Raw genomic sequence first — 120,038 nt, forward strand, 5'->3', positions numbered from 1 at the left:
ACAGAAATTATTAGTTTTGAGAAATGTAACCCTGTTATCTCGGGAGAGCAAATTATATTTACATGTGACTTGATGTTGTTTCCTCCCAATGTACCTTAATCTCTTTTGACTATTGCAATAAATATATTGCTCACTCAAATTATACAAGGGTTTCAAAATCTGATTTGAATACCAATAAATCTGATTTTCCTATGTAAGAGTTGGAACTTCTGGATTTATCAGAGTCCGTAAGTAGGTCCGAGAGTAGACTCAAAGGTTGGCAACAAAATGGAAATGCAACCCGTATTTTATAGTGCTACCCCACACCCAATATTTCATTGTGTGTATACCTAGTTCTGCACACATTGTCTCATACATAATTGAACTTGGGAGCCCCAGGAGACGTCTCAAGACGGATGTGAGGGTGATCCGACTGAGACATTTGTCACTCCATTGATCGCCAGGGCTGATCTGGCTGACCTGGCTGGCTAGGCAGGTGTCCCCCTGTTTCATGTGCGTCCCTCCCTAAGCTGCACGCTCGGTGGAGGAGGAAGACTATCCCAGGTAGAAGGAGTGTACTGTTCCTCGGTCAAGGCTTGATGATAGCTGTGCTCCCTGTATAGATAGAACCTTCCTGATAGAACCTCCCCCTGTAATGCAGGAATCTCAGCTAAATGATTTCAGCTACATAGTTTGTGAGAGCCCTGCCTTCTTTGCCCCATCAGAAGAATGTCTGTACTGTCCCCTAAACCTACAAAGATCTCAGCACACATAAACAGGCACTTACAAATGTTAATAAAAGGGTATTTGTTTTGGAACCATGGGATCCGTCCCTTTGGAATGACTATTCCGTTTACTGCTGGCAAATAAGGAGAAAAGCTGGGGTAAGAGAATCCAAGGGTTGTTATTGCTCTGTTTCTAAGGGTGGTTCCAGATGCCCAGATTTATGGTACATGCATGAGAAGGCTGCAAAGAGGAAGGAAAGAGAAGCAAACTCACCTGTATCAGCCTGGGAAGAAGTCAGTGGCAGGCTGGCCGTGCAAAGGAGTCCCACAAATGGTAAGAAGATCTTGGCCCACATTTTAGGATTCAGTGTGAATGGCATGTGGGCCACCAGACCTGCTTATATAGCATCCTGGGAGACTTTGGTGAGATATGTTTCCCATCAGTAGCTCCTCCCAGACAATCCAAGAATTCTGTGAGGTTCTCAGAAAGTCCTTCCGGAAACTTGAGTGTAATTAGGATTTGTGGGAATTCCTAATAGCTACGGGGAAGTTCGCCTATTGTTATTATTTAATTTGTATATCTTTTTTTTTTAAATAAATATTTATTAAAGTTTTTTATACAAATGCACAAATAATAAACAACATTGCTTATATCAAAACGTGGTTTCATCACTTCTTTGGACTCCCTCACGTCTCCCGCTCCCACTTACATCGTTAAAAAGTTTTTCCAAGCAAATTATCAACTTGTTTACAATCTTGTATCCACTCATTTAAATACAATCTAGCAATTCTCCAAAAGGTTTGTGTTTTCTTTAACCTCACTTAAAATCAAATTCAAATCTAATTTAGTGGTGGCCAATTATTTATAATCTAGCATCCTTCTTAACATTCAAACAAATTCAATGTTTTTGTAAGTACATCTTAAATTTCTTCCAGTCTTCCTCAATCCTCTCTTCTCCCAGGTCTCGGATTCTGCCAGTCATCTCGGCCAGTTGCATATAGTCCATCAGCTGCATCTGCCACTCTTCCAGTGTGGGTAGATCTTGCGTTTTCCAGTTCTTAGCGATAAGTATCCTTTAATTTGTATATCACCCATCATTAGCAAATCACAGGCAGTTCAGAAGTTAAATGTACAACATGAGGAAACAAAATATATATGTCTTTTTCCCTTATCTTCTTTAGAGGATAAGATGCAGAAATCGCAAAATGGAGAAGGAACATTGTGACCTTAATTCTCTGCTGCCTTGTGTTGAGGGAGCAGTGATTGGCTAATGTTTGTCTGAGCCCCTTATTCATGTACAACATCCCTACACAGTATGTGGAACTGGCACTTTTACCAGGGCTACGTAAGGTAGTGTGATGGTTCTAGGGGTTGCTCGTGCGTAAACCGGCACCACACCTGGCTGGGTTGCCTGAGTGAACCTTTTCTGTCCGGACAGCCACTCGCCCGTGGCTGTCTCAATCACTGGCAGAATCTGTCAGTGGGCGTTTCTTGAACTTCTTCCAGCAAAGAAGCTCTTTGACGCCTATTCTCTGCCTACTCTCCCTGCGCGGAAGCCTTCTGCGCAAGGAGGGTGTGGGCAGCGGAGGACCTGTGCTCTCCCCGCTGGTCCCCGGCAAGGAGTCATGGGACCGCCTCGCCGATTCCCCCATCTGCCCCCCTTCTCCACTGGTGCTATGCTGATTTCCTTCCCCAGAAGATGGGCTGCTTCTCCTCACCCTGGGACGCTCTCCGGAATCCCTCTGGAGCCCTCTCTCTCCCTCTGGTTCCGATGGCAGTTCCCTGACATCCACCTCCTCCCCAGGACCCCCTCCACCCCCAGCGCGATTTTCCAATACCACCTCCTCTCTTTCCTCGGCCGACGATGCGGGGAATCCCCTGAAGGAGCTGTCATCATCCTCTGAGGATTCGAAACCAGCCTCCCACCCGCTCAGATCTCTCCCTGCAGGTTGAACCAGATACCCGTCATTGATTGATTCAGCGGGGACGTGTTTTCCGACCTGGGTTCTCCCTCCCAAGCTACCAAGTACTCCACCTGGCGACCTCGCCACCTTGAATCGAGTATTTCCATGGCTTGGTTGCGGTGTTCCCTCTCCTCTACACGCGGGTGGGTGGTGACTCCTCCCTCCTGCCCTGGAAATTCCTGCCCCTCCCTGTACGGTGAAAGTAGGGACCTATGGAACACTGGATGTATCTTCATGCTGTCAGGCAACTTGAGTTTGAATGCCACTAGGTTCACCTGCTGTGTTACCTCAAAAGGCCCCAGCCGCCTCGGCTGCAACTTCTTGCACCCTCCCTTTAGGGGTAACCCTTGGGTTGACAACCACACCCGTTCTCCCACCCGTATGGCCTCCCCCTCCTGACGGTACCTGTCCGCCTGCCTCTTGTAAACTTCCTTGGCCCGCTCCAAGTTCATCTTGAGTTGCTGGTGGAAGGCCTCCATTTCCTCCACAAATTGCTCAGCCGCTGGTACACTCCATCCTTCCTCCCCCCTCCCCGGGAAGGCCCTGGGGTGACACCCATAATTGGCCATGAACGGGCTCATTCCCGTGGACACATGTTCAGCGTTATTGTACGCAAATTCAGCCAAAGCTAATTTTTCTACCCAGTCGTTCTGTCTCTCGCTGACGTAGCAGCGTAGGTATTGCTGGAGTATACTGTTTGCTCTTTCTGCTTGTTCATTGGTTTCTGGGTGCCTCGCCGTCGAGAAGCTCACCTCGACCTGTAGCAAGCTCATGAGCTTCCTCCAGAACGTGGAAGTATATTGTTTCCCGCGAACCGAGATGACCCTCGGGGAGCCCCATGCAGTCTGAAAATGTGATCCACAAACAACCTGGCTGTCTCCTCTGCCGTTGCCGCATGTGAGCAAGCTATGAAATGGCACATTTTTGTCAGTAGATCAACTACTACCATGACTGCTGTCTTCCCCCTTGATTTGGGCAAATCTGTCATAAAATCAATGGACACCACCTCCCAGGGCCTTCCCAGTGTAGGTAAGGGTTCCAGTAACCCTGCGGGGGCAGCCCTTTCCCACTTTGCCCTCTGGCATCGGTCGCACCCTCGTACATATTCCCGTATGTCTTCCCTCACCTTTGGCCACCAGAACTGCCTGGTGATGAGCAGCATGGTCTTGTGCTGTCCAAAGTGTCCAGCTGTTGGGTTGTCATGGAGTTGTTTAAGTACCTTCCCCCTCAAGGTCTCCCCCGGTACATACAGTGCCCCCTTATAGTACAGTAGCCCTTCCTTTCCCTCAAACCCTCCATTGTCTTCCCTTCCGCCCCAGAGTTCCCTGATTTTTGCTTGAGCGAACGCGTCGTCTCTTGTAAGCCCTGCCAGTTCTCGTTTCCCAACCAACGCTCCCCCACACACCCACCGGTCCTCGGGAAACATGTGTCGGGTCTCTGGTGGTCCCTCTCCTTCCATGTACTCCGGTTTCCGGGAGAGAGCATCTGCTCTTACGTTTTCCTCTCCCGGCACGTATCTGATCTCGAAGGAAAACTTGGCGAACTCCTGGGCCCATCGAATCTGTCTCTGGTTGAGCACTCGCGCGGTCCGCCAGTATTCCAAGTTCTGGTGGTCAGTACAAACCTGGATCTTGTGCCGCACCCCTATCAATAGATGTCTCCATTGCCGAAACGCCGCATAGATCGCAAGCAGTTCTTGGTCATACACTGTGTAGTTTTGCCCTGACTTGCTCAGCTTCCTTGAGAAAAAGGCACACGGCCTCCAGCCCTGCTTGGCCCCGGGCTGCAAAAGGACTGTTCCAATGGCTCGGTCGGACGCGTCCGTCTCCAGTCTCATGAGCTTCTCCAGACCACGTGCAGGAGCTGCTCTTCCGAAGCGAATGCCTTCTTCAGCCTTTCAAAGGATTGCTGCACACTCTCTGTCCATGCGAACTTCTTTTTGCTACTAAGACAATCTGTTATGGGCGCTGTCAAGTGAGCGAAGTTCTTTATGAACTTCCTGTAGAAGTTGCTGAAGCCTAAGAACCTCTGCACATCCTTCCGGGTTTTGGGGGCTTTCCATTCCAGCACTGCCTTCACCTTGCCTGGGTCCATAGCTAGGCCCTTGTCTGACAACCTGTACCCCAGAAACTCGACCTCTCTGGCGTGGAATTGGCATTTTTCCAGCTTGGCCCACAACAGATGCTTCTGCAATCTCTGTAGCACTTCCCTGACGTCTCTGACGTGTTGCTTCTCATTGTCCGAATAGATTAAGACGTCATCCAAAAAGGCTACGCGATTTTTGTACAGCAGGGGCCCCAACACGTGGTGCATGAAAGCTTGAATGCAGGCGGACCCCGATTGTAATCCAAATGGCATGACTAAGTACTCAAAAGCCCCCAGGGGGGTGAACATGGTTGTTTTCCATTCGTCCCCCTCCCTTATCCTAATCAAATTGTATGCTCCCCTGAGGTCCAGCTTGGTAAAAATCTTCCCCTGCCTCACCCGTGTTAAAATGTCGTCAATCCTGGGCATTGGGAAGGTCACGGGTTCTGACACCAGGTTCAAGGTCCTGTAATCCATGACTAACCTGGGCTGATTAGTCTCTTTTTTGTCCACAAAGAACACCGGACTGCCTCCCACCGCCTTTGATTCCCTTATGAACCCTCTCTTCAGGTTCTTGACAATAAACTGCCGCAACTCCTGCATCTCCCGGTCGGACATGGCATACAGCTTACCCACCGGCAACTGAGCCCCTGGGAGTAGGTTGATTTGGCAGTCAAAGGGCCTGTGGGGGGTAGTCTATCTGCCTCCCTCTCGCTGAAGACCTCCTTCAAGTCAGCATATTGTGGTGGCACCTCCCCTTTTTGTTCCAAGGCCAGCCCAGCCACCCTGGCCACCGTCATTCTTGGGTTCTCCCCTCCCAGACAGTGTTCTAAGCAGTAAGCTGACCCAAAGGTGACTGACTGCTGATACCATGACACTACTGGATCATGTAGTGCCAGCCAGCTCATTCCCAGTATTATTGGGGGTCCTGCCAGCATGGCCACGTGAAAGGCAATGGTCTCCGTGTGCCTGGAGACCCTCATTCGCAGTGGCGGTGTCTGGTGTGTCACCTCCCCTCCCAGAAGTTCCCTGCCATCAATGGTGGTCATCTGCAAGGGAAAATCTAGAGGTAACAGGTGGAGTTGGTGCTCCAGAGCGAAGTCTCTGCTGAAGAAATTACACGAGCTGCCCGAATCCAGCAGTCCCTTAACTTTGACAGGGTGCCCATTTGGGAGTTCTAGCACCACTTCTATGGCTATAGCTGCCTTGGGGGGGGGGTCAGGCTGGGGCACTTCTATTGGTCGCTGGCCTGGCTGCTGCCCCTGCTGGCGTTGTCATTTCCCTGCACCTGCTCTTCCTTCCCCTTCTCGTCGTGGCCTGCAGCCCCCACCATCCCTTGCCAGGCTTTTCGTTGAGGGCAGACCTTAGCAAAATGTCCCGGTCGTTGACAGAGGAAACACTTCTTGGTAGTTTTCCACTCCTTTCCCTCCCTTTTGCGACCTTCACGAGAGTTTGAAACTTCGCGCGCGCGCCATCAATTTCCATTGGCTCCGCCGCCTGGGAAGGCTCCCTCAGTATCTCAGGAATGCGGTTGTCATGGAAACGTTCCCCTCTTATCTCCCGCTTCTCTTGAGCCCGCGCTTCCTTGCGTACGCCGATCGCCAGCACAGCCCTTATGAGCTCATCCATCGACTGTGGCCGGGGCGCTCGGGACAACTCGTCTTTCACTTTGGGGGATAGACCCTCCTCAAACAACATTTGTATCGGTTCAGAGTCCAGATCCCACCTGAGTCGGTGGACTAACATCGCAAAACGCGACCAGTAGTTTCTGACGGACTGCCCCCCCCTGCTTGCAGCCCATCAGTTCCCGCCGTGTCACACTTTGCTCCACCTCGCTGGAGAACATCGCGTCCATTGCCTGGAAGAATTTCTTAAGGTCCTTCAAGGCATCATTTTGCGTCGCCATTAGGGGCCTGATCCATTCGCGCGCCCCATCTTGCAGATGCCCCACAATGTAAGCCACCCTCTCCCCGTCATCAGCAAAGTCATCTTTCTGCAGTTCCAAGGTGTACTGCACTTCTGTTAGGAAAGCATTGTAGTCTTGGGGCTTTCCACCAAACTTGTGTACCAGCCCCGGTACCTTCCGTGTGATGGGGGTGGTTCTGACATGTGCATCCTAAGCCCGTCTCTTGTCCAGCTGCACCGTCAGGGTAGCTACATGCGCCTCCAAGTCTCGGTTCCTCTCAACCAGACTCCGCACCGCAGCTTGTTGCTCAGTCTCTCCGGCTGTCCCCGTTTGGCTCATCGTGCTGCCTCTCCGGGGCTGCGCACAAGCAACGTCAGTGACTGACGGATTGCTGTGATGGTTCTAGGGGTTGCTCGTGCATAAACCGGCACCACACCTGGCTGGGTTGCCTGAGTGAACCTTTTCTGTCCGGACAGCCACTCGCCCGTGGCTGTCTCAATCGCTGGCAGAATCCGTCAGTGGGCGTTTCTTGAACTTCTTCCAGCAAAGAAGCTCTTTGACGCCTAGTCTCTGTCTACTCTCCCTGCGCGGAAGCCTTCTGCACAAGGAGGGTGTGGGCAGCGGAGGACCTGTGCTCTCCTCGCTGGTCTCTGGCAAGGAGTCATGGGACTGCCTCGCCGATTCCCCCATCTGCCTCCCTTCTCCACTGGTGCTACGCTGATTTCTTTCAAAAAGATGGGCTGCTTCTCCCCACCCTGGGATGCTCTCCGGAATCCCTCTGGAGCCCTCTCTCTCCCTCAGGCTCCAATGGCAGTTCCCCGACAGGTACGTTCTGCACTTGCAAGGAATTGGTTCTCTCTGCAGTTGGCACCACCACTTTCATGTTTAACTCTGGGATTTCTCCTCAGGCTTCTGAGTGAGCTTCATGGTGTCATTGATTCAGTCAGAGTAGGAAACTATCACCTGGCTGAAGGCCAAGAGGGAAACCTTGCTGCTGTCCTTCAATACTTGGGTGTTCAGATGCTGACCCACAATGAGGGAACTAGACAGAGGGCCTTCTCAGTAGTGGTGCCCGCCCTGTGGAACGCCCTCCATTCAGATGTCAAGGAAATAAACAACTATCTGACTTTTAGTAGGCATTTGAAGGCATCCCTGTTTGAGGAGGTTTTTAATGTTTGATGTTTTATTGTACTTTTAATTCTGTTGGGAGCTGCCCAGAATGGCTGGGGAAGCCCAGCTTGATGGGTGGGGTATAAATTATTATTATTATTATTATTATTATTATTATTATTATTATTATTAATCCACTGAACAGAAACTTCACTTGTATTGAGCCCTGTGACCAAGCCGGTGAGCATTAGCTGTGCTTGCTGAAGACTAGTTTCTTCGCAGTGCTATAGAAATTAGCATGGGGACCATTCACCTTGTCTTTTTAAGTTTCTGGTGGGAGTTAGTATGAGACAAAAGGAGAGGCAACAGTTATTAGATTTAGGCATACCTGATGGACAGGCAGCATTTAGGAAATGGTGGTCTTGAAGGAAGGACAAGCAGGAGCATCTAGAAAGGGCTATGATGACATTCTGATGAACACAGGAATTCTTGACAGGGTTATTCTGAAGGGTTTGCCTACCTTCTGTATTTTTCATACATGCTTCACAGCATCAGCACATTGTCCTTTTGCACTCCTTAAGTGTGTTATTTTTAAATATAAAGCAGCTTAGACATGATTTTAACATCATTGAATGAAAAAATGCCTTGGATTCAAACCTCTGCTTTCCATCTCAGTCCTTTTTGCTTTTGTCTGCCATCCGTCCGTCTCTACACCCCTGTGATTTCCCTTCTCTCTGACCCTTTTTCCCATGCATATTTTCTTTTTCTTGAATTGTGGAAAAGGGCCCAAGGGTCATCTAGTCCAACCCCCTGCAAAGCAGGAATCTCAGCTCGCTACGTGGCTCCTTAATGTGTGGACTGGACCACCAGGGCAAGGATATGAAAATCTTCCTCCAATAGAACTGCACCACCTGTTCATCTAGGTCAACTGATGCTGGGTAAACATGATCAACAGGCAGAAGACCCTGGTCAGCAAAAGGAATTGTTGTCACTCCACTCACCTTTCCTTTTATAGGACATGCTCGGCTGGGGAGGGGGGGAAACACAAAAATCTGTGCTCGGGGAGAGTCTAAACCCTGGTGTGGAAGGATAGGCTAAGAGGCAGTGACTAGCCAAAAGCCCCCCAGTGAACTTCATGGTTATGTGCTAAACACACTTTGCTTCTACAATAATCAAACTTCAACACGAATTTGCAGGGAGATTAATCCATTCCCCACTTATTTCCAGACCCCACCCACCACCTCAATCAAGTGATCACATCATGAAATATCTGTGAGTTTTCTCACTTTTATTCAGCCTTAGGCCAAACATGGATACATGGAAATTATTTAATCTGGGATAGGCTGAAGAGGTTGTGACGCTGAGGATGGGGTTTGCATCACTTTTCACCCTGGGATTTCTCCTCAGGCCTCTGGGTGGGCTCCACGGTGCCTGCTGTGCGGGTAAACGTACAGGAGTATGAAGTCCTGTTGTTCCAGTCAGAGTAGGGGACAACCACCTGGCTGAAGGCCAAGAGGGAATCCTTGATGCTGCCCTTCAAGACTCGGGGATTCACATGGTGACCTTCAAGGAGGGCATTCTTCACCCACTGGACAGAAACTTCACTTGCATTGAGCCCTATGACCATGCCGGTGAGGATTGTCTGTGCTCGCTGAAGGCTGCTTTCTTTATGGTTGGCGCGATAGAAATTCTCATGGAGACCGTTCCCTTTGTCTTTTTAAGTTTTGGGGTGGGGAAAGTATGAGAGAAAGTATGAGAAAAAGGGAGAGCTATTAAGTTTAGACATAATTGATGGATAACATTTATGACACCATTTAGTGCTGATTATTTTCTGCTGGATTCTCTGACAAACATTTTTAATCTGTAGATAGAGGGGTGTAAATCCTTAATGAAAGCTTTAAGGAGCAAAGGGGATTTAACTGAAGTTCTTGTGTGTGTGGACCTGAGTAGGAAGATCTGTGGCACATACATGGGGCTTCCTTGAGCTGGATGAGGACATGGTGGGATAGTGGATATTCCAGGAATATTTACACAGGTCCTTCCCGCAACATATATAAAGAAAGCGCCCAGCACAAAAAGCATGCCAGCCTTCCCAGAGAAGGTATAGGTGTATAGGCTGGGTTTGAAAACCAAGGATAGTTAAAAACTTCCCATATCCAATGATACCATCTCTGCATAGTTGCTCTTGGAGCAGCTAACTAGGTATGGAGCTCCTTAAATGTGTGGACCTGGCCCCCAGGGCAAGGATATATAAATCTCCCTCCAATAGAAGGGCACCATCTGTTCATCTAGGTCACCCTAAACTGGGTAAACATTATCAACAGGCAGATGTAGGTTAGAATTATTGTGGGAGACACCTTGGCCCCTGCAGGGTGCACATTCTTTCCTTCTCCCATTGTTACCTTCTGATAAAAACATGCATTTAGTATTGTTCAAGAACGGTGAAAACCTTTCTGCAGAGATAAGAGGAGAATTACTGTTCAGACCTCCACCGGACTGATTGCAGTTTCAAGTTGTGTCTTTAGTCAATACTAGCACCGATATCATGACAACTGGTGGGAAGGTCTTATCTCAACAGGCCATAATGGAAAGCAGAAATTTCTGAATTAAGGAGGAAGCAGTCTTGAAATGGTCAGTCCCTGAGAGGATCTTAAGCAATCAGGAAACAATTATCCCGCTCCCAAACCGTGCTTTTCAAAGGAAAACTACGTCCCAACTGTGCTGAGAGTTTTTACCTTCAGGTTCATTGACATTTGTTTGGGACCCAGGGAGGGATGCTCGACAGACGAACTTCAGCTGAAATTCATCTGCGAAAGTTCTTGTGTTCACCTGCGAAATGGGTAGTACTTCAGCGCTGAGGTATGCTGTGCTACCAATGCTTGCACTTATGATGCCGGAGGTGTTACCTGATTGGCCACCTGCCTGCCACGTAATCATCATGCCTTCGGGGACAGAGCCAGAGAGAGTGCACACCAATATTGCACCTAAGGGAACAAAATAGACAAACAGACAGACAGATGAAATTCCTGTTTTTTTAAATGACTTTATATTACTGTTTTTATGGTTTTTCTGATAGTGCTTTACAGTTTTTATGTTGCTTAGTGCGCTGTTTAAGATTTAAGCAGCTTAGAAATGATTTAAAAATCAGCTAATGAATAAATGCCATAGGTTAAAACCTCTGCTTTTCATCTCAGTCCTTCCAGTCTTGCTTTTGTCTGCTATTTGTTCTTCTCTACACCCCTGTGATTTTTCTTTTCTCTTACCCTCTTTTCCATGCATATTCTCTTTCGTGGAATCATAGAATTCTAGAATTGGAGGGGACCCCAATGCTCATCTAGTTCAACCCCCTGTAATGCTTGCTTACTTACTTCATCAAAACCTTTCTAGGCATTACAAATATAGGGCATCCTAAAACATTTAAAATATATAGAAATAAACAGCCATGCAAAATATATAATGATGAGGAACTTCACTGGTGCCATTTAGCACTCCAAGAGATACTATTAACAAAACCTCAGCCCCCCTTGCAGTTAATTCCGGGTTAATATCAGACAGATAGAATCGGATATGTTCATTGTGCCGTGATGTTAGACTACCGAAAAAGGTGGGGGGGCAGCATGCGTTTGCGTAGCAGGTTGTAAAATGGACAGTAGAAAAGGATATGTTCTACATTGTCCGGCACATTCAAAGAACATCCACAATGTCTATCATTTCTGGGGATGTTTAAAAATCTGCCCTTGACAAAAGCTGAAGGAAAAACATTCAGGCGGGCTAAGATAAAGGTCCTGAGTTGGACAGAAATTATTAATTTTGAGATATGTGACCCTGTTATCTCGGGGGAGCAAATTTTATTTACACCTGACTTGATGTTGTTTCCCCCCCAATGTACCTTAATCTGTTTTGATTATTGCAATAAACATGTTGCTAACTCAAATTATACAAGGGTTTGAAGATCTGATTTGAATACCAATAGATCTGATTTTCCTATGTAAGAGTTCCTATGTAAGGTTGGCAACAAAATGGAAATGCAACCGGTATTTTATAGTGCTAGCCCACAACCAATATTCCATTGTGTGTATACCTAGTTCTGCACACATTGTCTCATACATGATTGAACTTGGGAGCCCCAGGAGACGTCTCAAGACGGATGTGAGGGTGATCCATCTGAGACATCTGTCACCCCATTGATCGCCAGGGGTGATCTGACTGACCTGGCTGGCTAGGCAGGTGTCCCCCTGTTTCATGTGTGTCCCTCCCTAAGCTGCATGTTCAGTGGAAGAGGAAGACCATCCCAGATAGGAGTCTACCGTTCTTCAAACAAGGGTTGATGATAGCTTCATGTGCGTCCCTGTCTAAGCTCCACGCTCGGTGGAAGAATACAACCATCCCAGTTAGAAGGAGTGTTTGGTCAAGGCTTGATGAAAGCTGCGCTCCCTGTATAGATAGAACCTCCCTGTATAGATAGAACCTCCCTGATAGCACCTCCCCCTGTAATGCAGGAATCTCAGCTAAATAATTTCAGCTACATAGTTTGTGAGAGTCCTGCCTTCTTTGCCCCATCAGAAGATTGTCTCTTCTGTCCCCTAAACCTACAAAGACCTCAGCACACAGAAACAGGCACGTTTGTTGTTTAGTCGTTTGGTCGTGTCCGACTCTTCGTGACCCCATGAACCAGAGCACGCCAGGCACTCCTATCTTCCACTGCCTCCTGCAGTTTGGTCAAATTCATGCTGGTAGGTTTGAGAACACTGTCCAACCATCTTGTCTTCTGTTGTCCCCTTTTCCTTGTGCCCTCCATCTTTCCCAACATCAGTGTCTTTTCCAGGGAGTCCTCTCTTCTCATGAGGTGGCCAAAGTATTGGAGCCTCAGCTTGATGATCTGTCCTTCCACTGAGCACTCAGGGCTGATTTCCTTAAGAATGGATAGGTTTGATCTGCTTGCAGTCCATGGGACTCTCAAGAGTCTCCTCTAACAGGCACTTACAAATCTTAATAAAAGGGTATTTGTTTTGGAAGCATGGGATCTGTCCCTTTGGAATGACTATTCCGTTTACTGCTGGCAAATAAGCAGAAAAGTTGGAGGAAGAGAATCCAAGGGGTTGTTATTGCTCTTTTTCTAAGGGTGGTTCCAGATGCTCAGATTTCAGGTAGATGCATGAGAAGGCTGCAAAGAGGAAGGAAAGAGAAGCAAACTCACCTGGAGCAGCCTGGGAAGAAGTCAGTGGCAGGCTGGCCCCGCAAAGGAGTCCCACAAATGGTAAGAAGATCTTGGCCCACATTTTAGGATTCAGTGTGAATGGCCTGTGGGCCACCAGGCCTGCTTATATAGCATCCTGGGAGACTTTGTTTCCCATCAGTAGCTCCACCCAGACAATCCAAGAAGAGGCTACTCTGTGAGGTTCCCAGAAAGTCCTTCCAGAAACTTGAGTGTAATTGGGATTTGTGGGAAATCCTAATAGCTATGGGGAACTTTTCCTTTTGTTATTATTTGTTAATTGTTATTGTTATTATTATTTGTATACCACCCTTCATCAGCAGATCACAGACAGTTCAGAACATAAAAGTACAACATGAGAACACAATATATATAATCATCTTCCTTTATCTTCTTTAGAGGACAAGATGCAGAATTAGCAAAATGGTGAAGGAACACTGTGAGCTTAATTCTCTGCTGCCTTGTGGCTATTCTTATTAGTGAGAGGGGTTTTCACGGTAAACCTCAAGGAGTAACATATACCTCAACTGCCTTTAATTTTCTGGGACTGCCAGGGAAGCAATTATCCCACCACAGATTCTTCATTTGTCTGGAAATTTCCAGATTTAAGCTGCTGTTAAAGGGTCAGTTGGCTTGCAGCTACCTTTCACTTTTAGCATAGCAGCAATTTTGCCCATGTCCCTTGTAAAAGTCACTTGGCTCCCCATCTTCCATATGCACCAACCAGTCATTGAGATGGGGGGGGGGGGTCCGGCCTGCATCATGAGTCAATTGTGGTCACCCCTTGCTACCCTCAACGGGGAGCGAGGAGGTTCGGGCAGGGGAAAACCAGGATTTATGAGGCAAAGATTCTGGCAATGTTCCCCATTAGGGTCTGTGGAGTTCACTGCATCCCGCTGCGCCACTCAAGTCTATGTCTGCTATCTTGAAGGGCAGAACGGGTGCATCCTGGGAGTGTGTCCCTGGCATGGACGTGTGTCAGTCTCTGGCATGATTTGTGCTGGGTTCCTTAAGATGCTGAATTTGAGAAAAGATTTTGTTTGTCGAGGAAGAACTCCAGAGCTGGACAAGTACTTATGGTCGCAATTGGTATGGTAGTTGGTAAATAGTGGAAGGAATGGAATGTGACCTTGTACCATCCAGATAAACACTGCAAAGAACTGAACAATGGAAGATAGTTATTAACTCTCCTAGCACACCAGGTTTGAAACAACAAGGTACTTTAAGGGTTACACACGTGAAATGCAACAGAGGCGCTGTTTGTAAGGAGGAAATGTGGTCAGCTGCAAGAATGATGTAACGGAGAGTGACAGATGACAACTGGACACTAAAAAAAAATGATGCACATATGGGAGGAAATGATTGACATATGTTTGCTTGCTGAAGACTAGTTGCTGAAGACTAGGTGCAGAATGCCACGGCGAGACGCCTTATGGGGTCTTCACTGCGAGATCACATTCATCTGGTACTATACCAGCTGCACTGGCTCCCAGTGGAGTACAGGATCAGGTTTAAGGTGCTGGTTTTAACCTTTAAAGCCCTATACGGCCTAGGACCCTCGTATCTACGTGACCGCCTCTCCTGGTATGTCCCACAGAGGAACCTACGGTCTGCAAATAAAAACATCCTGAAGGTCCCAGGCCACAGAGAGGTTAGGCTGGCCTCAACTAGAGCCAGAGCTTTCTAGGCTGCGGCTCCAATCTGGTGGAACGCTCTGTTACAAGAGACTAGGGCCCTGCGGGACCTGACATCTTTCCACAGGGCCTGCAAGACAGAGCTGTTCCACCAGGCCTTTGGTCAGGGCGCAGCCTGACTCCCTCCTCTGGCAATCTGCACAGAATTTTGCTTAATGGTTGCCATCAATTTGATTTTAATTAATTTTTATAATGAAATGTTTTTAGAATTGGATTATTTGATTGTTGTTAGCCGCCCTGAGCCCGGCTTTGGCTGGGGAGGGCGGGATATATATAAAATTTATTATTATTATTATTATATGATCTCAATACGAATCCAAGGCAGACCTTTTAACATCACAGTAATCCAAGTTTATGTACCAACCACTGGTGCTGAAGAAACTGAAATTGACCAATTCTATGAAGACTTACAACACCTTATAGAAATGACACCAAAGAAGGATGTTCTTCTCATTATAGGGGATTGGAATGCTAAAGTAGGGAGTCAAGAGATAAAAGGAACAACTGGCAAGTTTGGCCTAGGAGTTCAGAACGAAGCAGGGCAAAGGCTAATAGAGTTCTGCCAAGAGAACAAGCTGGTCATCACAAACACTCTTTTCCAACAACACAAGAGACGACTCTACACATGGACATCACCAGATGGGTAGCATCGAAATCAGATTGATTATATTCTCTGCAGCCAAAGTTGGAGAAGCTCTATACAGTCAGCAAAAACAAGACCTGGAGCTGACTGTGGCTCAGATCATCAGCTTCTTATAGCAAAATTCAAGCTTAAACTGATGAAAGTAGGAAAAACCACTGGGCTGGTAAGATACAATCTAAGACAAATCCCTTGTGAATACGCAGTGGAAGTGAGGAACAGGTTTAAGGATTTAGATTTGGTGGACAGAGTGCCTGAAGAACTATGGATGGAGGCTCGTAACATTATACAGGAGGCAGCAACTAAAACCATCTCAATTAAAAGGAAATGCAAGAAAGCAAAGTGGCTGTCCAACGAGGCCTTACAAATAGCAGGGGAGAGAAGGCAAGCAAAATGCGAGGGAGATAGTGAAAGATACAGGAAATTGAATGCAGATTTCCAAAAAATAGCAAGAAGGCCTTCTTAAACGAGCAATGCAAAGAAATAGAGGAAAACAATAGAATGGGAAAAACCAGAGATTGTTTCAAGAAAATTGGAGATATGAAAGGAACTTTTTGGAGAAAGATTGCCATAATAAAAGACAAAAGTGGAAAAGAAGCAGAAGACATCAAGAAGAGGTGGCAAAAATACACAGAGGAACTATTCCAGAAAGAAATGGATGTCTTGTATACCCCAGGTAGTGTGGTTGCTGACCTTCAGCCAGACATCCTGGAGAGTGAAGTCAAATGGGCCTTAGAAAGCACTGCTAATAACAAGGCCAGTGGAAGTGATGATATTCCAGCTGAACTATTTAAAATTTTAAAAGATGATGCTGTTAAGGTGCTACACTCAATATGCCAGCAAATTTGGAAAACTCAGCAGTGGCCAGAGGATTGGAGAAGATCAGTCTACATCCCAATCCCAAAGAAGGGCAGTGCCAAAGAATGCTCAAACTACCACACAATTGCACTCATTTCACACGCTAGCAAGGTTATACTTAAAATTCTACAAGGCAGGCTTAAGCAGTATGTGGACCGAGAACTCCCAGAAGTGCAAGCTGGATTTCGAAGGGGCAGAGGAACCAGAGACCAAATTGCAAACATGCGCTGGATTATGGAGAAAGCTAGAGAGCTCCAGAAAGACATCTACTTCTTCTTCATTGACTATGCAAAAGCCTTTGACTGTGTCGACCACAGCAAACTATGGGAAGTTCTTAAAGAAATGGGAGTGCCTGATCACCTCATCTGTCTCCTGAGAAATCTCTATGTGGGACAAGAAGCTACAGTTAGAACTGGATATGGAACAACTGATTGCTTCAAAATTGGGAAAGGAGTACGGCAAGGCTGTATATTGTCTCCCTGCTTATTTAACTTATATGCAGAATTCATCATGCGAAAGGCTGGGCTGGATGAATCCCAAGCCGGAATTAAGATCGCCGGAAGAAATATCAACAACCTCAGATGTACAGATGACACAACCTTGATGGCAGAAAGTGAGGAGGAATTAAAGAACCTTTTAATGAGGGTGAAAGAGGAGAGCGCAAAATATGGTCTGAAACTCAACATCAAAAAAACGAAGATCATGGCCACGGGGCCCATCACCTCCTGGCAAATAGAAGGGGAAGAAATGGAGGCAGTGAGAGATTTTACTTTCTTGGGCTCCATGATTACTGCAGATGGTGACAGCTGTCACGAAATTAAAATTCGCCTGCTCTTTGGGAGAAAGGCGATGGCAAACTTAGACAACATCTTAAAAAGCAGAGACATCACCTTGCCAACAAAGGTCCATATAGTAAAAGCCATGGTTTTCCCAGTAGTGATGTATGGAAGTGAGAGCTGGACCATCAAGAAGGCTGATCGCTGAAGAATTGATGCATTTGAATTATGGTGCTGGAGGAGACTCTTGAGAGTCCCATGGACTGCAAGAAGATCAAATGTATCCATTCTGAAGGAAATCAGCCCTGAGTGCTCACTGGAAGGACAGATCGTGAAGCTGAGGCTCCAATACTTTGGCCACTTCATGAGAAGAGTAGACTCCCTGGAAAAACCCTGATGTTGGGAAAGATTGAGGACACAAGGAGAAGGGGACGACAGAGGTCCAGATGGTTGGACACTGTTCTTGAAGCTACAAACATGAGTCTGACCAAACTGCGGGAGGCAGTGGAAGACAGGAGTGCCTGGCGTGCTCTGGTCCAGGGGGTCACGAAGAGTCGGACACGACTAAACGACTAAACGACTAAACGACTAAACGACTAAACGACAACAACAACCTTGCTTTAAACCTTTTGTCAGGGAACTGCCATCGGAGCCAAAGGAGGAGAGAGGGCTCCAGAGGGATGCCGGACAGGGTCCCAGTAGGGAGAGAGGCAGCCCATCCGCTGGGGAAGGAAATCAGCGTAGCACCAGTGGAGAAGGGGGGCAGATGGGGGAATCGGAGAAAAGGAGTCCTCACCAGAGACCAGCGGCGAGAGCACGGGTCCTCCGCTGCCCACACCCTCCCTGCGCAGAAGACTTCCACGCAGGGAGAGTAGGAGGCGACTGGGCGTCAAAGAACTTCTTTGCTGGAAGAAGTTCAAGAAACGCCCACTGACGGATTCTGCCAGCGACTGAGACAGCCACGAGTGCAAGGCTGTCCAGAGGGAAAGGGTTCAACCAGGCAACCTAGCCAGGAGTAGCGGCAACTTACGCACGAGCAACCCCCTTAGAACCATTACACCTTTGTACGTTTCCATCCTCATCTAACTTTTTCTCAAACACCCATTTGCACCCTATAGCCCTTTGGCAATTAAGTAAGTGTCCAAGTGTTGTTTTCATTCAATGCTTCAATTTCTTTCTTGGCTGCTTCTATCCACTTGGCAGCTTCTTCTGCAGGAAGTTTCTTGATGTCTTTCCGTGTGTCAGGTTCACAATTAGCTACTGCTCTTGTGGTGTATGATAGTCGCTCTGCTGACACGCCTTTGTTAATTCGTGATGAGCATCTAATTAAAGGTTCTAATTGTTCTTCCATTTCATCACACACAGTTCCTTGTCCTAACTCTGTTCCCCCTTCTGCTGGTAAATTCTCTGTACTTGGACTAATTTTCTCTGTTCTTTCAACTTCTGAGATCAGTTTTAATGGAACCTCTTCAGTTACTGAATCAGCATCAGTCTGTTCCTCTTTGTTCTTATTAGGAACACATGCAAAGGATTTCTTTCCTTCTCTAAAATATACTAGGCTTCCAACTTTTACTTCTCTTGTCTATGGATTAAGAATTCTGTAACCTTTGCAACCCTTCTCAAAGCTGACAAATATTCCTAACACAGTCCTGGTGCTAGGTTTGGTATGTCTTTGTGCTGGCACATATGCAAAAACCTTTGAACCAAAGACTCTAATGTCACAGATGTTCAGTACTCTTCTAAACCGAAGTTCAAATGCTGTTTTATTTGTAGCTTTTGTTGGCAGTCTGCTCTACCAATATGTTGCTGTCATCAGTCCCTCACCCCAATATTCAAATGATAAATTAGACTCCGTCAACGTACCCGGCCATCTCTATCAGAGAGCGATTTTTTTCTCTTCGCTATTGCATTTTGGTCTGGAGTAAATGGGGTAGTGTGCAAATGTTTAATACCATTTTCATCTAGCTAAGATTTGATGTTATATGACATGTACTCACCACCATTCTCTGAAAGTATTGCTTGTGGCTATCTCCCAAATTGATTTTCAACACTTGCATCTCCAATTTCTCAGCAGTTTCTGTTTTTTTGTTTTAAATATAAGTTGTGCAGTATCTGGAATAATTGTCAATAAACAATACATACTTACATTTCCTATGAGACATTGTTTGAATTGGAGCACATATATCAGTATGAATAAGTTGCAAAGGCTCTGTTGAACTTCTATGGCTTTGCTTGGGAACAGAAGGTCTTCTTCCCTTCCCCAACAAACAATATTCACATATTTCACTTTTCAGGTCAACTTCCCTCTCACCAAACCTTTCTTTGGCAGGTCTGCTATTATCCTGAAATCTCTATGCCCAAGCCTTTTGTGCCACAGTTGAACACAGGCTGCACTTGAATTCTTCTTAACCGTATTTCTTGACCTGTATCTAGCACAAAGACTCCATTATTTCCAAAACCTTATGCACACAAAACTCCATCTTTGGTAATCACACATCTGTTGCTATTAAAATTTACATTAAAACCACGCTTGGTCATAGTTGACACACTCAGAAAACCGTCTGTTAATTCTGGCAAGTAAACTACATTTCTCACTTCAATACAAACCATTTTTCTGCCTGCAACACACATGAGCGAACCTGCTCCTTTTCCTTTACACAGAAACTTTGTGGCCATTTACAGCTGTAGCTCTCTCTGATGAATTTTCATTTAACTCTCTGGAAAAAAGAAAAGCATCACACGACATTGAAGCTGCTGAATCAATTAACCAACTAGTAGAATTGTTGTAAATAGCACCAGTTTTCCAGCTAGATAGTTCTGATGAACTGCAAAAGCATTTTTAGTTTGTTTTCTGTTGCCACCCTAGAACTTTTCTTTAATCATGCCACGCTGTTTTGTACAATTCCTTGAAGAATGTCTTATTTTCCGACAGGAGAAGCATCTAGTTTTGTCTCTTTTACCTACACTTTGTAAAGCAGTTTTATTTTTAAAATTATACTTATCAGTCTTTTGTACACCAAATACAGTGGTGCCTCGCAAGAAAATAATCTGTTCCGCGAGTCTCTTCATCTAGCGGTTTTTTTGTCTTGCGAAGCAACCCTATTAGCGGCTTAGCGGATTAGCGCTATTAGCGCTATTAGCGGCTAAGCGGCTTAGCGGCTATTAACGGCTTAGAAAAAGGGGGGGGAAGGGAAAAAAAGTCGGAAAAACTCGCAAGACGTTTTCGTCTTGCGAAGCAAGCTCATAGGGAAATTCGTCTTGCGAAGCACCTCCAAAACGGAAAACCCTTTCGTCTAGCGGGTTTTTCGTCTTGCGAGGCATTCGTCTTGTGGGGCACCACTGTACTTGCGCTTCACATTCTTTTTTCTTTTCAGCTCTCTTAGCAGCCTCCTCTTTAAGTCTTGATACAACATTTTCCATATCAAGTTTATATTTAGTCTCTAGTGCATGTATCAAAGAACTGTAACTTTCAGGCAGACTTGACAGAATTAGAACCACTTTGTCCTCTTCTTCAAATTTCTTGCCTATAGTATTTAAATGATCCCTCAACTCTGTCACTTGACTTGGATGCTTTTCTAAATCTCCATTTTCTTTAAATTTTATATTAAATTTTATATTAAAAAGCTTTCTTGATAGATACTGTCTCTTATTCAGAGTGTTTCTCTCATACAACTCTTTCGGACCTTGCCACAACTCTTTGGCAGTCTTAAAATCTCACTCACATAAGTTGAAACTTCTGCCCTCGCCTTTCTGTCCTGCATTTCTGACTTTACTTTTTCTGCCTCTTCTGCTGGTGCAGATTTTTCAATTGTTGCTCACAAATCCTTTTTCACCAGTTCATTCTTCCTCGAAATCTCCATAAAGGATAGTTGCTTGAAGTGAGTGTCATGAGACAAAGGTTCCTGAGAGCAGAAGCAGGTAAGGCCTAGGCAGTGCGGCCTACGAGGCCTACACAAGCCTAACTGTTAGCAGTAAAATGCTGTGTCGCTGTGACTCATGACTCATTTCCCCTATAAATGTAACCAGCCATCTCATTTCCCCTATAAATGTAACCAGCCATAGAGGGGGATCGCCCCGGGGAATATACCCATTTTTCCAAGGCTGGGGGAAGCGTTATAGATTATATTCTAATCTCAAGATTTGCTCACAGCTCTGTAAGGAAGTTCCAAGTGGGCCACAATACTCTGAGTGATCACCTACCTCTAATTTTAGAGCTTGCAGGTCGGCCTTTTGACTATTCTATTGCCGAGCCACAATATATACCTTCTGTAAATTTGGGTATACCTGCTCCCAAAAGACTCAAATGGTCCCCAATACTGAATGAAAATCTAACCCTCCTTCTTCAGTCAGCGGAGTTAAAGCTTATTCGCTCCGCTATTGTGTCAGGCAATTCAGTAGATGCGATTATGGAACGCTTTAAATTACTTTTGGAAAGATTGAAATCCCATTTAACAACAGTGATACATAGCGCCGCTACAAAGAGGGCAAAGGACGGAGCTAGCTGGTTTGACCTGGAGTGCCGGCAAACAAGGAGACAAATGAGAACAGCCTACCAGAGATATAGGAAATCAGGGACTGCCCTCCTACTTAATGCTTATATTTATCTGAGAAGGTCTTACAAACAATTACTAAGGAGAAAGAAACTGGAAGCTGAAAGAGCCGCATGGCACAGTCTGGTTAAGGCATCGCACGAGAAAGATACTACTTGCTTTTGGCGAACCATATCTGGTCTACTGGACCAGGAGCGTACTAATTCCATCTGTACAGTGGAACCAATGGAGTGGTTGCGCCATTTTCAATCTTTGTTCTATGACCAGGAAGCCCAACACTACAAATTATGTATTCAATTGGAGGACCTACCTCATTGGCCACCAGTAACTGTAAAGGAAGTTGAGAACTTAATCGCACAATTAAAGAACAACAAGGCCCCAGGGAATGACTACATCCCTGCCGAACTTCTGAAGTCCAACATTGGCTGGTGGGCCCCCCTGCTGGCGTCTTTATTTTCTTGGATCGACTCAACGGGTTTACTCCCAGATGGTTGGACTGAGGCAATAGTTATTCCAATCTATAAAAAAGGACCTATGCCAGACCCGGCGAGTTATAGACCAATCAGTCTTCTGCCTATACCCAGCAAACTATATGCCAAACATCTTTATATTAAGCTAACTAGCTGGCTCGAAACTGAAGCTATTCTAGCGGAAGAGCAAGCGGGTTTCAGGCAAGGCAGGTCCACCATAGACCATTGCTTCACCCTAGCCTATTTAATTGACAAATATGCCAAAAAATCCCGTGGGGTGCTATATGCAGCCTTTATCGATCTAAAGGCTGCTTTCGATTCAATTCCACGTGCAAGACTCTGGGATAAATTGAGCACATCAAGTATAGACAAAAGACTATTATTTCTGATCAGCTGTTTATATAAAGACACGGTGCTGCATGTAAGAACTTCGTCAAATGGCCATCTTATAGGACCAGTTCCTGTCTGCAAGGGGGTCAAGCAAGGTTGCATCTTGGCCCCAGTTTTATTCAACTTTTACATCAATGATATGGTTAATTGTTTGTCATCTCCGGACTTCCACGCCCCCAAACTGGCTGACAAATCAATATCAGTACTTTTGTATGCTGATGATGCGATACTCCTATCTCGAACAAGAATAGGCTTAAATAGGCTCATAGGTGAATTTTCAGCATACTGCAGGAGAGAGCAACTGGTAATAAACTATCAGAAAACCAAAATTATGGTTTTTGCAAGGAAACACAGACAGTACAGCTGGAGGATGGATAACCAGACAATCGAACAGGTTAAAGCCTTCAAATATCTGGGTATCGTTTTCCAGTCGACCGGGTCCTGGGATGTCCATCAAAAATGTGCCAAAGAAAAAGCAGCTCAAAGTATTAAGATGCTGTCTCGCTTCTTTTATACGAAGGGGGGCAGATACATCCCAGCAGCCTTTGAAGTTTTTCAAGCAAAACCTCTGGCGCAGTTACTGTATGGGGCACAAATCTGGACGGGGAACCACTGCTCCAGTCTTGAAACTGTTCAGTCTAAATTCCTAAGGCAGATATTCGGCGTCCCCTCCTGTGTTCCAAACGCAGCATTACGACTCGAGGCCTGCCTTCCATCTGTAGAAACTCAGACCTGGCAAAGAACATTCAACTACTGGCTTCGTCTTAATCTAAATCCACCTGGTCTACTGCCTCTAGTAATGCAAGACCCCCACAAAAGCAAGTGGTTCAAAACTGTGCATCAAAAACTTCTTACATGCGGTCTGCATTCACAGTCCCTACTATCAATGGGCCTCATTAAAGCAAAGAGTCTAATAGGCCAGCGCCTGAAAGACATTGAACGGCAAAACAACCTGACTATCTTAAAGAAACTGTGCCCATGGTATACCTACTTTCCCCCTTCTCATTTTGACTCTCCAGCTTCATATTTGTTTAAATTAACCATCCCAAAATACAGACGTGCCTTTACATTGGCTAGATGGGATGTTCTCCCCTCGGCCGTACTCGAAGGTCGCTACCAAAAGACCCCATTTGAAAAACGACTCTGCCCATGTGGAGATGGCAACACGGAAACAGTGTCCCACGTCTTTCTATCCTGCCCCCTTTACAAAGACCTAAGGAATGAGATTATTACTCCACTCATTCTCTCCAACCCCGGCCGTTCACCAGACATCACACTGTATTTCCTCTTATCTGATACGGATAGTCAGATAACAGAGAAGGTCGCGAGGTACATCGAAAGAGCTATGAAATTGAGGGCCACCATTTGAGTGACAGACTTGTTCATCTGACGGACCTCCTTTTGCTTGTTCTTTTCTCCTTTTTATCCTTATTTCTATTTTTAATTCTTGTATAGCTGTGGCCTGTTGGCTTTGCTAATAAAGTTTTGATTGATTGACTCTGTGGGCCTCAGGGTAGTGTGTGTGTGTCTCAGGCAGTATGTTGTGTTGTTGCAGACAGAGCGGCTCCAGGACTACAGTTAATCAGTAATCAAGATCTGTGCCTCTGTGAAGACTAAGCTAGCTATTATGAGCACTCTGTGTATGCTTTTCGACTAGGCTGTTTATGAACAAGTTTATTTTCTTCAGTAAAGTTTTATTCTGCTTATGAAGAAGACTCTGCTTGATTAATTTACCGCTGCACAACAGTGAGAACAGGGACAGCAAGCTCAAGGGATTTCACAGCTTTTATATACAGTGGTGCCTCGCAAGACGAAATTAATCCGTTCCGCGAGTCTCTTTGTCTTGCGGCTTAGTGGCTTTAAGAAAAAGGAAACAGACTCGCAAGAACTCGCAAGACGTTTCTGTTGTGACGTGGGGTTTGTGATTTCAGCTCTCTTGACATAATATGCTGGAGACAGTTCTCTAGTAACACTTCTTTATTAAAGCAAACAAGACTAAGACTTGAGGAGGGGAGAGCTACATTTATAGGGACAGGGAACAAGCTAGAAAGGATACATTTTGGAGGGAACGATATCAGGCAATCACAGTTCTGCCTTTTGGAGGCAACCAATAAGACAGAGGATCCAAATACAGCAGCTTAAATGAATCAATAGTAGCTGTACCCTCTGGAACCAAAAGGCAGTTACTTTACCCTAATGCAATACAGACAATAATAATACAGATATAAAATCCTTTGACTCAATACACAACACCCCTCCCCCCCTAGTGAGCACAGCAGACGTAATCTCTCAGGTACTGTGGGGTCCTACAACTTCTACTTGATCTCCTGACAACAGGTGTTGCCGGTTCTGGATTGGTTCTGGATTGGGTGTCACCTGTGGTAGGGGGGCTGCTATAGGGGTTTCGTCAGGAACAGATGGAGTCCCAGACATCTGCTGGAGGACCAGCAGACCCTGGTTCATTTGCTGAGGCCCCTGGTGACTGCACCTCTGGGCCATTTTCACCCTGGCCTTGTAGCTCTGCGTCATTAGCCAGGGATGAACTATCAGACTCCTCTCTGCTGAGCGCCCGGCACCTCAGCTGATCTATATGTCTCTTCCAAACTTGCCCATTTTCCAAGGTCACATAATAGGACACAGGTCCACTAGCCCGGGTGACCAGACCAGCCACCCACCGCGAACCTTGTGAATAGTTCCTCACCCAGACCAGATCTTCAGGGGCGAGATACCTTGTTGTGTCAGTCTCAGCCTGGGGGGTTGCTCTTGCATTACGGTTTGGCATTTTATCCGGGTGGACATAATCCAGCAGCGTTACCAGTCTTCTACCCAAGAGCAGCTCAGCTGGCGACTTGCCCGTTGCAGTACACGGCGTCGCATGCTGCAAAAATAACATTCGCGCGATGCGAGCTGACCAGTTACCCTCCATTAAGCGCGCAATGGATTCTTTGGCTGTTCTTACCATGCGCTCCGCCTGCCCATTGGAGGATGGGTGAAAGGGCGCGGATGTGACCCCTCTTATGAAGTTATCAGCCAAGAATGCCCTGAATTCTTGGGATACAAAAGCTGCCCCATTATCTGATACAATGGTCTCAAGTAACCCGTGGGTTGCAAACAGCTGCCTCAACACCTTGATTACGGCAGCTGATGCCATGCTAGGGACCATCGCCACTTCTAACCATTTGGAATATGCATCGACGATAACCAAAAAGACCTTCCCCTGGAATGGCCCAGCAAAATCTAAGTGCAGCCGGCTCCAGGGAGATCTGGACTGCACCCACCAGTGACCTGGTGCTCTGGCCACTTCTGGCCGCACCTCTTGGCATGCCTTGCATGTTCGTACCCATTGTTCTATGTTCTGGTCCATTCCAGGCCACCACACATAACATCGGGCTAGCGACTTCATCCTGACCATTCCCGGGTGTCCCATGTGAAGCGTCTCAAGAACCCTGTTTCTCAGTGGTGCTGGGATGATCACCCTATCTCCCCACAGGAGACAACCCTTATGCATGGACAACTCGTGCTGCCTTGTCGCATAAGGCCTGAATTTGTCTTCATGCGGACCACCTGGCCACCCCCTCCCCACCCAAGTGAGCACACGGGAGAGAACAGCATCTTTCCTCGTTTTCTCAGCTATATCAGTAGCCGTTACAGGAGCCCCCGGAAGTGTTTCCAGCATCATTATGTGCTCCGCTGGAGCAGGATCCTCATTGCTCCTGCCAGGAAGGGGCAATCGACTCAGTGCATCAGCGTGGCACAACCGCTTCCCCGGCACATGGGTCAAGGTGTACTGGAACCCGTTCAGGAATATAGACCAACGCAACATTCTGGGGGAGAGAATTTGTGGCGTTTGTTTGTTCGGGTTGAACAACCCTAACAGTGGTTTGTGGTCCGTTTCAATGGAGAAATGGCGACCGTACACATAATCATGGAACTTTTTGATTCCTGCCACAATTGCAAGTGCCTCTTTGTCAATTTGAGCATAGTTGCGCTCCGTGGCCGACAACGTACGGGAATAGAAAGAGATGGGCTTTTCCGACCCATCCGGTTCCCAATGACTCAGCACCGCCCCCAGACCGTATTGAGAGGCATCACATGCCAGGACCAGCGGCTTCGACTCATCATAATGAGCAAGGACGCTCCTGCTACTCAGCATTCCTCGCAAGGAGTCAAAAGCCTTCTGCTGCTCCTGCCCCCATCGCCACACATTCTTTTTCTGCAACAGTCTATGTAATGGTTCAGCTACCGAAGCTTTCTGGGGTAAGAACGAATGATAAAAGTTAATAAGTCCCAGGAATGACTGCAACTCCGTCTTGTTCTGTGGTCGTGGTGCCTCGATGATGGCCTTAACCTTAGCATCTGTGGGGTGGATGCCTGATGCATCAATTTTAAACCCCAAGAAATCCACAGTTGGCACCCCAAAACTGCATTTTTCCTTTTTTAGTTGCAATCCCACCTCCTTGAACTTGAGCAACACTGCACGGACATGCGCAACCAGTTCCTGTGGGTCTTTTCCAGCAATCAAAACGTCATCAAAAAATGGCAAGACCCCCGGCAGACCTCTTAACAGGCGTTCCATGAGCCCTTGAAAAATCCCTGGGGCCACACAAACTCCAAATTGTAATCTGTTAACTCTGAACGCCCCTTTATGTGTGACAATAGTCTGTGCTTCCGCTGATTGTGGGATTACTGGCAGCTGTTGGTAAGCTTGTGCCAGGTCAATTTTGGCGAACACCTTGCCCCCAGCCAGTTTAGCCAACAGATGTGATACGACTGGAATGGGGTATGAGTTTCCCCTGAGTGCCTTATTGATAGTACATTTGTAATCAGCACAGATCCTGACTTCCCCATTTGCTTTAAGGGGCGTGACGATTGGAGTCTCCCACTTAGCGGAGTCCACGGGTGACAGAACTCCCTGCTTGACCAATTTATCCAGCTCTGCTTCGATCTTGGGTTGCAGTGCAAATGGCACTCACCTTGGTTTGAGTCGGATTGGGGCCACCCCAGGGTCCAATTCGAAGTCAACTGGGGGCCCTTTATAACAACCCAGTTTTCCATTAAAGAGACCAGCAAATTCTTTGCATAATGCCTCACTCATCTCAGGGCAGGTTTGGATTGAATTAAGCCCTGATATACTCAGTCCCAGGGCGGGGAACCAGTCAGTGCCCAGGAGACTGGGGCGACTGCCCTTCGCAATCACCAGTTTGAGTACTGCCTGTTTGTCCCGGAACTGTACTCTCACGGCACACATTCCCATGACATGGACGCGGCCCGCTGAGTATGACTGCAAAGTTGCCGGGAAGGGCTCCAGAGGGGGCAACTAACCCCTGGGGAAGAATGTCCTCGCGGTCTGGTCCGACACGATAGTGAATCCAGATCCGGAGTCCACCTCCATGTCGCACAGCTGACCCTCAATCTTCACCTTGACGTGTGCCTTGCCTTGCGCTGGAAACTGCACGACCCTCCCGTTGATCTCCGTTACATAGTGGCAGTCCTGTAGAACATGGGTTGCTGTGGGCGGTCTGCGATGCTCCAGTCTAGGTGCTCCTGTCGCTCCCAACGCTGCCGATCTACAGACCCTGGCGATGTGACCTGTCTTCCCGCACGTCCGGCACATAGCATCCCGGAAACGACAACTCTTCCGCTCATGGTTTCCGCCACAACCAGGGCACCTGCCTCGGTGATCTTTGTGCACTGTGCAGGCCTGACGAACTGACTCGACCCCACGGACTGGGCTCTGGCTCGAAGTAGCCTCTAGCTCGTCCATGGCATGCACAACTTCTATCTGTGGCTTAGGGGCCCTGCGACTGGCATCAAGCTCCTCTCGTTCATAATTCTCCGTGGCAGTGGCCTCCTTCAAGGCTGAAGCAAGGGTAACCTCTTCTTTAGCCACGATGTGTCTTCTGGCTTTCTTGCTGCTCAGACCACCGATATAACGATCCAGGAGAGTCTCTTCCAGATCTTGGAAGTCACAGTGCTGAGCGAGCTTCCGCAGTTCAGCTAGAAATACAGACTCCCCAGCACGCTGCTGCCTCTTGTGAAACTCCATCCGCCGGGCCATCTTGGTCTCAGTAGGCGCCAAATGGCTTGTTAGGCAGGCAAGAATATCTTTGAGAGATGTCTCACTTAGCTTCGCTGGAGCAAGCAATGCCTTGGCCAGCGTGAAGATCTCAGGCCCACAGTAGCTCAGGAATGTGGCCCTTCTTTTGCTGGCATCGGTGATCCCTTGAGCCACCGCGAAGAACTCGAAGCGTTCGACGTAGTCTTCCCACATGTGGGGCTCTGATGACTGGAAGGGCTCCAATACCCTTGGACTCTCCATTGTCCTGTGGGCAGGGTCGTCTTCTCAGCTGGCCAGTGAGTCTTGTTTTAGCTTCAATCCGGACTCTGAGGCAGGGCTGCGTTAACCGCTCCTCAGCATTCCGGATCCCACCTTCGTCGCCAGTTGTTGTGACGTGGGGTTTGTGATTTCAGCTCTCTTGACATAATATGCTGGAGACAGTTCTCTAGTAACACTTCTTTATTAAAGCAAACAAGACTAAGACTTGAGGAGGGGAGAGCTACATTTATAGGGACAGGGAACAAGCTAGAAAGGATACATTTTGGAGGGAACGATATCAGGCAATCACAGTTCTGCCTTTTGGAGGCAACCAATAAGACAGAGGATCCAAATACAGCAGCTTAAATGAACCAATAGTAGCTGTACCCTCTGGAACCAAAAGGCAGTTACTTTACCCTAATGCAATACAGACAATAATAATACAGATATAAAATCCTTTGACTCAATACGCAACAGTTTCGTCTTGCGAAGCAAGCCCATAGGGAAATTCGTCTTGCGGAAGGACTCAAAAAATGGAAAACTCTTTCGTCTTGCGCGTTTTTCGTCTTGCGAGGCATTCGTCTTGCGAGGTACCACTGTATGTGGCCATAATTTTTTCTCTCTCTATGTCAGACTGGGCTCATAACCCAATTGTTTTGGAGGTGGGGGATGTTTTACAAAATGAATCCTCCTGGCAAACTGGGAATATCCCCTCACTCATGCAGTTTAGCACATTCAACACTTTTCCTCAGCAGACTTTCCTTTGCTCTGAGAAAAAAACAAGTGGCTCACATGAATGTAAACTAAGCTTTAATGATAAAGAAAACTGTCATAATGAGAGAAACTAGATACAACAACATGAGGCATGTCTGAGGCAAGAAAACAAAAAGAGGCAGTTGGTCCCTCTTAACTGACACTCTGAACAATAATGGAACCCACTAAATCCAAGGAATGAATAAATGCTAGGGTTTTGATTAATTGGGATATGAATTAAAGTACAAGATGCAGATGGCATGCATATTTATGGTACAACAAAGCAAAGGCCCATAATGCTTTTAAAAATCACATAATTAGGAAATCTCTGTACAATGTATGGATAAAATATAAAGATCTCTTAGAAAGGAAGACACCCAGATGGCTTTCACCAATGGAGGCGAAGGCCCAGAAAAAGTTAATATGGATGTCAAGTGGTTGAGGTACTCAGATTTATTGTTGGAGAATAAAGAAGGTTATAAAATAAAACCATTTGATCAAGTTAAAGACAAGATAAATTGGTTACATCATCACCAGATTAATGAATTGTTCAAATTAGATAAGAAAAATGGTTTTGCTTCAGAAAAATCCAAGTTGGAAACGGAGTTGTTGGATTCTAAAGTTAAAAATTTGTCTAAAATGTATAACTTATTGTTGGAGTGGCATACAAAAGATGAACAAGTTAAATCAGTGATGATAGACTGGGCAAGAGATGTGGGACATAACATAATATTTGAAGACTGGGAAAGAATGTGGAAGAAAGGGGTCAAGTTCACTGCATGTACGTGGTTAAAGGAAAATATAATGGAAATGATGTAGATGGTATTTGACTCCTGTAAAATTAGCAAAGATTTACCATAACAGTGATAATCTATGTTGGAAATGTAAAGAGAAGGTGGGTACTTTCTATCATATGTGGTGGACCTGCCCCAAGGTGAAAGACTTCTGGGAGAAGATTTATAATGAATTGAAAAAAATGTTGAAATATACATTTATTAAGAAACCAGAGGCCTTTCTTCTTGGAATAATAGGTTTGGAATTGCCCAAGAAAGATGTTAAATTATTTTTGTATGCCACAACCGCTGCTCGAATGCTACTAGCTAAGAATTGGAAAACACAAGAAGTTCCAACAGTGGAAGATTGGCAGATGAAGATGATAGACTTTTCGGAGCTAGCCGACCTGACTGGAAGAGTCCGTGACCAGAAGGAGGAGGATTACCAGGAAGAATGAATGAAATTTAAAGACTATTTAGTTAAGTTAATTTAACTGGAAAAGCTTGCAAATACCAGATAGGCTTAGGATTTAAATATGTAATGTGATGAATTAATATGTTTAATGCTGAAAGAAAGATGTTAACTGAAATTCAACCGGGGGATACGAGGAAGTAACCTAGCAATGTTACTAAGTTGGTTTAAATACGGTTGAGATTTACGTTTGTTTGTTTGTTTAACAAATTTTCTGGGAAATTAATTTTTTTTTTGGAAAAATTAATAAATAAATTACAAGATGCAGAGCTGTGCCAGACAGCGAATTCCTGGGCTGGCTTATGCAAACCAACCTGTCAAAAGAACAATGGAGGGCCATTAACAATGCAAGAGGACTCCTTCCCCTTGCCCTGAGGCATGAACAGAGACCAGTTTCAGGTGATGAGGGTTGTTTGAGGAGACAGGAAAAGGCAGTTTTTGAGCAAGGTTTGCTGGGAAGAAGCAGCAGGAGAGGAGTTGAGCTCCATCTTGGGCAGGCAGGCTAAAGGATGCCTGCACTGTTGCCTTGTGAAATGACCATGCCGTAAGATCTGGACTCCCACTATGCAAACTGAAGGTGTAAATAGGTGAATAAAGCATATTTCTTAAAGCTACAAGAGTCTCCACTGTGTTTTCTATTCTCCAAAGGGACACAGGCCCTTTTTTACAACTGCCACAGACTAGGTTGACATCTTAACTGATGTATCTACCACAACCTCAGGCTCTCATTCTACGTCAGTCACCAGCAGTTCATACCTTACAAGTGTCTATGTGAAATTAAGCTTTCTTGCTCAGTCATGCCTCTTGTTACTCTTGTTTACACAGAATTGCATTTGCCATTTTACTGCTCATTCACTCACTTTGGAGAGGTGAATTTAGATGTCAGTGGTATGTGTGTGCATGTAATATTATGCAGAGGATCCTTTTCTTCTGTTGTCATTGAAGACTATGCAACGGGGATTTTGGAATGCACTAGATGGGCCGCTCTCCTGCCGCATTTTTGCCTGTAATACTGCTTGTTCTCTCACTTTGCAAAGGTCCCTTTGGAACTGTGTGATAGCTTTTAGCTTAACTGACCTTGAACAATTTAGTGTCATCTGCAGACTTGGTCATCTCACAGGAGACCCACAACTGCAGGCCTCACAAGCTGAGGTCGGGCAGTTAGGAGTCTGACTTTTGATGGTTCTGCCTCCATTTCCAAGTTTCCATGGCTTGGGAGACATGGCCATTTCACAGTCTCAAACCTGCTTACAAAACAATAAGTTATTTGTCATTGCCATTTTGTAGCACCCTGCTTGTGGTTAACGCTTAGCTGGAATGAAATATTCAACGCAGCAATAGAGAAATTAAAATAATAATTTATTTGTCAGACAAATAAATGAGAGGCTCAGTGGTATATGGTTACCAAGCTCTGGCCTGGCCTCCTGCCATCCTGGCCAGCACTTATATTTCCTTAATCCAGCCCCCTTGCTCCTCCTGTGGCTGCCTCTGTCCAATCAGCCTGGTTGAAATTCCTATTGGCTGTTTGCTAGAACCAATCACAAAAGATACACCCACTTCCTTCTGTCCTTTTATGGAACACAAAGAGCTATATATTCTTGCATCTATAAATGACAAATAAGTAGTAATATATCTTACATGGAATCTTAATTACCAGCTCACCTCTTGCCCTCCTTGCCCTATTGCCTTCTAAAACAAATGGTTAATCTTACATTTTTATCTTCAAGGATCTTGAGTTAATCATCATTGAAAGATCTCCTTCATTTGAGGGTCTTTTAAACAAATGCCTGACAACTATATATCAAGAGTGTTCGATGGCGTCTCCTGTCTGGCAGGAGGCTGGGCTCATTTGCCCCTCTGGTCTCCTATTGCAATATGACTCTATGAAATAAGAATCTAGCATTTCTTAAATCCTTTGCATAATTACATTTAAGCCAATATATTTAAGCTAATATATTTCATACATTATCATAGGTAGCCTCTTAAAAGAATAAAGCTTCTCAAAGTAAAAAGGAAGGAACTCAGTAAAAACAGCTTTTAAAAAGAAGCCTCTTCAGTTTACACCCCCCCTTTCACCCTCCTTTCCAGCCTCAAAATAAAATAGAAAGAAGCTTCTTCTCCAGCCAAGCCAGTTGCCTTTCCCAACATTTAACCTTTTTCACTGCTCTTGGCCTTAGAAAATACAGCTCAAGGTTTAACGAGAGGCCCATGGTATCATTTTACTATTTGCCCATTCCTAATTGTGTTTTGCAATCTGCAAGGTCAGTTGTCTGTAATTCCCCCTTTTTTATGACTTTGAGAATTGTTTTTCTGCTATAAATCAGGGGCCCCTTGTCTAGGAGGAAAAAAGATTGCCAAGGCCTTTTCTAAGCAGCTGGTCTTTTGCCTGGCATGAAACATTTGAAAATCTTTTTAAGCTCATTTTTAAATACAAGCAAGCCTTAATAAAATATAGAAGCTCTGATAAAAAATGCAGGCTTATGATTAGATGCCTCAATTTCATCCACTTTGTTCTTTACTTTGATTGAATTTCTGATTGGAACATTTCCTTCCTTTTCACATTCTCATTAGAGCACCATGCCCTGCAGGGACTCTGGGAAGCAACACATGTGGCTGCAGGGATCTGTTTTAAATGAAGGGGTTCCTATAAGTCACTCTTCGTAACCCCAATCCGGTTTTTCCAGCTCATTGAATGGGCTGATTCAACACCTGGTTGGCCATCTGCCAGACACTCAACTGTCATATTTTCAGAGTAAGAGTCAGAGGCAGAGCACAACAATATTGCATCTAAGGGAACATAAAAATACACCTCTATATATCTTTATATATCTATATATAATCCTTCTATCTATCTCTGTAATTCCCAGTTTTCACATTACTTTATATACTCGGCCCTCCAGATGTTTTGGGATTACAACTCCCATCATCCCTAGCTAAGAGGACCAGTGGTCAGGGATGATGGAAACTGTAGTCCTAAAACAGCTGGAGGGCTGAGTTTGCCCAAGCACCCACGGCCCCCTGCAGTTGGCTCCTATCGTTGTATATCTCCTCCTCATTCATGATCTTGTGCCTTGCAGGTGCTATTATGATACCCCACACAGGGCCATACCCATGTATTTTACAGGTTTCCAATTATTGTCATTTTTTTGATTTGAGCCAGAACACAATTCTGCCATATTTGTAGAAGATGGGAAGGAGGAGATTTCTGCAATTTTTTCAGCAGGAGAGAAATGCCAGTGAAATGGAGGATCTTGCTGGCTGTAGCGGAAGCAGGCGGACGGAGGGGTTACCAGCTGGCTGTAGAATCTACACAGAAGTGGTCTTCCATTCTGCCTCAGTGGAGACATGTTGGGGACATGGAAAGCAGGGCAGGGAACATTGCAATATCACAATTTTTTCTTCATGTGAATGAAGCCCCCTTTATTACAAGACAGGTACTTCTGGATAATGCCTACCGAAACCACGCCATGCACATGCAGGAAAATCCGTAAGGAAAGAAGCCCAGGACATAGACATGACATTCCCTTGTCCAGAGTCAGGATAGCAGCAACAACAACCAGCTTTTCTTTCATTTCCTGTTGTGTTCGGAGTTCCCCCTTTCTCAAGGGAATGTGCTCAGTATTCCTTCATTTCATTGCTTGGCAACAGTGTTTCAATTTTCAAGTCTTGTTATGCTGTCTTTAAAGCCCTAGGAAGTAGCTTCCACATTTTGCTTTCAAACTTCTTTCATAGATATCTGATAGCCATACTTTTTAAAAATGTCAGTGCTAAGATTCTGCCTCCCTCCTCCTTCACTGGCCTGAGTGACATATGTCAACTGAACTGCCCTCCCAGCAGCCTGTAGATCCAAGCTGGATCTACACTGATATGAAAAACACTATTTAAAACACTATAAAAATATAGCTGTCAATGTAATTTACCACTGATGACGGATCACTGCTTTGCAGCATCCTCCGGTGTCACATTTTATGATACATTTTTAATGTTATAATTGACCATTGTAGCTGTCCATAGTCTTTAAATGAGGATTATACATGAAGTGTTCCAAAGGACCACTGGGCAATAGATGGTAGGTGGAAGTACAATCTTACAGTATAAATCTCTTAGCCATCAGTATTACTTAATGGCAAAGCATTACATGGCATAGTAGCACTAATATTCTTCATTTCACCAGACATCTTGCCTAATGGAGAATTCTGTGAGACTTTGCAAACCGCCCCCGGCGCTTTGAAAATGTTGATGCAATAATAATGCATTCAAGGACAACGCTAGGCACAAAAAGCTGGCATAACTAAAGCCCAGTAAATTAAGCTGGTGTAAAGTTAAATCAAATCCAAACCCAACCAGCTACCACTTCCTTGACTTCTTCCTTACAAGTGCAGAGTGTGGCCCTGCTGGTCTGCTTCCTCCTCTTCCATCTTGTGCTGGACTAGTTTTAACCAGCCATGTCATTTATTTAAAACATTTTTATACTACTTTAACAGTCATAGCTGCCCCCTCCCTTGAAGGAATTCTGGGAACTGTTGCTTGTGGAGCAAAGCAGGTGGAAAAAGCCATTGCCTGATTAACATTTTTGCAGACGATGGCACTGGCAGACCAGGAGATGGGGACAGGCAGAGCAAGCCACTGCCAAGTCCCGAGACTTTCCCTTTGGTCTCTGGGTCCTCCATGCAGTTGGAACACCCAGCTCTGGAGATGGCAGCAAGGAGGCCCAGAACAGAACAGTGATAGAGCCCAGGGAATTGGGGAGCCAAGTGACTCTTCAAAGGGACGTGGGCTAAATTGCAGGTACGCTACAAAGTGAAAGGTAGCTGCAAGCCCATTGCCCCTTTAAGAGCATCTTAAATTGGGACATCTCAGGGCAAAGGAAAAATCTGATTGCTTCCATAGCAGTCCCAGAAAATTTGAGGCAATTGAGGTATACGTATATTGGCAGTAAACCTTGGGGTTTACTGCCAAAATCTATTTTACAAATGAGTTTAGTCAGAAGGTGTCAATGAAGGAAGGATCCCCACACAAGGCAGTGGAAGTGGAAGGTCGGAGTGTTCCTTCTCCATTTTGCTAATTCTGCATCTTGTCTGCTAAAGTTTGAGGAACAGGATTATGTATTTTGTGTTCTCACGTTGTACTTTTTATTTTCCAAATTATTTCAAATCCAACCAAATTAATTTAATACAAATTCTTAAAATCAGGTTTCCTGCTCCTGTTGCAAACATAAGTCGATCTTTTCCTCCCATATCTGCATCATTTCTTTTTAGGTGTCCAGTTGTCATCCGTCACTCTCCGTTACATCATTCTTGCAACTGACCACATGTTCTTGAGAAGTGGGGTTCCTTCCAACTCTAAAACTCAATGATTCTATGAAAATAAAATATGCATGGCAAAGAGGGTCAGACAGAAGGAAAATCACAGAGGTGTTGAGAGGAACAGATGGCAGACAAAAGCAAATAACCTGTGGCATTTATTCATTTGTTGATTTTTAAATCATTTCTAAGCTGCTTTATATTTAAAAAAATCTTAAACAGTGTACTGTAAAGCAGTATCAGAAAAACCATTAAAAGAGTAACATGGTCATTCAAAAACTAAGAATTACATCTATCTATCTATTTATTTGTCTGTCTGTCTGTCTGTCTGTCTGTCTGTCTGTCTGTCTGTCTATTTGAATATTTATGTTCCCTTAGATGCAATAGTGGTGTGCATTGTCGCTGGCTTTTACCCTGAAGGTACGACGTTTGAGTGACTGACAGGTGGCCGAAATTAATGGTTGGATTTTAAATTCATTTTAGTGAGTCTACTCTGAGTAGGACTAGCATAGGAGACAACCATATATATATATATCTATCTATATATATATATAAAAAAATTCCTTCCAGTAGCACCTTAAAGACCAACTAAGTCAGTTCTTGGTATGAGCTTTCGTGTGCATGCACACTTCTTGTGTGCATGCACACGAAAGCTCATACCAAGAACTGACTTAGTTGGTCTTTAAGGTGCTACTGGAAGGAATTTTTTTTGTTTTGACTATGGCAGACCAACACGGCTACCTATCTGTAACCATATATATATATATCTATATATGTTTGTGTAGTATAAATTGGCATAGCAGAAGGGGGCGGACAAGATCAGAAAGGAGCCCAAAGGGTAAGAAACGGTTTTTTAAAAGGCAGGAAAGAGTTAAGGGGGGGGGGAGAAGTGGACAGGTGGGAGGGGGCAAAGAGAGAGAGGAGAAAGTTATGCCACGCAAGCAAATCCTGAAGTTGGGTTACAAAGAAAAAGGGTGGAGAGCTTCCTTGTTCTCTGGCTCTCGGCAAGCAACCTTGTGTGGGTCTCCCTAACTGGTGGCCTCCGCTTGCTCTACATGGGCAATTTGGTGGGTGGGGGAGGACACACACGCCTGCATGGTCTAAGGAGGGTGAGAGGCACCCCTTGCTTAAGGCAGTGGTTCTCAACCAGTGTGCCGTGGCACCCTGAGGTGCCTTGGATTGTGGTCAGGGGTGCCGCGGGCAACACTGGCCTCTGTCCCTCTTTCCTTCCCTCCCCCCTATGATGTCCTCTCACATTTCTGACTCAAAGTCGGGCACAGTTGTTTGTTGCAACCCTAATACAAGTGAAAGCTGCCCCTGGGGCTGGCCATTGGGTGCTGGTAGCCAGGAGGTGAGGCGGCCTTGAAGTAAGTAAGCAAGCGGGCAAGGAGCCAAGCCGGCCAGTCTGCCAGTCATTGCTGTTGGGAATGGACAGACAGGTGGGAAGCTGGGCAGGCAGGCACCATGCTGGCTTTTATTGTGCTTGCTGTATGCAATGCCTGCCTGGAAGTTGAGTGCCCAGTCCTGAAGGGGAGCCTTTCTTTCATGCAGGCCTGGCAGGGCCCACTGCTGCCATTGCTGCTCCCTGAGTAAGATGCTGGCCTCACTTTCACCTTTGGCCAGTTTCCGTTGGGCCACCAAGTCTGGAAGGGTGTGTGGAAAAGGTTGAGAAGCTGCCATCTCTGCAGGCAAGGGTGACATAAATGGGCTTCTGAGCCCCACAGGGGTGCCGCAGAAAGAATGTAGTTGGTCAAGGGAGCCATGGACTCAAAAAAGTTGAAAACCTCTGGCTTAAAGGGAAGGTTCAAAGAAGGAGAGGGTGGATGTGTAGGGAAAGGGTGTGAGACACAGTGTCTCTTGAACAGTGGGGAGCAAACAGTTCATATTCTCTTTCTCTCTCCTCTTCTGCTTCCTTTAGCCAGCAATGGTGTGTAAAAAGTAAGCAAATACTCATGTATTAATGCATTAATGGGAGTTTTTTCTGGGTAAACGTAGGAATGCGTTGCGTTTTTAAAGCGTCCCGAGGCTCTTTGTTGATGCTGCAAACAGGGCGACTTCTCTGGAAATAAACGGCGCAGTACATTATTACTGAGTTAAGTGCAAATTTAAGATACCAGAAAATGCAAAGGAAGACAATGTGCCTTGATTTTTATTAGTCCCCTCATTGCTTTCCTTTTTGTGAAGGGCTTGGAGAACAGGTTGAGGTTTTTAACTGCTGGTAAACCTAGTGTACGTGCGAGACGTGTACCCTTTTCTTGCACATGCAGGGGAGTGCGGTGCAGTTAAGCGGAACAGCAGCTGTGGGAGGAGAGCGGGCTGCGTTTTGTGCCGGTTGTGTTTCATTTTCCTGCCAGGGTGAGGGGCAGATTTTATTGTTAAATAATCATTTCAGCAGCATTCTTGAGGGGGTGAGTTCTACAGGCTGTTTTATTTTCGCGCGGAAGTTTAAACTTGGAAAGCATCGGAAGCAGCTGCGCCGTTGCCGGGCAACCAGCGCGTTCCAGTCGCCATTTCATCCACCCATGTGGCCTTCGGGCGGCCGCCATTTTACTATAGGCATTCCACGTGGGAAGTAATTTTACAAACCCTCCCTTTTAAGCCTAACCGGCAAAAAAACCGGGGGAATAATTAACGTTCATAAGGGGTTCGTGGGGAATGCCTGCAGGTTTTGCTCTTGAGGCTGCGGAATTTTTTCAGTATTAAAGAGCTAACGTTAAGTGTTTCCGCACGTGTCATTGTCGCTAGGCAACGGGAACGCATTACAGCCGCCATTTGATTGCCCACGTGGCCTTGCGGCGGCAGCCATTTTAGGAGAGGCAAATCCACATGGGAGCTATCTCCTTTTCGAGTGCCCCTCACTTTCTCGTTGGTTTTAAATTCAAAAGCAATATAAACAATATAAACAAAGGAGATAAACATAAGCAATATAAACAAAGGATGATAGCACAATTATATATATAAAAAAGAGAGCCTAGCTTAAATAAGAGCGTGCAAGGGGCTGCATAAGCTTGTATGAAGCTGGCTACAGCGTCTCTGGCTAGGCTGATCTTAGAATTAATATCCTCTAATTAATTTGACTGCTTTTGTTTATATTTACACTCTTAAGAATTTCATTCTGGCAATTTACGAAACGCACTTAAATTAAATTGAAGCATTAGTGCACAGTTACTGGAATTCAAATTATTTCATTCAGCTTGCGGTGCCCTGTGGAGCTGGGTCATTTACTCTCTGCCTAGGCATTAAGTTTTATAATTTGGTATAGTCCATTCATAGATATAAGGAAAAAGAGATCCAGGTTTTATATCATTTGATTTATTAAAGGGTTTCTTCGCCTGCTATCTCTTGCGAGCTTTGCATACAGGTTTATAGGGAATCTAAAGTAAATAGCTCATACCTCTTCTACGTTCATCTCTTTCTGGTATTTCATCAGTTAGTTTATAAGTATATATTTAATTTGGCAATTTAATTCATTTGGTTGATTTTGATAAGAATGCTTAAGGGCTCTTGGGAGCTTTGCCTTGCTTATATGTTTGTTGCATAAGTCAACTTATCATTTTTCACTGCTGTATTGCTGGGTTTACAATTTATAATTCTACCTCTAGCTTGCTGCATAGCTGCTTACATTATCAGGTTCTTTTCTGTTTATTATAGACTCAGTATTCCCCTAAATATTGCTTTGAGGTGTGGGCTGGTATTTTGGACTGCTATCCAGTGCAGATAATACTGAGCTATGGTGATATTGTTTGCAGCTAAATACAATTTGTTGAGATTAGTTTGGCATCTTTGGGTCCTTTAAACTTACCGGTGCAGACAATACTGAACTACCGTGATTTTGTTCGCAGCTCACGCATTTAATCCAAGCTAGTTGGCGTTGATTTTACTGAAACCAGGCTAAGTAAGGGTATCAAACTATGTCTGCTCTAAATGCCGCTATATCTGGGGTGGCACAAGGGAACCAGGAGGGGTCCCAGGCTTGGTAATGCTTGCTGTATCTGGGGGAGGGGGGGCATAAGGGAACCAAGAGGGGCCTTAGGCCTTCGTAGTGCCTAGTAACCCACATACTTTGGCACAGTTTCCCCCCCCCCCAATGCTTTTAGACATTTTATAGGCAATATAGGCCCGCAGACCAGGTGGCAGCGACACCGCTTGCGCTCACCCAAGAATGCATCCCGGATATGCCACCTAACGTTGGGGACCGCCCCGGCACCTCCGCGGCAGTGCTGAGAGCAGCCAATGATTCAACAGTGGGTCCTGTGTCCAAGATGGGTCAGGGTAGCCTCCAGTGCCCTGCAACCCACAGGCCTAGTCAGTGTTTCCTCTGCTTTTGAAACCTTTTACCAACAATTCAGGCCCATGGTCACTGCGGCCTATTCCGAAATAGAGAGGAGCTCCCTTGCACTTTGGCCTCCTTATTTAGGGTTCCACATTCAGGTAGCAATCCATTTATGCATCCTCACACATAATTACAGTCTACGTGTCCCTGGGTTTCCAATGACAGATCCTCGGGAGGTAGGGCTCATGCTTACAATTATAATCTTTCTGCCTCTCAGTATACCCTAGACTTTCCCAGTATTCCACAGGGAATACTGTGGAAGGGAGAAAGAAGTCTAAGTAAGAAGAAGCATTCGGCCAAGAAGAGCAAAAGAAGTAAGCCTTCTGATGCCGAGGACGATTCAGAAAAGCTTCCTGCTGCCCACCACCTGCTGCGTTCCAAGCGACCAGAATTACTGGATGGAGCTTATGGATCCCTAGGTGGAAAAAGGAAAGTTGGAAAATTTGAAGCTAAGTGAGTCCCTCACCATGAGGTTTGTTGGGAGTACAACACGGGTGTGTGCCAGGGGCCAAATTGTAAGTATGCGCATGAATGTGAGAAGTGCCTAGGTAACCACCCAGCGTCTTCATGTTTTAAAGGTAAACAGCCCTTTCCGGGCAGCAGGGGGGCATTTCTACCAGGGGTCTTGAAAAGCTCACAGACCCGCCAAAAAGAACAGCCACAAACTGGTATGAATTTGGCCCTTGACTGGGATGTTCTTTTCTGTTAAGCTCTCACCTCTTAGAACACTTCTTGATAAATACCCAAAAATATAGGCAGCAAAGTACCCGGGAAAGAGTTTCTCTTATGGCTTCAAGATCCTTGTTTCATTACCCCCTAACTCAGGGAATCCCCCCCCCCAAAAGCAAACAATCAGTTTGGAAAATGCCAGCTATTGCCAATAAATGAATGAATGAATGAATGAATGAATGAATGAATGAATGAATGAATGAAATTTCTGGCCGGGAGGGTGGCCGGCCCCGGTTTACTCATTTCACCTTTAGGCACTGTCCCCCCATTGACTCCAGGAGAGTATCCTATGATCCACAACCTGCCCTACCCTAGACGTGGCTCAGTCAATGATGCAATGCCACAGAAGCCTTGTTCTGTGAAATATGCCTCCTTTGATCAGGCTATAAAGTGTATGCGCAGATTCAGCAGGGGCGCGTTCTTGGCTAAGTGTGACATTGAGTTGACTTTCCGTCTCCTGCCAGTTCACCCTGAGGAATTTCCATGGCTAGGTTTTTAGATTTGAGGGGGCTTATTCCACAGACAAATCTATGCCGATAGGGTACTCAGTGGCTTGTGCACTTTGAGTCATTTAGTGCAATTCTGGACCGGGCTCTTCGCTTTAGAACTGGTTCTAAGTGACCCATTACCTCGTTAACTCTCCCCCCCCATCATTAGTAATAGCCCTGATTGCGCTTCTCCTTTAGTGGCTTTCACCTGAGGAGCTTGGGGTACCTTTGATGGCGAACAAAACAGAGGGTCCAGTTTTGACCATAAACTATTCTGGGTATTGAAGTGGACACAATTGAACAGACATCCCGCCTACCAAGGGGGTGGCTAGCAGCACTCAAAAATTAATTCTGCAACTTCTTCCCCTCAAGAAGGTCACCCTTGGCCAGGGTAAATTCTCAGCTTCAGTCACCTCAACGTTGCATGCTGGGTAGGGTCCCCTGCCCCCCCCTTTTGTGGGTGACTGGCTAAGCTGTCAGCGGGACTGCGCGCTCTGCAACACCGAGTGCGCCTCTCAAAAGTGGTCAAGTCGGACCTGAAGGTTAGTTCATGGAAAAGTACAATGGTATTTGCGGGCTGAAGAGTTCAGGAATCACCAGGTATGCTTCTGGACCGACAATCAGACGGTTGGCAGTGTCTTGTCTAAACAATTATTGCACTCTCCTAGAGTGGCAAAGCTGTCCTGGACCTTTGTCCTTTAGTGCTTAGAATTAAACATCTATTTCTCTACCAAATTTACCCCTGTGGTTAACAAGGGCATCACGGGTGCACAGGCGCAGCAAATTGCCAGAGCCATTCCGGGAGCACCTTTGGAGCCTTGGGAACATGATGTCCTGAAGGGAGTATTAGCTTTAGGAGCCCTGCCCACGCGTAGATCTTAAAAAAGGCATGGATGGACTTTATGGAGTTTCAAGGCAAATTTATAAAATATTAATGATAATGATAATAATAATCGTAAAAAATAAATAAATAAATAAATAAATAAACCAAGAACTAGGCTTGAAAGAATCCTAAGCTTGACACACCTCCTACCAAGGCTGAAGCTTTGCAATGCTTGGTACATTGGAGGGTGCTGGGTCGTGCAACAAAGACTCTTAAAGATCCAGTAGGCGGCAATCTCCTTGTTTCTGTAAGGTTGTTTAATCCAGAGACCCTGGGCACGGTGCGGCTGGCGCAGGCTGCAGCCTCCTAAAAGTGATGGTAGAAGGCCCTTAACTTATGACATTGTATGCTAATTCCTAATAATAAATAAATAAATAAAAGTAAAATAATAATATTATAAATAAATAAATAAATAAAAAATAAAAAATTAAGAAGTATCTATTGGTCCGAGGACAAAGCCCAGTTATTTACAGCTGCATACTCCATTGCCTTTGGCGCTATGCGAAGTGGTTGTAAGGGCCAACCAGATTCCGCTGCCCGGGGTAGTGAGAGACCTGACCTTGTTCAGATCCAATTTAGTCCTGCATGTCCAATGTTCCAAACCGATCAGCAGAAAAGGACACTAAGCAATTCATGTACGTGAGATGACCGTCTCAGGTCCATTCCTCAAACATTGGGATGGCTCCGGCCTTGCACGGCATCAGTCCATGCGCGTTATGCGAAGGGCGATTGCTGCCTGCAGTTTACCCTCAGCTGAATTCGCGGTTAACTCCTTTTAGGATTGGGGCTGCCACCACAGCAGTGCATTTGGGACTCTCATCTGAAAGGATGAAGGACTTGGGGGCAGTGGAAGTCTGATGCATTAAGGGAAGTCTGATGCATATAAAGGATATATTCATAAGACCTTGTGATTGTTCACGGTATACCTGACCTGGCTTTGTTGCCTTCTTTTGCTTTCAGGTAACGTTGTGATGGGGACGCAGGTGGCGCTGTGGGTTAAAGCCTCAGCGCCTAGGACTTGCCGATCGAAAGGTCGGCGGTTCGAATCCCTGCGGCGGGGTGCGCTCCCGCTGCTCGGTCCCAGCGCCTGCCAACCTAGCAGTTCGAAAGCACCTCCGGGTGCAAGTAGATAAATAGGGACCGCTTACCAGCGGGAAGGTAAACGGCGTTTCCGTGTGCGGCTCTGGCTCGCCAGAGCAGCGATGTCACGCTGGCCACGTGACCCGGAAGTGTCTCCGGACAGCGCTGGCCCCTGGCCTCTTGAGTGAGATGGGCGCACAACCCCAGAGTCTGTCAAGACTGGCCCGTACGGGCAGGGGTACCTTTACCTTTACCTTAACGTTGTGATGAATATTTGGAGTATTGGCCCTGCACCGTCCACTGGGATAGAAACCATGCCGTTAATGGGGACCTAGGGTGCAGGAGCTATGAGGGCGTGCACCTGGATAATTGGGCACAGCATTGTGCATTGGGCCAGGGTCCATGCCATCAATTCCGGTCTCGGGCCGCACCTTAGCTACATCAATGGATCTCTCGAAGGGGAATGCGCTGGGCCGGAATGTTGCCCGCTATTAGGGCCAGAGCGGCAGCGGAGGGCCCCCCAGATGCTTTAGTTATCCAATTAGGTGATAAGAGTTAGCTTACAGAAAGGCAGTCAACTCGATGTGGCATATGTTTAGTGACTTTGAGGAACTTAAGGCCTCTTACCCAAATGTCACTACTATTTTATGTGGGCCTCGTGGATGGAGAGGCGGGTTTGCAGAGATTGCAGGTGCCTGAAAGCCATAAATAGGGCTAGGAAAGCCTTGTATTTGGCGGTGGTGCGTAGAGTGGCAGCCCTGGGTGGGAGTGTCAGTGACCTCCGGGGCATATGTCTCAATGGTGAGGCCCTCTACTGGTTTGATGGCTTGCATCTCTTGGATGCTGGAAATGATATTTGGCGGTGGTGCATAGAGTGGCAGCCCTGGGTGGGAGTGTCAGTGACCTCCAGGGCATATGTCTCAATGGTGAGGCCCTCTACTGGTTTGATGGCTTGCATCTCTTGGATGCTGGAAATGATATTTGGCAGTGGTGCGTAGAGTGGCAGCCCAGGGTGGGAGTGTCAGTGACCTCCGGGGCATATGTCTCAACGGTGAGGCCCTCTACCGGTTTGATGGCGTGCATCTTCGGATGCGGGAAATGATATTTGGCTGATGGCGTGCATCTCTCGGATGCTGGAAATGATATTTGGCTGATGGATATAGCAAAGGGGATAAGGGGTTGGATTCAGGCATGAGAGTATTGGCGGCGAGCGATGGCTCGTGTGGCGGTAGGCATTGGTAAGAAGGGGTTAAGAGGATGTGTGTGGGGGGGAGGAACGCCATCACCTCCCCCCAGTGAGCGAAGGGTGGTCCGTTAAAGGACTCCGGGGGGCGTGGCCCTGTCCGAAGCCTATGGAGGTGTGGGCCAAAGGCACGCCCCAGAGCGGTGACCCGGGGGAGCTCCTAGCCAACGTGCCTCGCGGGAGTCTCCCCCGATATAAGGTTAACCCTTCCCCGTGTCTCCAGCAAATGGGCTGGAGCCGGATAGTCGATAGGACCAATGCCTAAGCCAATGCCTCTCATTCCTGAATTCAATAAAGTTGTGGCCTAATTCGCCCAATTAACCTTAATTATGGTGTCTCGTGTCTTTATTTATCCTGGTGGGGGGCGGGAACTCGCCACGCAAAGCCACTTCCGGCCTGCCCAGGAGGTGGGGTTGCGGGCTTCACGCCCACCCCCACGTGAGCGGGGGCTGGTTTCAGCCCCCGCGAGAACAGGGGAATCCCGGCCAGGTCTGCCCTATTTAGGGCCGGAGCAGAGGGGGCTTGCCCTCTTTTCGCCGGCTAGCCCTCACGTTTTCACACCCTCCCTCCCTTTAGGTATGCTTTAGGTAGGTCTTTGACTTTGCTATGGACTTCGGTCTGTCACCGCAAGGGGCATGGTAGGAATTTTTCCCAATTGGCAATTTGTAGCCTTTTGGTTTTTCGCCTACCTCGTAGCAACTCGTCACAACTTTCCGGCATTGGCGGTAGGCATTGGTAAGAAGGGGTTAAGAGGATGTGTGTGGGGGGAGGAACGCCATCACCTCCCCCCAGTGAGCGAAGGGTGGTCCGTTAAAGGACTCCGGGGGGCGTGGCCCTGTCCGAAGCCTATGGAGGTGTGGGCCAAAGGCACGCCCCAGAGCGGTGACCCGGGGGAGCTCCTAGCCTACGTGCCTCGCGGGAGTCTCCCCCGATATAAGGTTAACCCTTCCCCGTGTCTCCAGCAAATGGGCTGGAGCCGGATAGTCGATAGGACCAATGCCTAAGCCAATGCCTCTCATTCCTGAATTCAATAAAGTTGTGGCCTAATTCGCCCAATTAACCTTAATTATGGTGTCTCGTGTCTTTATTTATCCTGGTGGGGGGCGGGAACTCGCCACGCAAACCAGAAAATGCAAAGGAAGACAATGTGCCTTGATTTTTATTAGTCCCCTCATTGCTTTCCTTTTTGTGAAGGGCTTGGAGAACAGGTTGAGGTTTTTAACTGCTGGTACCTAGTGTACGTGCGAGACGTGTACCCTTTTCTTGCACATGCAAGTCTTGTGACCAGTGTCTGATGATCCTTGTGACTTGGCATCTGGCAAAGAATGGGATGATCCTTGGACTGTTCATTGCCTTTTGCTCTGCTGCGTGCAAACTCTGCTAGATTGGTATCAAATATTAATAAAGAAATATTTGTTTTGGAACCAAGGGATCTTTCCCTTGGGAATGACTATCCCAATCTTCTTTAGAGGACAAGATGCAGAATTAGCAAAACAGAGAAGGAACACTCTGACCTTACACCTCCGCTGCCTTGTGACTAGACTCATTTGTGAGAAAGGAATAACATACACGTCCACTGTCCTGAATTTTCTGAGGCTGCCTTGAAAGCAATTAAATACAAAAACATGGCGTGTATGCATAAGCTAAAGCAAAATAACAACATGTACACGGAAAGGCTGATTTGAAAATTTAATTTATGGGAATGGCAGTGTATTCAGCATCAAATGTTATTGATCAAAAGATAGATGGAGTATCTAGCCTATAGCACGTCTTTCCAACATAAGTTGTATCAAAAATACTCCAAAAAATACTATTGCCACAATTAGGTCACTTAAATGATAAATAATTGTTGTTCACCAATCTTATTATCAAACAAGCTTCACTGAAAAAATATTTTCTGGTGCCCTGATCTTAATATGAAATTCTATTCTATCATAGTTATACCAGAACCCAAAGTCTGTTGGTTACACCTGAAACACACCTTAAAAGTATGCTATTACCATTCAGACTGGAAATGTTGCCAAATACTGCTTAGCTAAATGTTACGATACAAATGCCCATAAAAGGGGTTAAGCTGATTAAACAACCTTTAAATATAAGAACTCAGGTCAAGATGTGAATTTAGACCTGAAGGAATCATTGTCTTTGAACGGTACCTTTATATGTAAGCTTCCCTTGGCCGTAATCTATGTTCAGTACTTACAATACAACTTTTATTGTATTGATGGAATTGATTATTTACATGAGCAGGGTCTCATGGTTTTAAAAATGTTTAGAGATCGTATATTGAACAGACAGCAATATTTTTGTGTGTGTTTGGCTTTTGTCAGGTCTGCAGGCATGCACGGAAGTTTCTGATAAGAATGAATGAGCCTCTGACAGGTTTATAGTCCATTTATTAACACACAGCGATTGGCATTGAGCCAACTTCTCTCAAGACATCAGTTGCTCAGTCTGAGTCTCCTGCCCTTCCGCAGCACTAAGCGCCAGTTCCCCATGATCCTGCCCCTGTGCTTCCCTTGCTCCTTAACCCTTTCTTGCCTCCTAATCCGAGGCGAAGGAGCAGCATCACCGCTGCTCTCAGAGGCAGAGCCTTTCAGACGCTACCTCCCTCCTGGTTACCTAGCAAAGTTCTCAGGGCTGTCTATTTCCCTCAACCTCCAACTGTGGTACTTCTGAATCTGCTATTCTCCCTGTTACTGGGAATCTTGAAGGAAGCCCCCCCCCCCAGTTCTTCTCTTCCTCCTCTGTTAAAGGCTGCTCTGTCTGGGACTGTCTTTCTTCCTGGTCAGAGTCAGACCAGTCTCTGGCATCCAACGCTGGCCAGCCCCTGACAGCTTTACAGCAGTACACTGAGGAAGGAAGTATTTGGAAATGGGTGTTTCATGCTAGCTACTCCATGTTTTTGCTCATTAGCATATGTTGCTGAATACGCTACTATTCACATAAAATGAATTTTCAAGTCAGACATGTTTTGTTTTATTTTCGTTTTTTGCTTTATGGAAGCAATTAACCCATCATGGATTGTTCCTTAAGCTGGTCTTAAAGAGGCAATGGGCTTGCAGCTACCTTTCACTTTGTAGCGTTGCTGCAATTTAGCCCACGTCCCTTTGAAGAGCCACTTGGCTCCCCATCTTCCCTGGGCACTAACTTGACATTGAGATTGGGAAGGGGGCTTGACATCATGATGCACACATGATGGTAAGAGGGTGTCACTGGCCATACACTGAAAGATTGTCAGTGACCTACCCTGTATGAGGGGATATGGGGTGGGCTGCCTGCGTACACATGTGTCTTGCGGGGCACCCCCATATCCCATTTACACTGAGGAGCCCCACCCTGGTCTTCTGTAGAGATTTGAAATGTCAGAGAATCTAACAGATAACAATCAGCACTCCTGCCAAACTGCAAGCCTCCATGATTCTCTGGGGAGAAACCATGACATTTAAACCTTTGCAGGGATTGTAACCTGGACATAAAAGAGAGAGGTGTTAGAGTTATTGAGGAGGCTTACAGATTCATTTTTAAAGCAGTTTTTCTACCACTAGTGATGAATGTGAATGTTACAAGACAGGGGCTCCTCTACTCCTTGGGGAACATGTGTCATTGAGAGGAGCAATATTTCCTGACCAGAAAGCAGAATTCTGGGAAAGATTCTGGGAAAGCCTCATGTAGTTTCAGATAATATGATCAACGAGTTGGGATAAAGTTTGGGGATGTCTTGCTGCTGTGAAGATGCTGTGAAAAATAAAGAAAGGAGGCACGTCATTCGGAATAACCCTGCCATGCTGAATACATCAGTTGCTTAAAGCATGGTGCTGATATGGCCCAGGTGGAGTTCCCGCCAGCTCCTGCACATTGAATTGGCCAATGAGAGGCCTGCTGAAAGGCCATTGGCTGCCCACCTGCCAGGGTAAAACAGAGCCTGTTCAGTCTTCTGCTGCACTGGTTTTAAGTAAGAAGACAGGCCGAAAGAAACCAGTCTCCTTTCAAAATCCTTGAACGTTAAACAAGAAAGTGGTGGTGCCGGCTGCAGAGAGAACTTGCAAGTGCAGAACGTACCTTACGTAGCACTGGTAAAAGTGCCAGTTCCACATATAGGGCTGTTGTACATGAATAAGGGGTTCAGACAAACATTAGCCAATCGGTGCTCCCCCATCAAAAGGCAGCAGAGAATTAAGGTCACAATCTTCCTTCTCATACAAATTAAATAATAACAAAAGGAGAACTTCCCCATAGCTATTAGGATTTCCCACAAATCCCAATTACACTCAAGTTTCTGGAAGGACTTTCTGAGAACCTCACAGAATAGCCTCTTCTTGGATTGTCTGGGTGGAGCTACTGATGGGGAACATATCTCACCAAAGTCTCCCAGGATGCTATATAAGCAGGCCTGGTGGCCCACATGCCATTCACACTGAATCCTAAAATGTGGGCCGAGATCTTCTTACCATTTGTGGGACTCCTTTGCGGGGCCAGCCTGCCACTGACTTCTTCCCAGGCTGATACAGGTGAGTTTGCTTCTCTTTCCTTCCTCTTTGCAGCCTTTTCATGCATGTACCTGAAATCTGAGCATCTGGACCCACCCTTAGAAACAGTGAGCACCAAACTCAGTTCCAAACGTCAGCGGAGCACAGCAGAGTATGAACCACACGAATGACAGCTCTGAAGTATAACTTCTTTTATTCTCTACAGCTACTGCATAAACTAACTAAAGACTAATCAGAGACGCTGGACTGCCTGAGTGTTACAGCTGCTTGAGCAGTCACCTTATCTATATACAGATAACACTCAGACTCCCACAGGCTGGAGCGGAAGAAGCGATGAGCAAAATCCACCCCCTCCTTTCTGAAACATTGTCAGCAGGTTCTTGCAATGGGAGGGGTGAAACATCCTCACCTGTGATCTGCTAATGAAGGATGGTAATAATAATAATAATAATAATAATAATAATAATAATAATAATAATAATAATAATAATAATAATTTATTTATACCCCGCCCATCTGGCTGGGCCTCCCCAGCCACTCTGGGCGGCTTCCATAAAAACCAAAAATACAGTAAAATATCACACGTTAAAAACTTCCCTGAACAGGGCTGCCTTAAGATGTCTTCTGAATGTCAGGTAGTTGTTTATTGCTTTGACATCTGCTGGAAGGGCGTTCCACAGGGTGGGTGCCACTACCGAGAAGGCCCTCTGCGTGGTTCCCTGTAGCTTTGCTTCTCGCAATGAGGAAACCGCCAGAAGGCCCTCGGCGCTGGACCTCAGCGTCCAGGCAGAATGATGGGGGAGGAGACGCTCCTTCAGGTATACTGGACCGAGGCCGTTTAGGGCTTTAAAGGTCAGCACCAACACTCGGAAACATACTGGGAGCCAATGTAGGTCTTTCAAGACCGGTGTTATATGGTCTCGGTGGCCGCTCCCAGTCACCAGTCTAGCTGCCGCATTCTGGATTAGTTGTAGTTTCCGAGTCACCTTCAAAGGTAGCCCCACGTAGAGTGCATTGCAGTAGTCCAAGCGGGAGATAACCAGAGCATGCACCACTCTGGCGAGACAGTCCGCAGGCAGATAGGGTCTCAGCCTACGTACCAGATGGAGCTGGTAAACAGCTGCCCTGGACACAGATTTGACCTGTGCCTGCATGGACAGCTGTGAGTCCAAAATGACTCCCAGGCTGCGCACCTGGTCCTTCAGGGGCACAGTTACCCCATTCAGGACCAGGGAATCCTCCACACCTGCCCGCCTCCTGTCCCCCAGAAACAGTACTTCTGTCTTGTCAGGATTCAACCCCAATCTGTTCGCCGCCATCCATCCTCCAACCGCCTCCAGACACTCACACAGGACCTTCACTGCCCTCACTGGTTCTGATTTAAAAGAGAGGTAGAGCTGGGTATCATCTGCATACTGATGAACACCCAGCCCAAACCTCCTGATGATGTCTCCCAGCGGCTGCATGTAGATGTTGAAAAGCATGGGGGAGAGGACATAACCCTGAGGCACCCCACAAGTGAGAGCCCAGGGGTCTGAACACTCATCCCCCACCACCACTTTCTGAACACGGCCTAGGAGGAAGGAGCGGAACCACTGTAGGACAGTGCCCCCAGCTCCCAGCCCCTCAAGACGGTCCAGAAGGATGTTATGGTCGATGGTATCAAACGCCGCTGAGAGATCCAGCAGAACTAGGAAACAGCTCTCACCTTTGTCCCTAGCCCGCCGGAGATCATCAACCAGTGCGACCAAGGCAGTTTCAGTCCCATGATGAGGCCTGAATCCCGACTGGAAGGGATCCAAATGGTCCGCTTCTTCCAGGCGTGCCTGGAGTTGTTCGGCAACCGCTCGCTCTATCACCTTGCCCAAGAATGGAAGATTTGAGACTGGGCGATAGTTGGCCATTGTGGCCGCATCTAAAGATGGTTTTTTAAGAAGCGGTTTAATAACCACCTCTTTCAGTGGGTCTGGGAAGGCTCCCTCACGGAGGGAAGCATTCACCACCCCACGAAGCCCATCGCCCAGTCCTTCCCGGCTAGCTTTTATAAGCCAGGATGGGCAAGGATCCAGGAGACAGGTGGTTGGTTTCACTCGTCCAAGCAGCCTGTCCACATCCTCGGAGGTAACAGATTGGAATTGATCCCACTCAACTTGATTAGACAGAACTCTAGCACTCTCCCGCCCTGGCCCTGCTCCCACGGTGGAGTCTACTTCTTCCCGAATCTGAGCGATTTTATCTGCAAAAAACTTTGCAAAATCATTGCAGGAGAATATGTGGCCCATACTGGGCCCCGATGTTACAGGTGGTTCTGCTAAATTGTGAACCACCTGAAAAAGTCTCCTGCTGCTGTTTTCTGCAGATGCAATAGAGGCGGTGAAGAAATTCTTCTTCGCCGTCGCTATCGCCACTTGGTAGGCTCGACGTTGAGCTCTAACCTGTGTCCGATCAGACTCGGAATGAGTTATCCACCACCGGCGCTCTAGCCGTCTCAACGATTGTTTCATTGCCCTCAGATCCGTGGAAAACCACGGGGCTCTCCGGGCTCCATGCAATCAGAGAGGGCGCTTCGGAGCCAAACAGTCAATAGCCCTGGTTAACTCCGCATTCCAGCGGGCCACCAGGGAATCAGCTGAAAGGCCATCAACATGGGATAAAGCATCCCCTACCACTCTCTGGAAACCATTTGGATCCATTAAGTGGCGGGGGCGGACCATCCGAGTTGGTCCCACCTCCCTGCAGAGGGGATGGGTCGCAGAGAAGTCCAGTTGCACCAGGAAGTGATCTGACCATGGCACTTCTTTTGTTTCACTTTTACTTAGTGTCAGATCACCAACATCCATAGAGGTAAACACCAGGTCCAAGGCATGTCCGCGGCTATGGGTTGGGCCAGACTTATTCAGGGACAGCCCCATGGAGGCCATGCTTTCCACGAAGTCCCGAGCTGCCCCTTGTAAGGTCGTGTCGGCATGGATGTTAAAATCTCCTAGGACGACCAAGCTAGGTGTCTCCAGGAGAACATCCGCCATGACCTGAAGCAGCTCGGGCAGGGAATCCTTGGTGCAGCGGGGAGGTCGGTACACCAAAAGGAATCCTGTACTGCCCCTATTGCCCAACTTCCAGAACATGCACTCAGAAAACTGGGTCTTCCCAATAGGACGCCTGGTGCAAACTAATGACTTTCTAAAAATCACTGCAACCCCCCCCCCCGCCCACATGACCTGGGTTGCTGTGCATAAGAGAAACCTGGTGGACAAGCAGCGGCAAGGACAGGCCCATCTGCTTCATCCAACCAAGTCTCTGTTACACAAGCCAGGTCGAGTCCTCCATCCATGATCAAGTCATGGATGGCAGTGGTCTTATGAGTCATTGACCTGGCATTGCACAGCAGCACCTTCAGGTCATGTGGGTATCCCTTGCTGATTCTAGTATCCATCCGGTCAGGACCAGACCCGGAGGCAGGAATAGTCCTCAGACAACGACTAAACCTGCCTCCTCTGTAATGACATGGTCTGGTCTTAGCGTAACTCCTCCTCCTACCCGTGATCACTGAGATCGGTTGTCCCAGTGCATTCCCCCCTGTGGAACATGCCCCAGCCATTTTGTGGGCTGGGGCCCACTCCCCAGCAGCCCTGACCCCTCCCCCTAAGAACAAAATAACAACTTATACAAACAAACAAAACCAATAAAACAATACAAACAAAAAATGTAAAAATTACAAAAACATCAAAATAAAAAAATAATTCCCCAAACCCAACCAAACATCCATCCCACCCCCACCCCCCACATACAAAAAATCCAATTTTTTTTTTAAAAAAACATTTTAAAAACACTCTGTGCCCCTCCTGCAGTAACACTGTCCTAGTGAGGCCTGTCAGGCCCCGCCCTGGGCCAGGTGGTAAGTGGCAAGAGCAGGGCCCTCAGGCACTCACTCAGGGGAGTCCTCCTGTGCAGCAGGCAGCAAGCAGCACACAGTCCTTATGAGGCTTCAGGCCCCGCCCCAGGCCAGATGGTAAGTGGCAAGAGCAGGGCCCTCAGGCACTCACTCAGGGGAGTCCTCCTGGGCAGCAGGCAGCAAGCACCAAGCAGTCCTTGTGAGGCTTCAGGCCCCGCCCCAGGCCAGATGGTAAGTGGCAGGAAGGAGCAGGGCCCTCAAGCACTCACTCAGGGGAGTCCTCCTGGGCAGCAGGCAGCAAGCACCAAGCAGTCCTTGTGAGGCTTCAGGCCCCGCCCCAGGTCAGATGGTAAGTGGCAAGAGCAGGGCCCTCAGGCACTCACTCAGGGGAGTCCTCCTGGGCAGCAGGCAGCAAGCACCAAGCAGTCCTTGTGAGGCTTCAGGCCCCACCCCAGGCCAGATGGTAAGTGGCAGGAAGGAGCAGGGCCCTCAAGCACTCACTCAGGGGAGTCCTCCTGGGCAGCAGGCAGCAAGCACCAAGCAGTCCTTGTGAGGCTTCAGGCCCCGCCCCAGGTCAGATGGTAAGTGGCAAGAGCAGGGCCCTCAGGCACTCACTCAGGGGAGTCCTCCTGGGCAGCAGGCAGCAAGCACCAAGCAGTCCTTGTGAGGCTTCAGGCCCCACCCCAGGCCAGATGGTAAGTGGCAGGAAGGAGCAGGGCCCTCAAGCACTCACTCAGGGGAGTCCTCCTGGGCAGCAGGCAGCAAGCACCAAGCAGTCCTTGTGAGGCTTCAGGCCCCACCCCAGGCCAGATGGTAAGTGGCAGGAAGGAGCAGGGCCCTCAAGCACTCACTCAGGGGAGTCCTCCTGGGCAGCAGGCAGCAAGCACCAAGCAGTCCTTGTGAGGCTTCAGGCCCCGCCCCAGGCCAGATGGTAAGTGGCAAGAGCAGGGCCCTCAAGCACTCACTCAGGGGAGTCCTCCTGGGCAGCAGGCAGCAAGCACCAAGCAGTCCTTGTGAGGCTTCAGGCCCTGCCCCAGGCCAGATGGTAAGTGGCAAGAGCAGGGCCCTCAAGCACTCACTCAGGGGAGTCCTCCTGGGCAGCAGGCAGCAAGCAGCACGCAGTCCTTATGAGGCTTCAGGCCCCGCCCCAGGCCAGATGGTAAGTGGCAAGAGCAGGGCCCTCAGGCACTCACTCAGGGGAGTCCTCCTGGGCAGCAGGCAGCAAGCAGCACACAGTCCTTATGAGGCTTCAGGCCCCGCCCCAGGGCAGATGGTAAGTGGCAAGAGCAGGGCCCTCAGGCACTCACTCAGGGGAGTCCTCCTGGGTATACAAATTAAATAATAACCACAGGCAAACTTCCCCATAGCTATTAGGATTTCCCACAAATCCCAATTACACTCAAGTTTCTTCTTGGATTGTCTGGGTGGAGCTACTGATGGGAAACATATCTCACCAAAGTCTCCCAGGATGCTATATAAGCAGGCCTGGTGGCCCACATGCCATTCACTGAATCCTAAAATGTGGGCCAAGATCTTCTTACCATTTGTGGGACTCCTTTGCGGGGCCAGCCTGCCACTGACTTCTTCCCAGGCTGATACAGGTGAGTTTGCTTCTCTTTCCTTCCTCTTTGCAGCCTTCTCAGGCATGTACCTGAAATCTGGGCATCTGGAACCACCCTTAGAAACAGAGCAATAACAACCCTTGGATTCTCTTCCTCCACCTTTTCTGCTTATTTGCCAGCAGTAAATGGGATAGACATTCCAAAGGGACAGATCCCATGGTTCCAAAACAAATACCCTTTTATTAACATTTGTAAGTGCCTGTTTCTGTGTGCTGAGATCTTTGTAGGGGACAGTAGAGGCATTCTTTTGATAGGGGCAAAGAAGGCAGGGCTCTCACAAACTATGTAGCTGAAATTATTTAGCTGAGTTTCCTGCATTACAGGGGGAGGTTCCATCTATATCAGGGAGGTTCTATCTAAACAGGGAGCGCAGCTATCATCAAGCCTTGACCAAAGAATGGTACACTCTGTCTACCTGGGGTGCTCTTCGTCTTCCACCGAGCGTGCAGCTTAGGGAGGGACGCACATGAAACAGGGGGACACCTGCCTAGCCAGCCAGGTCAGTCAGATCAGCCCTGGTGATCAATGGGGTGACAGATGTCTCAGTCGGATCACCCTCACATCCGTCTTGAGACGTCTCCTGGGGCTCCCAAGTTAAATCACGTATGAGACAATGTGTGCAGAACTAGGTATACACACGATGGAATATTGGGTGTGGGCTAGCACTATAAAATACTGGTTGCATTTCCGTTTTGTTGCCAACCTTTGAGTCTACTCTCTGACCTACTTACGGACTCTGATAAATCCAGAAGTTCCAACTCTTACATAGGAAAATCAGATCTATTGGTATTCAAATCCGATCATGAAACCCTTTGTGATGGGATAATGAGCTGCTTGTGCGTAAAAGCTTGATCCCGCTGGGGTTTGGCCGGTCATCCAAACCCAGGCACTAACGGAGCCCCCAAAAGCATGACTCCGTCAGTCGCTGGTAGAATCTGACAGTGGGCGTCTACGGAACTTACGCCAACATAAAAGCTGTTTGACGGACATGCGCTTTCGTGACTCTCTGCGTGACAGTTTCCGGCGAAGGGAGGGAATTCCTAAAGGGGGTCTAGTTACCTCTTCACTATTCTCACTAGAAGCGTCTGAGAGCCTCCCCTCCGCTGTAACTCCTGCACTCCCCCTGCTGGTTCCTGCTTCTGCTGCAGAGTCTCTCCTACTCTGCTGGAGCCTGTCCAGCACCTCTAACTCCGATGGCAGTTCCCTGACATCCACCTCCCCCCCAGGCCCCCCTTCACCCCCTCCCGCCTCCTCTCCCACTGGCGGTGAGGGCGGAAAGCCCCTGAAAGAGCAATCCTCGTCATCAGAGGATTCAAACACTTCTAGCCACGGCGTCCCGTCTCTCTCCCCGTCTTCTTCTTCTTCGTCGGAGGCAGCTTCCTCACCCACCCCTGACTCTGGGAACCCTTCAAACTCTCCCTCCTCATCGGTGGTCCCAAAGTGTTCCCTTCTAAATCGTGCCACGGGTTGCGGTTTTCTTGGGAAACGCTGATGAAATGTTTCTATTAAGATCTCGTCATTCACTACCTCTGCTGGCACCCAAGTGTTTTCCGACTCTACTTCCCCCTCCCATTCTACCAGATATTCCACCTGATTCCCCTTCCACCTGGAATCAATGATTCCTGCCACGTTCATGTCGCGCTCTCTCTCTTCTATCACGAGCGTTTGGGTGGCCTCTCTCTCACGCTCCCCCCACTCACGTCCCTCTCGGTACGGCGACAGTAATGACCTGTGAAATACTGGGTGTAATTTCATGTGACTGGGCAGTCTGAGTTTGAATGCTACTGGGTTGACCTGCTGTATGACCTCAAAGGGTCCCAATTTCTTGGGTCTCAATTTCTTACTCCCACCCTTGAACGGTAGTCCTTGGGTGGACAACCACACTCGGTCTCCCACCCTTATGATTTCACCTTCCCTCCTATTTCTGTCTGCTTGCTTCTTATATTCTTCCTTGGCTCTCTCTAAGTTAAGTTGAAGCTGACGGTGGATCGCTTCCATCTCTTCAAAAAAATGTTCCGCTGCCGGCACGCTCCACCTCTCCCCCCCCCTCTCCTGGGAATGCCCGGGGATGGCACCCATAGTTTGCCAGGAAAGGACTCATCCCTGTGGACACATTCTCCGCGTTGTTGTAGGCAAATTCGGCCAGCGGTAGCTTATCTACCCAATCATTTTCTCTGTCCTTTACATAACACCTCAGGTATTGTTGCAAAATGCCATTTGCCCTTTCCGCTTGCCCATTAGTTTCTGGGTGTCGGGCAGTGGAGAAATTGAGTTCTACTTGCAGTAAGCTCATAAGTTTCCTCCAGAACCTGGAAGTAAATTGTTTGCCTCTGTCACTGACCACCCTCAAGGGGGCGCCATGCAACCTGAAAATATGCTCTACAAACAACTTGGCGGTCTCCTCCGCTGTAACCGCATGTGAACAGGCTATAAAATGACACATTTTGGTTAATAGATCTACCACCACCATGACAGCTGTTTTGCCTTTGGATTTTGGCAGGTCCGTCATAAAATCTATGGATACTGCCTCCCAAGGCCTTTCTGGCGTGGGTAAGGGTTGTAATAGCCCCGCTGGCGCCACCCTCTCTCCTTTTGCTCGCTGACACCTGTCGCAACCCCTAACATATTCCCGCACGTCCTCCCTCACCTTGGGCCACCAAAACTCCCTGGTAACCAACCACATGGTTTTGTGCTGTCCAAAATGTCCCGCTGTGGGGCTGTCATGCAACTGCTTGAGTACTCTGCCCCTCAGTTCCCCATCTGGTATGTACAGTGCCCCTTTGTAATACAACGCCCCGTTCTTTTCTTCAAATCCCCCTGTGTTCTCTTCTGTCCTCCTGAGTTCTCTGAGTTTCTCTTGGGCGTATTCATCGTTCTCCGTACCTTCCATCAGTTCCCTTTGCCCCACCAATGCCGCCCCACACACCCAGCGGTCTTCGGAGATTACATGCCTTGCCTCAGGCGCTCCCTCCCCCTCTAAGTACTCAGGTTTCCTGGAAAGGGCATCCGCTCTCACGTTCTCTGAACCTGGCACGTAACGAATCTCAAAGTGGAATTTGGAGAACTCCTGGGCCCATCGCACTTGTCTCTGGTTCAGGACACGGGCTGTTCTCCAATATTCCAGATTTTTGTGGTCAGTTCGGACTTGAACCTTGTGTTGCGCCCCAATCAGCAAGTGCCGCCATTTCCGGAATGCTTCATGAATGGCGAGCAGTTCTCTGTCGTACACTGTGTAGTTCCTCTCGGATTTGCTCAATTTCCGCGAAAAGAATGCACACGGTCTCCATTCCGACGTATCCTTTCCCGGCTGGAGAAGCACGGCCCCCACTGCTCGGTCTGACGCGTCAGTCTCCACTCTCATTGGTTGTTGTAGATCCACGTGCAGAAGCTGTTCTTCCGACGCAAACGCCTGCTTTAGGCGTTCGAACGCCCGCTGCGCTTCTTCCGTCCAAACAAATTTCTTTTTGCTACTAAGACAATCTGTGATGGGCGCGGTCAAATGGGCAAAGTTTTTGATGAACTTCCTATAGAAGTTTCCGAACCCCAGGAACCTTTGCACGTCCTTCTTGGTCTTTGGTGTTTTCCATTCCAGTACCGCTTGAACCTTGCTGGGATCCATGGCCAATCCCTTGTCAGACAACCGGTACCCCAGGAATTCCACCTCCCTAGTATGAAACTGACACTTCTCCAGTTTCACCCACAGCCGGTTTTCTCGCAGTTTGCTCAGTACCTCTCTTACATCTCGCACATGCTGCTCCTCATTCTCTGAGTACACCAGGACGTCATCTAAGAACGCTACGCAGTTCTTGTAGAGCAATGGCCCCAGGACGTGATTCATGAATGATTGAAAACAGGCGGAGCCTCCTTGTAATCCGAAAGGCATAACGAGGTACTCAAACGCCCCCAAGGGGGTGAACATAGTGGTCTTCCACTCATCCCCCTTCCTCACACGTATCAAGTTATATGCCCCCCTAAGGTCCAGCTTGGTAAAAATCTTCCCTTTTCTCACCTGTGTCAGAATGTCATCAATTCTAGGCATAGGGAAAGTCACTGGTTCTGACACTGCATTCAGGGACCTGAAATCACACACAAGTCTGGGCTTGCCCGTGTTTTTTTTGTCCACAAAGAACACTGGACTGCCCCCCACCGCTCGTGACTCTCTGATGAAACCTCTCTTGAGATTCTTGTCAATGAACTCCCTTAACTCCTGCATCTCACTGTCTGACATTGCATACAGCTTCCCCACTGGCAATTGTGCTCCTGGGAGTAAGGTAATTTGACAGTCAAAGGGTCTGTGCGGGGGCAATTTATCCGCTTCCTTTTCGCTGAATACGTCAATCAAGTCAGCGTATTGTGGTGGCACCTTCCCCTTGTCCATCACTTCCACCCCTGCTAGAGTGGCCCTGCTGCCTGCCTGGGCCTCTCCCTCCTTGCAGTGTTCTAGGCAATGTGCTGATCCAAAGGAAACCACGCGCTGATGCCAGCCTACTAGCGGATCATGTAGTGCCAGCCAGCTCATTCCCAAGATAATAGGGGCTCCTCCCAGGGTGGCTACGTTAAACGCTATCAGTTCTGTGTGCCGTGCCACCCTCATTATCATTGGTACAGTCTGTTGGCTCACTTCTCCTCCCAACAGCTCCCTCCCATCAATCGTGGTAACCTGCAAAGGCTTACTTAATGGGATAGTCTGTATCTGGTGCTCAGCTGCAAACTCCTTACTCATGAAATTACATGAGCTACCTGAGTCCAATAGCGCTCTTATCTTTAGTGGGTGTCCGTTTGCCAGTTCCAGCAACACCTCTATCACAAGTGCTGGTCTTGGGGGTTCCGGCGTGGGCACGTTCACTACTCCCTGGCCTGGCTGCTGTGCCCCGATGTTGGCAACCAGGCGTTGGCTTTTACTTGCTCCTTCATTTCATCCTCCTCCTTCCCCCCAACAGTTCCTGCCATCCCTTGCCATTCCTTCCTTTGCGGACAGACTCTGGCAAAGTGACCTGGCTGTTGGCAGAGATAGCATCTCTTGCCGCTCTTTCCCTCCTTCTTCCGCCCTTCACTGGTGTTTGAAACTGTGCGCGCGCGCGCTGCTCCAAGTTCCATCGGCTCTGCTGGCGGGAAAGGCTGCTCCGGAATCTCTGGAATGCGGAAGTCCTTCCAACGTTCCCCCTTTCCTTCCCGCTTTTCCAAAGCTCTAGCCTCCTGGCGTGCTCCTATGGACAGCGCTGATTTAGTCAGCTGGTCCATAGACTCCGCCCTAGGCGCCCGGGAAAGTTCATCTTTCACTGCCGGAGAGAGACCTTCTTCAAATAGCATTTGAATAGGTTCACTAGCAAGGTTCCACCCCAGTCTATGAATCAGCATGGTGAACTCAGTCCAGTACTCACGTACAGATCGGCTCCCCTGTTTACAAGCCATCAACTCCCTGCGCACCATCCCCTGCTCAATCTCGCTGGAAAACATCAAGTCCATGGCGCGAAAAAACTTCATTGTGTCCTTTAAGATTTCATTATTGGCTGCCATCAGGGGGCGAACCCAGTCCCTCGCCCCTCCCTCTAGATGGCCAATCACGTACGCCACTCTAGAGTTCTCATCGGGGAAGTCATCAAACAGTAGATTGAGAGCATATTGCATCTCTGTTCTAAAGGCTTGATAGTTCCTGGGATTCCCCCCAAATTTCTGCACCAATCCAGGCACCCTTCTGGCAAGTGGGGTGGTTTTCCCCTTATCTGCATCTTGAGCCCTCCTCTCCTCCAGCCTCGCCGTTTGCAGTGCGAGCTGGACCTCCAACGCCCTGTACCTTTCTTCCAGGCTTGGATCTGCTCCAGCTCCAGCTGCCCCGGTTCCTGCTGGTTCACTCATGATGCCCTCTGCTTGCACAAACAGCTTTCGGAGACTGTCAGATTGCTGTGATGGGATAATGAGCTGCTTGTGCGTAAAAGCTTGATCCCGCTGGGGTTTGGCCGGTCATCCAAACCCAGGCACTAACGGAGCCCCCAAAAGCATGACTCCGTCAGTCGCTGGTAGAATCTGACAGTGGGCGTCTACGGAACTTACGCCAACATAAAAGCTGTTTGACGGACATGCGCTTTCGTGACTCTCTGCGTGACAGTTTCCGGCGAAGGGAGGGAATTCCTAAAGGGGGTCTAGTTACCTCTTCACTATTCTCACTAGAAGCGTCTGAGAGCCTCCCCTCCGCTGTAACTCCTGCACTCCCCCTGCTGGTTCCTGCTTCTGCTGCAGAGTCTCTCCTACTCTGCTGGAGCCTGTCCAGCACCTCTAACTCCGATGGCAGTTCCCTGACACCCTTGTATAATTCGAGTGAGCAATATATTTATTGCAATAGTCAAAACAGATTAAGGTACATTGGGGGGAAACAACATCAAGTCAGGTGTAAATAAAATTTGCTCCCCCAAGATAACAGGGTCACATATCTCAAAAATAATAATTTCTATCCAAAGCAGGACCTTTATCTTAGCTCAACTGAATGTTTTTCATTCAGCTTTTGTCAAGGGCAGATTTTTAAACATCCCCAGGAATTATAGACATTGTGGATGTTCTTTGAATGTGCCGGACACTGTAGAACATATCCTTTTCTACTGTCCATTTTACAACCTGCTACGCAAACTCATGCTACCTCCCCTTTTTTGGGTAGTCTAACATCACGGCGTCGGGACGCGGGTGGCGCTGTGGGTAAAAGCCTCAGCGCCTAGGGCTTGCCGATCGAAAGGTCGGCGGTTCGAATCCCCGCGGCGGGGTGCGCTCCCGTTGCTTGGTCCCAGCGCCTGCCAACCTAGCAGTTCGAAAGCACCCTCGGGTGCAAGTAGATAAATAGGGACCGCTTTCTAGCGGGAAGGTAAACGGCGTTTCCGTGTGCAGCTCTGGCTCACCAGAGCAGCGATGTCACGCTGGCCACGTGACCCGGAAGTGTCTTCGGACAGCGCTGGCCCCCGGCCTCTTGAGTGAGATGGGCGCACAACCCCAGAGTCTGGCAAGACTGGCCCGTACGGGCAGGGGTACCTTTACCTTTACCTTTAACATCACGGCACAATGAAAATATCCAATTCTATCTGTCTGGCATTAACCTGGAATTAACTGCAAGGGGGGGCTGAGGTTTTGTTAATAGTATCTCTTGGAGTGCTAAATGGCACTATTTAGCGGGAAGAAATCCCAGTGAAGTTCCTCATCGTTATATATTTTACATGGCTGTTTATTTGTATATATTTTAAATGTTTTAGGATGCCCTATGTTTGTAAAGCTTAGAAAGGTTTTGATGAAGGAAGTAAGTAAGCATTACAAGGGTCTGGACTAGATGATCATTGGGGTCCCTTCCAATTCTAGAATTCTGTGATTCCACAAAAAGAGAATGTGCATGGAAACAGGGTCAGAGAGAAGGAAAGTAACAGGGGTGTAGAGAAGAACATATGGCAGACAAAAGCAAGACTGGAAGGAGTGAGATGAAAAGCAGAGGTTTTAACCTACAGCATTTATTCATTTGCTGATTTTTAAATCATTTCTGTTCTGGTTGTTTAGTCGTTTAGTGTTGTCCGACTCTTCGTGACCCCATGGACCAGAGCACGCCAGGCACTCCTGTCTTCCACTGCCTCCCGCAGTTTGGTCAGACTCATGTTTGTAGCTTCGAAAACACTGTCCAATCATCTCGTCCTCTGTCGTCCCCTTCTCCTTGTGCTCTCTATCATTCCCAACATCAGGGTCTTTTCCAGGGAGTCTTCTCTTCTCATGAGGTGGCCAAAGTATTGGAGCCTCAGCTTCACGATCTGTCCTTCTAGTGAGCACTCAGGGCTAATTTCCTTAAGAATGGATACGTTTGATCTTCTTGCAGTCCATGGGACTCTCAACAGTCTCCTCCAGCACCATAATTCAAATGCATCAATTCTTCGGCAATCAGCCTTCTTTATGGTCCAGCTCTCACTTCCATATATCACTACTGGGAAGACCATGGCTTTAACTATATGGACCTTTGTTGGCAAGGTTATGTTTCTGCTTTTTAAGACACTGTCCAGGTTTTCCATCGCCTTTCTCCCAAGGAATAGGCGTCTTTTAGTTTTGTGACTGCTGTCACCATCTGCAGTGATCATGGAGCCCAAGAAAGTAAAATTTCTCACTGCCTCCATTTCTTCCCCTTCTATTTGCTAGGAGGTGATGGGCCCAGTGGCCATGATCTTCATTTTTTTGATGTTGAGCTTCAGACCATATTTTGCACTCTCCTCTTTCACCCTCATTAAAAGGTTCTTTAATTCCTCCTCACTTTCTGCCATCAAGGTTGTGTCATCTGCATATCTGAGGTTATTGATATTTCTTCCGGTGATCTTAATTCCGGCTTGGGATTCATCCAGCCCAGCCTTTCGCATGATGAATTCTGCATATAAGTTAAATAAGCAGGGAGACAATATACAGCCTTGCCGCACTCCTTTCCCAATTTTGAACCAATCAGTTGTTCCATATCCAGTTCTAACTGTAGCTTCTTGTCCCACATAGAGATTTCTCAGGAGACAGATGAGGTGATCAGGCACTCCCATTTCTTTAAGAGCTTGCCATAGTTTGCTGTGGTCGACACAGTCAAAGGCTTTTGCATAGTCAATGAAGCAGAAGTAGATGTCTTTCTGGAACTCTCTAGCTTTCTCCATAATCCAGCGCATGTTTGCAATTTGGTCTCTGGTTCCTCTGCCCCTTCGAAATCCAGCTTGCACTTCTGGGAGTTCTCGGTCCACACACTGCTTAAGCCTGCCTTGTAGAATTTTAAGCATAACCTTGCTAGCGTGTGAAATGAGTGCAATTGTGCGGTAGTTGGAGCATTCTTTGGCACTGCCCTTCTTTGGGATTGGGCTGTAGACTGATCTTCTCCAATCCTCTGGCCACTGCTTAGTTTTCCAAATTTGCTGGCATGTTGAGTGCAGCACCTTAACAGCATCATCTTTTAAAATTTTAAATAGTTCAGCTGGAATATCATCACTTCCACTGGCCTTGTTAATAGTAGTGCTTTCTAAGGCCCATTTGACTTCACTCTCCAGGATGTCTGGCTCAGGGTCAGCAACCACACTACCTGGGGTATACGAGACATCCATTTCTTTCTGGTATAGTTCCTCTGTGTATTCTTGCCACCTCTTCTTGATGTCTTCTGCTTCTGTTAGGTCCTTTCCACTTTTGTCTTTTATTATGGTAATCTTTGTACGAAATGTTCCTTTCATATCTCCAATTTTCTTGAAACAATCTCTGGTTTTTCCCATTCTATTGTTTCCCTCTATTTCTTTGCATTGCTCGTTTAAGAAGGCCTTCTTGTCTCTCCTTGCTATTGTTTGGACATCTGCATTCAATTTCCTGTATCTTTCACTATCTCCCTCACATTTTGCTTGCCTTCTCTCCCCCGCTATTTGTAAGGCCTCGTTGGACAGCCACTTTGCTTTCTTGCATTTCCTTTTCATTGGGATGGTTTTAGTTGCTGCCTCCTGTATAATGTTACGAGCCTCCATCCATAGTTCTTCAGGCACTCTGTCCACCAAATCTAAATCCTTAAACCTGTTCCTCACTTCCACTGTGTATTCATAAGGGATTTGACTTAGATTGTATCTTACCGGCCCAGTGGTTTTTCCTACTTTCTTCAGTTTAAGCTTGAATTTTGCTATAAGAAGCTGATGATCTGAGCCACAGTCAGCTCCAGGTCTTGTTTTTGCTGACTGTATAGAGCTTCTCCATCTTTGGCTGCAGAGAATATAATCAATCTGATTTCGATGCTGCCCATCTGGTGATGTCCATGTGTAGAGTCGTCTCTTGTGTTGCTGGAAAAAAGTGTTTGTGATGACCAGCTTGTTCTCTTGACAGAACTCTATTAGCCTTTGCCCTGCTTCGTTTTTTACTCCAAGGCCAAACTTGCCAGTTGTTCCTTTTATCTCTTGATTCCCTACTTTAGCATTCCAATCCCCTATAATGAGAAGAACATCCTTCTTTGGTGTCATTTCTATAAGATGTTGTAAGTCTTCATAGAATTGGTCAATTTCAGTTTCTTCAGCACCAGTGGTTGGTGTATAAACTTGGATTACTGTGATGTTAAAAGGTCTGCCTTGGATTCGTATCGAGATCATTCTATCATTTTTGAGATTGCATCCCAGTACAGCTTTTGCCACTCTTTTGTTGACTATGAGGGCCACTCCATTTCTTTTACGGGATTCTTGCCCACAGTAGTAGATATGATGGTCATCCAAACTGAATTTCTCCATTCCTGTCCATTTTAGTTCACTGATGCCCAGGATGTCCAGTTACAGATAGGTAGCCGTGTTGGTCTGCCATAGTCAAAACAAAAAAAACAAACAAAAAACACACACACACAAAAAACACAAAATAAAAACAAAAACAAAATCTAAACCATGCTGAGAGGAGAGCCATAGATAATCTCAGAAACAACCCAGACATTATAATTAAAGAAGCGGACAAAGGTGGAGCTGTCGTCATCATGAACAAAACTGACTACATTCAGGAGGCTCACAGACAACTTTCCAATACCGCCTTTTACATAAAATTGGACTCAGACCCCACACAAGAATACAAAAAAGAACTGAACAAGATTGTTAAGGAGCTACCCCCACACATCCAAGAACAGATCCTCACTAACACACCAACAGAACCTCGACCAGGAACTTTCTATCTTCTACCTAAAATACACAAACCAGGAAATCCAGGACGCCCCATCATTTCAGGTATTGGCACTATTACAGTGGGTGTCTCCGCTTATATGGACTCTGTTCTGAAACCATATGCCATCAGTGCTCCCAGCTATGTACGTGACACCACAGATTTTCTGAGGAAAATACAATCTTTAAATAATCTTCCCAACAATACTATACTAGCTACTATGGATGTGGAATCTCTGTATACCAACATCCCACACAACGATGGTTTACAAGCTATAAGGAACACCATTTCAGATAAAACCACAGCGGACTTTGCCACCAAACTCTGCCAATTTGTCCTTACCCACAACAACTTCAAATTCGGTGATGACCTGTTCCTTCAGATCAGCGGCACAGCAATGGGCACCCGCATGGCCCCACAGTATGCCAACATCTTCATGGCAGATTTAGAACGTTTCCTAAACTCCTACCCACTCAAACCTCTCTTGTACCTGCGATACATTGACGATATTTTTATCATCAGGACACATGGTCAACAGACCCTGGACACCTTCCACCAGAAATTCAATGATTTTCACCCCACAATCAACCTAACAATGAATCAATCTATGCAAGAAATACATTTTTTGGACACTACTATAAAAATACAGGATGGGCGCATAGACACCACCTTATACCGTAAACCAACTGACCGACAAACATATCTACATGCCTCTAGCTACCATCCCAAACATACCAAACAGTCCATTGTATATAGCCAGGCACTACGTTACAGCCGCATCTGTTCCAATTCTACAGACAGAGACTCTCACCTAAGAGATCTACAGCAAACCTTTTTAGAACTAAAATACCCAACAGATGAAGTTAGACAACAGATCAACAGAGCCAGACTGATACCCAGAGAGAACTTGCTGCAAGACAGACCCAAAAAAAGAAAATAACAGAACACCTCTAGTCATCACATACAGCTCCCAAGTTAAAACAGTACAACGCATCATCAGAGATCTACAACCTCTCCTGGACAATGACAGTTCTCTTTCTCAAGCTCTGGGAGGAAGACCTTTCATTGCCTACAGACAGCCACCCAATCTTAAACAACTCCTAACCCACAATAATACTACAACCAGACCTAACACGGACACTGGCACCAAAGCCTGCAATAAACCCAGATGCCAACTTTGCTGCCACATACACCCGGACAACACCATTACTGGCCCCAACAACATCACACATACCATCTCGGGACTATTTAATTGCTCATCGTCTAACATTGTGTATGCCATCAAATGCCAACAGTGTCCTTCAGCTCTCTATATTGGACAAACAGGCCAGACCTTACGCCAAAGAATAAACGGACATAAATCGGACATCAGGAATCACAAGACAGAGAAACCAGTAGGAGAACACTTCAATCTCCCAGGACATTCTATACAAGATCTCAAAGTAGCTGTTTTACTACAAAGGAATTTCAGAAATAGACTGGAAAGAGAAGCTGCTGAATTGCAACTTATCACCAAACTTAAAACCATGGAGACACCTGGTCTGAACAAAGACCTTGGATTCTTATCTCATTATACATGACAAAGCCATTTTTCATCTTCTCACCCCTTGCTTTTTCCTGTAAGACCTATTGCAGTCGTTAAGAGTCGTCAACAGGCTCATCACAGCTATCTGCCAATCACCCATTCCCACCACCCTTCTGAGTAATACCCCTCCCCACCTTCTCACTATATAGAAGGGTCTGGAAACTTCTGTTTCAGTGTATCTGAAGAAGTGTGCATGCACACGAAAGCTCATACCAAGAACTAACTTAGTTGGTCTTTAAGGTGCTACTGGAAGGAATTTTTTTTGTTTCAGGATGTCAATATTTATTCTTGCCATCTCATTTTTGACCACATCCAACTTACCAAGGTTCATGGTTCTTACATTCCAGGTTCCTATGCAATATTTTTCTTTACAGCATTGGACTTTCCTTTCGCTTCTAGGCATATCCGCAACTGAGCATCCTTTCGGCTTTGGCCCAGCCGCTTCATCAGCTGTGAATCTACTTGTACTTATCCTCCGCTCTTCCTCAGTAGCATGTTGGACGCCTTCCGACCGGAGGGGCTCATCTTCCAGCGTGATAACTTTTATATGCCTGTTGTCTTTGTCGATGGAGTTTTCTTGGCAGGGATACTGGAGTGGCTTGCCGGTTCCTGCTCCAGGTGGATCACGTTTGGTCAAAACTCTCCACTATGACTTGTCCATCTTGGGTGGCCCTGCACGGCATAGCTCATAGCTTCTCTGAGTTATTCAAGCCCCTTCGCCACGGCAAGGCAGTGATCCATGAAGGGGAAATCATTTCTAAGCTGCTTAAATCTTAAACAGTGCACTAAGCAACATAAAAACTGTAAAGCAAAATCGGAAAAACCATAAAAACAGTAATATAAAGTCATTAAAAAACCAGGAATTTCATCTGACTGTCTGTCTGTCTATCTATTTTGTTCCCTTAGGTATAATATTGGTGTGCACTCTCTCTGGCTTTGTCCCCAAAGGCATGATGATTACGTGGGAGGCAGGTGGCCAATCATATAACACCTCCAGCATCATAAGTGCAATCATTGGTAGCATATCATTAATCAGAGTTTCACTACAAGTCGTTTTGGTGAAGTTCGTCTGTCAAGTATCTCTCCCTGAGTCCGAAACAAAAGTCAATGAACCTGAAGGTAGAAACTCTTGACACAGTTGGGACTTTGTTTTCCATTGAAAGCATGGTTTGGGAGTGGGATGATTGTTTCCAGATTGCTTAAGATCCTCTCAGGGACTGACCATTACAAGACTGCTTCCTCCTTAATTCAGAAATTTATTTCTGCTTTCCATTATGGCCTGTTGAGATAAGTCTTTCCCCACCAGTTGCCATGATATCAGTAATTTTCCTCTTATTTCTGCAGAAAGGTTTTCACCGTTCTTGAACAATACTAAATGCATGTTTTTATTAGAAGGTAACAATGGGAGAAGGAAAGGAAAGAATGTGTACCCTGCAGGGGCCAAGGTGTCTCCCACAATAATTTCCACCCCCATTAAAAACCATTCCCAGCTTCAGCCAAGGATCCTTCTAACCTTCATCTGCCTGTTGATCATGTTTACCCAGCATAGGGTGACCTAGATGAACAGATGGTGCCCTTCTATTGGAGGCAGATTTTTGTATCCTTGCCCTGGTGGCCAAGTCCACACATTTAAGGAGCTCCGTACCTAGTTAGCTGCTCCAGGAGCAACTGTGCAGAGATGGTATCATTGAATATGGGAAGTTTTTATCTATCCTTGGTTTTCAAACCCAGCCTATACACCAATACCTTCTCTGGGAATGCTGGGATGCTTTTTGTGCTGGGCGCTTTCTTTAAACATGTTGGGGGAAGGAGCTGTGTAAATATTCTTGGAATCTCCACTATCCCACCGTGTCCTCATCCAGCTCAAGGAAGCCCCATGTATGTGCCACAGATCTTACTACTCAGGTCCACACACACAAGAACTTCAGTTAAATCCCCTTTGCTCCTTAAAGCTTTCATTAAGGATCTACACCCTCTATCTACAGATTAAAAATGTTTGTCAGAGAATTCAGCAGAAAATAATCAGCACTAAATTGTGTCATAAATGTTGTCCATCAAGTATGTCTAAACTTAATAGCTGTTGCCTCTCTCTTTCTCTCATACTTTCTCCAACCCAAAAATTAAAAAGACAAAGGGAACGGTCTCCATGAGAACCTCTATCGCGCCAACCATAAAGAAAGCAGCCTTCAGCGAGCACAGACAATCCTCACCGGCATGGTCATAGGGCTCAATGCAAGTGAAGTTTCTGTCCAGTGGGTGAAGAATACCCTCCTTGAAGGTCACCAGGTGAATCCCCGAGTCTTGAAGGGCAGCATCAAGGATTCCCTCTTGGCCTTCAGCCAGGTGGTTGTCCCCTACTCTGACTGGAACAACGGCACTTCATACTCCTGTACATTTACCCGCACAGCAGGCACTGTGGAGCCCACCCAGAGGCCTGAGGAGAAATCCCAGGGTGAAAAGTGATGCACACCCCTTTCTCAACCTATCCCAGTTTTCCCTCCTCAGTCTATCCCAGATTCAATAATTTCCATGCACTCCAAGAGATACTATTAACAAAACCTTAGCCCTCCTTGCAGTTAATTCCGGGTAATGTCAGACAGATAGAATCAGATATTTTCATTGTGGCGTGATGTTAGACTACTCAAAAAAGGGGGGCAGCATGCGTTTGCATAGCAGGTTGTAAAATGGACAGGAGAAAAGGATACGTTCTACAGTGTCTGGTACATTCAAAGAACATCCACAATGTTTATCATTTCTGGGGATGTTTAAAAATCTGCCCTTGAGAAAAGCTGAAGGAAAAACATTCAGTCGGGCTAAGATAAAGGTCCTGAGTTGGATAGAAAATATTAATTTTGAGCAGTTATGAGAGGATTTTTTATACAACAGAACTCATTGAAGAATAAACATAGAGAAAAAGGGAAAAAGTAAATCTTAAAGCAGATTATGGACAATGGCAGAAATTAATTAAAAAACCAAATAATGTAAAAATTAAACAAGAAATTAAGACTCTACAAACCCAATTTGCAATGATGATAAATCAAGAAGTAGAATGGAATATAAAGAGACTACGACAGAAAAACTTTGAGTTCCCTAACAAATCAGGAAAACTACTTGCTTGGCAAATTAAAAAGAGAAAAGAACAGAATACTGTGAAAAAAGGCGTGGCTAATTGGTTTACGACCCCAATTAGGCGCAGCTCCTTGAATGGCAGCCCGACACTCTTCCGTCGCGACCCCTCTGCTGGTCCTCCTCCGGCAGCCACACGTGCAGAGTAAACACAACGGAAAGCTGTTGCTTCTCGGTGTATAAGATCCAAACACACATAGGCGTCTGTGTGTTTACATAACAGTCTTTATTACAGCAGTAAAATACAAAACAGCACTTCTCAGATTTCTCCTGGACTTCTAGCGCTCATGGCTGCTACCGTCTCCCTCGGAAGCAGAGACGGAACAACTCCTCCCTCCTTCTGAGTCACGCGACAGGAATTGAGGGACGTCACACAGAACTCTTTAACCCTGTGAGTTCTGAAACCATTCCTGAGGTGACTTGGGTATTTACCTATGCAGACCTCTGTGAGATCAATCCCTTCCCCAATGCCTTGCGCCTTCTCTTGGCATTCTCGTCAGGCACCTGTGGAACATCCTCACAACTCTCAGGTTCGCACTGTGCGAAACCAACCCACACCCCTGTGGCCTGATACCTCTCAGGTGGAATGCCCTTCGTTGTGCGACTGGACCTCCTGGGCACAAACTCAGGTATTTCCTCTGACTCACTGTTGTCAGCAGGTGTGTCCTCTGCATCACGGGATTCCCCCTCTGACTTAAAGCGTCTTCGAATTCTCTGCATTACGCTAACAGGAGACGCAGGCTCACTCTTGGGCTCTCTTTTGACAACTTGTGGAGACGCCCCACCCTGTTCTTGACCCTGGTCAGTGACCTGGTCTTCATCAACAGGTTCAGCCCCTGGCTCTCCCTCATCCTCATCAGAATCAGACAGGCATTCTGAGAGAACATCACGCCTTGCAGGAGTCTTTGACCAACTATCCTGCTCATAGAACTCAGCGTGTTTACTGATCAGAAGCTTACTCTGATCACCTTCTGGATATGCAAACCGCCATGCTTTAGAAGCTGGTTCATACCCACAGAAGATCATTTTCTGGAACTTGGGTCCACCTGGCTTTTGCAAAGCCTTTGGCACTGGCACCGAGGCCGGCGACCCAAACGAAGGAAGGAAATGAATCTGAGGTTTCCTTCCGTGAAGCATGAAGAACAGGGTGTCACCTACCACTGAATTGTAGGACCGATTCCAGGTGAAATTCACAGTCTTAATTGCCTCCATCCAAAAGCTTGGAGGTAACCCAGAGTCTGACAGCAACACCTGTGTAGCCTTAACCAGAGCTTCACTTCTGAGCTCTGCCACCCCCCTCTCTTGAGGAGAAGTCACCTTGTGACGTATCCCTTTCTGGTGAAAGAACTTCTGCAGAGCAGACCCAGTAAACTCTGCACAACGGTCACTTCGAACTCCCTGTACCTTGGTGGAGAACCTTAGTTCCACCTCCTCAACCCAACTTTTAATCAGTTGTGGTGCATCTTGCTTGGATTTCAGAGCATGTGTCCAGGAATTCTGGCTAAAATCATCCTGCATTGTTAGCAGAAACCTGGCTCCTCCCAGACTTGGCTCTTCCATGGGACCCAACAGATCTATGTGAACAAGCTCAAAAGGTTTTGTGGTTACCCTGTCCACCCTGGGGTAACTGCACCCTTTTACCTTTGCCTTTCTGCAAGCCTTACAATTTATGGCTCTTCCACATTTCTGAATTTTACAGCCTTTAGTGCACTCAGGTAGCACCTGGAGTTCTTCAAGAGAACTATGGGCTGTCTTCTTGTGCCATGCACATGAAACATGAGTGGGAACTGTAGCACGCATAGCTTGTGCCCTCTCAGCCTCCAGAGGCGTTTTAAGAACAAAGAGATCATTCTGCCCCTTTTCAACTCTGACCAGCTGCTCCCCTCCCTTGGAGATTGTACAAGCATCATTTTCAAAGTAAACCTTAAACCCCTTTTTCAACAAATAAGGCACAGATAAAAGACAGTGATGCATCCCAGGTACAACGCAAACTTCCATCTGCTCCTGCAAAACAGAAAAATAGACATTTGCAACGTTAGTCACATTTTTCTTTTCTCCATTTGCAAACTGAACAGTTTTTCCAGCCGGAAATGCCTTGCAATTCCACATCTCGACAGTAGGGGTCTCAGGAATCAGGTTGCGGTTCGCTCCTGAGTCGATGACAAAGCATAGGTCATTGTCTCTCTCAGAGCTGTCCTTCAACATCGCCATAGCAACAAACGTCTCGCTGCCCCCTCCCTTTGGGCTTCGGCAGCTGTTCTCTCTGGTTGTCACGGCAACCAACTCCCCCTTGCAGGAAGACTTGCTCAGGACCTTGGCAGCTTCCGTAGAAGCAACTTCCCCTGTTGCCTTGGAGACTGGACTGGCCTCTGCGTTCCCACACAATTCTGTAGGGCTTATCTGCACATTGTGCAGGTGGCTGGCCTTGAAGCGTCTAACTCCCCGCAGCTTCACAGACCTCGGCTGACGACGAAAACAACTCTTGGCTGCCTTTGGAAAATAAGCCGTTTCTGAGCTTCCACCGCTCACTGCCCCCCCACTGCTCTCAGGGCTCCCAGGACGTTTTCCTGCACCCCCTCTGGTGGGTAAAGGGCTCCCAACGCTTGGCCTCTGTCCTGGCTCCTCACACAGGTACGGTGCAGCATTCATACAGCTGCCAGCAATAGTCCCTTCGTCCCCCTCTGGGGGCTCACAGCTTCCCTCAGCTGTGTGTTGGCTCTCAAGAATGTGCCCAGCGCCATCTTGCCTCTCCCCTTCGGATGCGGCCACGTCTTGGCTCTTGCTTTCCACTCCTGCTTCACAAGCCTCACGGAGTGCCAGCCAAGCAGCCTCAGGCCTTTCAGCATCCAGGACAATATGCATCAGAGCAGCACTCACATTCTCTGCCAGAAAAGCAAGCACACGCTTTTCAGCTTCACTCAGCTCTGCAGCCTTTATAGCTGCCCCAGCCGCTGTCTGTGGCGGCTGGACTGCCTCCCAAAGGTTTTCTCCGACCAGGAAAAGTTCTACGTGAAAGCTCCACTCTAACCAGCCTTCACACGTCAACTTCTCACATGGCAGCTTAAGCTCAAAGCCATGCTTCTGGGACTGCGTCATTTTTCTCTCCGGGGCCCCAGCTGTACTCACGTAACCAGTCAGCTCTTCCAGCACCCGGTTTTCAGCTGCTCTCAGCTCCTGTTCCCAGCCAGCTGCTCTGCCTCAGAACGCAGACCTCCGCTTTCGGTAGCGTCTTGGCCTCCTGGCTTCAACATCTTCTCAGCTGACTTCAAAACACACCGGCACACTTCGCAACAGCTTTATAGCAGTAATTAGTCCCATAACCTGTGAAAAAAGGCGTGGCTAATTGGTTTACGACCCCATTTAGGCGCAGCTCCTTGAATGGCAGCCCGGCACTCTTCCGTCGCGACTCCTCTGCTGGTCCTCCTCTGGCAGCCACACGTGCAGAGTAAACACAGCGGAAAGCTGTTGCTTCTCGGTGTATAAGATCCAAACACACATAGGCGTCTGTGTGTTTACATAACAGTCTTTATTACAGCAGTAAAATACAAAACAGCACTTCTCAGATTTCTCCTGGACTTCTAGCGCTCATGGCTGCTACCGTCTCCCTCGGAAGCAGAGACGGAACAGTGAGGAACAACTCCTCCCTCCTTCTGAGTCACGTGACAGGAATTGAGGGGCGTCACACAGAACTCTTTAACCCTGTGAGTTCTGAAACCATTAACAAAATTATTGTAAACGGTGAAGAGATTGTTAACCCGAAAGAAATCAGAAAAGGATTCTTGAACTTTTACAGGCAACTATACAAAACTAAAGAGAGAAATAACTTAAAGAAAATAGAAAAAATTTTGAAAGATAAAAAGGTGCAGAAGATCCTGACAGAACAAAAAGACCAGCTGAATACCCCAATAGAAGTGGAAGAGATTAAAGAGGTGATAAAAGAATTGAAGAGAGGTAAAGCCCCGGGACCAGACGGATTTACTTCAGGATATTATAAAGAAATGAGAAATGTCTTGCTATTTCCATTGAAAGAAGTTATGAACAATATCTTAAAAGTAAGAGAAATCCCAGAAACGTGGAAGGAAGCATTCATCACTTTGATCCCGAAACAAGACTCTGATTTGACTCAAGTTAAAAATTACAGGCCTATTTCTTTGTTGAATACGGACTATAAAATATTTGCAGGAATTTTGGCGAAGAGACTGAAAAAGATTTTAACAAATATTATCCACAAAGATCAAGCAGTTTTTTTGCCAGGCAGACAAATGAAAGATAATGTAAGGAATATAATTAATATATTGGAATATTTGACTGCCAGAAATGAGAAACAAGCGATACTGATGTTTGTGGACGCTGAAAAAGCTTTCGACAATATTGTATGGGATTTTATGCTGAAAAATGTAGAGTATATGGAAGTGGGAAAAGACTTCTTTAATGGAATTAAGGCAATATATACAGAACAGAAAGCTAAACTGATAGTTAACAATGTGGTTACAGAAGATATAAAAATATCTAAAGGAACAAGGCATTTATTTATAATGGTCCTGGAGGTTTTGTTAAACACGATCAGACAAAATAAATTAATTAAAGGGGTGTCAGTAGGTCAGAATGAATATAAAGTAAAAGCCTTTGCCATGATCTGGTTATAACGATGGAGGAACCAGGGGATAGTGTCAAAAAAGTATTGAAGGAGATTGAACAATTTGGAAAAGTGGCTGGTTTCAGATTGAATAAGAAAAAAACTAAAATAATTGGTGAAAAATATGGAGTATAGTAAGATAGAAACAATGCAACAACAGACAGAGATAGAGGTGGTAAAGAAAGTAAAATACTTAGGAATTTGGTTGACTCCTAAAAATATTGACCTGTTGCAGAATAATTATGTTCAGATGTGGAATGGAATTAAGAATGACTTGGAGATGTGGGGTAGAATGAAACTGTCCTTTTGGGGCAGAATATCTACGATAAAGATGAATGTGCTCCCAAAGATGTTATTTTTATTTCAGACTATCCCTGTTATTAAAGGGGTAGGGATTTTTAAAGATTGGCAAAGAACGATTTCAAGGTATATCTGGCAGGGCAAGAAGCCAAGAATAAAATATAAATTACTAACAGATGTGAAGGAAAGGGGAGGCTTCGCCCTGCCAGACATGAAATTATATTACGAAGCAGCTTGTCTTTGCTGGTTAAAGCAATGGATTAAATTAGAAAATACGGAATTATTGGACCTAGAAGGTTTTGATAACAGATTTGGGTGGCACGCTTACTTATGGTGTGATAAGAAGAAAGTTCATAAAGGATTTGGGAATCACATTTTCAGGAGTTCATTAATAGAAGTATGGGACAGGTACAAAAACCTTCTGGAGCCAAGAGTTCCACATTGGCTATCTCCGTTAGAGGTTATGAGTGTAAAGAAAATTAATATGAGAGGGAAATGGGCCACATACAGAGAATTAATAACTAAAGAAGGAGGAAAATGGAAACTAAAACCATACGAATATGTTAAAGATTATGTGTATGATTGGTTGCATTACTTTCAGGTAAATGAAATGTTTAAAAAAGATATAAAGGAAAGTGGATATGCAGAAAAAGACTCAAAGTTCCAAACAGAGATAATAAACAATGAATATAAAACTCTGTCAAAAATGTATAAGATATTGTTAGAATGGTTTACGAAAGATGAAGAGGTTAAATTGGTAATGATACAGTGGGCCAAAGATTTTGGATATAACATTCAATTTGAAGATTGGGAAAAATTATGGAAGGAAAGTTTAAAATTTACTGCATGCATGGGGTTGAAGGAAAATGTAATGAAAATGTTTTACAGATGGTATATTACTCCAGTAAAATTGGCAAAAATGTATAAAACATGTAACAAGTGTTGGAAATGTAAAGAAAAAGAGGGAACATTCTACCATACGTGGTGGGAATGTGAGAAAGTAAAGAGTTTCTGGGAAGCAATATATAATGAATTGAAAAAGATGCTAAAATACACTTTTGTTAAGAAACCAGAAGCCTTTCTTTTAGGGATTACAGGAAAAGACATAAGAAGAAAAGACTGTAAACTTTTCCAGTATGCAGTTACGGCAGCAAGAATTCTATTGGCTCAGAAGTGGAAACAAGAGGAAATACCGACGATTCAAGAATGGAGAATGAAATTGACTGAATATGCGGAACTGGACAAACTGACTGGGAAAATAAGATATGCCCGAAACCAAAAGTTCATCGAGGACTGGGGGAAATTTGTAGATTATCTGAAAAAGATATGTGAGGTGCAAACAATGCTAGTGGGGTTTCAAGAAGCATTGTAAAATTTTAAGAGGTATTGCTGAAAGAAAATAGAAAAGGGAGGGAAGACAAATGGCAATGCAATTAAAGGAATGCGTACTGAAGGGTAAAAATGGATGATTACCAGAGAAGTTGAAGGAAGTCAAAAATTTGTATTTTGTTAAAATCAGGTAAAATTTGGATAAAATTGTATGATTGTATCAAAAACTAATAAAAATTTATTATATAAAAAAAGAAATGAGCTCAGTGGAAAATAATTTTGACAGGTATTGGGATTATAGCCTTATCTATTCATTTTATAATTTATGTGCAATCACATGCCTCCAAAAGTTGAGTCAAAATGAATTTTTAATAGAATGTATATTTTCTTCTCCAAAAGGAAGTAAACCTATTAAAATAGTAGCTTCTGAAAAAAAAAGGAAATTATTAATTTTGAGATATGTGACCCTGTTATCTCGGGGGAGCAAATTTTATTTACACCTGACTTGATGTTGTCCCCCCCTCCCCAGTGTACCTTAATCTGGTTTGAATATTGCAATAAATATATTGCTCACTCAAATTATACAAGGGTTTCAAGATCTGATTTGAATACCAATAGATCTGATTTTCCTATGTAAGAGTTGGAACTTCTGGATTTATCAGAGTCCGTAAGTAGGTCAGATAGTAGACTTAAAGGTTGGCAACAAAATGGAAATGCAACCAGTATTTTATGGTGCTAGCCCACACCCAATATTCCATCGTGTGTATACCTAGTTCTGCACACATTGTCTCATACATGATTGAACTTGGGAGCCCCAGGAGACGTCTCAAGATGGATGTGAGGGTGATCCGACTGAGACATCTCTCACCCCATTGATCGCCAGGGCTGATCTGGCTGACCTGGCTGGCTAGGCACGTGTGCCCCTGTTTCATGTGCGTCCCTCCCTAAGCTGCACGCTCGGTGGAAGAGGAAGACCATCCCAGGTAGACGGAGTGTACTGTTCTTTGGTCAAGGCTTGATGATAGCTGCACTCCCTGTATAGATAGAACCTCCCTGATAGATCCTCCCCCTGTAATGCAGGAATCTAAGCTAAGTAATTTCAGCTACATAGTTTGTGAGAGCCCTGCCTTCTTTACCCCATCAGAAGAATGTCTCTTCTGTCCCCTAAACCAACCTAGGATGGATATGCTTCATCTAGTGTTGATGTGTATCCCACCGTTTCTCCAAAGAGCTGAAGTTAGCATACACACTACTACGCCTCTCTATATTATCATTACAGAACCCCTATGATGTACATTAAGCTGAGAGATATTGAGATTTTATTTATCTATAGATGAAGCATGGAAATCATTGAATCTGGGATAGGCTGAAGAGAAAGATGTAGTTTAGGCTGGAGAGCTTGCGATGCTGAGGAAGGGGTGTGCATCATTTTTCACTCTGGGATTTCTCCTCAGGCCTCTGGGTGAGCTTCATGGTGTCATTGATTCAGTCAGAGTAGGAAACTATCACCTGGCTGAAGGCCAAGAGAGAAACCTTGCTGCTGTCCTTCAATACTCGGGTGTTCACATGCTGACCCACAATGAGGGAACTAGACAGAGGACCTTCTCAGTAGTGGCACCCGCCCTGTGGAACGCCCTCCCATCAGATGTCAAGGAAATAAACAACTATCTGACTTTTCGAAGACATTTGAAGGCATCTCTGTTTAGGGACGTTTTTAATGTTTGATGTTTTGTTGTACTTTTAATTGTGTTGGGAGCTGCCCAGAATGGCTGAGGAAGCCCAGCCTGATGGGTGGGGTATATATTATTATTATTATTATTATTATTATTATTATTATTATTAATCCACTGAACAGAAACTTCACTTGTACTGAGCCCTGTGACCAGGCCGGTGAGCATTGGCTATGCTTGCTGAAGGCTGGTTTCTTTGCAGTGCAATAGAAATTGGCATGGGGACCATTCACCTTGTTTTTTTAAGTTTTCGGGGGGGGGGGTTAGTATGAGACAAATGGAGAGGCAACAGTTATTAGATTTAGACATACCTGATGGACAGGCAGCATTTAGGAAATGGTAGTTTTGGAAGGAAGGATAAGCAGGAGTATCTAGAAAGGGCTATGATGACATTCTGATGAACACAGGAATTCTTGACAGGGTTATTCTGAAGGGTTTGCCTACTTTCTGTATTTTTCAAACATGCTTCACAGCAGCAGCACATTGTCTTTTTGCACTCCTTAAGTGTGTTATTTTTAAATATAAAGCAGCTTAGACATGATTTTAAAATCATTGAATGAATAAAAGCCTTGGATTAAAACCTCTCCTTTCCACCTCAGTCCTTCACTTCTTGATTTTGTCTGCCATCCGTTCGTCTCTACACCTCTGTGATTCTCCTTCTCTCTGACCCTCTTTCCCATGCATATTTTCTTTTCCTTGAATCGTGGAATTATTGAGATGGAAGGGTCCCAAGGGTCATCTAGTCCAACCCCCTTGCAAAGTAGGAATCTCAGCTAGCTATGTAGCTATGTAGGATATGAAAATCTGCCTCCAACAGAACTGCACCACCTGTTCATCTAGGTCAACTGATGCTGGGTAAACATGATGAACAGGCAGAAGACACTGGTCAGCAAAATGAATTGTTGTCACTCCACTCACCTTTCCTTTTATCGGAAATGCTCTGCTGGGGGGGGGGGAGACACAAAAATCTGTGCTCGGGAGAGTCTAAACCCTGGTGAGGAAGGATAGGCTAAGAGACAGTGACCAGCCAAAATCCCCCCAGCGAACTTCATGGTTATGTGCTAAACATGCTTTGCTTCTACAATAATCAAACTTCAACACGATTTTGCAGGGAGAGTAATCCATTCCCCACTTATTTCCAGACGCCACCCACCACCTCAATCAAGTGATCACATCAAGAGATATCTGTGAGTTTGCTCACTTTTATTCAGCCTTAGGCTACCTAATTACATGGATATTATTGAATCTGGGATATGCTGAGGAGGGAAAACTGGGATAGGTTGAGAAAGGGGTGTGCATCACTTTTCACCCTGGGATTTCTCCTCAAGCCTCTGGGTGGGCTCCACGGTGCCTGCTGTGCGGGTAAATGTACAGGAGTATGAAGTGCCGTTGTTCCAGTCAGAGTAGGGGACAACCACCTGGCTGAGGGCCAAGAGGGAATCCTTGATGCTGCCCTTCAAGACTCGGGGATTCACATGGCGACCTTCAAGGAGGGCATTCTTCACCCACTGGACAGAAACTTCACTTGCCTTGGGCCCTATGACCATGCCGGTGAGGATTGTCTGTGCTCGCTGAAGGCTGCTTTCTTTATTGTTGGCAGGGGAAAGTATGAGAGAAAAGGAGAGGCAACAGCTATTAAGTTTAGACATAATTGATGGACAACATTTATGACACCATTTAGTGCTGATTATTTTCTGCTGGATTCTCTGACAAACATTTTTAATCTGTAGATAGAGGGGTGTAAATCCTTAATGAAAGCTTTAAGGAGCAACGGGGATTTAACTGAAGTTCTTGTGTGTGTGGACCTGAGTAGGAAGATCTATGGCACATACATGGGGCTTCCTTGAGCTGGATGAGGACACGGTGGGATAGTGGAGATTCCAGGAATATTTACACAGCTCCTTTCCCCAACATGTATAAAGAAAGCGCCCAGCACAAAAAGCATCCCAGAAGAAGTACCGACCTTGGAAGAATGGAGAACAAAATTAACAGATTATGCAGAACTGGACAAACTAACTGGAAAAATCAGATTCCAAAAGGTTCACAAGTTTTTTGAGGACTGGGGAAAATTTACAGAGTATTTGAAAACTGTATGTGAGGAAAATACAAAGCTAGTGTGTTTTAAAGAAGCTTTGTGAAAATATAAGGAATATTGTAAGAAAGTAAATAAGGATAGAAATATAGTATTTAAAGGCAATACTAAAATTAAGGAATGTGAAGATAGGATTTCAATTACGAATGATTGTCAGAGAAGTTGAGGGAGCTCCAATAAGTCAAAATATGTGATGTGGAAATTGGTATGATTGGAGTTTTTATGGGAAATTTTTAATAAAAATCTTTTTTTTTTTAAAAAAAAAAGAGCATCCCAGCCTTCCCAGAGAAGGTATTGGTGTATAGGCTGGGTTTGAAAACCAAGGATAGCTAAAAACTTCCCATATCCAATGATACCATCTCTGCAGCAACTAACTAGGTACGGAGCTCCTTAAATGTGTGGACTTGGCCACCAGGGCAAGGATATAAAAATCTGCCTCCAATAGAAGGGCACCATCTGTTCATCTAGGTCATCCTATGCTGGGTAAACATTATCAACAGGCAGATGAAAGTTAGAAGGATCCTTGGCTGGAGGTGGGGGTGGAAATTATTGTGGGAGACACCTTGGCCCTTGCAGGGTACACATTCTTTCCTTTCCTTCTCCCATTGTTACCTTCTGATAAAAACATGCATTTAGTATTGTTCAAGAACGGTGAAAATTTTCTGCAGAGATAAGAAGAGAATTACTGTTCAGACCTCTACCAGACTGATTGCTGTTTCAAGTTGTGTCTTTAGCCAATACTAGCACCAATATCATGGCAACTGGTGGAGAAAGTCTTATCTCAACAGGCCATAATGGAAAGCAGAAATAAATTTCTGAATTAGGAAGGAAACTGTCTTGAAATGATCAGTCCCTGAGACGTTCTTAAGCATTCTGGAAACAATCATCCCTCTCCCAAACCATGCTTTTCAAAGGAAAACTAAGTCTCGACTGTGTTGAGCGTTTTTACCTTCAGGTTCATTGACTTTTGTTTGGGACGCAGGGAGGGATGCTCGACAGATGAAGTGGTTCACCCGCGAAAAGTCTGGAAATGCAATGCTGACGCTCCCAATGCTTGCACTTATGATGCCGGAAGTGTTACCTGTATGGCCACCTGCCTGCCACATAATCATCATGCCTTTGGGGTCATAGCCAGAGAAAGTGCACACCAATATTTCACCTAAGGGAACAAAATAGATAGACAGACAGACAGATGAAATTCCTGGTTTTTTAATGACTTTATATTACTGTTTTTATGGTTTTTCTGATATTGCTTTACAGTTTTTATGTTGCGTAGTGCACTATTTAAGATTTCAGCAGCTTAGAAACCTCTGCTTTTCATCTCAGTCCTTCCAGTCGTGCTTTTGTCTGCCATCTGTTCTTCTCTACATCCCTGTGATTTTCCTTCTCTCCGACCCTCTTTCCCACGCATATTCTCTTTTCGTGAAATCGTAGAATTATTGAATTGGAAGGGACCCCAATGCTCATCTAGTCCAGCCCCCTGTAATGCTTACTTACTTACTTCATCCAAACCTTTCTAGGCATTACAAATATAGGGCATCCTAAAACATTTAAAATATATACAAATAAACAGCCATGTAAAATATATAATGATGAGGAATTTCATTGGGATTTCTTCCTGCTAAATAGTGCCATTTAGCAGTGCAAGAGATACTATTAACAAAACCTCAGCCCCCCTTGCAGTTAATTCCAGGTTAATGTCAGGCAGCTAGAATTGGATATTTTCATTGTGCCGTGATGTTAGACTACCCAAAAAAGGGGGCAGCATGCGTGTGCGTAGCAGGTTGTAAAATGGACAGTATAAAAGTTTATGTTCTACAGTGTCTGGCACATTCAAAGAACATCCACAATGTCTATCATTTCTGCCCTTGACAAAAGCTGAAGGAAAAACATTCAGTCGGGCTAAGATAAAGGTCCTGAGTTGGAAAGAAATTATTTATTTTGAGATATGTGACCCTGTTATCTCGGGGGAGAAAATTTTATCTACATCTGAATTGATGTTGTTTCCACCCCAATGTACCTTAATCTGTTTTGACTATTGCAATAAATATATCGCTCATTCGAATTATACAAGGGTTCCAAGTCAATACCAATAGATCTGATTTTGCTATGTAAGAGTTGGAACTTCTGCATTTATCAGAGTTCATAAGTAGGTCAGAGAGTAGACTCAAAGGTTGGCAACAAAATGGAAATCCAACCAGTATTTTATAGTGCTAGCCTACACCCAATATTCCATCGTGTGTATACATAGTTCTGCATACATTGTCTCATAAATGATTGAACTTGGGAGCCCCAGGAGACGTCTCAAGACGGATGTGAGGGTGATCCAACTGAGATATCTGTCACCCCATTGATCGCCAGGGCTGATCTGGCTGACCTGGCTGGCTAGGCACGTGTGCCCCTGTTTCATGTGCGTCCCTCCCTAAGCTGCACGCTCGGTGGAAGAGGAAGACCATCCCAGGTAGATGGAGTGCACTGTTCTCCGGTCAAGGCTTGACGATAGCTGTGCTCCCTGTATAGATAAAACCTCTCTTATAGAACCTCCCCCTGTAATGCAGGAATCTCAGCTAAATAATTTCAGCTACATAGTTTGTGAGAGCCCTGTCTTCTTTGTCCCTATCAGAAGAATGTCTCTTCTGTCCCCTAAACCTACAAAGATCGCAGCCTAAAGAAACAGGCACTTACAAATGTTAATAAAAGGGTATTTGTTTTGTAACAATGGGATTTGTCCCTTTGGAATGACTATCCCGTTTACTGCTGGCAAATAAGGAGAAAAGCTGGGGTAAGAGAATCCAAGGGTTGTTATTGCTCTGTTTCTAAGGGTGGTTCCAGATGCCCAGATTTCAGGTATATGCCTGAGAAGGCTGCAAAGAGGAAGGAAAGAGAAGCAAACTCACCTGTATCAGCCTGGGAAGAAGTCAGTGGCAGGCTGGCCCCGCAAAGGAGTCCCACAAATGGTAAGAAGATCTTGGCCCACATTTTAGGATTCAGTGTGAATGGCATGTGGGCCACCAGGCCTGCTTATATTGCATCCTGGGAGACTTTGGTGAGATATGTTTCCCATCAGTAGCTCCACCCAGACAATCCAAGAAGAGGCTATTCTGTGAGGTTCTCAGAAAGTCCTTCCAGAAACTTGAGTGTAATTAGGGTTTGTGGGAATTCCTAATAGCTACGGGGAAGTTCGCCTATTGTTATTATTTAATTTGTATATCACCCATCATTAGCAGATCACAGGCAGTTCAGAACTTAAATGTACAACATGAGAAAACAAAATATATATGTCTTTCCCCCTTATCTTCTTTAGAGGATAAGATGCAGAGTTTGCAAAATGGAGAAGGAACATTGTGACCTTAATTCTCTGCTGCCTTCTGTTGAGGGAGCAGTGATTGGCTAATGTTTGTCTGAGCCCCTTATTCATGTACAACATCCCTACACAGTATGTGGAACTGGCACTTTTACCAGGGCTATGTAAGGTACTGTGATGGTTCTAGGGGTTGCTCATGCGTAAACTGGCACCACACCTGGCTGGGTTGCCTGAGTGAACCTTTTCTGTTTGGACAGCCACTCGCCCGTGGCTGTCTCAATCGCTGGCAGAATCCGTCAGTGGGCGTTTCTTGAACTTCTTCCAGCAAAGAAGCTCTTTGACGCCTAGTCTCCGCCTACTCTCCCTGCGCGGAAGCCTTCTGGTGGTCCCTCTCCTTCCATGTACTCCGGTTTCCGGGAGAGAGCATCTGCTCTTACGTTTTCCTCTCCCGGCACGTATCTGATCTCGAAGGAAAACTTGGCGAACTCTTGGGCCCATCAAATCTGTCTCTGGTTGAGCACTCGCGCAGTCCGCCAGTATTCCAAGTTCCTGTGGTCAGTACAAACCTGGATCTTGTGCCGCGCCCCTATCAATAGATGTCTCCATTGCCAAAACACCGCATAGATCGCAAGCAGTTCTCGGTCATACACTGTGTAGTTTTGCTCTAACTTGCTCAGCTTCCTTGAGAAAAAGGCACACACACGGCATCCAGCTCTGCTTGGCCCCAGGCTGCAAAAGGACCATGGCTCCACGTGCAGGAGCTGCTCTTCCGAAGCGTGGAATTCGCATTTTTCCAGCTTTACCCACAACTGATGCTTCTGCAATCTCTGTAGCACTTCCCTGACGTCTCTGACATGTTGCTTCTCATTGTCCGAATAGATTAAGACGTCATCCAAAAAGGCTATGCAATTCTTGTACAGCAGGGGCCCCAACATGTGGTGCATGAATGCTTGAAAGCAGGCGGACCCTGATTGTAATCCAAATGGCATGACTAAGTACTCAAAAGCCCCCAGGGGGGTGAACAGGGTTGTTTTCCATTCACCCCCTCCCTTATCCTAATCAAATTGTATGCTCCCCTGAGGTCCAGCTTGGTAAAAATCTTCCCCTGCCTCACCCGTGTTAAAATGTCGTCAATCCTGGGCATTGGGAAGGTCACGGGTTCTGACACCAGGTTCAAGGCCCTGTAATCCACGACTAACCTGGGCTGAGTAGTCTCTTTTTTGTCCACAAAGAACACCGGACTGCCCCCCACTGCCTTTGATTCCCTTATGAACCCTCTCTTCAGGTTCTTGTCAATAAACTGCCGCAACTCCTGCATCTCCCGGTCGGACATGGCATACAGCTTACCCACCGGCAACTGAGCCCCTGGGAGTAGGTTGATTTGACAGTCAAAGGGCCTGTGGGGGGGTTGTCTATCTGCCTCCCTCTCGCTGAAGAACTCCTTCAAGTCAGCATATTGTGGTGGCACCTCCCCTTTTTGTTCCAAGGCCAGCCCAGCCACCCTGGCCACCGTCATTCTTGGGTCCTTCCCTCCCAGACAGTGTTCTAAGCAGTAAGCTGACCCAAAGGTGACTGACCGCTGATACCATGACACTACTGGATAATGTAGTGCCAGCCAGCTCATTCCCAGTATTATTGGGGGTCCTGCCAGCATGGCCACGTGAAAGGCAATGGTCTCCGTGTGCCTGGAGACCCTCATTTGCATTGGCGGTGTCTGGTGTGTCACCTCCCCTCCCAGAAGTTCCCTGCCATCAATGGTGGTCACCTGCAAGGGAAAATCTAGAGGTAACAGGTGGAGTTGGTGCTCCAGAGCGAAGTCTCTGCTGAAGAAATTACACGAGCTGCCCGAATGCAGCAATCCCTTAACTTTGACGGGGTGCCCATTTGGGAGTTCTAGCACCACTTCTATGGCTATAGCTGCCTTGGGGGGCGGGTCAGGCTGGGGCACTTCTATTGGTCGCTGGCCTGGCTGCTGCCCCTGCTGGTTGGCAGCCAGGCATTGTCGTTTCCCTGCACCTGCTCTTCCTCCCCCTTCTCGTCGTGGCCTGCAGCCCCCACCATCCCTTGCCAGGCTTTTTGTTGAGGGCAGACCTTAGCAAAATGTCCTGGTCATTGACAGAGGAAACACTTGGTAGTTTTCCAGTCCTTTCCCTCCCTTTTACGACCTTCACCAGAGTTTGAAACTTTGCGCGCGTGCGCGCCATCAATTTCCATCGGCTCCGCCGCCTGGGAAGGCTCCCTCGGTATCTCAGGAATGCGGTTGTCATGGAAACGTTCCCCTCTTATCTCCCACTTCTCCTGAGCCCGCGCTTCCTGGCGTACGCCGATTGCCAGCACAGCCCTTGTGAGCTCATCCATCGACCGTGGCCAGGGCGCTTGGGACCACTCATCTTTCACTTTGGGGGATAGACCCACCTCAAACAACATTTGTATCGGTTCAGAGTCCAGATCCCACCCGAGTCGGTGGACTAACATCGCAAAACGCGACCAGTAGTTTCTGACGGACTGCCCCCCCTGCTTGCAGCCCATCAGTTCCCGCCGTGTCACACTTTGCTCCACCTCGCTGGAGAACATCGCGTCCATTGCCTGGAAGAATTTCTTAAGGTCCTTCAAGGCATCATTTTGCGTCGCCATTAGGGGCCTGATCCATTCGCGTGCCCCATCCTGCAGATGCCCCACAATGTAAGCCACCCTCCCCCCGTCATCAGCAAAGTCATCTTTCTGCAGTTCCAAGGCGTACTGCACTTCCGTTCGGAAAGCATTGTAGTCTTGGGGCTTTCCACCAAACTTGTGTACCAGCCCCGGTACCTTCCTTGCGATGGGGGTGGTTCTGACCTGTGCATCCTCAGCCCGTCTCTCTTCCAGCTGCACCGTCAGGGTAGCTACATGCGCCTCCAAGTCTCAGTTCCTCTCGACCAGACTCCGCACCGCAGCTTGTTGCTCCGTCTCTCTGGCTGTCCCCGTTTGGCTCATCGTGCTGCCTCTCCGGGGCTGCGCACAAGCAACATCAGTGACTGACGGATTGCTGTGATGGTTCTAGGGGTTGCTCGTGCATAAACCGGCGCCACACTTGGCTGGGTTGCCTGAGCGAACCTTTTCTGTCTGGACGGCCACTCGCCCGTGGCTATCTCAATCGCTGGCAGAATCCGTCAGTGGGCGTTTCTTGAACTTCTTCCAGCAAAGAAGCTCTTTGACGCCTAGTCTCCGCCTACTCTCCCTGCACGGAAGCCTTCTGCGCAAGGAGGGTGTGGGCAGCGGAGGACCCGTGCTCTCCCCGCTGGTCCCCAGCGAGGAGTCATGGGACCGCCTCGCCGATTCCCCCATCTGCCCCCCTTCTCCACTGGTGCTACGCTGATTTCCTTCCCCAGAAGATGGGCTGCTTCTCCCCACCCTGGGATGCTCTCCGGAATCCCTCTGGAGTCCTCTCTCCCCCTCTGGCTCCAATGGCAGTTCCCTGACAGGTACGTTCTGCACTTGCAAGGAATTGGTTCTCTGTGCAGTCGGCACCACCACTTTCTTGTTTAACTCTGGGATTTCTCCTCAGGCCTCTGTGTGAGCTTCATGGTGTCATTGATTCAGTCAGAGTAGGAAACTATCACCTGGCTGAAGGCCAAGAGGGAAACCTTGCTGCTGTCCTTCAATACTTGGGTGTTCAGATGCTGACCCACAGTGAGGGAAATAGACAGAGGGCCTTCTCAGTAGTGGTGCCCACCCTGTGGAACGCCCTCCATTCAGATGTCAAGGAAATAAACAACTATCTGACTTTTTGAAGACATTTGCAGGCATCCCTGTTTAAGGAGGTTTTTTAATGTTTGATGTTTTATTGTACTTTTAATTCTGTTGGGAGCTGCCCAGAATGGCTGGGGAAGCCCAGCCTGATGGGTGGGGTATAAATTATTATTACTATTACTATTATTATTATTATTAATCCACTGGACAGAAACTTCACTTGTATTGAGCCCTGTGACCAAGCCGGTGAGCATTAGCTGTGCTTGCTGAAGACTAGTTTCTTCGCAGTGCAATAGAAATTGGCATGGGGACCATTCACCTTGTCTTTTTAAGTTTCCGGTGGGAGTTAGTATGAGACAAAAGGAGAGGCAACAGTTATTAGATTTAGGCATACCTGATGGACAGGCAGCATTTAGGAAATGGTGGTCTTGAAGGAAGGACATGCAGGAGCATCTAGAAAGGGCTATGATGACATTCTGATGAACACAGGAATTCTTCCTTCCAGTAGCACCTTAAAGACCAACTAAGTCAGTTCTTGGTATGAGCTTTCGTGTGCATGCACACTTCTTCAGATACAATCGTGTGCATGCACACGAAAGCTCATACCAAGAACTGACTTAGTTGGTCTTTAAGGTGCTACTGGAAGGAATTTTTTTTGTTTTGACTATGGCAGACCAACACGGCTACCTATCTGTAACAGGAATTCTTGACAGGGTTATTCTGAAGGATTTGCCTACTTTCTGTATTTTTCATACATGCTTCACAGCAGCAGCACATTGTCCTTTTGCACTCCTTAAGTGTGTTATTTTTAAATATAAATCAGCTTAAAAATGATTTTAACATCATTGAATGAAAAAATGCCTTGGATTCAAACCTCTGCTTTCCATCTCAGTCCTTCTTGCTTTTGTCTGCCATCCGTCCGTCTCTACACCCCTGTGATTCCCCTTCTCTCTGACCCTCTTTCCCATGCATATTTTCTTTTTCTTGAATTGTGGAAAAGGGCCCAAGGGTCATCTAGTCCAACCCCCTGCAAAGCAGGAATCTCAGCTAGCTATGTGGCTCCTTAATGTGTGGACTGGACCACCAGGGCAAGGATATGAAAATCTGCCTCCAACAGAACTGCACCACCTGTTCATCTAGGTCAACTGATGCTGGGTAAACATGATCAACAGGCAGAAGACACTGGTCAGCAAAATGAATTGTTGTCACTCCACTCACCTTTCGTTTTATAAGAAATGCTCTACTTGGAGGGGGGGGGGGAGGGACACAAAAATCTGTGCTCGGGGAGAGTCTAAACCCTGGTGAGGAAGGATAGGCTAAGAGACAGTGACTAGCCAAAAGCCCCCCCAGTGAACTTCATGGTTATGTGCTAAACACACTTTGCTTCTACAATAATCAAACTTCAACACGATTTTGCAGGGAGATTAATCCATTCCCCACTTCTTTCCAGAACCCACCCACCACCTCAATCAAGTGATCACATCATGAAATATCTGTGAGTTTGCTCACTTTTATTCAGCCTTAGGCCAAACATGGATACATGGAAATTATTTAATCTGGGATAGGCTGAAGAGGTTGTGATGCTGAGGATGGGGTTTGCATCACTTTTCACCCTGGGATTTCTCCTCAGGCCTCTGGGTGGGCTCCACGGTGCCTGCTGTGCGGGTAAACGTACAGGAGTATGAAGTGCCGTTGTTCCAGTCAGAGTAGGGGACAACCACCTGGCTGAAGGCCAAGAGGGAATCCTTGATGCTGCCCTTCAAGACTCGGGGATTCACATGGCGACCTTCAAGGAGGGCATTCTTCACCCACTGGACAGAAACTTCACTTGCATAGAGCCCTATGACCATGCCAGTGAGGACTGTCTGTGCTCGCTGAAGGCTGCTTTCTTTATGGTTGGCGCGATAGAGGTTCTCATGGAGACCGTTCCCTTTGTCTTTTTAAGTTTTGGGGTGGGGAAAGTATGAGAGAAAGTATGAGAGAAAGGGAGAGAAAGTATGAGAGAAAGGGAGAGCTATTAAGTTTAGACATAATTGATGGATAACATTTATGACACCATTTAGTGATGATTATTTTCTGCTGGATTCTCTGACAAACATTTTTAATCTGTAGATAGAGGGGTGTAAATCCTTAATGAAAGCTTTAAGGAGCAAAGGGGATTTAACTGAAGTTCTTGTGTGTGTGGACCTGAGTAGGAAGATCTATGGCACATACATGGGGCTTCCTTGAGCTGGATGAGGACACGGTGGGATAGTGGAGATTCCAGGAATATTTACACAGTTCATTTCCCCAACATATATAAAGAAAGCGCCCAGCACAAAAAGCATCTCAGGCTTCCCAGAGAATGTATTGGTGTATAGGCTGGGTTTGAAAACCAAGGATAGTTAAAAACTTCCCATATCCAATGATACCATCTCTGCACAGTTGCTCTTGGAGCAGCTAACTAGGTACGGAGCTCCTTAAATGTGTGGACCTGGCCCCCAGGGCAAGGATTTATAAATCTCCCTCCAATAGAAGGGCACCATCTGTTCATCTAGGTCACCCTAAACTGGGTAAACATTATCAACAGGCAGATGAAGGTTAGAATTATTGTGGGAGACACCTTGGCCCCTGCAGGGTGCACATTCTTTCCTTTCCTTCTCCCATTGTTACCTTCTGATAAAAACATGCATTTAGTATTGTTCAAGAACTGTGAAAACCTTTCTGCAGAGATAAGAGGAGAATTATGTTCAGACCTCCACCGGACTGATTGCAATTTCAAGTTGTGTCTTTAGTCAATACTAGCACTGAGAGGATCTTAAGCAATCAGGAAACAATTATCCCGCTCCCAAACCGTGCTTTTCAAAAGAAAACTACATCCCAACTGTGCTGAGAGTTTTTACCTTCAGGTTCATTGACATTTGTTTGGGACCCAGGCAGGGATGCTCGACAGACGAACTTCAGCTGAAATTCATCTGCGAAAGTTCTTGTGTTCACCTGCGAAACGGGTAGTACTTCAGCGCTGAGGTATGCTGTGCTACCAATGCTTGCACTTATGATGCTGGAGGTGTTACCTGATTGGCCACCTGCCTGCCACGTAATCATCATGCCTTCGGGGACAGAGCCAGAGAGAGTGCACACCAATATTGCACCTAAGGGAACAAAATAGATAGACAAACAGACAGACAGATGAAATTCCTGTTTTTTAAATGACTTTATATTACTGTTTTTATGGTTTTTCTGATACTGCTTTACAGTTTTTATGTTGCTTAGTGCACTGTTTAAGATTTAAGCAGCTTAGAAATGATTTAAAAATCAGCTAATGAATAAATGCCATAGGTTAAAACCTCTGCTTTTCATCTCACTCCTTCCAGTCTTGCTTTTGTCTGCCATCTGTTCTTCTCTACACCCCTGTGATTTTCCTTCTCTCTCACCCTCTTTCCCATGCATATTCTCTTTTGTGGAATCATAGAATTCCAGAATTGGAAGGGACCCCAATGCTCATCTAGTCCAAGCCCCTGTAATGCTTACTTACTTCATCAGAGCTTTTCTAGGCATTACAAATCTAGGGCATCCTAAAACATTTAAAATATATAGAAATAAACAGCCATGTAAAATATATAATGATGAGGAACTTCATTGGGATTTATTCCCGCTAAATAGTGCCATTTAGCACTCCAATAGATACTATTAACAAAACCTCAGCCCCCCTTGCTGTTAATTCCGGGTTAATGTCAGACAGATAGAATCGGATATGTTCATTGTGCCGTTATGTTAGACTACTGAAAACAGGGGGGGGGGGGCAGCATGCGTTTGCGTAGCAGGTTGTAAAATGGACAGTAGAAAAGGATATGTTCTACAGTGTCCGGCACATTCAAAGAACATCCACAATGTCTATCATTTCTGGGGATGTTTAAAAATCTGCCCTTGACAAAAGCTGAAGGAAAAATATTCAGCCGGGCTAAGATAAAGGTCCTGCTTTGGACAGAAATTATTAATTTTGAGATATGTGACCCTGTTATCTCGGGGGAGCAAATTTTATTTACACCTGACTTGATGTTGTTTCCCCCCCAATGTACCTTAATCTGTTTTCATTATTGCAATAAACATGGTGCTAACTCAAATTATACAAGGGTTTGAAGATCTGATTTGAATACCAATAGATCTGATTTTCCTATGTAAGAGTTCCTATGTAAGGTTGCCAACAAAATGGAAATCCAACCAGTATTTTATAGTGCTAGCCCACAACCAATATTCCATCGTGTGTATACCTAGTTCTGCACACATTGTCTCATACATGATTGAACTTGGGAGCCCCAGGAGAAGTCTCAAGACGGATGTGAGGGTGATCCGTCTGAGACATCTGTCATCCCATTGATCGCCAGGGGTGATCTGACTGACCTGGCTGGCTAGGCAGGTGTCCCACTGTTTCATGTGTGTCCCTCCCTAAGCTGCATGTTCAGTGGAAGAGGAAGACCATCCCAGATAGGAGTCTACCGTTCTTCAAACAATGGTTTATGATAGCTTCATGTGCGTCCCTGTCTAAGCTCCACGCTCGGTGGAAGAATACAACCATCCCAGTTAGAAGGAGTGTTCGGTCAAGGCTTGATGAAAGCTGCGCTCCCTGTATAGATAGAACCTCCCTGTATAGACAGAACCTCCCTGATAGCACCTCCCCCTGTAATGCAGGAATCTCAGCTAAATAATTTCAGCTACATAGTTAGTGAGAGTCCTGCCTTCTTTGCCCCATCAGAAGATTGTCTCTTCTGTCCCCTAAACCTACAAAGACCTCAGAAACAGGCACGTTTGTTGTTTAGTCGTTTGGTCGTGTCCGACTCTTCGTGACCCCATGAACCAGAGCACGCCAGGCACTCCTATCTTCCACTGCCTCCCGCAGTTTGGTCAAATTCATGCTGGTAGCTTTGAGAACACTGTCCAACCATCTTGTCTTCTGTCGTCCCCTTTTCCTTGTGCCCTCCATCTTTCCCAACATCAGTGTCTTTTCCAGGGAGTTTTCTCTTCTCATGAGGTGGCCAAAGTATTGGAGCCTCAGCTTGATGATCTGTCCTTCCACTGAGCACTCAGGGCTGATTTCCTTAAGAATGGATAGGTTTGATCTGCTTGCAGTCCATGGGACTCTCAAGAGTCTCCTCTAACAGGCACTTACAAATCTTAATAAAAGGGTATTTGTTTTGGAACCATGGGATCTGTCCCTTTGGAATGACTATTCCATTTACTGCTGGCAAATAAGCAGAAAAGTTGGAGGAAGAGAATCCAAGGGTTGTTATTGCTCTTTTTCTAAGGGTGGTTCCAGATGCTCAGATTTCAGGTAGATGCATGAGAAGGCTGCAAAGAGGAAGGAAAGAGAAGCAAACTCACCTGGAGCAGCCTGGGAAGAAGTCAGTGGCAGGCTGGCCCCGCAAAGGAGTCCCACAAATGGTAAGAAGATCTTGGCCCACATTTTAGGATTCATTGTGAATGGCCTGTGGGCCACCAGGCCTGCTTATATAGCATCCTGGGAGACTTTGTTTCCCATCAGTAGCTCCACCCAGACAATGCAAGAAGAGGCTATTCTGTGAGGTTCCCAGAAAGTCCTTCCAGGAACTTGAGTGCAATTGGTATTTGTGGGAAATCCTAATAGCTATGGGGAAGTTCTCCTTTTGTTATTATTTGTTAATTGTTATTGTTATTATTATTTGTATACCACCCTTCATCAGCAGATCACAGGCAGTTCAGAACATAAAAGTACAACATGAGAACACAAAATATATAATCATCTTCCTTTATCTTCTTTAGAGGACAAGATGCAGAATTAGCAAAATGGTGAAGGAACACTGTGACCTTAATTCTCTGCTGCCTTGTGGCTATTCTTATTAGTGAGAGGGGTTTTCACGGTAAACTTCATGGAGTAACATACACCTCAACTGCCTTTAATATTCTGGGACTGCCAGGGAAGCAATTAACCCACCCTAGATTCTTCATTTGTCTGGAAATTTCCAGATTTAAGCTGCTGTTAAAGGGTCAATTGGCTTGCAGCTACCTTTCACTTTTAGCATAGCAGCAATTTTGCCCATGTCCCTTCTAAAAGTCACTTGGCTCCCCATCTTCCATATGCACCAACCAGTCATTGAGATGGGGGGAAGGGGTCCGGCTTGCATCACGAGTCAATTGTGGTCACCCCTTGCTACCCTCAATGGGGAGCGAGGAGGTTTGGGCAGGGAAAACCAGGATTTATGAGGCAAAGATTCTGGCAATGTTCCCCATTAGGGTCTGTGGAGTTCACTGCATCCCACTGCGCCACTCAAGTCTATGTCTGCTATCTTGAAGGGCAGAACGGGTGCATCCTGGGAGTGTGTCCCTGGCATGGGCGTGTCTCTCTAGCATGATTTGTGCTGGGTTCCTTAATCTGTGTCAGGTTTCCATGAATTCTGACCCTCCCTCCTCTGATAGGAGACAGCCAAGGTTGAATGGACTTTATTTCAAATTATTTTTGGATCAGACGAGGAGTGTGATGGAGCAATACAGAGCAAGAAGAATGAATGGCTGCCGAATAGATCTGGCAAGATGCTGAATTTGAGAAAAGATTTTGTTTGTCGAGGAAGAACTTCAGAGCTGGACAAGTACTTATGGTCGCAATTCGTATGGTAGTTGGTAAATAGTGGAAGGAATGGAATGTGACCTTGTACCATGCAGATAAAAACTGCAAAGAACTGAACAATGAAAGATAGTTATTAACTCTCCTAGCACACCAGGTTTGAAACAACAAGGTACTTTAAGGGTTACACACGTGAAATGCAACAGAGGCGCTGTTTGTAAGGAGGAAATGTGGTCAGCTGCAAGAATGATGTAACGGAGAGTGACAGATGACAACTGGACACTAAAAAAAAATGATGCACATATGGGAGGAAATGATTGACATATGTTTGCTTGCTGAAGACTAGTTGCCGAAGACTAGGTGCAGAATGCCACGGCGAGACTCCTTATGGGGTCTTCGCTGCGAGATCACATTCATCTGGTACTATACCAGCTGCACAGGCTCCCAGTGGAGTACAGGATCAGGTTTAAGGTGCTGGTTTTAACCTTTAAAGCCCTATACAGCCTAGGACCCTCGTATCTACGTGACCGCCTCTCCTGGTATGTCCCACAGAGGAACCTACGGTCTGCAAATAAAAACATCCTGAAGGTCCCAGGCCACAGAGAGGTTAGGCAAGCCTCAACTAGAGCCAGAGCTTTCTCGGATGCGGCTCCAATATGGTGGAATGCTCTGTCACAAGAGACTAGGGCCCTGCGGGACCTGACATCTTTCCACAGGGCCTGCAAGACAGAGCTGTTCCACCAGGCCTTTGGTCAGGGCGCAGCCTGACTCCCTCCTCTGGCAATCTGCACAGAATTTTGCTTAATGGTTGCCATCAATTTGATTTTAATTAATTTTTATAATGAAATGTTTTTAGAATTGGATTATTTGATTGTTGTTAGCCGCCCTGAGCTTTTTTATTCGACTGTCAGTCAGAAAAACAAAACAAAAAAACAAATACATTTGTCAATACACAGTTAAAACATCCAGGAAGATTTTAGAGCTTAGCCAACACTAAAAGGGCTAAACAGATAGCCCCATGTCAATACAGTCAATTATGGTCTTGCGACGCTTAAAGGCTAAAAAAACTAGTTTGGCCACCAAGAAAGGTATAGCTCTAGTGACATTATTCAGCAAGTGTAAAACCTGGTTTTCTCTGGGTAGGAAGCTAAGTTGACATAGGAGTGGGTCTATAAAGTTTTGTCTAAGCTCTGCATAAGAAGGGCAGGTCAAGAGAATGTGTTCGGTGGACTCAACCACACCGATAGCACAATGACAGGTTCTCTGGGCGTATGGTACTCCCCTGTACCTTCCCCACAATATCGCAGAGTCAAGGACATTTAATCTAGCCGCTGTAAGAAGTCTGCGGTATTCCACATAGTGGATTTCTGCAAGGTAGGGGGCTGGTATGGTCCGATAAATCTGGTCCCCTAGGAACATCCCAGGTTTTACCCAGGTCTGGCAATATCACTCAGTCTCCGGGAGATCACATCTCTAGCTTGATTGTACATCATAGACTCAAAGTAAAGGTGAGACAATGCACAGGATTGAACCTCGTTAATGACCTCCCTTTCCCACGATGATTGAAAATCATCCCTCAATATCAAGGGGGCAATACCCACTGGTTTAAAACAAAGCTTGAGCCATAGCCAGAGCTTCGTCTTCAAGGCCACGTACCATAGAGCTTGCCAGCCGACCTCTAATCTCATGACCGCACCCGCTACCGAGGGGGGAATCCTAAGGATGGCTCTTGTCCCAGATATTTAAAGCAGTTAACCTGCTCTAGGAGAATCCCATTCATCGACCATCGATGGAGTCTTGGTCGGGCAGAGAAGACCATGATCTTGGTCTTAGCGTAGTTGGGTTGGAGCTCATGCTGAACACAGTATTCATGTAGAGCTTGCAACATTCTCCTCAGTCCAATAGGGGATCTGGCAAGAAGTGCGGCGTCATCCGCGTACAGAAGAACATTCAGAGATCGGCCTGCTAATTTGGGGTGTGTGGAATGCATCATTGGCCATGTGAGTCACCAGTGAGTTAATGTAAAAACTAAACAATGTTGGGGCCAGTAGACAACCCTGTCTTACCCCTCTAGTGGTGGTAACAGGGTTGGAGACTAGGCCTTTATTGTCTAGCCTGATTCTCAAAGAGGTGTTTGTATGGAGGCTGATAATCAGATGAAGGAGACGACGATCGATCTTTGTAGCAGCCAATTTTGTCCATAGCTGCTTTCTAGAAATTCGATCAAATGCCTGCTTAAGGTCAATAAAAGCCACATAAAGGACCTTTGGGGCTTTGCCGGCATACTTTTCCGCCAGGTGATTCAAGGTTAATATTTGGTCTGTGGTAGATCTTCCAGGGCGAAAGCCCGCGGGCGGGATATATATAAAATTTATTATTATTATTATTATATGATCTCGATATGAATCCAAGGCAGACCTTTTAACATCACACTAATCCAAGTTTATGCACCAACCACTGGTGCTGAAGAAACTGAAATTGACCAATTCTATGAAGACTTACAACACCTTATAGAAATGACACCAAAGAAGGATGTTCTTCTCATTATAGGGGATTGGAGTGCTAAAGTAGGGAGTCAAGAGATAAAAGGAAAAACTGGCAAGTTTGGCCTTGGAGTTCAGAACAAAGCAGGGCAAAGGCTAATAGAGTTCTGCCAAGAGAACAAGCTGGTGATCACAAACACTCTTTTCCAACAACACAAGAGACAACTCTACACATGGACATCACCAGATGGGCAGCATCGAAATCAGATTGATTATATTCTCTGCAGCCAAAGTTGGAGAAGCTCTATACAGTCAGCAAAAACAAGACCTGGAGCTGACTGTGGCTCAGATCATCAGCTTCTTATAGCAAAATTCAAGGGCCGGTAAGATACAATCTAAGACAAATCCCTTATGAATACGCAGTGGAAGTGAGGAACAGGTTTAAGGATTTAGATTTGGTGGACAGAGTGCCTGAAGAACTATGGATGGAGGCTCGTAACATTATACAGGAGGCAGCAACTAAAACCATCTCCATTAAAAGGAAATGCAAGAAAGCAAAGTGGCTGTCCAACGAGGCCTTACAAATAGCGGGGGAGAGAAGGCAAGCAAAATGTGAGGGAGATAGTGAAAGATACAGGAAATTGAATGCAGATTTCCAAAACATAGCAAGGAGAGACAAGAAGGCCTTCTTAAACGAGCAATGCAAAGAAAGTAGAGGAAAACAATAGAATGGGAAAAACCAGAGATCTGTTCAAGAAAATTGGAGATAAGAAAGGAACTTTTCGTACAAAGATTGCCATAATAAAAGACAAAAGTGGAAAGGACCTAACAGAAGCAGAAGACATCAAGAAGAGGTGGCAAAAATACACAGAGGAACTATACCAGAAAGAAATGGATGTCTTGTATACCCCAGGTAGTGTGGTTGCTGACCTTCAGCCAGACATCCTGGAGAGTGAAGTCAAATGGGCCTTAGAAAGCACTGCTAATAACAAGGCCAGTGGAAGTGATGATATTCCAGCTGAACTATTTAAAATTTTAAAAGATGGTGCTGTTAAGGTGCTACACTCAATATGCCAGCAAATTTGGAAAACTCAGCAGTGGCCAGAGGATTGGAGAAGATCAGTCTACATCCCAATCCCAAAGAAGGGCAGTGCCAAAGAATGCTCCAACTACCACACAATTGCACTCATTTCACACGCTAGCAAGGTTATGCTTAAAATTCTACAAGGCAGGCTTAAGCAGTATGTGGACCGAGAACTCTCAGAAGTGCAAGCTGGATTTCGAAGGGGCAGAGGAACCAGAGACCAAATTGCAAACATGCGCTGGATTATGGAGAAAGCTAGAGAGCTCCAGAAAGACATCTACTTCTGCTTCATTGACTATGCAAAAGCCTTTGACTGTGTCGACCACAGCAAACTATGGCAAGTTCTTAAAGAAATGGGAGTGCCTGATCACCTCATCTGTCTCCTGAGAAATCTCTATGTGGGACAAGAAGCTACAGTTAGAACTGGATATGGAACAACTGATTGGTTCAAAATTGGGAAAGGAGTACGGCAAGGCTGTATATTGTCTCCCTGCTTATTTAACTTATATGCAGAATTCATCATGCGAAAAGCTGGGCTGGATGAATCCCAAGCCGGAATTAAGATCCCCGGAAGAAATATCAACAACCTCAGATATGCAGATGACACAACCTTGATGGCAGAAAGTGAGGAGGAATTAAAGAACTTTTTAATGAGGGTGAAAGAGGAGAGCGCAAAATATGGTCTGAAACTCAACATCAAAAAAACGAAGATCATGGCCACGGGGCCCATCACCTCCTGGCAAATAGAAGGGGAAGAAATGGAGGCAGTGAGAAATTTTACTTTCTTGGGCTCCATGATCACTGCAGATGGTGACAGCTGTCACAAAATTAAAAGACGCCTGCTCTTTGGGAGAAAGGCGATGGCAAACCTGGACAGCGTCTTAAAAAGCAGAGACATCACCTTGCCAACAAAGGTCCGTATAGTAAAAGCCATGGTTTTCACAGTAGTGATGTATGGAAGTGAGAGCTGGACCATAAAGAAGGCTGATCGCTGAAGAATTGATGCTTTTGAATTATGGTGCTGGAGGAGACTCTTGAGAGTCCCATGGACTGCAAGAAGATCAAACGCATCCATTCTTAAGGAAATTAGCCCTGAGTGCTTACTGGAAGGACAGATCGTGAAGCTGAGGCTCCAATACTTTGGCTACTTCATGAGAAGAGAAGACTCCCTGGAAAAGACCCTGATGTTGGGAAAGATTGAGGACACAAGGAGAAGGGGACGACAGAGGTCGAGATGGTTGGACACTGTTCTTGAAGCTACAAACATGAGTCTGACCAAACTGCGTGAGGCAGTGGAAGACAGGAGTGTCTGGCGTTCTCTGGTCCAGGGGGTCATGAAGAGTTGGACACGACTAAACGACTAAACGACTAAACAACAACAACAACCTTGCTTTAAACCTTTTGTCAGGGAACTGCCATCGGAGCCAAAGGAGGAGAGAGGGCTCCAGAGGGATGCTGGAGAGGGTCCCAGTAGGGAGAGAGGCAGCCCATCCGCTGGGGAAGGAAATCAGCGTAGCACCAGTGGAGAAGGGGGGCAGATGGGGGAATCGGAGAAAAGGCTCCTGGACTCCTCACCAGAGACCAGCGGGGAGAGCACGGGTCCTCCGCTGCCCACACCCTCCCTGCGCAGAAGACTTCTGAGCAGGGAGAGTAGGAGGCGACTGGGCGTCAAAGAACTTCTTTGCTGGAAGAAGTTCAAGAAACGCCCACTGACGGATTCTGCCAGCGACTGAGACAGCCACGAGTGCAAGGCTGCCCAGAGGGAAAGGGTTCAACCAGGCAACCTAGCCAGGAGTGGTGGCAACTTACGCACGAGCAACCCCCTTAGAACCATTACACCTTTGTACGTTTCCATCCTCATCTAACTTTTTCTCAAACACCCATTTGCACCCTATAGCCCTTTGGCAATTAAGTAAGTGTCCAAGTGTTGTTTTCATTCAATGCTTCAATTTCTTTCTTGGCTGCTTCTATCCACTTGGCAGCTTCTTCTGCAGGAAGTTTCTTGATGTCTTTCCATGTGTCAGGTTCACAATTAGCTACTGCTCTTGAGGTGTATGATAGTCGCTCTGCTGACACGCCTTTGTTAATTCGTGATGAGCATCTAATTAAAGGTTCTAATTGTTCTTCCATTTCATCACACACAGTTCCTTGTCCTAACTCTGTTCCCCCTTCTGCTGGTAAATTCTCTGTACTTGGACTAGTTTTCTCTGTTCTTTCAACTTCTGAGATCAGTTTTACTGGAACCTCTTCAGTTATTGAATCAGCATCAGTCTGTTCCTCTTTGTTCTTATTAGGAACACATGCAAAGGATTTCTTTCCTTCTCTAAAATATACTAGGCTTCCAACTTTTACTTCTCTTGTCTATGGATTAAGAATTCTGTAACCTTTGCAACCCTTCTCAAAGCTGACAAATATTCCTAACACAGTCCTGGTGCTAGGTTTGGTATGTCTTTGTGCTGGCACATATGCAAAGACCTTTGAACCAAAGACTCTAATGTCACAGATGTTCAGTACTCTTCTAAACCGAAGTTCAAATGCTGTTTTATTTGTAGCTTTCGTTGGCAGTCTGCTCTGCCAATATGTTGCTGTCATCAGTCCCTCACCCCAATATTCAAATGATAAATTAGACTCCGTCAACATACCCGGCCATCTCTATCAGAGAGCGATTTTTTCTCTTCGCTATTGCATTTTGGTCTGGAGTAAATGGGGTAGTGTGCAAATGTTTAATACCATTTTCATCTAGATAAGATTTGATGTGATATGAAATGTACTCACCACCATTCTCTGAAAGTATTGCTTGTGGCTATCTCCCAAATTGATTTTCAACACTTGCATCTCCAATTTCTCAGCAGTTTCTGTTTTTTTTTGTTTTAAATATAAGTTGTGCAGTATCTGGAATAATTGTCAATAAACAATACATACTTACATTTCCCATGAGACATTGTTTGAATTGGACCACATATATCAGTATGAATAAGTTGCAAAGGCTCTGCTAAACTTCTATGGCTTTGCTTGGGGACAGAAGGTCTTCCTCCCTTCCCCAACAAACAATATTCACATATTTCACTTTTCAGGTCAACTTTACAAGGTTTAATTTCCATTCCTCTCACCAAGCCTTTCTTTGGCAGGTCTGCTATTATCCTGGAATCTCTATGCCCAAGCCTTTTGTGCCACAGTTGAACCCAGGCTGCACTTGAATTCTTCTTAACTGTATTTCTTGACCTGTATCTAGCACAAAGACTCCATTATTTCCAAAACCTTATGCACACAAAACTCCATCTTTGGTAATCACACATCTTTTGCTATTAAAATTTACATTTAAACCACGCTTGGTCAGAGTTGACACACTCAGAAAACCGTCTGTTAATTCTGTTAAGTAAACTACATTTCTCACTTCATTACAAACCATTTTTCTGCCTGCAACACACTTGAGCAAACCTGCTCCTTTTCCTTTACACAGAAACTTTGTGGCCATTTACAGCTGTAGCTGTCTCTGATGAATTTTCATTTAACTTTCTGGAAGAAAAGAAACAGCATCACACGACATGTGCATTAAAGCTGCTGAATCAATTAACCAACTAGTAGAATTGCTGTAAATAGTGCCAGTTTTCCTGCTAGATAGTTCTGATGAAATGCAAAAGTATTTTCAGTTTGTTTTCTGTTGCCACCCTGGAACATTTCTTTAATCGTGCCACTCTGTTTTGTACAATTCTTTGAAGAATGTCTTATTTTCCGACTGGAGAAGCATCTAGTTTTGTCACTTTTATCTACACTTTGTAAAGCAGTTTTATTTTTAAAATTATACTTATCAGTCTTTTGGACAGCAAATACTTGCTCTTCACGTTCTTTTGTCTTTTCAGCTCTCCTAGCAGCCTCCTCCTTAAGTCTTGATACAACATTTTTCAAATCAAGTTTATATTTAGTCTCTAGTGCATGTATCAAAGAACTGTAACTTTCAGGCAGACTTGACAGAATTAGAACCACTTTGTCCTCTTCTTCAAATTTCTTGCCTATAGTATTTAAATGATCCCTCAACTCTGTCACTTGACTTGGATGCTTTTCTAAATCTCCATTTTCTTTAAATTTTATATTTAAAAGCTTTCTTGATAGATACAGCCTCTTATTCAGATAGATTCTCTCATACAACTCTTTAGGACCTTGCCACAACTCTTTGGCAATCTTAAAATCTCTTATGTGGTGCAAGTCACTGTCACTCATATAAGTTGAAATTTCTGCCCTCGCCTTTCTGCCCTGCTTTTCCCACTTTACTTTTTCTGCCTCTTCTGCTGGTGCAGATTTTTCAATTGTTGCTCACAAATCCTTTTTCACCAGCTCATTCTTCATCGAAATCTCCATAAAGGATAGTTGCTTGAAGTGAGTGTCATGAGTGTGTTTCCTGAGAGCAGAAGCAGGCAAGGCCTAGGCAGTGCGGCCTACAAGGCCTACACAAGCCTAACTGTTAGCAGTAAAATGCTGTGTCGCTGTGACTCATGACTCATTTCCCCTGTAAATGTAACCAGCCATCTCTGTGGGCCGCAGGGTAGTGTGTGTGTGTGTCTGGCCGTATGTTGTGTTGTTGCAGACAGTGCGGCTCCAGGACTACAGTTAATCAGTAATCAAGATCTGTGCCTCTGTGAAGACTAAGCTAGCTATTATGAGCACTCTGTGTATGCTTTTTGACTATGCTGTTTATGAACAAGTTTATTTTCTTCAGTAAAGTTTTATTCTGCTTATGAAGAAGACTCTGTGTAGAATAGTGGGTAGACATGGCAGATGACACAGCGATGTCTCCAAAACAGCTCTTTAGTTTGTAAGCTGGAACAGAAAACTGAACAGCAAACAGCTCAGCCGGCCTGCTTTTATAGGCAGCCGGCTGTCAACATTGTAGCAACAACAACCCAGAGTTTCCCGCCTAAAATAACTGACGTGGACCTGAGTGAAAACTATCTACAGACCTGAGTGAAAACTATCTACAGTATCCCCCTGCTGGCCCAGGGGGAACTTCACTACATAACACCCCTCCCCACTGAGATAAGGCGTTAGTTACAATCGTAATGGTTTCCTTATATACAGCACTACACGTAATGGTTCAATTAGGCACAAAAGCATATCGGTTACATTTCCCATACTTAGACCAACAGTGATACCTGTCCAACAACATAGTCCTTTAAATAAGTTGGGCGCTTGGAAACTCTGCCAGACTGCCGGGGACTGGTAGCCAAGTCCGGAGGGCCATACAGTTCTTGCTGAGGCTGTGTTGCGACCCTAGGTGGCATTGAAACCAAATTCCCTGGATCTGCTGCTGTGGGTGGAGCCTCCGCAAGTGGAGTGGTCTGAGTCTGTGGTAAGTCTGGCAGACCCTCTGAAGTGGCTTGGTTCACCTCCACGCCGGCAGTTTGCGAGGGAGGTGTAGGTGGACCCTCGCCATCTGTAAGTGTCTCTTCTGGAGCCACAAGCGCAGTTGGGGGCACCATGGTAGTGTCCAAGTCCCCAACCCTGCACCTAAGCTGGTCTATGTGCCGGCGCCACAAGCGTCCGTCTTCGAGTGCCACCTGGTACGAGCGAGGTCCAGTGACTCCCACTACTGTGGCTGGCACCCAAGGAATGTCCCCCACATAGTTCCAGGCAAAGACCTGGTTTCCTGGAACAAATGACCGTGGTGCGTTGTCACAGCCTGGGGGTTCGGCCACAGCAAAGTCCGGATGCAGCCGGTCGAGCGGTGACTTGAGGCGGTGGCCCATAATCAGTTCAGCAGGACTCCGCCCTGTGGCTGCATGTGTTGTACGAACAAGTATTCGGCGACCCGCTCGTGCCAGTCTCCCCGGTCCAGGCGCGCCAGTGCCTCTTTTGCCGAGCGCACCATTATCTCCGCTTGCCCATTGCTGGATGGATGAAAGGGTGCCGCTCAAAAGTGCCTGACGTGAACTGCGGTCCGTTGTCGGAGACAAGGACGTCAGGACACCCATGCGTCGCAAAGAGGCCTCGCAGCACCCGGATGACGGCCTCGGTAGTGGTGGAGGGCATCAGGGCCACCTCCAGCCATTTGGAATAGGCGTCCACCACTACCATAAAGGTCCGTCCGTGAAAGGGGCCAGCCAGATCGATGTGCACCCTCGACCAGGGTGTCTTTGGCGTCTCCCAGGTGTGTCCCTTAGCTGCCGGTGGTGCAGGCCTCGATTCTTGGCACGCTTGACAGGCGGACACCCAGGCAGTGATGGCATCGTCCATGTTAGGCCACGAGACGTAACACCGAGCCAACGCCTTCATTTTGACAATTCCCGGGTGGCCAACGTGCAGAGCCTCCAGGATGCGTTGATGGAGTCTTTGGGGAATCACGACGCGGTCTCCCCGCAGCAGACAGCCGCGATGAGCCGAGAGTTCATGTTGTTTGGTTGCAAAGGGCTGGAACTCCGATGCAAAAGGCCCTTGTGGCCACCCCCTCCACACCCAGTTGAGCACACGGCTGATGGTGCGATCCTGGGCAGATGTGGAGGCCACAGTGGCAGCCGATACAGGCACTGCCGGAAGATCGTCAATCAGGAGGAGCGATGAAGCTGGAGCCGGGTCTTCCACAAACGCTGGAAGAGGGCAACGGCTGAGGGCGTCGGCATGGCCCATTGATTTCCCTGGGTGATGGACGAGCCGGTAGTGGTAGGCAGCCAGGAAAACAGTCCATCACAGCATGCGCGGTGAGAGGACCGGTGGAGTTCGACGATCACCGGCGAGGAGGCCCAGGAGCGGCTTGTGGTCAGTGATGAGGTCAAAAGTCTTGCCATAGAGGTATTCATGGAATCTCTTCACTCCAGCCGCAAGTGCCAGTGCCTCCTTGTCAAACTGGCTGTAATTCCGTTCCGTTGGAGATAGTGTCCTGGAAAAGTAGGCGAGCGGTGCTTCTCTTCCGTCTGGAAAACGGTGACTAAGGACAGCGCCGATGCCAAAAGGTGAGGCGTCGCAGGCAAGGACCAGCGGCCTGGATTCACTGTACTGTACCAGCACACGGTCCGATGAAAGGAGAGCCTTGACCGCGTTGAAGGCCGCCGTCTCCCGATGACCCCAGGCCCAAGGCGTCTTTGTGCTAAGGAGTCGGTGAAGAGGCTCAGCCACTGTGGCTTTGTGTGGCAGGAACATGTTATAAAAGTTCAGCAGCCCCAGGAACGCCTGCAACTCCATCTTGTTCTTTGGGATGGGGGCCTGCTGGATAGCGCGGATCTTGGATGTGGTCGGGTGAAGGCCAGAGGCGTCGATAAGATAGCCCAGGAACTCTACCTGTGGAATGGCGATCTGGCACTTCTCCCTCTTTACCTTGAGCCCGGCCTCTTGGAACCTGGTCAGCACGGCATGGAGGCGCTCGAACAGCTGCTGGTGTGAGTCTGCGGACACCAAGACGTCATCAAAATATGGTACCACGCCCGGAAGCCCTTGCAGGAGACGCTCCATAAGGCTTTGGAAGATGCCAGGAGCCACACTCACCCCGAACTGCAACCGGCGGCAACGGAATGCCCCTCGGTGGGTGACAATCGTCTGGCCTTCAGCAGTGGCATCATCGACGGGCAGTTGTTGATAGGGTTGGGCAAGGTCCAGCTTAGCGAAGACCTTCCCCTCACCCAGGGAATGCAGCAGGTGTTGAACAACAGGAACCGGGTAAGCGTGCTGCTGAAGTGCCTTGTTGATCGTGCACTTGTAGTCGGCGCAGATTCTCACTGACCCGGCTGGCTTGACAGCCGTGACGATGGGGGTTTCCCACTTGGTGTGGTCAACTGGCTCCAAAACTCCTTGGGCAATCAGCTTGTCCAGTTGTTCATCCACCTTAGCCTTGAGAGCAAAGGGAACCCGGCGTGGCTTTAGCTTGATGGGGGCGACTTGTGGATCAAGGCTAAAGGAGATGGGCGTACCTGTATATTGCCCCAAAGTGCCATCAAAACCTCGGCAAAGTCTTTGACCAGACCCTCAGTCTCTGCGTTAGAGATGCAGTTGATGCCGGTGACTTCCAGGCCGTGGGCATCAAACCAGTCTAGCCCTAGGAGGCTTGGCCGCTGACCTTCGACCACCACCAGTCGGAGCAGGCCCGAAAAATCCTTGAAGGCAATCCGGAACTGGCCAACGCTTACCACGGGAATGTCGTTTCCCTGGTAGTCTCTCAGGTGTAGGCGGTGAGAGTCGAGTTGCCTTTTGGACACTCTGGGTACCAGTCTTTTGATGGTGCTCCAAGACACGATGGACAGGGCAGACCCGGTGTCAATCTCCATGTCACATGGAGCTCCTTCAATGAGCACCGTGACGTTCAGCTTGCGTCGCATAGGCGAGTCTGTTTGGCCAATCGTGGTTCCAGACGGGCAGCGGCAGTTGGTGAGAGCTTTCCTTGGCAGACTGGAGTGAAGACTTGGACTTGCGAGTCGGTGAAGGGGGGTGTCAGAAGGAGCCGATTGGCAGACCTTAGCAATGTGGCCCCTTCTGGAACACTTCCTACAGATGGCGTCTCTGAATCGACACTTGGCACGGGAATGGTTGCCTCCGCAGCCGGCACATTCCGGTTGGCCCTTGGACTTCTGTTGGAACTTCCTGCGCTCTCGCTTTGCCTGGTGCATGTCATCGTCTTCACTGGAGGATGCCTCACCACTGCTGGCCTCTTCATGATGCACTGGAACTGGCTTCCTAGCAAAACACAGGCTGCTGGACTTGCGGATCTCCTGGGCGGAGCATTAAGCAGCTTCTGAGGCCACAGCCTCCTCAATGGATTTCTGTAGTGTGAGGTCTGGCTTGGCGAGGAGACGCCGTTGCAGATGGATGTCCCGGACCCCGCAGACGATTCGATCCATCAGGGCATCGTCTAAGTCTCGGAACTCACAGTGCATGGCAGCCTGTCTGAGGGCAGTGGTGTAGTTGCTGATTGACTCCCCCTCTGCCTGGTTCCGGTGGTAAAACACATTGTGGGCAGCAATCTTAGACGGCTTTGGTGCGTAGTGGTTGCGGAGCTTCTCTTGGATCGTGTCCCATGGTGTTGCCTGGACTGCTTCAGGCGCAACCAATGCTCGGGCCATCTCAAACACCTCAGGCCCACAGAGGCTGAGGAATAGGCCCCGGTTCCGATCCTTTGATACTGCTGTCAGCTCGTTGGCTTGGAGGTAGCAGTCAAACCGAGCGAGGCTGGCGCAAACGGCGGTAAAGGCACAAGTGAAGCCATGATTCCGATGCTGGAGAGAAGGGCGATGGATGGAACACAGCACTCTCGCCAGAACGGTCAGCTCTGAATTGGTTCTGTCCACTGATTTCGCTCAGTGATTTCGCTCTGTGATTCAGCTCAGTTCAGAGGATGGCCGCATCTGGCTGTGCTCTGATGTCCACCGATCCCATCCTCGTCGCCAGTGTAGAATAGTGGGTAGACATGGCAGACGACACAGCGATGTCTCCAAAGCAGCTCTTTATTTTGTAAGCTGGAACAGAAAACTGAACAGCAAACAGCTCAGCCGGCCTGCTTTTATAGGCAGCCGGCTGTCAACATTGTAGCAACAACAACCCAGAGTTTCCCACCTAAAATAACTGACGTGGACCTGAGTGAAAACTATCTACAGTATCCCCCTGCTGGCCCAGGGGGAACTTCACTACATAACACTCTGCTTGATTAATTTACTGTTGCGCAACAGTGAGAACAGGGACAGCAGGCTCAAGGGCTTTCACAGCTTTTATATACATGGCCATAATTTTTTCTCTCTCTATGTCAGACTGGGCTCATAACCCAATTGTTTTGGAGGTGGGGGATGTTTTACAAAATGAATCCTCCTGGCAAACTGGGAATATCCCCTCACTCACGCAGTTTAGGACATTCAACACTTTTCCTCAGCAGAGTTTCCTTTGCTATTAAAAAAAAATAAGTGGCTCACATGAATATAAACTAAGCTTTAATGATAAAGAAAACTGTCATAATGAGAGAAACTAGTAAAGTAACTAGTAAATATCACCACATATTGATTGATTGATTGATTGATTGGTTTATTACGGCCATTGGCCCATATCTGAGAGAAACTAGATACAACAACATGAGGCATGTCTGAGGCAAGAAAACAAGAAAAGGCAGTTGGTCCCTCTTAATTGACACTCTTAACTGAACAATAATGGAACCCACTAAATCCAAAGAATGAATAAATGCTAGGGTTTTGATTAATTGGGATATGAATTAAAGTACAAGATGCAGATGACATGCATATTTATGGTACAACAAAGCAAATGCCCATAATGCTTTTAAAAATCACGTAATTAGGAAATCTCTGTACAATGTATGGATAAAATACAGATTTATTGTTGGAGGATAAAGAAGTACTCAGATTTATTGTTGGAGGATAAAGAAGTACTCAGATTTATTGTTGGATTTATTGTTTGATCAAGTTAAAGATTAATGAATTGTTCAAATTAGATAAGAAAAATGGTTTTGCTTCAGAAAAATCCAAGTTGGAAACGGAGTTGTTGGATTCTAAAATTAAAAATTTGTCTAAAATGTATAACTTATTGTTGGAGTGGCATACAAAAGATGAACAAGTTAAATCAGTGATGATAGACTGGGCAAGAGATGTGGGACATAACATAATATTTGAAGACTGGGAAAGAATGTGGAAGAAAGGGGTCAAGTTCACTGCATGTAAGGGGTTAAAGGAAAATATAATGGAAATGATGTATAGATGGTATTTGACGCCTGTAAAATTAGCAAAGATTTACCATAACAGTGATAATCTACGCTGGAAATGTAAAGTGAAGGAGGGTACTTTCTATCATATGTGGTGGACCTGCCCCAAGGTGAAAGACTTCTGGGAGAAGATTTATAATGAATTGAAAAAAATGTTGAAATATACATTTATTAAGAAACCAGAGGCCTTTCTTCTTGGAATAATAGGTTTGGAATTGCCCAAGAAAGATGTTAAATTATTTTTGTATGCCACAACCGCTGCTCGAATGCTACTAGCTAAGAATTGGAAAACACAAGAAGTTCCAACAGCGGAAGATTGGCAGATGAAGATGATGGACTTTTCGGAGCTAGCCGACCTGACTGGAAGAGTCCGTGACCAGAAGGAGGAGGATTACCAGGAAGAGTGGATGAAATTTAAAGACTTTTTAGTTAAGTTAATTTAACTGAAATAGCTTGCAAATACCAGATAGGCTTAGGATTTAAATATGTAATGTGATGAATTAATATGTTTAATGCTGAATTGGAAAGAAAGAAAGACGTTAAGTGATTAAGTTAATTTTCTAAGAGTTTAGGTTTTGGAAAACAGTTAAAATGATATACACTGAAATTCAACCAGGGGAATATGAGGAAGTCACTTAACAATGTTACTAAGTTTGGTTTTAATACGGTTGAGATTTAAGTTTGTTTGTTTGCTTAACAAATTTTCTGGAAAATTAATATTTTTTTTTGAAAAATAAATAAATAAAGTACAAGATGCAGAGCTGTGCCAGACAGCGAATTCCTGGGCTGGCTTATGTGAACCAACCTGTCTGCGCTATGGCTATCAAAAGAACAATTGAGGGCCATTAACAATGCAGGAAGACTCCTTCCCCTTACTTTTTAGGAGGAAAAAAGTGAGTGTTATGGTGCAAAAAATACGGTAAATAAAGTACGAGATGCAGAGCTGTGCCAGACAGCGAATTGCTGGGCTTGCTTATGCAAACCAACTTGTCTGAGCTATGGCTATCAAAAGAACAATGGAGGGCCATTAACAACACAAGAAAACTCCTTTCCCCCCTGCCCTGAGCTGTGAACAGAGGCAGGGATTTCAGGTGATGGGGTGGGGTGTTTGAGGGGACAGGAAAAGGAGGTTTTTGAGCAAGGTTTGCTGGGAAGAAGCAGCAGGAGAGGAGCTGAGCTCCATCTTGGGCAGGCAGGCTAAAGGATGCCTGTGCTGCTGCCTTGTGAAATGACCGTGCCGTAAGATCTGGACTCCCACTATGCAGACTGAAGGTGTAAATAGGTGAATAAAGCATATTTCTTAAAGCTACAACAGTCTCCACTGTGTTTTTTATTCTCCAAAGGGACACAGACCCTTTTTTACAGCTGCCACAGACTAGGCTGACATCTTAACTGAGATATCTACCACAACCTCAGGGTCTCATTCTACATCAGTCACCACCAGTTCATATCTTACAAGTATCTACAGTGGTGCCTCGCAAGACGAAATTAATTCGTTCCGCAAGTTTTTTCTTCTTGCGAGTTTTTCGTCTTGCGAAGCACGGTTTCCGATAGGAATGCATTGAAAATCAATCAATGCGTTCCTATGGAGACCGTCCGGGGACAGAGGGGAAGCGCCGCGCGCCTTCCCCTCTGTCCCCGGACCTGTTTTAAAGCAAGGGGCAGCGGGGAGAAGATTGCTTCTCCCCGTTGCCTGCCCCGCAATCTCCGGGGACAGAGAAGAAGGTGCGCGCCTTCCCCTCTGTCCCCTCTTTTGAAGCAAGGGGCGGAGGGGAGAAGATCGCTTCTCCCCGTTGCCGCCCCTTGGTTCAAAAGGGGTCCGGGGACAGAGGGGAAGGCGTGCTGCGCTTCCCTGCTATCCCCGGAGCTTGCGGGGCAAGTTTCGTTTTGCGAAGCAAGCCCATAGGGAAATGTGTCATGCGAAGCGGCTAAGAAAACGAAAAACTCCTTCGTTTAACGAGTTTTTCGTCTTCCTCGGCGTTCGTCTTGCGGGGTACCACTGTATGTGAAATTAAGCTTTCTTGCTCAGTCATGCCTCTTGTTACTCTTGTTTACATAGAATTGCATTTGCCATTTTACTGCTCATTCGCTCACTTTGGAGAGGTGAATTTAGAAGTCAGTGGTATGTGTGTGCATGTAATATTATGCAGAGGATCCTTTTCTTCTGTTGTCATTGAAGACTATACAACAGGGATTTTGGAATGCACTAGATGGGCCGCTCTCCTGCTGCATTTTTGCCTGTAATACTGCTCGTTCACTCACTTTGCAAAGGTCCTTTTGTGATCACTTTTAGTTTAACTGACCTTGAACAATTTAGTGTCATCTGCAGACTTGGTCAGCTCGCAGGAGACCCCCAACTGCAGGCCTCACAAGCTGAAGCCGGGCATTTAGGAGTCTGACTTTTGATGGTTCTGCCTCCATTTCCAAGTTTCCATGGCTTGGGAGACATGGCCATTTCACAGTCTCAAACCTGCTTACAAAACAATATGTTATTTGTCATTGCCATTTCATTCACTTTGTTCTTTACTTTGATTGAATTTCTGATTGGAACATTTCCTTCCTTTTCACATTCTCATTAGAGCACCATGCCCTGCAGGGACTCTGGGAAGCAACACATGTGGCTGCAGGGATCTGTTTTAAATGAAGGGGTTCCCATAAATCACTCTTCGTAACCCCAATCCGGTTTTTCCAGCTCATTGAATTGGCTGATTCAACACCTGGTTGGCCATCTGCCAGCTATTCAACTGTCATATTTTCAGGGTAAGAGTCAGAGGCAGTGCACAACAATATTGCATCTAAGGGAACATAAAAATACACCTCTATATATCTTTATATATCTATATATAATCCGTCTATATATCTCTGTAATTCCCAGTTTTCACATTACTTTATATACTCGGCCCTCCAGATGTTTTGGGATTACAACTCCCATCATCCCTAGCTAAGAGGACCAGTGGTCAGGAATGATGGAAACTGTAGTCCTAAAACAGCTGGAGGGCTGAGTTTGCCCAAGCACCCATGGCCCCCTGCAGTTGGCTCCTATCGTTGTATATCTCCTTCTCATTCATGATCTTGTGCCTTGCAGGTGCTATTATGATACCCCACACAGGGCCATACCCATGTATTTTACAGGTTTCCAATTAATGTCATTTTTTTGATTTCAGCCAGAACACAATTCTGCCATATTTGTAGGTGAGAAGATGGGAAGGAGGAGATTTCTGCAATTTTTTCAGCAGGAGAGAAATGCCAGTGAAATGGAGGATCTTGCTGGCTGTAGCGGAAGCAGGCGGACGGAGGGGTTACCAGCTGGCTGCAGAATCTACACAGAAGTGGTCTTCCGTTCTGGCTCAGTGGAGACATGTTGGGGACATGGAAAGCAGGGCAGGGAACATTGCAATCTCACAATTTTTTCTTCATGTGAATGAAGCCCCCTTTATTACAAGACAGGTACTTCTGGATAATGCCTACCGAAACCACGCCATGGACATGCAGGAAAATCCGTAAGGAAAGAAGCCCAGGACATAGACATGACATTCCCTTGTCCAGAGTCAGGATAGCAGCAACAACAACCAGCTTCTCTTTCATTTCCTGTTGTATTCGGAGTTCCCCCTTTCTCAAGGGAATGTGCTCAGTATTCCTTCATTTCATTGCTTGGCAACAGTGTTTCAATTTTCAAGTCCTGTTATGCTGCCTTTAAAGCCCTAGCAAGTAGCTTCCACATTTTGCTTTCAAACTTCTTTCATAGATATCTGATAGCCATACTTTTTAAAAATGTCAGTGCTAAGATTCTGCCTCCCTCCTCCTTCACTGGCCTGAGTGACATATGTCGACTGAACTGCCCTCCCAGCAGCCTGTAGATCCAAGCTGGATCTACACTGATATGAAAAACACTATTTAAAACACTATAAAAATATAGCTGTCAATGTAATTTACCACTGATGATGGATCACTGCTTTGCAGCATCCTCCGGTGTCAAGGACAACCCTAGGCACAAAAAGCTGGCATAACTAAAGCCCAGTAAATTAAGCTGGTGTAAAGTTAAACCAAATCCAAACCCAACCAGCTACCACTTCCTTGACGTCTTCCTTACAAGTGCAGAGTGTGGCCCTGCTGGTCTGCTTCCTCCTCTTCCATCTTCTGCTGGACTAGTTTTAACCAGCCATGTCATTTATTTAATGCCCCCTCCCTTGTAGGAATTCTGGGAACTGTTGCTTGTGGAGCAAAGCGGGTGGAAAAAGCCATTGCTTGATTAACATTTTTGCAGACGATGGCACTGGCAGACCAGGAGATGGGGACAGGCCGAACAAGCCACTGCCAAGTCCCGAGACTTTCCCTTTGGTCTCTGGGTCCTCCATGCAGTTGGAACACCCAGCTCCGGAGATGGCAGCAAGGAGGCCCAGAACAGAACAGTGATAGAGACCACCGCCAGGGTGTGGGCCACCTGGAGGTCCACAGGAAGGTCCAGCAGGGAGTCGTAGACCTTGCACTGCATCTGGCTGGTGCTCTTGTAGACGCAGTTTATTCACAACCCCTCGCTCATACCAATGTGTGTGTGTGTGTGTGTGTTGTGACATCAACCCCCCCCATCTCAATGACAGGTCGGCGCCCATGGAGATGAGGAGCCAAGTGACTCTTAAAGCGGACATGGGCCAAATTGCAGCTACGCTACAAAGTGAAAGGTAGCTGCACGCCCATTGCCCCTTTAAGAGCAGCTTAAATTGGGACATCTCAGGGCAAAGGAAAAATCTGATTGCTTCCATGGCAGTCCCAGAAAATTTGAGGCAACTGAGGTATATGTATATTGGCAGTAAACCTTGGCGTTCTTTTTAGGTGTCAAGTTGTCATCCGTCACTCTCCGTTACATCATTCTTGCAGCTAACCACGTTTCCTGAGCAGTAGGGTTCCTCCCAACTCTAAAAGTCTATGATTCTATGAAAATAAAATACCGTATTTTTCGCCCTATAGGACGCACATTTTCCCCTCCAAAAATGAAGGGGAAATGTGTGTGCGTCCTATGGGGCGAATGCAGGCTTTCGCTGAAGCCTGGAGAGCAGGAAGCCTGGACCGACCCCTCTCGCTCTCCAGGCTTCAGGAAGCTCTGCGCAACCCTCAGGAGACCGGCTCCGAGGGTTGCGCAGAGCTGCCTGCAGTCCTGGGCTCAGCGCAGCTCTGCACGGCCATCGGGAGCGGGGAACGAAGTCCCGCCCGGCTCCCGGTGGCTGTGCAGGGTTGCCTGCAGTCCCGGGCTCAGCGCAGCTCTGCACGGCCATCGGGAGTGGGGCGCAAAGTCCCGCCTGGCTCCCGGTGGCTGCGCAGAGCTGCCTGCAGTCCCGGGCTCAGCGCAGCTCTGCGCGGCCATCGGGAGCGGGGCGCGAAGTCCCGCCTGGCTCCCGATGGCTGCGCAGAGTTGCCTGCAGTCCCGGGCTCAGCGCAGCTCTGCACGGCCATCGGGAGCGGGGCGCCTGGCTCCCGATGGCTGCGCAGAGCTGCCTGCAGTCCCGGGCTCAGCACACTTCTCCCCATCGCCACTCCCACAAGCTCGGGGGACAGCGGGGAGGCGGAGCGCGCCTTCCCGCTGTTCCCCGACCTGGTTCTTCCAGCCCCGCACCTGGGAGGGAAATAATTTTTTTTCTTTATTTCCCCCCCCCCCAAAAACTAGGTGCGTCCTATGGGCCGGTGCGTCCTATGGGGCGCAAAATACGGTATGCATGGGAAAGAGGGTCAGACAGAAGGAAAATCACAGAGGTGTTGAGAGGATGGCAGACAAAAGCAAATAACCTGTGGCATTTATTCATTTGTTGATTTTTAAATCATTTCTAAGCTGCTTTATATTTTAAAAAATCTTAAACAGTGTACTGTAAAGCAGTATCAGAAAAACCATAAAAAGAGTAACATGGTCATTCAAAAACTAAGAATTACATCTATCTATCTAATTATTTGTCTGTCTGTCTATTTGAATATTTATGTTCCCTTAGATGCAATAGTGGTGTGCACTGTCGCTGGCTTTTACCCTGAAGGTACAACGTTTGAGTGGCTGACAGATGGCTGAAATTAATGGTTGGATTTTAAATTCATTTCAGTGAGTCTACTCTGAGTAGGACTAGCATCGGAGACAACCATATATATATATATATATATATATATATATATATATATATATGGTTGTGTAATATAAATTTGCATAGCAGAAGGGGGCGGGCAAGATCAGAAAGGAGCCAAAAGGGCAAAAATCGCTCCCCCAATTAGTCTTTCCAGGGTAAGAAATGGTTTCTTCATCAGACAGTTCTTTTTCTCTTTCTCTCTCGTCTTCTGCTTCCTTTAGCCAGCAACGGTGTGTAAAAAGTAAGCAAATGCTCATGTATCAATGCATTAATGGGATTTTTTTCTGGGTAAATATAGGCTCTTTGTTGACGCTGCAAACAGGGCTACTTCTCTGGAAATAAACGGCATAGTACATTATTACTGACTTAACCGCAAATTTAAGATACCAGAAAATGCAAAGGAAGACAATGTGCCTTGATTTTTATTAGTCCCCTCATTGCTTTCCTTTTTGTGAAGGGCTTGGAGAACAGGTTGAGGTTTTTAATTGCCGGTAGACCTGGTGTACATGCGAGACGTGTACCCTTTTCTTGCACATGCAAGTCTTGTGACCAGTGTCTGAAGATCATTGTGACTTGGCATCTGGCAAAGAATGAGATGGTCCTTGCAGAATTAGCAAAACAGAGAAGGAACACTCTGACCTTACACCTCCGCTGCCTTGTGACTAGACTCATTTGTGAGAAAGGAATAACATACACGTCAACTGTCCTGAATTTTCTGAGGCTGCCTTGAAAGCAATTAAATACAAAAAACATGGCGTGTATGCATAAGCTAAAGCAAAATAACAACATGTACACGGAAAGGCTGATTTGAAATTTTAATTTATGGGAATGGCAGTGTATTCAGCATCAAATGTTATTGAGTAAAAGATAGATGGAGTAGCTAGCCTATAGCACGTCTTTCCAACATAAGTTGTATCAAAAATACTCCAAAAACTACTACTGCCACAATTAGGTCACTTGAAATGATAAATAATTGTTGCTCACCAATCTTATTATCAAACAAGCTTCACTGAAAAAATATTTTCTGGTGCCCTGATCTTAATATGAAATTCTATTCTATCATAGTTATACCAGAACACAAAGTCTGTTGGTTACACCTGAAACACACCTTAAAGGTGTGCTGTTACCATTCAGACTGGAAATGTTGCCAAATACTGCTTAGCTAAATATTACCATACAAATGCCCATAAAAGGGTTTAAGCTGATTAAACAACCTTTAAATATAAGAACTCAGGTCAAGATGTGAATTTAGACCTGAAGGAATCATTGTCTTCGAACGGTACCTTTATATGTAAGCTTCCCTTGGCCATAATCTATGTTCAATATTTACAATACAACTTTTTTTGTATTGATGGAATTGATTATTTATTTAAGCAGGGTCTCATGGTTTTAAAAATGTTTACAGATCGTATCTTGAACAGACAGCAATATTTATTGTGTGTTTGGCTTTTGTCAGGTCTGCAGGCATGTATGGAAGCTTCTGATAAGAATTAATGAGCCTCTGACAGGTTTATAGTCCATTTATTTACAATAACACAGAGAGAGTGGCATCAAGCCAACTTCTCTCAAGACATCAGTTGCTCAGTCTGAATCTCCTGCCCTTCCGCAGCACTAAGCGCCAGTTCCCCATCATCCTGCCCCTGTGCTTCCCTTGCTCCTTAACCCTTTCCTGCCTCCTAATCCAAGGGGAAGGAGCAGCATCACCGCTGCTCTCAAAGGCAGAGCCTTCCAGACGCTTCCTCCCTCCTGGTTACCTAGCAAAGTTATCAGGGCTGTCTATTTCCCTCAACCTCCAACTGTGATACTTCTGAATCCGCTATTCTCCCTGTTCCTGGGAATCTTGAAGGAAGGGGCCCCCAGTTCTTCTCTTCCTCCTCTGTTAAAGGCTGCTCTGTCTGGGACTGTCTTTCTTCCTGGTCAGAGTCAGACCCGTCTCTGGCATCCAATGCTGGCCAGCCCCTGACAGCTTTACAGCGATATACTGAGGAAGGAAGTATTTGGAAACAGACGTTTCATGCTAGCTACTCCATGTTTTTTGCTCATTAGCATTTGTTGCTGAATACACTACTATTCACATAAAATGAATTTTCAAGTCAGACTTTTTATGCACCCCCCCTTTTCTTTATGGAAGCAATTAACCCATCACAGATTCTTCCTTAAGCTGGGCTTAAAGAGGCAATGGGCTTTCACTTTGTAGCGTAGCTGCAATTTAGCCCACCTCCCTTTGAAGAGTCACTTGGCTCCCCATCTTCCCTGGGCGCTAACTTGACATTGAAATTGGGAAGGGGGCCTGAGGTTATGGGATATGGTGTGGGATGTAATACATCAGTACAGTCAATTACAACATGCTTTGCTTCCTAGAGTGGACACTGTCAGGCGGGTGTTTAACTTCCTGTTCCCCCTGAAAGTGACTCAGCAGATGGGCATGATTCTATAAAAGGGCAAGTCACGCAGTCATCTTGTCTCAGTTAACTCTCAGTTCATTCTCGCAACCATTTTGTTGTATGCTGGCTCTCAGCCAGCATCACTTGGGCCCATCCTCACAAAGGATGTAAGCCACATTCTATGTTTGCAACCTGAAGCTTAAAGCCTGCCTTCTAGGATGTGTACTGTGAACAACTTGTGAATAAACTTATTGTTATACTTTTAAAGACAGTCTTGTGAGTCTTTATTGCATTTTAAGAGGGAGAAAAGGGGACACCAGGAATAATCCATCTAGGCAAAGCAGATTGGATTAGTCATCTTGTAGAGATTCAATCTTGTAGAGATTCAAAGAAATCTACTGAAATATACTCGGAGTCGTTTATTCAGCTCATAATAGCGAGGAATGGAAGTTCCCCCCAAAGTCTGCTTTATATATGTTATTTACACAATGGGCCCCACGTGATTGGCTAATTCCGGGATTCTCCTGTAGGCCAATTAGGTTGCGGATTCACTTCCACCTGGAGCTGGATTGGGTGGCTCCTGCGGACCAATCAGACTGCTGCATTCTGGTTCCTATTATTCTAGGACCAATCAAACTGCTGCATTCTGCATTTGATAATATTTCTGCATTTGATAATATTTCTTTATGAAGAAAAATCTTCAAGGGATGGGGGTAGGTCAAGGTTTTGAAAATGGTATAGGTGCGATTTACTCAGAACAAAAGGCCAAATTGATTGTTAACAATGTGGTGACAGAAGAATTTAAGATAGAAAAAGGGACACGACAAGGCTGCCCAATTTCCCCATTGCTTTTTATTTCGGTTCTGGAGGTTTTGCTAAATATGATTAGAAGGGACCATCTGATTAAAGGTATACAGGTCGGAGCTAAACAGTACAAATTGAAAGCTTTTGCAGATGATCTAGTATTGACATTACAGGAGCCAAAATCTAGTACTAAAAGAGTATTAGAATTGATTCAGGACTTTGGTCAAGTGGCAGGATTTAAATTGAATAAGTCAAAAACTAAGGTTCTTGAGAAAAATTTAACACCGATAGAGAAGGAGAAGTTTCAGAAGGAGACAGGTTTAACATTGGTTAAAAAAGTAAAGTACCTGGGAGTTAACATGACTGCTAAGAACTTAAACTTATTTAAAGATAATTATGAGAAATGTTGGCAAGAAGTGAAAAAGGATCTTGAAATATGGTCAAATTTGAAGCTTTCCTTGTTAGGTCGAATTGCTGTTATAAAGATGAATGTATTGCCAAGAATGTTATTTCTGTTTCAATCATTGCAAATTTTGGACAAAGTGGACTGTTTCAAGAAGTGGCAGAGAGATATTTCCAGATTTGTCTGGCAGGGCAAGAAGCCCAGAATAAAATTTAAAATATTAACTGATGCAAAGGAAAGAGGTGGATTTGCCCTGCCAGACCTTAAACTTTATTATGAATCAGCAGCATTTTGCTGGCTGAAAGAATGGCTGCTTCTTGAGAACACGGACATTTTGGATCTAGAAGGTTTTAACAATGTCTTTGGGTGGCATGCATATCTGTGATATGACAAGGTTAAAGCACATAAAGCATTTAAAAATCATATTGTCAGAAGAGCATTGTTTAATGTCTGGATAAGATATTTTACTCGAGAATAAGACCCCAAGGTGGTTATCACCGATGGAAGCGAAGGCTCAGAAAAAGCTCAATATGGAGGCCAATTGGCCGAAATATTGGGAGATATTGGAACAGGAGGGGGACAAATTGAAATTGCAGAGTTTTGAGAGATTAAAAGACAAAGTGCGAGATTGGCTTCATTATTTTCAAATAAGGGAGGCTTATAACTTGGACAAGAAAATCGGCTTCCAGGTGGAGAAATCAAAATTGGAAATAGAACTGTTAGAACCCAAAACTAAGATATTATCAAGAATGTATAACTTGCTGTTGAAATGGAATACTCAGGATGAAACGGTGAAATCTGCTATGATTAAATGGGCACAAGATGTGGGACATTACATAATGTTAGCTGACTGGGAACAGTTGTGGACAACAGGTATGAAATTCACGGCATGTAATGCCTTAAGAGAGAATATTATGAAAATGATATACAGGTGGTACATGACACCAGTCAAGCTTGCAAAAATATATCATTTGCCCGAAAATAAATGTTGGAAATGTAAGGAAAATGAAGGTACATTCTTTCACCTTTGGTGGATATGCCCAAGGATTAACGCTTTCTGGGAAATGATATATAATGAAATGAAAAAGGTATTTAAGTATACCTTCCTGAAGAAATCAGAGGCCTTTCTCCTGGGCATGGCCGGCCATTTGGTGCCAAAAAAGGATAGGACTTTCTTTATGTATGCTACAACAGCAGCAAGAATACTCATTGCAAAATACTGGAAGACACAAGATCTACCCACCCTGGAAGAATGGCAGATGAAAGTAACAGACTACATGGAATTGGCGGAAATGACTGGCAGAATCCGAGACCAGGGAGAAGAGTTGGTGGAAGAAGATTGGAAGAAATTTAAGGACTATTTGCAGAAATACTGTAAAATTAATGAATGTTAAAATGATGTCAGAATGAAATGAAGCAGTTTTTAGTAATAAGATTAAAAAGGAATATGAAAAAATGGATTGATAAATAGATGAAAATATAATGATATAATATGTTAAGATAAAGAACTAAGATAAAACAAAGGGAGAAAGGATTTGCTGAACTAAACATTCAAACTGGAATACAAAAAAAGGGAGGTGTGAGGAAGTCAGGGAAACAAATAAATGAATTGTAAGATAGAGAAAGAGGGATTTACTTTTAACTGTTTTCACTTTTTTCTGTGTTTTGTATTTTTCTTTTTTTCCCTTTTTCTTTTTCTTTTTTCTGGGTATGTAACCTCTGTTTTTTCTTGGAAATTCTAATAAATATTATTTATTTTAAAAAAACAACACCAATCAAACTGCTGCATTCTGAATCCTATTGTTCTAGGACCAATCAAACTGCTGCATTTTGGATCCTATTCAACTCAGTACATAACATCTACCAATTAGCTTCCGGGAATATAGAGGGGATTTGCTCTGCTACATCACTCACCAGCGTGAGTGAAGGAAGGATACTACTTAGCAAATATTTCCTTGCCTATTGCAGTGGTACCTCGGGTTATGTACTTAATTCGTTCCGGAGGACCATACTTAACCTGAAACTGTTCTTAACCTGAAGCACCACTTTAGCTAATGGGGCCTCCTGCTGCTGCCACGCCACCACCGCACAATTTCTGTTCTCATCCTGAAGCAAAGTTCTTAACCTGAGGTAATATTTCTGGGTTAGGGTTAGCGGAGTCTGTAACCTGAAGCGTATGTAACCCGAAGTACCACTGTCTCCTAAACATCCCCACAAGGGAGATGTTTCTAGCTCTCCTTGGTTTTAAAACCCAGCCTGTGCACCAACCTGAACATGCCAATACCTTCTCTGGAAAGGCTGGGATGCTGGGTGTCTTC

The 120,038-nt window shown here is 46.0% G+C and overlaps 1 protein-coding gene and 1 long non-coding RNA gene across 2 annotated transcripts; both read right to left on the bottom strand.

Annotated features, from left to right (window-relative positions):
• Positions 1-9,041: 9,041 nt before the first annotated feature.
• On the bottom strand, positions 9,042-92,664 carry LOC310830883 (uncharacterized protein; the record flags this gene model as incomplete). The annotated part of the gene is made up of 4 exons (XM_083710719.1): positions 9,042-9,483; positions 10,506-10,754; positions 90,095-90,343; positions 92,571-92,664. 4 exons carry the CDS (start codon positions 92,662-92,664, stop codon positions 9,149-9,151), a joined length of 927 nt encoding a protein of 308 aa, XP_083566845.1. The 3' UTR covers positions 9,042-9,148.
• On the bottom strand, positions 79,276-81,547 carry LOC310829128. Its single transcript, XR_014557173.1, has 2 exons — positions 81,129-81,547; positions 79,276-79,672 (listed from the first exon to the last, which is right to left on the bottom strand). It is a non-coding gene; the product is annotated as an uncharacterized lncRNA (long non-coding RNA).
• Positions 92,665-120,038: the final 27,374 nt, after the last annotated feature.

The sequence above is a fragment of the Podarcis gaigeae genome (assembly GCF_964106915.1).
Source record: "Podarcis gaigeae genome assembly, chromosome: 13".
Lineage (NCBI taxonomy): Eukaryota > Metazoa > Chordata > Lepidosauria > Squamata > Lacertidae > Podarcis > Podarcis gaigeae.